The 121,896-nt window shown below is 42.1% G+C and overlaps 1 protein-coding gene, 1 long non-coding RNA gene, 1 other non-coding gene and 1 pseudogene across 16 annotated transcripts; 2 read left to right on the top strand and 2 right to left on the bottom strand.

Moving 5' to 3' along the window:
• Positions 1-1,800: 1,800 nt before the first annotated feature.
• PRPF4B (pre-mRNA processing factor 4B) lies at positions 1,801-62,300 on the bottom strand. Of its 14 annotated transcripts, none has more exons than XM_059688493.1 (19): positions 62,073-62,299; positions 52,367-53,563; positions 49,602-49,778; positions 43,087-43,242; positions 41,852-41,933; positions 38,920-39,130; positions 32,710-32,783; positions 31,236-31,326; positions 19,965-20,112; positions 17,668-17,805; positions 16,150-16,303; positions 12,575-12,689; positions 11,845-11,996; positions 9,152-9,238; positions 6,411-7,154; positions 5,852-5,897; positions 5,256-5,343; positions 4,441-4,486; positions 1,801-1,987 (listed from the first exon to the last, which is right to left on the bottom strand). In XM_059688493.1, exons 1-15 carry the CDS (start codon positions 62,267-62,269, stop codon positions 6,951-6,953), a joined length of 3,183 nt encoding a protein of 1,060 aa, XP_059544476.1. In that variant the 5' UTR covers positions 62,270-62,299; the 3' UTR covers positions 1,801-1,987; positions 4,441-4,486; positions 5,256-5,343; positions 5,852-5,897; positions 6,411-6,950. The 14 variants fall into 14 exon arrangements, with proteins under 14 accessions (XP_059544476.1, XP_059544480.1, XP_059544473.1 ...); XM_059688497.1 differs by having other exon boundaries at positions 6,877-7,154; XM_059688490.1 differs by adding an exon at positions 4,927-4,998 and having other exon boundaries at positions 5,256-7,154.
• On the top strand, positions 50,049-50,148 carry LOC132232111 (U6 spliceosomal RNA; annotated as a pseudogene).
• A 3,054-nt stretch (positions 62,301-65,354) lies between the features above and the next one.
• Positions 65,355-67,978, top strand: LOC132230676 (uncharacterized). Its single transcript, XR_009451908.1, has 2 exons — positions 65,355-65,823; positions 66,780-67,978. It is a non-coding gene; the product is annotated as an uncharacterized LOC132230676 (long non-coding RNA).
• A 45,010-nt stretch (positions 67,979-112,988) lies between these two features.
• Positions 112,989-113,179, bottom strand: LOC132232276 (U2 spliceosomal RNA). The gene has a single exon (XR_009452390.1). It is a non-coding gene; the product is annotated as a U2 spliceosomal RNA (small nuclear RNA).
• Positions 113,180-121,896: the final 8,717 nt, after the last annotated feature.

Genomic DNA, 121,896 nt, shown 5'->3' with positions numbered 1-121,896 from the left:
AAGCAACCAGGCTACTTTATCCAGGACAGTGATGGCGAACCTATGACACGCGTGTCAGAGGTGACACCCGAACTCATTTTTTTTGGTTGATTTTTCTTTGTTAAATGGCATTTAAATATATAAAATATCAAAAATATAAGTCTTTGTTTTACTATGGTTGCAAATATCAAAAAATTTCTATATGTGACACGGCACCAGAGTTAAGTTAGTGTTTTTCAAAATACTGACACGCCGAGCTCAAAAGGTTCGCCATCACTGATCTAGGATGTCATTAGACCTAAATAAAAGGAGCTACTGCAATACCTTCCAGATCATTAAAATATATTAGCAGCATTGATGATTTCAATTATGAAGCAGAGACACAAATAATTTTAATATCATGATCACTTAGTAAAAATATAGTCGCCAGGAATCTTTTTCCATTAAAACTGAGCTCTAAAATGAGGCTAAGTTGTGTGTAGGAAGTGCATGTAGCCACCTCAAGTCCATTTTGTAGGGTGATAGGGGAAACAACTTGGTTCAAATAGGCAACACATACGACTTAGAGAAACTCAGCATGGGTGATGGGATCAGGGGAATGTAGTTATAAACAAATTCAAATATTTGTCTATTTACCAGTCCTGTTGAGACACACTTTCATGATTATTTTTGAATAAACACTTGGACAACTTTGTAACAGAGACATATAATAAATAATTCTGTTCATTTATATTTCCTGAACAGAATTATTTATTATAAATGTAAAACTTGGCTTGCTCATAAATTCCCACGTTTAGATCTCCAGACCAACTTAACTCTTTGGATCTTAACAGAGAATTCTTTTTCATCAATAATAGAAAGCACATGAAGAAAATGGCTTTTCTCTTGAAGGTTTGCAGCAATGTCCTCCCCAACCCAATACTCTGTGAATTACTTTCCCTAATAAAAACAGTATCTCATGGCCTTTGTCAACCACTTTAGATAATTATACAGCTCTTAATCTTCTGCCAGCCCAAGTAGAAAACTACACTCGGGGCCTTTACAAGGCTAGCCAGAGCCACTGCCTTTTAGCCCAATTCTTTTAAAAATCAAGGCTCAACCAAACTAGTCTACTGGCCTCTCGGTGGCGGGTAGCTCCTGGTGGTCCAGTATATTCTACGAAGCCAGACACCCGGCCCTTCAATCTCAAATCCTGCTTTGCATGTGATAAAGATGCACAGGACCTCATAAATATTTTATTTACTGTTTTAAAACATTGAAGACATTTTCTTAAGATAAGAAAATTAAGAGTGAGTAGACTGAGGATAAGCGTCAGGCATCCCCACCTGCAATAAAGTAATTTATTTAAATCATTACAGAAAGGGAGTTATCTCATTGCTTATTATGCTTCTATTACTAAGAAAGCCAAATTAAAAATACATGTAAAAGAAAATATGAACACAATTCCCTTTGGTGTATGTTCTGCACTTAGTTGCTTACAAAATGTTTTGATATCTGAAAGGATGATCACACTAAATTGGCTGATTCCAAGCTGCAGGTTCTGTGAAAGGACAGATTCTGCAGAGTAGTTTGGTAAGCTTCTCTCCAACACCTTTCCTCATCACTGAGATTCACATAGCACATCAGATGTCTTCTGAGAACTTTTAAAGTAAATATTTAACTTTAATCTAACCTGGCAGTTCCCAATCATATTTTAGCACAGAATAATTTTCAAAGCACATCTGTAACCAACAGTGAAACAGCACCTAAGAAACATCAGGTAAGAAATGGTGTCTTTAAAACTTAACATATCCAAGCAAAGAAAAAATTCAGGAGACAATATAGTAACAAGTGGCATATTTTATTATATTTTCCCCAATATGTTGATTGGGAACATTGCTGCTAAAATGCACGTTACAATCCAAATGATACCACAAACAATTAGAATGCATACTGAGTATTTTCAGATTTCAGCTTCCATATCTTGATCACTAAATGGAAAGATTCTTCAGAAGAACAGTCCCTTACCCTACATATAGAAGGAAAAGAACAATTAAAGATGCCATGATGATATCTATCAAAATAACTGGAAAACATTTTAAAACTCAATTTAGTGTATGTTATTGACATGTGAAAAACACAAATGAATGTGTACTGAACATTTCTATAAGGAGGACCTTCTATCTAAGAGAATGATAAAATTCATGTTGAATATCTGAACTGAACTAGGATACTATGAAGAAACATTTTATGAAGCCCAATTTTAATAATGTCATTATAACTAAGGGAAGGAGGTTAAACATTTGAATAACTGGCTTCTTTCTTATCTCCAACATTTAAAAGGGCATTCTGTAACTACTTGGCATAAATTTTCAGGTATGTGATTCCTTTGTTTCATTTCAGAGATTTTATTTCTACTTAGCCAGCTAAAGTTCTGCTACAAAATGATAGATTAAGTATAGTATTTGTTCTCAGTCATGGAACACATCTGAGAACATTACATTTCACTGCCTCTACGACATACCATAAAACATAGATTTTCGTATTATAAAAATGGCCCGAGTATTTGTTTTAGTTAGGGGGAAAAGTGGTGATTATAACGGTAAAAAGTAAAAAATTCTTTTAAAACATAAAATTATTTTTGAGAAAAAGTAGAGTGGAATGAGATAGGCATTGTGGAATGAAAAAGGATGCTAGCAATGAAGATTTAAGGGTAAATAAAATACTGGATGGTTTTAAGGTTTATGACAAGATGCTTCATCCTTTCAAAGCCTCAAAATTCCAACCTACTTTCTGATAACCTTCAAGAATAAGGTCTACCTAGGACAGTGATGGCAAACCTATGACACGCGTGTCAGAGGTGACACCCGAACTCATTTTATTGGTTGATTTTTCTTTGTTAAATGGCATTTAAAGCCCTAACCGGTTTGGCTCAGTGGATAGAGCATCAGCCTGCGGACTCAAGGGTCCCGGGTCAAGGGCATGTACCTTGGTTGCAGGCACATCCCCAGTGGGGGAGGGGGTGTGTGTGCAGGAGGCAGCTGATTGATGTTTCTCTCTCATCGATGTTTCTAACTCTCTATCCCTCTCCCTTCCTCTCTGTAAAAAATCAATAAAATATATTTTTTTAAAAATGGCATTTAAATATATAAAATAAATATCAAAAATATGTCTTTGTTTTACTATGGTTGCAAATATCAAAAAACTTCTATATGTGACATGGCACCAGAGTTAAGTTAGGGTTTTTCAAAATGCTGACACGCCGAGCTCAAAAGGTTCGCCATCACTGACCTAGGACCTTATTGAGAACTGTGTCCAAAATGTATATGCTTCCTTAAAATCTCAACTATTCCCCCAACTACAGAAAGAACTATGACACCTTTGAGAGTTATGTCCCAAGACATACGAGCCCTGAAGTCTGACAATCACTTGATATACTTGATATCATTTTTGCCGTAAAGTGTGTAATAAAGCAAAACCTTCATGAGATAATTATATTTGAAAACTATATAGCTACTCTGAAACATGAATGCAGGTTTTTAAAAGATTATTCACTAAATACCTCAATCCAACAGAGGTCTTAGAGTTCCAAATTTCTTCCTCAGCAATATTACAAATTCAAATAATGTCATTTATATAGACTGTTTACAGGGTTCCTGTTTAATAGATTAATTTAGGAATACTTTATTTGGGAATATAAAAGATCAAAATTATATCACCTCTCATTTCCCTTAAGAAGAAAAACTGACAATGGCTCTAAATATTTTGCCTACTTTAAGACCATGTCTGGAGGAGCACTTGTTAAGAATAAAATTATTGCCGACTGGATGGGCTCAGTGGATAGAGCGTCGGCCTGCAGACCCAAGGGTCCCAGGTTCGATTCCGGTCAAGGGCATGTACCTTGGTTGCGGGTGCATCCCCAGTGGGGAGTGTGCAGGGGGCAGCTGATCGATGTTTCTCTCTCATCGATCTTTCTAACTCTCTGTCCCTCTCCCTTCCTCTCTGTAAAAAATCAATAAAATGTATTTTATAAAAAAAAGAATAAAATTACTAAAGGGCAAGTTGGAGAATAGGGTATTATAGGAGTTGAATAGTGTTCTTAAAATTCTAGTTTCTATTCTTTTGCATTTGCCAAGGAGATAAAATACCCAAAGCTAAAGACTACGTTTTATGTAAGCTATTTTGATGTTTGCTGTTTTCCTAGTAATCCTTAGGAACCAAACTTAAAAACCATGTTTATATAAGGAAGCTCACCATTCAAGAGTCTTATATATCACTAAATTTGACCACTATTTTTATTTTAGGAAAGGGAAGATGGGGGAGAGCCAGAGCATGATAAAACAAGCACTTTACAAATGAGCACAATAGCACTACTAATCTAAGTACCAAACATTAATGAAACCCAAATCATAAGGCTGAAAACTAAAAAATTAGACAAAAATTAAATGGAGGATTTTTTTAAATCTTTCATAGAACAGAAACCTTAGCTCATGTCTTCTGGTTGTCGTCATCTTCCACTGAGCTGCACCTAAAACACAAAGAACAAGTAACAAGCAACTTTGTTTTTTAAGTAGTATGTAACAGTTTCGAAGGCATAAGATGAACTGTTTCTAGTAGAAGTTAACTTATTAAGTAATTATATAAAATGAAGCCATGAAAATCACCAGAAGCATCAAAATGTTAACTATTTTGAGTGAAAATAACTACAAAAGACTTGAATATGCAGCATATTATTACCAAAATAAAGTAAGTAATGGTGGGAAATCTCTACCCATTCCATTAGGTAGAAAGCTGCACCTGTGATGCCTCATTTACAAGGCTCACTCTACCTGAAGATGAGCACCACCTTGTATTTAGTTTAGTTAGTCTAAACCGTGAAGAGATGGGATGTAGATTCAAAGTTGGCTTATTATATCATCTATCGCTTTCCTGGCTGTAGTTCATGTCTTTAAGTGGAGCAAAACCCACCAGAAGAATGCTGCTATTCTGATTTTCCATTCTTGAATGCACCAAAATGTGCATGCTTGTTGTAATTAGTGCCTGGGTGAATAAAAAAATCCCATTTACAATTTAAAAATATTATTTAAGCCCATAAAATCTGATTATTTTCCATATTCCTCAGGGAGACAAGAATTAATCTTACCACCCAAAGGAAAAAGATTACATAAATTTCTGAAAATTCTCTTCCACCATGCTAAAAATATAAATTCCTTTGTGTTGCAAAACCAAGCTGATTTACATGATTTTTGTTTTAAACTGTTGCTAAATGTTTATCTACACATGCTGTCAGAAATAACCTTGTTAAGAAGGTGAAGCTGGTGTCTCAGCAAATCAGACCCCTTGGAGAAGGCGTTGAATGGCCTGTGCCCCGTTTTCCTTTTTTCTCTTTCCGCACCATCAAAAGGAAAAGTGAGAAAATAGCAGAAACATTAGTTAAATCCTGATTTTATACCCCTAACCTATAGGAATTATCTCACTACACTGAAAGCTGACAATATTTGTAGAATTTTTTGATGAAATAATTAGGATCCTAATTAGTAATAAAATAATAAACTTTGGCTAGGCTTACATCTTTAGCAAATAATTCTATTAAAGACTTTAAGGAAGAAACAAAGGTTGCTTTTAACTATTTATGGTTTACCTGACTTACCAGCACTGAAGACAAAAATTTTTAAAAATGGCTACAAATGCCTTGTTCACAAAAGACTTTATTATCTAGTGATGCATACTGAGAACATACAGAAATCTGCATGGCCACTTCACATGCAGTAGAACAATCTTCACTTTACAATAAGTGAGTGTCAACTGTTTTATGCAATAGACAACACTTTAAAGTCACATTCTTAAAGAAAAGCTTCATTTACAAAAGAAATAAAGGTAAAGAAGCAATTACCGCTTTTAAAAAGCAGCTGCTTTGTTCAAGAGTGGAAGGTTTATGCCTGTATTGAAAGACAACATGATCACAAATAATGAAAACAATGAACAAATGAAAAGCACTTTTACCATAAAGCAGTACACTTTCAAAATGACATACAAATAGTTAAAAATTTCATTAGGTTGTCTATGTAACTTTTAAATATGAGGACTTTCAGAATTATGCCTCAACATTTGTAATTTAGTAAATGAAAACTATGCATTGTTTCTATCTCACTAGGAACTGCATTTAACAAAATGTATATAAAGTCTATAGCAAGTTGATTTTTAAAAATTAAAGTTAATAAGAAACAGTACACTGAAGGCGCTCTATCCATCAAGCGCATACTCTTCCAATTTTAAATGTGATGAACAGAACAGAAATTGTAACTATGCCACAGTTGCAATGCCAAAAAATAAAACAAGATCAGGTATCACACATGCAGGGAATTCTGCCACAAAGCTAATATCCCTCATTTGTCAATTGTTCCAATAAAATAACATCTTAAAACACCAGTGATGTTGATGGTTTAGCTTACCTTCAGTGTACTGAATGTTGTACACAACCTGCTTTAAAAGAGGAGACCATCCCTGCAGGCAGGCTCAAGAAGGAACAGACCCCTTTCGGCAATGACTACACCAAGGGCATGCTGCTGTGGCCTGCACACACATACCTAGGAAAATGTGAATATAAACAGCATTTATGCTGGCCATTTTACCTGAAGACCAAAATGAAGCCAAGTCTGCTAAAAATAAATCAACCACCCAGCATTACTACTTTTTTTTATAACAAGATGCTTTTGTCTTTTATGTGAACTGCAACCATATACATTAGCACTATAATTTTGTGCAGTCTTGGCAATTAAAACAGTTCTACAGTGAAATTTCACATAAGACACAAAACAGATTAACTAACATTTCTAAAAGAAACATCACCCTTGGTGTTAATTCAAATATATCATGCTTCCTCAAATTTGATGGAGAAATATTTATAAGTTTATATACATTAATAAACTGCTGTGAAATTTCTTCAGTCTTTGTATTTAATTACTCAAACCATTGGAGCTTCTTCATCTCATTTAAATTTTTTCCTGGATAAAGGCATGCTGTAGGGCCTGGTTGATGCTAATCCGTTTAGCTGGGTCCAACATTAGGATCTGGTCCAACAAGTCCTTTAGCTGGTGTACTTTTTTACGTTGGTCTTCAGGAAGTCGCTGGCACCCAATCAAGTCAGCCAAAAGGTCCTTAGTTGGATTAATGGTGCTCATGACAGTAACTTTCTCCTAAAAATAATTTTTAAAATGCGTATCTCTAAATAAAGTTACTAAAAACATATAATACATCAGACTTTTGTCTACCAAAATATTAATTTATAAGAATAACCATCTACTCATTTAGAACTTTTACATGACTTCCTATATCCTGTCTTTTCAAGAAGAAATAAGAAAGCCTAAATGAAAAAGGTTAACCATAAGTTAGCTATGAGTTTTGTTTGTTTTAAATCATACTGTAATATAATTTTATAAAAATAATAACAAACTTGCCCTAACCAGTTTGGCTCAGTGGATAGAGCGTTGGCCAGCGGACTCAAGGGTCCCAAGTTCGATTCCGGTCAAGGGCATGTACCTTGGTTGTGGGCACATCCCCAGTTAGGGGGTGTGCAGGAGGCAGCCGATCGATGTTTCTCTCTCATCAATGTTTCTGTCTATCCCTCTCCCTTCCTCTCTATAAAAAATCAACAAAATATATTTAAAAGAATAATAACAAACTCGAAAACTTAGTTAAGTATTTAAAATTTGAGAATTCAAAAATATTGTTAAGTAATTAAAAATAGCATAGTAAGTACTTGCTGTTAGAGAACTGTACTTTTCCTACCCTGAAGTGGAAACAGATAGACCTGTAGACGAGTTAATACTATGAAGTGGTAAGTGCTCTGACAAAGTTAGGGACAGCCTATATAATAAAAGGTTTATATGCTAAGTGTCCAGCCATTTGTTCAACCAATTAAAGCATATGCTAATGATATGCTAAGGCCGATCAACCGCTTGCTTTGACATGCACTGACCACCAGGGGCAGATGGTCAACCAGTCACTATGATAGTGATGGCGAACCTACGACACTCATTTTTTTGGTTGATTTTTCTTTGTTAAATGGCATTTAAATATATAAAATAAATATAAAAAATATAAGGCTTTGTTTTACTATGGTTGCAAATATCAAAAAATTTCTGTATGTGACACGGCACTAGAGTTAAGTTAGGGTTTTTCAAAATGCTGACACGCCAAGCTCAAAAGGTTCGCCATCACTGCACTATGACGTGCATTGACCACCAGGAGGAAGATGCTCTGACCAGTAGTTGCTGCTGGGGTCTGGCCAATCAGGACTGAGCGAGATGGGCCAGACAAGCCCTGGAGCCCCCCTGCCCCACCCTCACCTAGGGGACCCTCCCCAGCCCCAATCATGAACCAGTGGGGTCCCTCAGCCTGGCCTGCACACTCTTGCAATCCAGGACCCCTTGGGGGATGTTGAAGAGCCAGTTTCGGCCTGATCCCACAGGCCAGGCTGAAGGACCCCACCGGTGCACAAATTCGTGCACCAGGCCTCTAGTATAATATAACAGGGCCAAAATAAAGAAGTCCTTACTTCAACCTGGAGGTTTTGGAAAGGCTCACACAGAATGTATATTTCATACGAGGCTTGAAATAGAATAAATTGAATACATATTCTTTTTAGGGGATGAGGAAATACAGTAAACCAATAAGATGAGGATGGTCTGTGAACAGAGGTCTTAAAGCCCTTTAGCTAATTGCCAAGTATGGAATGATAGGATTTACAGAGTTCAGTGAAGGGAGGGCACACTGTTCATATCATAGAAGACTTAGTTTGTCATTCTGAGAAATTTAAATATATTATCGTCTAGGTAACAGAAAGCCAATGAAGGGTTTTTAAGCAAGGAGAGTAACATGATCAGATTTGTTTTCAAAAAAGATCACTATGACAGCAATATGGAAGGTAGACAGATGGTGGCCAGGCCAAGAGTGATCCGAAAGAAGAGATGAGAAGGTCCTAAATATGACCTATAATAAAAATAAACTCATACTATACAAACATGTTTAAATTTCTTCATCTTTTTCACAACTTGATGCATTTTATTCAGGAATCAGCCAACACCAAAAAGAAATTATTTTCATGTTTCAAAATATTCATAGCTCTTAGTATGACCCAGGTCTTTTGTTAACAAGATAATCATTTAATTTTGCACACTTAAAAGAGACTTACCCTCTCTGTTACTTTATCAACTTCTATGTACATGAAATTGAGGTTTTGATCAAAATGTTGGTCTTTGAATACACCTTTCCGAATCATCTGGAAATAAAACAAAATAAAAAACTTAATTTTTGAACTTATGCAACAGTCTGGCTTACTAACAATTTAATACATAACAAGTCACAGATATTTAGTCTCTTTGGGTTTACTTTCTCTTTTGAAAATGATCTCATATTTCTTGCTCTCAAGAGTTTAACTCTTTTATTTCATTTAAAAATTTTTTTTTTCCTGATTTCAGAGAGGAAGGGAGAGGGAAAGAGAAATAGAAACATCAATGATGAGAGAGAATTGTCAATCAGCTGCCTCCTGCACACCCTCTACTGGGGATCAAGCGCACAACTGCAACCCCAGGCATGTGCCCTTGATCGGAATCAAACCCGGGACCCTTCAGTCTGCAGGCCGACACTCTATCCCAGGGGTGGGCAAACTTTTTGACTTGAGGGCCACAATGGGTTCTTAAACTGGACCGGAGGGCCAGAACAAAAGCATGGATGGAGTGTTTGTGTGAACTAATACAAATTCAAAGTAAACATCCTATACTAATAAAAGAGAAAAATGGTAATTGGCGTACGACCGATACCTTTTTCATTGGCTAATCAGTGATATATGCAAATTAACTGCCAACTAAGATGGCAGTTAACCGCCAAAAAAGATGGCGGCTAATTTGCATATTGCAGGCAGGATACTACAGCGCCATCAGAGAGCGGGTTGGGGGTGTGAGTGCCAGCAGTCGCCCGAGACCTGATCCCGCCGGCAGACCCGGACGCGGGCCGGCGGGGCGGCTGCGGTGTCTGCCCGCACTCACGCCGCCAACCCGCGAGAGTGGGTTGGGGGCGTGAGTCCCAGCGGTCGCCCGGGACCCGATCCGGCTGGCAAACCGGGACGTGAGCCGGCAGGGTGGCTGCGGCGTCCGCCTGCACTCACGCCCTCAACCCGGGAGAGCGGGTTGGGGGCGTGAGTGCCGGTGGTCGCCTGGGACCCGATCACGCGGGCCGGCAGGGCGACTTGCCCCCAACCCGCTCTCCCGCCCAGCAGGGGACCCTCATTTCCCCCCATCACTGGTTCTTCCCCCAGCCCAGGCCTGATGCCTCTGTCAGAGGCGTCAGGCCTGGGCTGGGGTCAACGCCTGAGGGCTCCCAGTATGTGAGAGGGGGCAGGCTGGGCTGAGGGACACTCCCCCCCCACACACACACACCCAGTGCACGAATTTCGTGCACCGGGCCCCTAGTCATTACATAAAAGGGTACGGTCTTTTTTTCTTTTTTTTTTTTTTTTTAGTTTTATTCATTTCAAACGGGCTGGATCCGGCCTGCGGGCTGTAGTTTGCCCACGGCTGCTCTATCCACTGAACCAAACCAACTAGGGCAAGAATTTAACTAAAAAGCAAATAAGTCCTAGTTGGTTGGTTCAGTGGACTGGAGGGTCCCGGGTTTAATTCTGGTCAAGGGCACATGCTTGAGTTGAGGGCTCAATCCCCATTAGGGGGTAAGTAGGAGGCAGCCGATCAATGATTCTCTTTTGTCATTGATGTTTTTCTCTCTCCCCCTCTCCCTTCTTCTCTGAAATCAATAAATATATATTAAAAAAATAAAAAGCAAATATAATTGTCGTGCCTAAAACAACTTAATATGAAATTATTATATTTCCCCCAGTCAGTGCCTTAAACCAATTATGATATGAAGTTGTGCTTTCACTATTCCAAATTGAAGATTAAGCAAAGACTTAAAATCACTTGTTCTTAGATAGGAAAACGATTACACAATTTGGGCCTTTTCTATTGGCAGTTAAGTAACCTAATGACATTTTCCAAATTATGCTCGAATAGCTATAAAATGAAACAGATTAGATCTCAGTAAAATAAATACCAACAGGTAATTTCTGTGTTGTTTAGTCTAAATAAATCCAACATAACATAAACTGAAATCACAAAAGTCTAAGATATGGCTCTCAGACATTTTTATAAATCTCTAAAGTTCTTGCTTTGTGTTAATCAAACAGAAATTGATATGATAGCTGAAGCACTACAAATAAGTTTTATGTCAGAAAGATGTCATTTCAAGTGAATTTTCTTGATACCTTCATTTCCCAACTAACTTCCAATCTTTAATAAACTCATGGCCATCAAGTTCCTCTTTCAGTGTTTACCCTTTCCTCCCCTGATGACTGAGTCCTTCCTTACATCTAACTAATCTGACCTGCATCTTTTTTCATTTCAGCTCTCAAGCACGTTCATGCTGTTACCAATAAGGGTGTGTTCCCAAGAACACTGTTGTTTCTGGAAGAACAGACACATGAAATATATATATATAGTGCTTAACAAATTTATGTTCATCAATTCTCTCTTCCTCAATTACAATTCTACCTTAACCTATAGGTCCCTACCATCTGCTTAATTCAAGAGGGTAGAGAAAAATGTAAGACAGACTTTAGAGGGGAAAGGAAAAGAGTTCTATTCTCTTTTGATAGTTCTTGGCTCATTAGAACCACTAATGAGAAGGAACTAAAGGAATCAGAGTAGCCACATACCTGCCTCTCTCAAATCGTTTTATAGCCATTAGTGATGAGTTAAGGGTCAGCAATCGGCCAGTCTATGGGAAACTACTGCTGAGATCTTCAATAAATACAAGTTCGGATTAATGTCCTACCTTATTTGGCATCTTTCCTTTGAGATCCATGGCGAGCTTCAACATATGGTTGTTGGTTTTGCCAGGAAATAAAATTTTTCCAGTATAGAGTTCATATAAGGTACAACCTACAGACCACATATCTATGCCATAGTCATAGCTTTTACCTATAACTGAAAACAAAATAGAAGTTAAATATAGGATTAAAAAAATCAACTATTTATTTCCATTAATGGGGTATTAATTTTAGCTTGAACTATATATACACAATCTTAATGCCACTTATGGCATTAGTTTCATGTTCTTTCCCATTAGTTCTTAATAGAACCACAAACTTAAAACCTAAAAAAATGAGGGCGTGGGGAAGGAATTGAAGGGGCAGAGAAAAGTGTGTATTTATTCTTTTATCATTTCACCTTTGGTGGAGGTGCTTATCAGTCTCTACCAAGGAGAAAAAACAAAGGTCCCACACAATTCATATATTTGATAATCAGACCTTGAGTACTCAAGAGCAGTCTTCTAAAGTCGAGGATTTTCCACAACTGTTTTTGCTACTCTTGCCAGACAAGACCAAGACTCCTGTCCCAACTACCATCATTCCACCTGAGGAGGATGAACTTGTTACGGTTCCCTTCCTCATGAATGACCTCGTGCAGCTGCTAAAGTACGATGAAAACAGTACTTAGACATTAAATATGCTGTTTCCACCACATATGATGGCCCAGGTCAAAAACCACTTGAAGAAACTTACTGATTTCAGGAGCACGATAAAATCTACTGACAAGATAAGGAGTTATGTCATTATCCGCAACATGTGAAGCCGACCCAAAATCACAGAGCTTTAAAATAGTTTTTGATTCATTAACCTGAAAAACATTTTATCATGGAAGTTTAATTCATGCCAGGAATAATTAAGACAAGTAATCAGATAAAAATAATTGGCTTTGAGAAGTTATTTCCAATATTGAGAACAAAGTCACTCTTTTTAAAATTCCTTTTTAAATTATTTTAAACCTCAATTTCCTAATTATGAAAAATTAAGGGCTACCAAATATTTGATTATCATTAGTAAAAGAACTTTTCTCAGTGAAGAAATTTGAAATAATACCAAGTAAAGTTAATTTTAACCAACACTATTTAGAAAAGGATGGGGTAGTAAGAGAAAAATCTAATTGACGCAAAGCATCTTCTAAAAATCCCCAGAACACCTGCATAAAGTCAAGTTACTATATAAAGGAACACGAAGACATTCATTAATAAGGGCTCAGACTTAGATCAACTTTCATTTGATTTAAGTTAACTTTCAGTTGCCAAAAAATTATGATGGCAACAAAAGCAAAATGCTTCAGATTAAATTTGGACAAAAACAATAAAAATATTCATGGGAAACTGCTAAGACCATCCCAAATTTAACAATCACTTCAAGTCTAAAAATTATTAAATCCCTTAAATATAAAGAAAGTTATTAGTCAAGAAAATGTTAAATATACTTGGCAAAACTGATAAACATGAACTCTATATTAGTCATTTGTTTCTTTTGTCCTTTGTAAATACTTCAACATACACAGTAATAGTGACATCTGCTGAGAAAGGCTGGAGCTGCTCCCATGACTGCTGCCACTCATGAGTCAGAAGCATGTTCAGGATTAACAAGTGAAGATAATTCATATTCCAGAGTCCCTTCCCCCCTTCAAAAGAGACACACACAAATTCCGAGTTGGGACTTGAACTTGGCCTACTGTTCCCACCCAAAAGAAACGTAACGCTTTAGATAAATAACTCTAGTACTCTCTACTGGGATGTTGTAAAGCTTGATCAATGTAACAGACTGGTCCATTAAGATGATATCCATGGAATTAAACTAATGATAGAAATGATTAATTTTAACTGTCACATCCATATCTCTTCATCTGGGGGATCAGGAAAACAGGTATCTTCAAAAGGAAAAGTACTTTCAAAGCTTTTTAAAGTATAAACTGCATTTAGCTACTTAAGAATGCAGTTGCAATACCCAGAAATAAAATCAGGACCATTTTAAAATGAGAAATCTACCAGTGGAACTCTTGGTCTTGGTAAAATGCCTTAAATAGTAGCAGCCTATCCACATTTATGTGCCCTGTAGTTTGGCTACACAACTACTACCCCCTCATGAGGAATATGGTACTTCTACCACACTAGTGGTTTAAAGATTTGGATTTTCATTAAACAGCTCCATGTGGTCTCTGATAATCTATTTTTTCCTTCTTCAGGAAGAAGGGAAAATATATTCCATTTCAGAATCCATGTGAAATCTAGTTTAGCATTAACTCAAAGAAAAATGAAGTTTTAAAAGCAAGAGCTTCTAACATACTAGCACATATGTTATTCTTTAACCTCCATGGTGGTTACACAGATGTTCACAGTCTATCTTTAGACTGTTTATATTTTATACATTCTTTCATATGGATGGTATATTTCACAATTTAAAAATGAGAAAGGAAAAAAACTGAGGTAAAAATCAATGACGTTGACTAGGCAAGTCTACAATTCATTCATAATATACCTACCATTTCACTGTAATAACTCAGCTACTCTAACCAAGTTATATTATATATGTAATACATTGTAAACTCAGACTAAACATATCAAAATGGAATGCCTCATTATTAATGTGATAGTGTGAAAGGAAATACTCTAATCGGATCATAATTTTTCTAAAGTGTGGAACATGTGATTAGAAGATAAACTTGGAATTACCCACATTTTGCACATGCCCCAACTCTGAAAACCTTAGAACAGGGTGAAGAAATGGGGTCAGGGAGGGAAAGAGGTTGTGTGTGCATTAATCACTCCACTATGATGATATATATTTCTAAATTTCAAAAACATAAAATTATATTGTATATTTGCATGCTACCACATCAGAAGTCTTAAGCTAAAAGAGGTCAAGACAGCCCTGACTTGTCGCAGGTACAATTCCGTCAAAGGCAAATACCTGAGTTGTGAGTTTGCTCCCCACCCCCCGCCTCCCATGCAACGTGTGGGAGGCAACCAGTCTATGTGTCTCTCTCATTTGATGTTTCTCTCTCTCTCCTTCCTTCCCTCCCTTCTTCCACTCTCTCTGAAAATGGAAAAATATCCTCAGGTGAGGATTAAAAAAAAAAGATGTAAAGACAGTTTTAGGAGAGTGAGCTTTACTGTGTTTGGGCTCCCAGAAGGCACTGCTTCTAAAACAATCCTATATAATAAAAACCTAATATGCTAAGTGTCTGGTCGTCTGTTCAACCAATCAAAGCGTAATATGCTAATGATATGCGAAGGCCACGCAACCACTCACTATGACGTGCACTGACCACCAGGGGGCAGATGCTCCGACCAGTAGGTTAGCTTGCTGCAGGAGTCCAGCTGATCAGGACTGAGCGAGATAGGCCGGACACAGCCTGGAGCCCTCCCATGGTCCCTCCCCAGCCCCAATCGTGCACCAGTGGGTTCCCTTGGCATGGCCTGTGCCCTCTCGCAATCCAGGACCCCTCAGGGGATGTCGGAGAGCTGGTTTTGGCCCAATCCTGCAGGCCAGGCCGAGGGACCCCACTGGTGCACTGGACCTCTAGTAAAGAATAATGGAGCCCTAGCCGGTTTGGCTCAGTGGATAGAGCATCGGCCTGCAGACTGAAGGGTCCCAGGTTCAATTCCAGTCAAGGGCATGTACCTTGGTTGCAGGTACATCCCCAGTAGGGAGTGTGCAGGAGACAGCTGGTCGATGTTTCTCTCTCATTGATGTTTCTAACTCTATCCCTCTCCCTTCCTGTCTGTAAAAAATCAATAAAATATATTTTTTAAAAAAGAATAAAGGAAAAAAGAATTACCCCAGGACACCTTTAAACTCAACTTCTTATATCTGCTTAAGGCAATTCTCTTAAATGTCCCAAACTCCATCAGTCTATAAAATTCCCTTAAATGTTCTTAACTCCATTAGCCTACAAAATTAAAGAACACAGAAGTGTAAACACACCTTATTTCAAAACAGCAAAACATGCAGCACTTTTTATTCACTACCAGAGGAAGCCCATCATTACTATATTAAAGCACTCTTCGGATTTGTATGTACTCTAAATCCACAATAAAAAGGAAAAATTTGAGACAGTGGCCTATCTCTTCTTTCTTCTTTCTTTATACTTTAAAATTTCATGGCTCAATTTCCAAAAAAGTAAAAATTGGTAAAGTAATTTATAATGGGTAATGAATATATACTTTAAGATGTTATTTTTAAAATAATACAGTGGTAATCTCACATTACTGAAAAGAAAATACATGGATGTACAATGCAGCCTTAACTGTTTCACTTACCAGAATATTGTCTGGCTTGATATCAGCATGTAGAATATTGCATCTTTTCAGGAGTTTCAATGCCAAGAACAACTGCTGACTATAGGATCTTACAGCTTTAATATGAAGACCAACATCCTTACCATATTTTTTTAACACCTCTCGTAAATTCATGCTTATAAGGAGAGAAAAAAAAAACACTAAGGGTTAAAATGCAAAATGGACATTTAAAAAACGCAAAAACATTTAAGCATAAAGTAAAATCAAGTCCAAAATACAAATTACAATTAAATATTCTGTTCAAGAATACCTCCTCATATATTTGATAAATTTTTCTACACTGAAATGAGAACATATGAAATTGTGTGTACGTAACACAATTTTCCAATAAAACTCAATTTTTAAAATAAATTGAAGGAAAGATATGCAATGGTAAAATCTGTATTGATTTTAGAACGGATTTATATTTGAAAGACTAACAATGAAGCTATACTTTAGAAGATCAAAATTGTATTTCTTCCACGATTCCCATTTCTTATCATTCTGGCTTAATCCTTCCTTGAAATATTTAATTTTCAGAGAATTTCTCTTGTTGAGCTGAAGGCTAAAAGCAAGTAGTAAACTGGCACATAGTATGCAGTCAATTAATGTTAATACATTAATGACTATCAAGAAACCAGCTCTTAATACAAGGTTAAAAAACAAAAACCAGAACTAAATTAAGTCTATAATAATAAAAGCATAATATGCAAATCGACCAAATGGCTGAACAGTGGAACAACCGTCTGGATGACCACGCTGACACCCACTGGCACTAGGCCAGCCAAGGCAGGTGCAATGCGATCGGTCAGGGGCCCAGCCATTGCCCATGATCGCCCTGCAGAGGGAGGCCCAGGCCACCAGCTGGTGGGACGATCAATCAGGGGGTTCCATGATTCCCCGCAGAGGGAGGCTCAGGCTACCTGGCAGCGGTGCTGCAGTGAGTGGGCAGGGCCTCCCTCTATGGGGGAGATCCATTGCAGATCCCAGGCTGGGTAGGCAGGGCCTACCTCTTTGGGGCGATCAATTGCAAAGCACCACGTTTGATTGCCCCAAAGAGGGAGGCCCAGGCTACCTGGCCGGCGGCACTGCAGTGGGTAGCCTGGGCCTCCCTCTGTGGGGGCAATCCATTGTGGAGCCTCGGCTGGGTGGGCAGGGCCTACCTCTTTGGGGTGATTGATCATGGAGCCCTGCAATAGATTGCCCCACAGAGGGAGGCCCAGGCTACCTAGCCGGCGGCGCTGCAGCGGGTGGGTAGGGCCTCCTTCTGTGGGGCAATCAATCATGGGGCTCCCAGACTGTGAGAGGGCACAAGCCAGGCTGAGGGACCACCCCCCCAACATGCATGAATTTTGTGCGCTGGGCCTCTAGTAAATAATTAAGTAAAAAAAAATCAAACACCCAGAAAATCTGTCATTTCAATTGTTGTTTATCTTAAGTGAGGTTGGTAGGGATGAAGAAGCTAAATTTTCAGTTTATGTCGAGGTCCTGACATTGTACCTGAGAGGCTCAAATACAAGACAGAGATGCTGTTTGTGATAAAAGTGTCTGAAGAGCCGCAAACAATGGAATTTGTCATCAGGATCAGCATCATTAAGTTTTTTCAAGAATTCTAGTTCTTTTAAACCAGTTTTCTGCCTGAAATAAAAAAGAAAATTAGGTCAAAATTAAATACATCGAGAATTTATAAAAACTTAATAATATATATTTGCTAGTTCTGGTCTGATGTAGCATAGGTTGATGTTGATTAGTTCATATTTTTTTTTAAGTAGTAATAATAAATCTGTTGAGGAATGACAAGTCTCTGTATCACATAGACCAGCCATGGGCAAACTACAGCCCGCGGGCCGGATCCGGCACCTTTGAAATGAATAAAACTATTGAAAAAAAAAGACCGTAGCCTTTTATGTAATGATGTTTACTCTGAATTTATAGTAGTTCACACAAACACTCCATCCATGCTTTTGTTCCGGCCCTCCGGTCCAGTTTAAGAACCCATTGTGGCCCTCGAGTCAAAAAGTTTGCCCACCCCTGACATAGACAATACTTTATACTTAATCAAATACGATTTTCTGAAGTTAATTTCCAAAATAACCAATCAACAAAACAGAAACACTGAGGAATAAACTACCTTGCTTAAAGGGCAATCAATCATTTTATTCTCATTTTATTGAATAAATAAAATTTATTTATTTTACTGCACATTTTATTCTCAAGTCTTGATGTAAATACTATCTATTATCTATCTATCTCAGTGGTTCTCAACCTTCTGGCCCTTTAAATACAGTTCCTCATGTTGTGACCCCCAAACATAAAATTATTTTCATTGCTACTTCATAACTGTAATGTTGCTAGTTATGAATCTTAATGTAAATATCTGATATGCAGGATGGTCTTAGACGACCCCTGTGAAAGGGTCATTCGACCACCAAAGGGGTCGCGACCCACAGGTTGAGAACCACTGATCGAATCTATTTTATCTAAGGCTAAGCGATCCTCTGACCGATAGCTATGTCACACAATGACCACCAGGTGGCAGAAGCTCCGACCAGTAGCAATGACACGCACTGACCACCAGGGGGCAGACAACACAGAGGCTGCAGAGCTACAGTGACCTGGCAGTGGCGATTTTCAGATGATGCACCCCAGAACCAGAGAGGAGAGAGCCCGATTCGGAGATGCGTCACCGGAGAACTGCTCTCTCACAACCCGAGAACTGCTCTCTCACAACCCGGGACCCCTTGGGGGATGTCGGAGATCCGGTTTCAGCCCGATCCCCACAGGCCAGGCCAAGTGACCCCACCTGCTAGAGGAACCCCACTCACTCCGCAGATGCCCTTTGAGCCATGGCACTGACTGCCCCAGGTGCAACCGGCTGGGGAGTGACCACAGGAGGTTGGCTCCAGGGCATGTCTGGCCCATCTTGCCCAGTCCTGCCCCACGGCCACCTTCTAATTAATTTCCTTTCAATGTGCACGAATCTGTGCACCAGGGCACTTGTGTTTAATAAAAGTGGAACCACATTGTATACAGTTTTGGTTCCTTAAGGGTCTAAGTAGGAAATGTCTCGCCAAATATTAATATTTGGTTATCCTCTAAAATTCTTGTTATAATTTGTCAATAAGCTACATTTTTTTAAAGGTAGTGTCTATAAAACAGGGGTTGGGGATAACCATCAAGACAAAACAACAAAAAACTTTCTAAGCATGGGGCGGCTTAAGACTTTAGTATAAATGCACGACATTTCTTTCCAGTGGTTCAAAACCAATACTAAGTTGAGTTTAACACCAGCTCAGTGTGTGGTATAAATTATGCATTAAAACATGTATGTGACAATTAAGTAACCCTAGTCTATTAAAGGAAAAAGGCAACAGAAAGAAGATACAAATAATTCGCCAAACTATCTGATAAACTGGCTGTCCCCTTTTTGTAGGCCACCTTATGCTAATCAGTGACAGCTAATTAATATAATCCTTTTATTCCTCACCTCTGGTCTTGAGTTTAAGATATTCACAGCAAATGATGGCCATAAGACAAACAGTAGAAAGAAGTAGTCTAAGTTAACATTAGTGCACAGTAGGTACTGAAATGCACTGAAGTAAATTAAATACAAATCAGCCTATAGTTCTAGTACTTCACATATAACACATAGCTATAAATATCCAGTCAAAAAGGAATACTACAGTCATTTTATAGTTACAGTACTTATTTTACAGAATGTTACTTTTTTAAATGGCATTTAGAAATATTTTCATTTTAACAAAACATGTGTTAAAGGTTTCATCACATTGACTTACATGAGTTCATTGTTTCTGATGATCTTTACAGCCACTTCTTGGTTGGCTCTTGCATTATCTCTGGCTCGTACGACATTACTGAATACACCTTGACCAGTGTAGCCATACACATTATAGCGCTTATCTAACACTTCACCTATGTTCACACCTAAAAGAGTAAATTAAAAAATTAGAATTTTGAGTACATAAATTATCAAAACTATGATACACAGAATAAATTAAAAAGTAGGAAACACAGTGCAATCACTCAAAATGCATGTCAAATCCTACTTCGTGCTTGATTTCCCAGACATCATAGAGAATCAAGCCCATGCCTCCACTGTCACTCTCTTCCATGTGGTTAATACTGCATGCCCACTTCCAATGATTACAAGGAGAGTTTTTGCTGTCTTATCAAATGCTAATGTTTTTAACATTGAATATGGGAGAAATGTGCTGGTTGAAGTGTCCAACTGCAGTCCTGTATGACTAGTACCCCAAGTTCCTTGTATGTTGTTTTGTTTCTCTTGGTTTCAGATCAAGATGAGCAAGTGATGTACTAACCTCTTCCTTCTGGAGGATTATCTCATGGCTGAAAATAACTGAATAAAATTAGGTTGCAAATCAAGTCTTCACTTTAATTTGCAATGCTTCTGGAGCTGCCTACATAAATTCAGCAGCTGCTAGATGAGCCAAACTTTTTAGGTGATGGCAGTATGAAGAAGCTTTTACCAAATGTTACAATGAACGCTAGAATTAATAGGAATTGTGAAGGAAGGGTAAAAACCATCTAGAGACTGTTAGGAAGGACGCGGTCACAAGAGGGGCTGGCCCAGCTTCCAAAGGCAGCAGGCCAAGAGTGAGGAGAGATTTCTCAGCTGCCGAGTGGGGTTTTCCCTGTGAAGATCAAGGCCTGGATCTTGATCCAGAGTCCAGAGCACCAGAGCCAAGAAAAGTGGCCCAGGTAACATCCAGTTGTGAAAAGGTGGCGGAGTTTCTGGCCCCTGGGGAGACTGGAGCCAATCAGAGATAAAGCCATCATTTTGGTGTTTTGTTTTTTTTTGTTTTTTGTTTTAAAAAAAACAGAGCAGCCTGGCCCGCATGGCTCAGTGGTTGAGTGTCACCTATGAACCAGGAGGTCACAGTTTGATTCCAGGTCAGGGCACATGCCCAGGTTGCTGGCTCGATCCCCTGTGTGGGATGTGCAGGAGGGAGCCGATCAATGATTCTCATCATTAATGTTTCTGTCTCTCTCCCTCTCCCTTCCTTTCAGAACTTAATAGCAAAATATGTATTAAAAAAATAGTAATAAAATTAAATAAAAAACCCAGAGCACAGGGTTTTCCTTTGCAGCCATTCACCTGAGGCTTTGGTGAAAGAAGGCATTGTGGACTGGAATTACCTGAGGAGTGGCTAGGGTCGGAAGCATTGAGGGGAGACATGGAAAACTGGTGGCAGAGAGACCTGCAATCAGTCATCCCATGGCCATACAGAAGGGGCCATTGTTCCTGATAGTCGCAGACCCCTCCCAACAGCTGCAACTGGAAGGGAGGGGAAATGCAAATATCCTGCCCTAAGGGATACCACTGACCCCACACTCAGGAATCCCACTTGTCACACCCTACTCTTGACCCCTGCAGAGGCTACAATAGCAGAGGCCAAGCCTATGGGTCTGAACAATCTCAGAAGCATCACTGACTGGCTTGGGGTGGAGTCATCTACCCCACTGTCCTAGGAACCTAACTACTGCTTCCTCCTCACAGGAGAGTGGATAGAAACTCCTGGATGCCCAGTGATCTCCCTGGACTGCATAAGAGATCTCTGCCCAACCAAGTGCAGGGAAAATTTCTGGGGCACTCTCAGAGGAATAGCTATAGAATGGAGAAAGACACCCACCATTTTTCCTGAAATCTGAACATCCCTGCTCACGGGAGACCCAAGGTCACGTACGACCAATTCCACCAAAAGTCCTTTCAGAAACAGCCTTTTCAGTGATTAAGAGACAGCTGGCCAACAGGTGAAAGCGGGTGGAGGTGGAGACCAAGGAACAAGTTTGCTGACCTGAACCTGGGCCCTGTGGTGCTAACAAGCTGGCCCTAGAGTGCAGCTTGGTCCCTTCTGCCCATAGCCAAGTCCTGTGAAGACAGACACAAACTGTGGATCACTTGCAACTTCGAACAGGCTGCACAGAGCCAAACATGGACAGCTTCTGACCATGGCTAGCACCTAAGCACCTCCCAGGAGGCCCAGAAACAACAGACAAAACAGTCAACATCAGTCAACAGAAGACCAGACTACAGAGGCACTAACTTTGCTAAGATAAATATCACTTTTTTTCTTCTTTTTTGCATTACCTTCTTTTTATTTATTGCTGTATTATTTTTGTCTCTCCGTTTTGTTGTATCTTTTGTTGTATTTTTCTTTTCCCTTTTCTTACTCTATTTTTCTTTCTACTAGTATTTCTTTTTTCCTTTTTGTAATCTTTCTTCCTCTTTCCCTTTATACCATTTTCCTTCTCCTATCCTTTATTCTTATTTTCTTTCTGGGTTTCCCTTCTGAACTTTCAAGTTCTTTGCTCTCCCCCTTGCTCTCTTTCCTTCTCATATCTTTTTTTCTTTTATTATTCTTGCTCGCTCTTCTCTTTCCTAATTCTTTTTTCTTTTGTGGTATCTTTTGTTGTTCTTGTAGGAGTCATTTTTTTTAATGTTTTTGTTTTGTTTTGTTCTGTCAGCACCTGCACAACAGCTTGCATGATGTGGTCGGGGTGAGCCTCATAGTCAACCAGCCTGAGAGGAGATCCCAACAACAAATGGGACAACAAACAAAACCCAATTACAATGGCAGATTCCAAATAAGCCACACAAGGGACATGCCTAGAGCATCCAACTCAGGAGATAAGAAAATCTGCACTATTGGGCACCACAGAACACTTACTATATAAGGCCACCCAAAGAAGATTGGGAGGCATAGCAGTTTGATCTAATAACATAGAAACAAATACAAAGGGAAATAAAAAATGGAGAGACAAAGAAACAACCTCCAAATAAAAGAAAAGGAGGATGCTCTTCTTTTCTAGAAGAATAATATCTGATATCAAAAATACATGAGAAGGAATCAAAGGCAGAAGTTCCAATCAGTGATTTCGAAGATAAGGTAGAAAAAAACACCCAATTAGAGTGGGGAAAAAAATTAAAAAGCAGGAACTTTGGGACACCACGAAATGTAATAACATTCACATCATAGGGATAACAGAAGATAGTGAGCAAAGAATCAAGAACTTGTTATAAGAAAAACTGACATAAAACTTCCCTAACCTGGTGAAAAAAAAAAACATCATACAAGTTCAGAAGGCACAAAATTCCAATCAAGATGGACCCAAAGAGAGCCACTGCAAGACACATCATAATTAAAATGACAAATGTTAAAGACAAAGAAAGAATCTTAAAGGCAGAAAGAGACAGAAAGTTACCTACAAAGGAATGCCCTTTAGAATGTCAGCTGATTTCTCAACAGAAACACTTCAGGCCAGAAGGAATTGGCATGGAACATTCAAAGTAATGAAAAGCAAGGACCTGAATCCCAAGACTACTCTATCCAGCAAGGCTATCATCTTAAATTAAAGGTAAAATAAAAGGCTTCCAGGACAAAAAAAGACTAAAGGAGTACATTACCAACAAACCAGCACTGTAAGAAATGTTAAAGGGAGTGCTTTAAGAAGAAATTGAGAGAGGGTAACATGGGTATAAAGAAAAAAATGTCAATAAAAAGGTACCTATCTATAATAATAAAAGCATAATATGCTAATTAGACCGAACATCCTTCCAGACGATGCCAGGGCTGCGAGGGAATACCGGGTTCTGGGTGCCTGCCGGCATCCATCTGGGTGCCCTAGATGCCAGAGGGAAGCTGGTGCCAGCAGCCAGGGGAAGGAAGGCCTACTCTTACACGAATTTTGGGCATCGGGCCTCTAATCAATAATAACCATAAATATAAAAGAACTAAAAGCTCCAGTCAAAAGACAGGGTAGCTGAATGGATAAGAAAACATGACCCATATAAATGCTGTTTAAGAGACTCATCTCAGAACAGAGAGAAACCAAGATGGCGGCATAGGTTAACGCCGGAGATTGCTGCCTCGAACAACCACTTCAGAGATATAACTAAAGGACAGAACAGACAGCATCCAGAACCACAGGAAGGCTGGCTGAGTGGAAATTCTACAACTAGGAGGAAAGAGAATATCATACCCAGACTCAGAGGAGGCGCAGTGCTGAAGTGAAATACTCAGGTGCGGAGTGCGCGCGGAGCGGGCTGGCGGCGGAGGGCGAGGTTGTTGTTTTCAATCGGGAGGGAGTTTCAGACTCTGAGCTCCAGATCCGGGCGAGTCTCTAGGGACCCAGACTCAAACGGGAGAAGCGGGACTGTCTGGCTTCGGTCGGAACTCGAAGGCAGCTTTCTCTCTGAGGTTTGCAGCGGTTGCTGGGACTCTGAGAGGCAGAGCCTCTGCGGACGGACTGAGAGCAGCCATAACTGCTTGTTCCGCCCGCCTTGTAGATCCCCGGGGACCCGCCCCGCCCAAGCCCTGCAAAGAGCCATTTGCCAGATAGCCTCAGGCAAAGGCTAGATTAGCACCACCCTAGAGATCCAGCACAGAAGCTCTCCCACTGCAGACACAGCTGACTCTCATAGCCAGTTAGCCTGGAGGTCAAATCACCCCTGGTATTGCCGACAATCAAGGCTTAACTACAACAAGACTGCCCACAAAGACCACTAGGGGGTGCACCAAGAAAAGATAAAAAAATGTGGAGACAAAGAAACAGGACGCAAATGTCCGAAATGGAAGATATAGAGCTCAAAACCACACTTTTAAGGTCTCTCAAGAACTGTCTAGAAGCTGCCGATAAACTTAGTAAGGCCCTCGAAAAGACTGGTGAGACCGCCGATAAATGTAGTGAGATCCTCAAGAAATCTAATGAGACCCTCGATGTTGTGATAAAGAACCAACTAGAAATTAAGCATACACTGACTGAAATAAAGAATATTATACAGACACCCAACAGCAGACCAGAAGAGCGCACGAATCAAGTCAAAGATTTGAAATGCGAAGAAGCAAAAAACACCCAACCAGAAAAGCAAAATGAAAAAAGAATCCGAAAATACGAAGATAGTGTAAGGAGCCTCTGGGACAGCTTCAAGCGTACCAACATCAGAATTATAGGGGTGCCAGAAGATGAGAGAGGAGCAAGATATCGAAAACCTATTTGAAGAAATAATGACAGAAAACTTCCCCCACCTGGTGAAAGAAATAGACTTACAGGTCCAGGAAGCGCAGAGAACCCCAAACAAAAGAAATCCAAAGAGGACCACACCAAGACACATCATAATTAAAATGCCAAGCGCAAAAGACAAAGAGAGAATCTTAAAAGCAGCAAGAGAAAGAAACCCAGTTACCTACAAGGGAATACCCATACGACTGTCAGCTGATTTCTCAACAGAAACTTTGCAGGCCAGAAGGGAGTGGCAAGAAATATTCAAAGTGATGAATGCCAAGAACCTACAACCAAGATTACTTTATCCAGAAAAGCTATCATTCAGAACTGAAGGTCAGATAAAGAGCTTCACAGATAAGGAAAAGCTAAAGGAGTTCATCACCACCAAACGAGTATTATATGAAACTAGGGGCCCGGTGCACGAAATTCGTGCACTGGGTGTGTGTGTGGGGGGGGGGGGTGTCCCTCAGCGCAGCCTGCCCCCTCTCACATACTGGGAGCCCTCAGGCGTTGACCCCAGCCCAGGTTTGACGCCTCTGACAGAGGCGTCTGGCCTGGGCTGGGGGCAGAACCAGTGATGGGGGGAAATGAGGGTCCCCTGCTGGGTGGGAGAGCGGGTTGGGGGCGAGTCGCCCTGCCGGCCCGCGTGATCGGGTCCCGGGCGACCACCGGCACTCACGACCCCAACCCGCTCTCCCGGGTTGAGGGCGTGAGTGCAGGCAGATGCCGCAGCCGCCCCACCGGCTCGCGTCCAAGTCTGCCGGCCGGATCGGGTCCCGGGCGACCGCTGCAGCCGCCCCGCAGGCCCGCGTGATCGGGTCCCGGGCGACCACCGGCACTCATGCCCTAGGGTTGAGGGCGTGAGTGCAGGCGGACGCCGCAGCCGCCCCGCCAGCCCGCGTCCGGATCTACCGGCGGGATCAGGTCTCGGGTGACTACTGGCACTCACACCCCCAACCCGCTCTCTGATGGCGCTGTACCATCCTGCCTGAAATATGCAAATTAGCCGCCATCTTTTTTGGCGGTTAACTGCCATCTTAGTTGGCAGTTAATTTGCATATCTCACTGATTAGCCAATGAAAAAGGTATCGGTCGTATGCCAATTACCATTTTTCTCTTTTATTAGTATAGGATGCTGAAAGGTATCCTTTAAGAAGAGGAAGAAGAAGAAAAAGGTAAAGATACATATTATGAACAACAAATATGCATCTATAAACAAGTGAATCTAAGAATCAAGTGAATAAATAATCTGGTGATCATAATAGAATCAGGGACATAGAAAGGGAATGGACTGACTATTCTTGGGGGGGAAAGGGATGTGGGAGATGCAGGAAGAGACTGGACAAAAATCGTGCACCTATGGATGAGGACAGTGGGTGGGGAGTGAGGGCGGAGGGTGGGGCGGGAACTGGGAGGAGGGGAGTTATGGGGGGGAAAAAGAGGAACAAATGTAATAATCTGAACAATAAAGATTTAATTTAAAAAAAAAAAAGACTCATCTCAGAACAAAAGATACACACAAACTGAAAGTGAAGGGATGGTAAAAATATTCCATGTAAATGAAAATGAAAACAAAGCTGAGGTAGCAATACTCATATCTGACAAAACAAACTTCCAAATAAAGACCATAACAAGAAATAAAGAAAGATACTACATAATACTACATGATCCAGTAAGAGGATATACCAGGTAACCCTGGTAAACATATATGCACCCAATATAGGAGCACTTTACATATATATATAAAAAAACACTCTTGGAAGAATTTAAGGGAGAGATCAATAGCAATACAGTCATAGTAGGGCAATTTAATATCCCACTAACATCACTGGATAGATCTTCCAGATAAAATATCAACAAGGAAACATCAGCCTTAAATGACACACTAGATCAGAGATGGATTTCACTGATTTTTATAGAATACTAGAGGCCTGGTGCACAAAAATTTGTGCACTCAGGGGGAAAAGGGGGGTCCCTCAGCCCGGCCTGTGCCCTCTAGCAGTCTGGGACCCCTCGGGAGATAATGCCCTGCTGGCTTAGGCCTGCTCCCGAGTGGCAGAGGGCAGGCCCAATCCCTAGGTGCAGCCCCTGGTCGGGCTCAGAGCAGGGCCAATTGGGGAGTTGGGGCGCCGCCCCCTGTCACGCACAGAGCAGGGCAGATCGGGAGGTTGCGATGCCACCTTTAGTCACGCTCAGGGTAGGGCCGATTGGGGGGTTGGGGCACCGCCCCCCGTCACACTCAAGGCAGGGTCGATGGGGAGGTTGCGGCGCCACCCCGTCACGCACAGAGCAGGGCCAATCCTGGGGTTGGGGCGCTGCCCCTGTCACGCACAGAGCAGGGCCCATCAGGGGGGTTGGGGCTCCGTACCCTGTCATACACAGAGCAGGGCTGATCAGGGGGTTGAGGAGCTCCCCCGTCACTCACATAGTAGGGCCGATAGGGGAGTTGGGGCACCGCCCCCTGTCACACTCAGGGCAGGGCGGATCAGGGGGGTTGGGGCACCGCCCTCTATCACCCACAGAGCAGGGCCAATCGGGATTGGGGCACCGGCACTGTCACACTCAGGGCAGGGCCCATGGGGAGGTTATGGCTCTACCCCATCACCCAGAGAGCAGGGCCGATCAGGTGGTTGGGGCGCCGCCACTCTCACACTCAGGGCAGGGCCGATGGGGAGGTTATGGCTCTACCCCATCACACACAGAGCAGGGCCCGTGGGGGGCGGTGGAGGGGTTGGGGTGCCCACCCTGTCACACACAGAGCAGGGCCCGTGGGGTGGGAGGGTTGGGGTGCCGCACCCTGTCACGAAAGAAAGAAAGAAAGAAAGAAAGAAAGAAAGAAAGAAAGAAAGAAAGAAAGAAAGAAAGAAAGAAAGAAAGAAAGAGACAGAGAGAGACAGAGAAAGAAAGAAAGAAAGAAAGAAAGAAAGAAAGAAAGAAAGAAAGAAAGAAAGAAAGAAAGAAAGAAAGAAAGAAAGAAAGAAAGAAAGAAAGAGAAAGAAAGAAAGAAAGAAGGAAGGAAGGAAGGAAGGAAGGAAGGAAGGAAGGAAGGAAGGAAGGAAGGAAGGAAGGAAGGAAGGAAAGGAAAGGAAGGAAAGAAAGGAAGGAAAGAAAGGAAGGAAGGAAGGAAGGAAGGAAAGGGGAGGAAGGAAAGGAAGGAAAGAAAGGGGAGGGAGGGGAGGGAGGAAGGGAGGGAGGGAGGGAGGGAGGGAGGGAGGGAGGGAGGAAGGAAGGAAGGAAGGAAGGAAGGAAGGAAGGAAGGAAGGAAGGAAGGAAGAAAGAAAGAAAGAAAGAAAGAAAGAAAGAAAGAAAGAAAGAAAGAAAGAAAGAAAGAAAGAAAGAAAGAGGACCCAGTAACAACTGATCCCACAAAAATATACAGGATTGCAAAAAAAAAAAAAAAAAATGTCATACACCATGACTGAGTGGGATTTATCAGTATTCCAGGGATGCAAGGCTGGTACAATATTCGCAAATCAATAAATGTGATACATCACATAAACAAACTCAAAGACTAAAATCACAGTATCATATCAATAGACGCAGAAAAGGCATTTGAAAAAATCCAACACCCATTTTTGATAAAAAGTCTCAGCAAAATAGGATTAGAGGGAGCAATACCTCAACATAATAAAAGCCATATATGACAAACCTACAGCCAACAACAAGGTGCAAAAACTAAAACCATTTCCCCTAGGAACAGGAACAAGACACAGATGTCTGCTTTTACCACTCTTATTCAATGTAGTAATGGAAGTCCTAGCCACAGAGATCTGACAAGAAGAAATAAAAGGCTTCAAATTGGAAAGGAAGAAGTAAAATTATCATTAATTGCAGATGACATGAAACTGTACATAGAAAACCCTAAAGACTCCATAAAAAAAACCCTAAATTTAATAAATGAATTTGGCGCCCTAGCTGGCTTGGCTCAGTGGATCGAGCATCGGCCTGCGGACTGAAAGGTCCCAGATTCGATTCTGGTCAGGGGCACATGCCCGGCTTCTGGGCTCAATCCCCAGTAGGGGGAGTGTAAGAGGCAGCTGATCAATGATTCTCTCATTAGTGATGTTTCTCTCTCTCCCTCTCTGAAATCAATAAAAATGTATTAAAAAATAAAATAAAATAATAAATGAATTTGACAATGTAGCAGAATACAAAATTAACACCCAGAATCGATGGTATTTTTATACACCAAAAATGAACTTTCAGAAAGAGAAACAAAACAAAAAAATCCCATTTTCCACTGCAACAAAAGAGATACTTAGGAATAAACTTAAGCAAGATGGTAAAAAGACGACCTGTACTCAGAATATGACAGGATGTTGAAAAAAGAGATAGAGGAAATTATAAATAAGTGGAAGAATATACTGTATTCATGAACTGGTAGAATCAACATCATTAAAATGTCCATACTACCCAAAGCAATTTACAGATTCAATACAATGCCTATTAAAATACCAATGGCATATTTCACAGACCTAGAACAAACATTCCAAAAATTTATATGGAACCACAAAAGACCTCGAATAACCACAGCAATCTTGAGAAAGAAGAACAAGGGCATGGGAAATACATTACCGGATATAAAGTTATGCTACAAAACCACTGTAATCAAAAGAGCCTGGTCTTGGCACAAGAACAGACATATACGTAGATCAATGGAACAGAACAGAGAACTCAGAAATTGACCAAAGCCATTTGCGTAATTAATATTTGACAAAGGAAGCAAGAGCATACAATTCAGTAGAGTAAAGATAGTCTCCAATAAACAGTGTGGGAAAAGTGGACAGATACATGCAAAAAAAATGAAACTAGACCACCAACTTATACCATACACAAAAATAAACTCAAAATGTATGAAAGATTTAAATGTAAGCCATGAACCAATAAAAATCTTAGAAAAAACTATAGGCAGCAAAATCTCAGACATTTCTCGCAGCAACGTTTATGGATACATCTCCTAGGGCAAGGGAAACTAAGGAGAAAATAAACAAATGGGACTACATCAAAATAAAAAGCTTCTGTGCAGCAAAAGAAACCATCAACAAAACAACAAGAGAGCCCACTGCATGGGAGAACATATCTGCCAATGATATATCTGATAAGGGGTTAATTTCCAAAATATACATACAAAGAACTCACACAAATTAACAAAAGACAAACAAATTAAAAATGGGCAAAGGAACTTCTCCAAAGAGGACATACAGATGGCCAAGAGACATTAAAAAATGCTCAACTCCTCTAATCATCAGATGAAAATTAAAACAATAAGGTTATCACTTCATACCTGTCACAATGGCTACCAACAACAATTCAACAAACAACAAGTGCTGTCGAGGATGTGGAGAAAAGGGAACCCTAATGGACTGCTGGTGGGAATCCAGACTAGTGCAGCCACTGTGGAAAACAATATGGAGGTTCCTCAAAAAATTTAAAATGGGACTGCCATTTCAACCAGTGATCCCTCTTCTCAGAATATATCCTAAGAATCCCAAAAAATTAATCAGAAAGAATATATATACCCCTATGTTCATAGCAGTGCTATTTAGAATTGCGAAGATCTGGAAACAGCCCAAGTGCCTATAAATTGATGAGTGGATAAAAGAGCTGTAATAACATTTACACAATGGAATACTATGCAGCTATATAAAGGAAGAAGTTCTTACCCCAGGAGACAGCATGGATGGACCTGGAGATTATTATGCTAAGCGAAATAAGGCAGTTAGAGAAGAATAAATATCATGTGGAATGTAATGAACAAAATAAACTGATGAACAAAATAGGTCCAGAGGTATGGATACATGGAACAGAATAACAGATCTCAGTGCAGGGATAGGAAGAGATTAACAAAAGAGCATATATGCATAACCCATACACAAAGACAACAGTAAGGGGAAGGCCAGAGGTGGGGCAGGGGTTGGGGGAAGAGGGGCAGAAAGGGAGAAAATGGGAGACTCCTGTCAACAATAAATACATACATACATACATACATACATAAATAAAATTCATAAGAATTGTGCACTTACGATAATAGCCTTCTGCATCAGTCCAGTTATCCCTGAGGTTAGGATTCTCTTTAAAGTCTTTTCCAATGCCAGCAGCCCGAAGACGAGCGCTCTAAAATTAAGGAGGCAATATTAGCTGTTTACCCACTAAATCAGGTTGACATTTCAAGTACTTTCTTTAAACAAAAATGGGTGAACCAGCTATAATTTAATAAGACATTTCATGCTAAATTAAATAAACTCTTACTGTCACTCATGTAAATGTGACAAGGATGAAATATGAATACCAGAGTCTTCTGCATTATCATAATATCATTTAGGGGGGAAAAGTAATGAAGTATCTTTAAAAACTTTTGGGAATATGATGAAGACATTATAAATAAAAATAAAAACTCAAACCAGATCTGATTTTCCTTAGCTATTGATAGAGGACAAAAATTACAGATTGGCACTCGGTTAACAGCAAGTGTACAACTCTCTGTTCTACCAGTTTTCACATTTCTTTTACTGCCTTGTCCATGTAATACCCCTTGCTTGTCTTCCCATATATGTATATGGAAGGTCACTGGCTGTACTAATTAAACCTGCAAGGGAAATTAAAGAGTATCGGGTACTTCTGAAGAGTCCATCACACATCATTCTCCAAGATATCCAGAAGATGCCTTAACATCAACCAGACAAATGATGGTTCAATAATAATTTTATCCTCTCTTAACATATCCTTTTTTTGGGGGGGGGGGGGGATAGGGGAATCCTTTTGCAAAACATGAATGTGATACATTACTTAAGCTAATTACCAATGTCTGCTGGGATCTGGGCACTGGCTGCTTATCCTATTCCATTTTAAAATTCTGTTATATGCTTATCCTTCCCACCTCCTCTTACCAAAGCTTCCTATTTCTCAAGTTTCCTTATTTTTGAGTATTAGTTTTAAAACGTTTTCAAGAAAAGGCACTGATAAAAATGACTAAAGGACCAAAATTTCTTAACCCATTCCTTATAACATTTTTAACTCTTCAATGAACTTTATTAGGCCCCAAATCCTTAAGTTCTCCATCATGTACAATATAAAAGCACAAAGTGAATTCTGTTTTAATAAAGGCCTGGAAATTATTGATATCATCTTGTCTCACCTAACTACCTCCCCCCACATACACACAGTTTATAAATCTAAGAAAAAAGTTGTTTCAAAAAATTAACTATACCTTTAAGTCATTAGGCATTTAACTTTCAAGAAGCTCTCAAACTATTCTGCTGTACCTGTTTTAAAATTGTAACTTAATTTCAGAATTAGAGAAAAGTTACAAAACTAGTACAAAGAGTTTCCAGGTATCCTTCACCTAGTTATCCAAATGCTAACACTTATTAATTTGCTCTATTCATCTCTTTATCTTTCCCTCTCTCTGCACACACACACACACACACACACACAAATATAAATTTGTTATCTATATTTTTTGGTTTAATAGGTGTGTTATGATTTAAAATTACTTACATCAAAATATGCAGCAAACATATCATCAGATTCTGTAAACATATCAGGTGCCAACAGCTTTTTTTGAGCTGACCCTTAATGGAAATTAACATTAATATTTGAAAAATGAAGAGATACAAATTAAAGTACAAATAATGGAAAAACACCAATAGCAATTCAAACTTTTTTCTTCTTGTACATGAGTTTTTCATTAATAATCAACTTAAAATCACTTTATAACACTTAAGATATATAAAGCCATCCACTTTTTACTAAAAGGGAATCCTATATAAAAGAGAAACGTGCAAATTAGCTGTCCCTCTGCTACGCACAAGCCATGCCCACAAGCAAATCAGAGTGACTATGCAAATTAACCCAACAAAGATGGTGGTTAATTTGCACACGCAGGTGTCAGGCGCCCCAGGAGGCGATGGCAGCAGCCAGCTCCCAGGACCATTGCCGGCACAGGAGGCGAGGCCTACCACGCCAAACCACGCCCGCGGGTTCCCAGACTTTCACCAGTCGGGGAGCCAAGGCCACCCGCACCTAGACACGTCCACGGGCTCCTGGGACCTTGCCAGTGGAGACTGGGAGGTTTGGAGGACTTGGCAGAGCAGGAGACCACTGGACGTAGAGCAGAGTGAGAGAGAGGGCAGCTTGGAGGGCGTGGCTCCCTGTCTCCCCAGCTTCCTCATCACAGCTGTGGAAACTGACAGCAGGGAGGAGGAAGTCCCATCCCCACAGAATCAGCCAGAATCAGCCTTTGGTCAGACAGCTCTCAGCGGCCTGATAGCCAGGACTCTCATTCACCTGCCTCTCAGACAGTGACAGTAGAGAGGTGGGACTATGTCTAAAGAACAACTGTTGATATAACGTAGCTCTGCAGCCAAAAGATGCCGGCTTTATCAACAGAAAGTGTCTGCAGAACAGCATGCGTCTGCTCTTGAAAGAGGGTGGCGCCTGCAACAGAATGCGGCGCCTTCTCAGCAAAAATGGAGTACATGAGGATGCAATTCTCGAACATAGTTGTGGTGGAATGACTGTTCGATGTGAATTTTGCCTATCACTAAATTTCTCTGATGAAAAACCATCCGATGGGAAATTTACTCAATGTTGTAGCAAAGGGAACGCCTGTCCAAATGATATACATTTTCCAGATTACCTGCCATATTTAAAAATATTAATGACAAATGAAGATTCTGACAGTAAAAATTTCATGGAAAATATTCATTCCATAAATAATTATTTTGCTTTTGCTTCCATGGGTGCAAATATTGCATCCCTGTCAGGATATGAATAAACAGACAAGTTTATCACCACACTGGAACTTTACATCCTGCGGATGGTGTTTCTCGGAAGTTTGCTCAACTCTATATTTTGGATACAGCCAAAGCTACAAGTAAAAGTTTAGCAATGCCAGAAAATCAGGGCTGCTCAGAAAGACTCATGATCAACATCAACAACCTCATGCATGAAATAAATGAATTAACAAAATCTACAAGATGCTACATGACGTAGAAAAGGAAGCCCAATCTGAAGCAGAAGCAAAAGGTATTGCTCCCACAGAAGTAACAATGGCGATTAAACCGAGCATAACAGTGACCAGGGTAGATATAATTCTCCCCCGTGTAACCGAGCTTGCTGTCATATTCAGAAGCGAAGATGGAAAACCTCCTTTTGAAAGGGACTTGCTCATTCATTGTAAACCAGATCCCAATAACCCAAATACCACTAAAATGAAACGAATCAATATCCTGTTTCCTACATTAGATGCAATGACATATCCTATTCTTTTCCACATAGTGAAAAAGGCTGGGGAACAGGTATTGCATTAAGACTCAGAGACAACAGTGTAATCGACAATGATACTAGACAAAATGTAAGGACACGAGTCACACCAATGCAGCATTATGGATTTCATCTCTCTGTGCGGGACACGTTCAATCCTATTTTAAATGCAGGAAAATTAACTCAACAGTTTATCGTGGATTCATATTCAAAAATAGAGACCAATGGGATAAATTTCATCAAAGCAAACCAATCTAATTTGAGAGTTGAAAAATATAGTGGTTTGATGGATTATCTCAAATCTAGGTCTGAAAATGACAATGTGCCGTTGTATCAATGGTAAAATGATAATACTTTCATCATCTTCTGAGGGTAGTCCCAGAAATATGCAGCAGTGATATCAGGATGCTATGGCAATTGTAACGAAGTATGGCAAGCCCGATTTATTCATAACCATGACATGCAACCCCAAATGGGCAGATATTGCAAACAATTTACAACACTGGCAAAAAGGAAAACAGACCTGACTGGGTAGCCAGAGTTTTTAATATTAAGCAGAATGCTCTTTTAAATGATAACTATAAAGTCCATTTATTTGGCAGAGTAATAGCTAAAATTCATGTCACTGAATTTCAGAAACGCGGACTGCCTCACGGTCACATATTATTGATATTAAGATAGTGAGTTCAAATTACGTTCCTCTAATTAATTCCCTTTCAATGTGCATGAATTTCATGCACCGGGCTACTGGTCTATATATATAAAAGCCTAATATGCTAAGTGTCCGGCTGATTGGTCGACCACTCGACCACTTGCTATGACACACATTGACAACCAGGGGGGCACATGCTCTGACCGATAGGTTAGCTTGCTGCTGGGGTCCGGCTGATTGGGACTGTGTGAGAGGGGCCAGACACACCCTGGAGCCCTCCTGCAGTCCCTCCCCTGCTGGTCGGCCCCGATGTGGACTGGGCAAGACAGGCCGGACATGCCCTGGAGCCAACCTCCCGCACTCCCTCCCCAGCCTCTAAAATATTTCTTCTAATTAATTTCCTTTCAAAGTGCACAAATTCGTGCACCAAGCCTCTAGTATTTCATAAAGTTCTACTATATAATACCAATTCTTTCACCAACATGATTATGTATTAAAGTGAAAACTCTTTAGAAATTGTATTTCTGCCCTGGCCAGTGTGGGCTCGGTTGGGCATCATCCCACATGCACAGAAGTTGCTGGTTCAATTCTCGGTCAGGGCACATGCCACACAGTTGCAGGCTCATTCCCTGGTAGGAAGCATGCAGTAACACATTAATGTTTCTCTCTCTCTTCCTCTCTTTCTAAAACAGTTAAAAAAAAAACACCTAAAAAAATAAAAATTAAATTCTAAATTGTAACTTAAATCTCAAAATATTAATATCCCCATTATAGATATAGGTCTATATCTACTTCTCTTCTAAAAAGTCCAGTAAATCCATAAAAATCAGGGCAAAAAAAAATAATACAAATTAAAATTACAATGAAATACCATCTCTCTCTTATGAGACTGGCTAAAAATTCCAAGTATGACAACATTTTGTTAATAAGGCTCTCAATAAGGCTCTCAATAAGCATTCAGACATTGGTTGTGGATGGCAATTAATTGTACCTCCATTATAGAGGGGAATTTAGAAATATACAGAAAAATTATATATTCATTTACTCTTCTGGCTCATCTATCCCACTTCTAGGAAACCATTTCAAAGGTACAGTGGCAAGCATAAAAAGAAAATGACTTAATGCACAACACTATTCTAACTAATTCTCCAATGAATAACCAACTGGACACACCTCACATATACACCATTAGAAGACAGGTTAAATAAACTATGTCACATTCATTTCATTGGAATAGATCACAGTTATAAAAAGTAAAGATATTTTCATACAAACGAGTATATATAGTATACTTTTAAAAAGTATTTATTTTTATTGATTTCAGAGAAGAAGAGAGAGGGGGAGAGAAAGAGAGAGAGAGAGAAACATCAATGATGAGAGAGAATCACTGATCGGCTGTCTCCTGCATGCCCCTACTGGGGGTCAAGCCCGCAACCAGGGCACGTGCCCTAAGTGGAAATCGAACCCGGGACCCTTCCATCCGCAGGCTGACACTCTATCCACTGAGCCAAACTGGCTAGGGCTTTGCTATAGTATGCTTTTGTTGTGCCTGTGTAGGTAGATTAAATAAACTATAGCACATTCATTACATTAGAATAAAATGCAGTTATAAAAAGAAGTAAAGTTATTTTCATAAAGATGAATGTGTATACTAGTGTGCTTTTCTTTGTGCCTGTGTAGGTAGAACACAAATACATACACTGAAAGATTTTTTAATAATTTTTAAAAACCCAGAAAATTATTAAAAAGCAAAAGCAAATAAATCTAAACCTATCAAACTGGCAGTACAACTTTAAAACTGTTGTGACTATATATCTTGGAATGCATTACAAGAACAAAAATAACTATTACATTTCAAATTGCATTCAGTACATTTTATATCAGTAGTCATACTGACACTCTGTATATATGAAAGTTTGAAAATAAAAACCTGAGTTATCAGGTTATTGGTACCTAGTTTTTCACATTAAAGGAGATAGAAATTGAAAATCAAATTATTTAATAAAAACTCTATAATCTCAAATTTAATTGGCAATATCAATATAAATTCCTCCTTTCCAAAAATGTATATATTTTTTAGCTTTGGCTGCAAAAAAGGTCCAGGAGTAATGAGCATCTCAAATTGCCCTATGATCTCTAAATACCTGCCTACTAAAGGAACCAGGAGCAATAGCTGATTCTGTTCTGGGTCAAGATATGCACAAGGTGAAATATCTTACTGTGGTAGAACAGGAGTCAGAAAATAAAAGACTGGGCCAAATTTGGCCCCTGGCGTATTTTTGTATGGCCCATTTGTACATTTTTAAAGGTTTGGGGAAAGACATGAAGAATATTTTGTGCCGGGGCCGGTTTGGCTCGGTGGATAGAGCGTCGGCCTGGGAACTGGAAGGTCCCGGGTTCGATTCCGGTCAGGGGCATGTGCCTGGGTTGCGGGCACATCCCAGGTGGGAGATGTGCAGGAGGCAGCTGATCGATGTTTCTAACTCTCTATCTCTCTCCCTTCCTCTCTGTGAAAAATCAATAAAATATATTTAAAAAAAAGAGAATATTTTGTGACATGTGAAAATTTTATAAAATTTAAATTTCGGTGTCCATACAGCTTTTTTAGGAACACAGCCATTCATGGTCATTCATTCATTCTGGCTGTGGCTGCTTCTGACGAGATCGGGCGCGTTCAGGGTGGTATGGCCGTAGACAGTGGCTGCTTCTGTATTACAGCAGCAGGGTTCAGCAGTTGGGACAGAAAACAATAGTCTAAAATAATTTACTACCTGACCTTTTACAGAGTTTGCTGAACCTAACCTAGAAAATATTAAATACTGTAGGATTTAGGTCAAAAAAACATCAGAAACCAACTTAAAAGGGCTCCTTCCCTACCTTAGCTCAAGAGAGAAAAATCTGAACTTCAAAAAGAAAACTGACACACGTATTGTAATACATGTACAAAATGATACTAACTGAAACGCAACAAAAATCTCATTGGTCATCTGTGGAAGCACGATGGCACCAACTTTATTCAATACTAAAAATTGTTCAATGAAGAAAAATAATCAAGCATTTATCCTGCCCTTTCCTGTACAAACTACACTTTGGGGTAACCAATGAGTGGAAAACTTAAGACAACCACACACATCACTTGATGTAATGATGAAAGTACACACCACACTTATGAAATATTTTTGCCAAAAAAATTAAACCAAAATCCATTTACCTCTCTAACACTAACCACTAGTTTTCAAGAAATACTGAGGACATAGGAAATTAAATAAAGGACATAAGAATGTGAACCAACAAAATCAGAATGGAAAAGTTTACAGAACACATGGCCCTAGTATCCTCCAAAGTAAATGGGGGGTGGGGTGGGGTAGGAAATGGAGGAAAAAAACAATTAAGAATAAGAAAGACTTAAGACATTAGAAATCAACTATTTATATACCCCAAATATATGTGCATCTTATTTGGGTTTTGATTCAAACCAGCCATTAAGTCTTTATCTAACAAAGATACAAACTGAAATATGTACAGATGAAATGAAATCGTGGCTAGGATTTGCTTTAAAATACTCTAGCAAGTAAACCACAAGGTTATGAATATAAGGGAATTCAATATACTCTTGAGGTTATACAAATAGAAAACATCACTGTGATACATTAATACTGTATTACTGTAAGTTTGGCAGGAGTAACATTCTTAAATCCTTTCACTTTCCCCATCCCAAAACAATCTCTCTCAATCACAGAGCTAAAAATTCACAGCAAAGCATGGTCAAAACAAGAATTGAACTTACTCACCATTATTTTGTTCAACTGTCATTAGATTATGCTTGGCTTTTACTGAGGCCTCAAATGTATCAACATTTTCCCGTTCATACTCTTTAACATCAGCAGCTACCCTTTCTAGAATGTCGTCTGGAGAAGGTGACCGTGTACGAGTACTACTCTGGGGGCTGCTGGGTTCAGATGGCACAGACATATTGCTATCTTCAGCAAGATATTTATATTTCTGTAATAACAATACAGTATATTATTTTCAGAAAATCTGATGCTATCTAAATATATCTGCTAAGAGGTGCTATATTACAAAGTCAATTAATGTTAAAACTTTTAAAAGGTATTGATGCCTTCATTGAATCAGATCCACAATCCCTTATATAATTCCAAAATCCATTAAACTCTAAAATAGTTTTTTTTATGTATGGTGCACATTCATTGGGTGGCAAAGCTGATTAAAACAGTAATGACACTATTTATAGTCTTATTTATTTCTCTCAGAGTAAACATAATAAGCCTTACTGCAGAAATATTCATGTATTTGATGATGGAGTGCTGTTCTAGACCCATGGATGGGGCTAATGTACATAAATGCACCATATTACCTTTCTAAAATTCAAATATTTCTGAGTTCTGAAGCACATCTGGCCCCAAGGGCTGGAGATAAGGGATTGTGGACCTGGGCAAAACCAAAAAAAAAAAAAAAAAAAAAAATTCAACCAAGTCTTTAGGAATATCAGTTCAATAACAACAATTTCATCAATGATCCACAAAAGGTACGTTTCCTCTGGAATTCCAGTTTTGCTCTACAGCCTCTGGTGATTTAAGTTATTTCCGTCACTCTAGCATACCGTTATCTGATTTATGGTTTGCCAAGTGTGTTTAGATGAGCTGCCATGACTGTTCTTTACTTCTGTGTACTGTCCTTATAGTATAAAAAATATCTACTCCCTCTGTCCCGTAATAATAGTAGCAAGTGAATATTTAAACAGGAATTATTGGCGAATGTAGGTGTAAGTTATGTTGTAGCGCAAAATTGCGAAGCCTTCAATCAAAATCAATGTTTCATGACATCTGTCATTTGTTTTGACACATCTTTCAATTTTTAGGTTAATCTAATTATTACAAATTATAACTATTTTTCTAATTTCTTCCACTGATCGAAATCAATTGTTTTATTTCAGTTGATTATCAACCCATTGTAAAAGTAAGATGAAAAAAAGAGAATTTTCAAGCAAAGATCGAGTTGCAATTGTCCAGTTCTTGATGCATCAAAAGAAAAAGGAAAAGTTGCAGAAAGGTGCAATTACATTGGCTGCAAAACAATTTAAGTGCAACAGAATGACCATATCAAGAATTTGGAAACATGCTTCCAAAAATAATTGTCAAGGAGAATCTTATGCTAATGTTGATTCTTTGAAAAAACAAACAAAACTGTGGATGTAAATGCAAAGATTATAGAGAAAAACTTGAAAAACTTAGACATATTCCTCTTAGCAGAAGAGGCACCATATTAGCCTTTGATAATATTTCTCCCGAAATACTGGATAATACGTTTCTGTCACTTCACCAAGTTACGCTGGAAGCAATGAAGAACGATGGCTCCAATAATTTTAAGCTCACGCGCATAGGGAAAGCAAAGCTTCACAGCCAAGGGATCCTACCTACAAGTTTAAAATGCAGTAACAAAATTATTGAAAAATCCAGAAACTATCTGAACACTCAAAATAAAAATTAGGAGTACTATTTTTAATTTATTGTTTAATTTAATCTTGTTTTTTGATATTAAATGTTGTGTTCTATATTTATTTTCTTTTGCTACTATTATTATGGGACAAATTACATTCATCAACTGCTACTATTATTATGGGACAGAAGGATTATCATTTTTCATGTATTTCAGAATTCTTCCTTTCAACTTCTTCACTCACCTTCCCATCATTAGAAGAAAATTCTCCTAATGATGATGACAGAAGGCACTTTACAGGGACCGATATCCAAAAAGGATCTAGTGGCCATGGCTTTATCTTAGGATAGCAAAGGAAGAAGAGACAATCTTCCAAGGCAGCTCACCTTATCATTAAATTACTATATCAAGGACAATGTATAGCACTTTCCACCCATTTTTAAAAAAATATATTTTTATTGATTTCAGAGAGGAAGGGAGAGGGAGAGAGAGAAACATCAATGATGACAGAGAATCATTGACTGGCTGCCTCCTGCACGCCCCCTACTGGGGATCGAGCCCACAACCCGGGCATGTCCTCTTTACCGCAATCAAACCCGGGATCCTTCAGTCTACAGGCTGACACTCTATCCACTGAGTCAACCCATTAAGGCTTTACCATTTTTTTAAAATAACCTAGCTTTAAACTAGTCTTAAAATTACTTTTCAAATGTTTCATTTAAGTAATCACATTTGGATTAGAAAATCTGTCATTTTAGCCGAACCGGTTTGGCTCAGTGGTAGAGCGTCGGCCTGCAGACTAAAGGGTCCCAGGTTCGATTCCGGTCAAGGGCATGTACCTTGGTTGAGGGCACATCCCTACTGGGGGGCGTGCAGGAGGCAGCTGATCGATGTTTCTAACTCTCTATCCCTCTCTCTTCTTCTCTGTAAAAAATCAATAAAATATATTAAAAAAAAAAAAAGCCAGACTTTTTAAAAAAAAAAAATCTGTCATTTTATTAAACATTAAAGTTTTTTTTCCTTTCAACTAGTAACAGGTATAATTTTTTGCTAAATGAAATTCCTCCAATTTATTTTATATTCATTTATGAGGGTTTTCGTACTCATTACTTTAAAAAGGGGTAACTATTTCAATTTTATTAAGAAACTACCATTTTTTAAGACCTATTGAATTGCTACTATTGTCACATTTTTAAGTAAAAAACGTTTATTTTACTAAAATATTATTTAAGGAGGATTGATCAAAACTGTACTAAAATCACATACCTGAACAATTGCTTGCCTTTGTATTCTTCTCTGCTCTATTAGGGCCTCTTCATCTTCTTCTTCTACATCAAAGTCTTCGAGGCTTAAAAAATTACACATATATACATGTCATTAATTTTAAACATCCTTAGAGATTCCAAAACCATAATTTTATGTTTTAAAAATAAAAACTGAAAAATATAGGTCGGTCATTTGTAAATTTGAGCTAAAGTCTTAAGCTACCTTACTCTCTTTCTTTCCCAGGGGTGGGCAAACTTTTTGACTCCAGGGCCACAATGGGTTCTTAAACTGGACCGGAGGGCCGGAACAAAAGCATGGATGGAGTGTTTGTGTGAACTAATATAAATTCTAATATAAATTCTAATATAAATTCAAAGTAAACATCGTTACATAAAAGGGTACGGTCTTTTTTTTCAATAGTTTTATTCATTTCAAAGGGGCCAGATCCGGCCGCGGGCCGTAGTTTGCCCACAGCTATTCTAAACTGTCTCAGTGCCTGGTTTGAAATCCTGGCAAGTAATTTAACCTTCTGTGTCTCCTTTTTCTCATTTGTTTCATGGCACCAAAATTGGGAACAAAAGGAAGATTCTTTTGTTCTGCCATGACCTTAGTATTAGTAAAGTCATTTCACCCTTCTATCTTCGGTGTTCACATCTATAAAACAAGAGGGCTAGGACAAATAAATAAATTGGTACATTTTCTGGGCCATAGAACCCTTTGAAAGCTATGTATCTTTCCCCATCAAAATGCACATGCAAACATTTACATACAATCTGAAGGGGAATGTAGCCTTATCTCCAAACACTGACCCTGACTGATCCCGACTACCCACTAACAAACTCCTACAATCTTTATCATCCCTTCCAGTGCAGCCTTTTCTACCTTCTGTTAAATGTCCACTGCAGAAGAAGCAAACTGGACCCTGATGGTGTTAAGAACTATGTATAACACCTTTTTCCAATTCAATTTTCTCATCACCTAGCTCTAATCAGGGTTTCTTGACCTTAGCATTTTGACAATTCAGTATGGGGGCTGTTTTTTGTTCTGGAGGATGCTGAGGAATATCCCTGGCCTCTACCTACTGGATGGCCTAAAATGTTTTCAGACATTGCCAAATGGAGAGGCAAATAATTCAGAAGCCAATTAATGAACTCACAGTATTCAGGTAGAAAATAAAGATTAAAGTTAAACAGTGTTTCTCTAAAAAGATAATTATGGGAAAATCCCACTCTTACTTATCTTCAGATGAAGATTCTTGCTCAACTTTCATTCCTTCAGAAAGACTTCCTTTAAATTTATCTTCCTTTACTTTGCTTCTGCTCCTACGTCTACGACCACCCCGTGATCGAGACCGCCTTCTCAAACGTGATCTGCTTCTCCGACCTCTGTCCCTATTTGAGAGAAGATGACATATATATATTTTTTCAAAAGCTCAATTTTTCTGTGAATCTAAAACTGCTCTAAAAATAAAGTATTAAAAAAAGTTGATTAAAATTTAAGATAAGATAGTATCAGAAAAACTGGAATAATCAGCTTAACTGAAAATAACTGAAACATAGCTACCCTACGTACTGACTACACCAGAGCACAGAGAACTACAGGGGTGAGAGAAATGTTCTATATTTTGCCCTAGCTCGTTTGGCTCAGTGGATAGAGCCTTGGCCTGTGGACTCAAGGGTCCCAGGTTTGATTCCAAACAAGGGCACATGCCCTGGTTATGAGCTAGAAGTTAGAAGTGGGGGTCGTGCAAGAGGCAGCCAATCAAAATTCTCTCATCATTGATGCTTCTAACTCTCTCTCCCTCTACTTTTCTCTCTGAAATCAATAAAAATATATTTTTAAAAAATGTTTACATCTTGATTATGGTGGTAATACAGCTCTTTGACAAAACTCATGAACATGAGGCTTGCTTGCTTCAGTGATGGAGGACTCCAACATTCCCCACCTGCCGCTGCCGACCTCTGAGCTTGCAGTTTGAGCTGGAGTTGAAACAGTGTTTCGATTATAGAACCCAAAAAAACAGATACCTGCTTTCAGCAGCGGAGGCCTAAGAGCTGGAGCCAAGCCTCAGAGCTAAAGCTGGCCCAGAATAAAAAAAAAAAAATAGAAAAAATGGAGCAGTTGGGAGCTTCAGTCACCCGCCAGCCTGAAAACAGCCCTCAGCCCCTCACCCCGACAGGCCAGGCACCCCAGTGCGGACCCCCACCCTGAAGGGTGTGTGACCAGCTGCAAACAGCCATCATCCCCTCACCCAGGCTAGCCAGGCACCCCAGTGGGGACCCCCACCCTGATCCAGGATACCCTTCAGTGCAAACCAGCCGGCCCCCACCCGTGCACCAGGCCTCTATCCTATATAGTAAAAAGGTAATATGCCTCCCAGCACCGGGATCAGCGGAGCTGAGAGGCCTCCTGGCACTGGGATCAGCGTGACAGGGGGCAGCGCCCAAACCCCCTGATCGCCCTGCAGCTCTGTGTGTGACAGGGGGCGGGGCCACAACCTCCCTATCCGCCCTGCTCTGTTCATGACAGGGGAAAGTGCCCCAACCCCCTGATCAGCCCCGCTCTGTGATAGGGGGGGAGCTCCCCAACCCCCTGATCGCCCTATGGCTCTGTGTGTGACAGGTTGTGGTGCCCCAACCCCCTGATCAGCCCTGCTCTGTGTGTGACAGGGTGCGGCACCTCAACCGCCCCCCCCCCCCCCACAGGCCCTGCTCTGTGTGTGGCGGGGTAGAGCCATAACCTCCCCATTTGCCCTGCCCTGAGTGTGACAGTGGCGGCACCCAAACCCCCTGAATGGCCCTGCTCTGTGGGTGATAGAGGGCGACACCCCAACTGCCCCCCACAGGCGCTGCTCTGTGTGTGACAGGGTAGAGCCATAACCTCCCCATCGGCCCTGCCCTGAGTGTGACAGGGTGCGGCGCCCCAACCCTCTGATCGGCCCTGCTCTGTGCGTGACAGTGGGCAATGCCCCAACTCCCCTATCGGCCCTACTCTGTGAGTGACAGGGGGGAGCTCCTCAACCACCTGATCGGCTCTGCTCTGTGCGTGACCGGGGGGAGCTCCCCAACTCCCTGATGGGCCCTGCTCTGTGCATTACAGGGGGGAGCTCCCCAACCCCCTGATCGACCCTGCTCTGTGCGTGATAGGATACAGAGCCCCAAACCCCCTGATGGGCCCTGCTCTGTGCGTGACAGGGGTGGTGCCACAACCTCCCCATCGACCCTGCCTTGAGTGTCACAGGGGGCGGTGCCCCAACCCCCCAATCGGCCCTACCCTGAGGGTGGCATCGCAACCTCCTGATCCGCCCTGCTCTGTGCATGACAGGGAGCGGCGCCCCAACTCCCCAATCATCCCTGCTCTGAGCAGGGGCTGCACCTAGGGATTGGGCCTGCCCTCTGCCACCCGGGAGCAGGCCTAAGCCAGCAGGTCGTTATCTCCCGAGGGGTCCCAGACTGCGAGAGGGCACAGGCCAGGCTGAGGGACCCCCCCCCGCCCCCCCCCCCCCAGTGCACAAATTTTTGTGCACCGGGCCTCTAGTGCTTCAATAAACCTGATTTTTAAAAAGACTGCTGCTGATAAGGTATGGGAAGGATAAATATGATAAAATTCCAAGTTTAATTAATATGGCCCTCAGATATTTTTATAAATACCTAAAGGTAAAATGCCTCATATTAAACAAACAGAAACTATTATAGTTCAAACATTAAGGGTATAATTTATGTTAGAAAGATGTGGCACTCCAAGCACACAAAGGTGTGAGTCTCTATAAAGGATCAGCAAACTCCCTGTTAATCACATCTAACCACCATGTTTATCTCAAATCACTTCAGAAACCTCACCAAAAGGGCAGTAAAAGGAACAATTAAAAAGAAAATCTTCAGGCTAAGAAAATGTGAGAGACATTACAGCTGAGATGCCAACAAAATCTTGAAATGTGCAAATCAAAAAGAGTAGTTACAAAAAAAAAAAAAAAGTAGTTACAGATCAGATCTAAATATTAGTCCAATAGGAATGGACAAGGTAAAAAAGAAAAAAGCCAATGTATGCCACAAAACCCCAGAAAGCCTCAAGAATTGGAGATACTATGTTCTCTGAAGGATAAAACTTGAGATAAAAGATAAAAATAATTGTTTGAAAGCCTTTAGGAACACCTTAATTCTGTCTAGTCCCCTTCCTGACTCAGCAGAAAATGCCACTCCCCACTTCACATTCTGGCAGAATACTTAAGATTTTTTTATTATAGAGGTGCTAAGACTTATTTTATAGAGCGGTGCTGGTTGTAAAAACACCCAAGGTACAGGAGAGACACTCTACTGAAAATAGGATTAAAGGCAAGTTGACATTATGAAGGACCAAAACTTCAAGGTAGCCACATCTATCCTCTTCAGCAGGAGATGAGAGGATTCTGGGAAACTCACACACCCAAAAGAAAAGATACATAGTTGTTGATATGATCAAGTCTCCACTTCATCACCCTCAAGTGATACCCACTAATCCACAAGTTGCACATTGTCAAAATGGAAGAAAACTTCTGTTCAGCAGTGCCTAACTTTCAAATCAGGACAGGCAGCAAGGAAAGATCCAGCTATCTGAGCACATTGATTGGTTGCCTCCCTAATGTGCCCCTACTAGGGCTGGGGAACCTGCAACTGAGATATGTGCCCTGGATCAGAAATCAAAATTTCGACCCTTTGGTCCAGAGGACAAGGCTCTAACCCAGGGATGGCGAACCTTTTGAGCTTGGCGTGTCAGCATTTTGAAAAACCCTAACTTAACTCTGGTGCTGTGTCACATATAGGAATTTTTTGATATTTGCAACCATAGTAAAACAAAGACTTATATTTTTGATATTTACTTTATATATTTAAATGCCATCTAACAAAGAAAAATCAACCAAAAAAGAGTTCGCGTGTCACCTCTGACACACGTGTCATAGATTCGCCATCACTGCTCTAACCACTGGGCAAGTGGGCCAAGGCCAAAACATGTTTTAATCAACTGTTTATGTTATCGATAAGGCTTCCAGCCAAGAATAGAATATTAGTAGTTAAGTTTTTGGAGAACAAATTTATACATGAATTATCTATGCCCGTAACACCCATGTTGTTCAAGAGTCAACTGTATAGGTAAGAGAAGACTATAAAGAACAAAAAACTCCACAAAAATTTATTATTATCTTTGACATTAGAGGCACTATTTCCATAAAACAAAAGTAAAATGTTATATAAAAAAAAGTAAACAGCCAACAAGGTCTTGGGAATATATATATGGGCTTGGTGGAGGGGATCAGTAGAAGGGTAAGAAGGCAGAATGAGAAAAATCTAGACTGAAAGTAGAACAAAACAAACAAAAAAAGATGAGTAAAAAGAAAAAAAATGAATGGAATATTACAAAAGGTCCAATGGGGGCTGGAGGAGAGAAAACAATGGGAAATGGGAAAGAAAGCAAACAAAAACAAAAAAGAGAGAAAATTTCCCAAAATAGTAAACCATAATCATCCTGCATTAATTGGCCTATCTAGTGCCCAGAAAAATCAATGGAAAGAAAAAGCCACACACTAAGGCACATTATAGTGAAATTTCAGAACACAGGGCATATATATATATATGCCTAAGCGACCATCCAACCACCCGACCGTCGACCTGTAGCTATGATGTGCAATGACCACCTGGGGGAAGACTCTCCCACCAGTAGCTGTAACGCACACTGACCACCAGGGGGCAAACACTCAAAGCAGGAGCTGCTGAGCTGCAATGATTTGGTTCTTGGGTGACGCACCCAGAACCAAAGAGGAGGGAGCCCCATTCCGGGGTGCATCACCTGAGAACCGCCCTCTCACAATCTGGGACCCCTAAGGGGATATCAGAGAGCAAGTTGGGCCCAATCCCTGCAGGCCAGGCTGAGAGACCACACCAGTGCACGAATCTGTGCACCAGGCCTCTAGTTTATTATAAAAAGAGAGGGAGGGGGGAAGAAAACAAATCCTGTAAAAACTAACATCAGAATAGGACTTAATAGCAATATTGGAAACTAGAAAACAGCAGAATAACAATTTCAAAATTCCTTTTTTTGAGAGTAATAAAAAACAATATCAAAATTCTAAGAAAAAATGACATCAACCTAGAATTCTATCCCTTGACATATCAGCAATGAGAATAAAGGACATTTTTTAGAGACATAGAGCCCAAAATATAAGTCCTTTCCACATACTTTTCTCAGGAAGCTCCTGGAGATTCATTTCCAAAGCAAAGGGGTAAAACATGAGTAGACACTGGACACAGGAAATGGAATCACAACACAAAAAGAAAAACAAAGGAACACCAAAAGGAGAAAAAGACAAATTCCACAATGATAACTGCATAAGGAGGCCTATCAGCAGTCAGTTTGGAGCCAGAAGGCTAGAAGCATTAGAATGAAGGTCCTCTCCTCCCCCAACTATTTGCTCAGCAAGGAACAATATGCTTATGATCATAATATTGATTATATCAGGAAGCATAAAGAAAGGTGATGAAATCAGGCAGAGGAGAAACATGTGAGATTAAAAACAAACTGTCCAAAGTAGGAAATCGATAGATAATGTGGCAATAACTTAAAAAAGTGTAAACATACACATGCTTAGACAAAGCATTTCTACTTTAGGAATCTAAGATACAAAATACTCAGAGATATGTAAAGATATATCCAGTAGTTGCAATATAAGCTTCTGGTGCACTATCTCTTTAAATGTTATTCTTGTATTAGTTCAATTAAAAATGTTAAAGATTAAATAGATCCAGAGACATAGAAGCATGGAACAGCCTGTGAAATCTCAAAGGGAAGGTGGGGGAGGGAGGGTGGGTGGAGAGAGAGAGATCAACCAAAGAACTTGCATGCATATATGCTTAATCCATGGATGCAGATAACAGGGTGGTGATGGCTTGGGGTGGGGGTTGGGAGCTGGAGGTGGGCTGGAAAAGGTCAATGGGGGATAAAAGGGGACATATGTAATACTTTCACCAATGAAGATTTTTTTTAAATGTTAAAAGATTGGCAAATGAACAATCATTTATGCTTTAGGTTAAAGTATTTAATGTATATGTGTTATTTTAAATGGATTCCCTGCTTTAAAAGCCAACCTTTTCAATTAAACAACTAACTACTGACTACGTTGCTTCATCTAAAATGATTTCTACTACAGTAAATTAAATAGGTTTTTGCCCAAAAAGTCTTTTATGCCTACTGAGGATATCATCTTGAGGCCATGTTCTTAAGGTGATCAAATACAAGTTAATAGAAAAATAAGTACAGAACTGTAAGACAGACAGAAAACTGGGCTACTTATTTATTATCCTATGATTTATCCTGCTAGTTAAAAAAAAACACACCTAATCCTAGCTCATTTAATATTCATCTCTTAAAAAAAATAAAAAATGTCCTACTTTAAAAGATTGAGGTTTTTAATGAACACTGATTTATTTAAATTTAAAGGAAAACTATCTTAAACATTCAGAGCAGCGGTTCTCAACCTGTGGGTCGCGACCCCTTTGGGGGTCGAATGACCCTTTCACAGGGGCCACCTAAGACCATCGGAAAACATATATAATTACATATTGTTTTTGTGATTAATCACTATGCTTTAATTATGTTCAATTTGTGACAATGAAATTGGGGGTCACCACAACATGAGGAACTGTATTAAAGGGTCGCGGCATTAGGAAGGTTGAGAACCACTGATTCAGAGTTTAATGAAACAAAAGGGTAACATCTTTACCTTCTCCGAGGGGACCTGCTTCTTCTTCTAGGAGACCTGCTCCGCCTAAGTGGGGAGCGAGACCTCCTTCTAATGGGAGATCTACTTGCTCTTCTTCGGGCTGGAGACCACCTACTAATCGGGCTGGCATCTTTTGATCTCTCGCGTCTACTGAGGATATCGTCACGAGGTCGTGTTCTTAAGGGCACCATATACAAGTAAATAGGAAAATGAATTAAGTCAAAATAAATGAATTTCATCTACATGTAATGGACATCTTTAAAAAGGGCACACTATTACAGTGATTTTTTTTAAATCATTTTTTGTACTTTTAGGTATTATTCTAATTTTCTATCATTAATGTTTATATAACTTTTAGACTCATGCAAAAATATTATTGTGAAAAAAATTCTATCTTTCCAAAATGTTTGTTAGAATGAAGATAACCTTTAAAAATAAATATTCACAGTGCTTGCTTTGGCAACACATGCATTAAAACTGGAACTGAAATCAGCATGACCCCCTACATAAGGATGACATGCAAATTCATAAAGTGTTCCATATTTTTTAATATAAATAAAAATAAATGCTCATAAACTTAAAAAGAAATGGCATACTTTACTAAAGATACTAAACAAAAATTAACATGTTTCATAACAAAACTTAAATTCAAATGATTATAATGATATCTGGGTGTTATGATAGGCACACACATAAAAAGACTATTTATTCTGGTCTCAGAATCTGAAGAATTATTAAAGATTATTCTTAAGGTTAAAGCCACTGACTCCAATTCCAGATAAATAATTCAAAACTTCCCCAAGTGAGTGATAATGTTCCATTTCCTAAGTTTAAAGACTTTTATTTCTAAATTTTGACATTTTTGCAATATATCAATTACATATAATAGCATCTTACAATCAACACCAACCTTAGAGCAAAGAAAATATAAAAAGGGCAGTCCATCTAGTCATGGAAGTATATATTGGTATAAATTTCCTACAAGGAAATTCAGCAATAATTTTCTAAAATGTATAAATGTACATAACCATAGACTTTGCAGTTTCATGTCTGTGAATTTATTCTACAAAGAAACCTCACACATAACCCATGGATATCTTTGCATACAATCATGAAAATCTGTAATCAACCTAAATTTTCATTAGTATCAAGTGAAATGCATAAGTGGAACAACAAATCGATGTTTCTCCCTTTCTCTCTTGCTAAAGAAAAAAAAAATCAACCAATTTAAAAAATTTTAAAAGATCTGTATGTATTAACAGAGAAGTGTTTGATGAAAAAAGCAAATCACTGTTAACATGAATAGTATGAATCCAGTTTTGTAAGAAAAAACATTAATATAATTGTATGGGCATAGAAAAAGGGCTAAAAAGATTCCTCTTAGGAGTAGCAATGGAAAAAGAGAGAGGGAAAGAATTTATATGCTTCTGCATTTTTTGAATTTCTCTTTAATTAATATTTCTTCTGTAATTAAAAAAATATTTGTTTTAAAAAATTCAACTCTAGTCCTTAATAAATTCTTCAAAATATCCTTCACAAACTGAAAGCAAACTGACGGAAACCAGGATCATTATTAACTTTACATAAATCAGTAACAACTGCCTCAATGTAAGAAAGCTAATGGGGCCATTTCATTACAATGTAACTTAGAAGTAAAGAGTCAAGAGTATCTCTTTAAAATAGAGCTCTTTAAAAAAAAGCATTATTGAAATTTCTTGAAAAATATGATAAACTGAGTCTAGCTTATTTATTTAAACCCATAGACAGTAAATGTTAATATATAATAATAAATGAACAGGAATTCATATCCTTACACAGAATAAGCCAATATTCCCTTAAGTGAAACTTGGCCGATATTTTCACATGCCTAATCACTGAATATAAAGATAGCTAAAAATCTGTTTCTAAAGTACTTTAGAGTAGTCTAAACAATTCCCGACCCCTCCCTTCCAAAATCCTTTCTGTGTCTTAACTATTTATTACTTCTATAATCCTAGTAAGTAGGATCAATCTATTTTTTTCCCTAGTAAATAGGATCAATCTATTTTTTCCATTTATAAATTAAGCATGACAGTCACTTCCCTGAGAGAATCACGAGAATTTGAGAAAAGAACTGATGGATCGAATGTATTATACAAATATGAATTATTTTCATTATTATTAGTAGTAAAAAATAGTTTCTTATACCATCCTTCCTAAACTTAAGGGGTTGTTGTTTTTTGCAACAGATTATAAATATTTAAATTAACAAAAAAAATTTCCACTTTCAATTTCATTGTGTTTGGGGGCCAAAAGCAATTATAGTTTCAATTAATATTGTTAGAACTCAAAATCATGCCAATTCAAGAGAATAGACAGATCACAAACCTTAAAACTGATACTCTTTTTTTAACTTTTTAAAGTTGAAAATTTCAGCCTATATTGTCCAATGGAGTAATAATCCCCTCTAGGAAATACACTCCCTCCCCATAAATGGGTATACAGAGCTGTCAATTTACCTGGATTTAAAGGAATGAGTCTGCAAGTTAGATACTAAATTAAGAACTTGAAAACATAAAGGTTTCTATCAAGTTCAGTATTTGTAAATTGTCCACAACCAAGATACACAATGACAAAAGTACAAATGTTAATACAGTAAATGGAATGGATTATACCTAAAACTATAAAACTCATTACTATCTCATCTTTCATTGTCACAAGTTCTAGTTTCTCCTTTAAAATTTGGTGCATTGGTAAAAAGCACTAACATTTTGAAAACAAGTTACCTTGGGGAAGAAAGTCGTCTCCTTTCTGGTTCTCTTCGTTTTCTTTCCAAGGATCGGCTCTTAGCTCTTCTACCGGGAGACAGAGTTCGAGAAGGTGACTTGCTCTGCTTAGACCTTCTATCATTTAAAAGTGGAGATCTACTTCTTCTGGATTTATCACGTTGTTTTGGAGACAAACTTCTTCTTTTAGGACTACGACCAGGTCTTCTACTGGGTGACCTATTTTCTTTCCCAGAAGAAGCATCTTTAGAGGGAGATTTAATTGGCTTCTTTTCTTTATCAGTTTCAGACCGTTTTGATTTTCTCTCTTTGGACCGTGACCTTCTGTCTTTGGATTTACCTCTTAAGTCAACTGGGGATCTGGATTTTTTGCCTCGATCACGACTTCTTTCATTTATAACTGGGGATTTTTTTCTATCTTTTGACTTACTTTTATCTTCAATCTTAACCTTGTCATCAGTAGGAGATCTGGCCTTCCCAATTTTCTCTTGAGATCGCCTTCTAAGGGTAGGAGATTTTGATTTTCTTGCTTGATCTTGAGACTTACTTCTTTTGGATGGACTTTTAGACTTTTTCCTCTCCTTTGATTTGCTCCTAGTTGTCTTCTCTTTAACTATTTCAACACCTCCCTTACTTTTCTTTTTATCAGACCTATGTCTAGTCCGTTCTTTGGATCTGCTTTTACTTCGCTTTTTTGTACTATTTTTATTGTCCATAAGTTCAAGTTTCCCCTTGGTAGTGGAAGATCTAGTACTAGACCTATTTCCATTTCTTGCCTTTTCATGAATTTCCCCCTCTTCTTCAGAGCCAGATTCATAACCTTGTAATATGAGCCCCATCCCTGACTGGACCTTTCCTTCCATTAACTCATTATCAAGTTCAGCTTTAATCAAGGCTCTCTGTTTTTCCAAGTCTTCCAGCAACGCTAAATCATCAAGTTTAGTTCTTTTTGCTGGAGACAAACCTTCTTTGTCAGAAGCATCTATAACTTCTTTTCTTTTGTGTTTCTTATGTTTATGCTTATGTTTATGTTTTTTATCCTTGTCTTCTTCTAAGGAATGTTTATGTTTCTTATGTTTACTTCTGTGTTTATGTTTCTTTTTTTTGTGACGACTGTGCTTATTTTGAGATTGGTCTTCTGATACTTCTCCATTTTCTTCATGTATACTCTTTTCAGAATTATCGGCATCTTCCATCCTATAATGTATCAAACACATTTTAAAATCATATAATTTATCAAGCATTCATGATCATAACAAAATAATGATAAAATACATTTCAATCGAATACACAAAAGAATGCCCCATTTTCTTTTATTAAACACATAGACCTATTTGGGAGACTAATCTCTTTTTCCACTTTAAATTCAGAAGCATACTTTAAAAAAAATCTCTGGGGCCAATATTGAGCATACCCAAAATAGCACTCCATCATGTGCACTGGTGGCTGATATTGATAGTATAAATACACCTTCCAAGTGTTAAAACTTCATAGTAAACTAACCAGGAGTTACAGACTCTTGACCTGTAGCAGCCACCGAGAATCATGTCATTGAGCCATATCAAAGGGTCTTTTGCAGGTTAATAATAGTTCAAATCAATAATAGTTCAAAATCAGCAATTTCACATGGTCTAACCCAATATTTGCTCAGCTAAGTTTCAAATGAAGAGATTATTTTCCAAAAATATGTTCGGTGGCTTTTGTACTTAATTGTTTGAGCTATGCTCAGTTAAAGAATTTATGATTCTAAATTATTTTGCTAAATCCATGCTGTTCAGTATTCCCAGGTAAAACACAGGCTACGACAACAATATTTAAATTTACCCTTTAAAGTCACTCCATACTGTATTATCACATCTTAGAATGAGATCAAAACAAGACTTTAATTTATCTGAATTAATGAACTCATATTATTTTTGGAGGAAAATATGAATTATTTTGTCAAAATCCTTCCAATTATACACTCCTGTACTGTCAGTAAGTTTATCAAATAGCTCCTTGCAAGTTATGAATAAATCTATTCATTCAATCTCTTTTACCATTTTTTAAAGATCACCTATACTTAAATGTAGATATTAAAGTGGGTAGCAGGAAAACAAAGATGTGCAAGACCAATACCTGCCTTCCTCAACAAAATGATAGTCCAGAGGAAAACAAAGTGTAATGATAATTACACAAATAAGGGCATTATGGGATAATGCCATGAATAAAGGAACACTAAAGGAAAACCTAAAATCATTTTGAAAATGGTCAAGGGAAGTATCTTGAATGAAATTACAGAAAAAAACCCAAGCTATTTTTTAAGCAGGTACTTTGGGTAGAATAAGAAATGTTTATCGGGAAGGTACATGAGTTGGAAGTAACACTAACATTCTCCTAAAGAATGAGTAAAAAATTAACCAGAAGGGGAAAGAGGTACTTTAGGGTGGAAAAAAAAAAGTGAAAAGGGGGATAGTTATATATAGCCAACTGTAAGCAGATCAGTGCTGTCAGGGCATCAAACATGGGGAAGTAAATGGTCTAATGAAAGTTAAGATCTCAGTGGACCAATTCCAGATGACAAGATATAGCATGAGATTCTGGGAGGGAGTGGCTGAGATACAGTTATAGGCTCACTGTAATCAAAGGCCTAGGAACTGCGAGGTAAGGTTGTTGGATGGATGGTCTGTAATGACATTGTCATTATGGCAGGGTTGAAGAAGAGTCTGACCTTCCAGCCAAGTCTGTGCTCAATAAAGGACACACTGGAGTTTGCTTGAAAAGTTTTCAATTAACAACGAGGGAGGTGCAGAATATGGAGAACATAACTACCACATGGCAAGTACTTTGAATTTTTTAGTGTCAGATTGCCAATATCCATTTCTGGTACTATAGACTCTGGGAAATAAAAAAAATATTAAAATAGAGCTGCAGACGAAGCTGTGTCTTCTAGTGAGAGTCAGGTTTTAGTTTGAGCTTACTTCTAATAGGGTATGAGAAGATAGAATAAATATAGTAGTGTTCTCTGGATCATCAAATGTTCTCAAAAGACTTGGAAAAAGAAAGTGTAATATCTTTGTATTAAAACAAACAAACAGCCGGAACCGGTTTGGCTCAGTGGATAGAGCGTCGGCCTGCGGACTGAAAGGTCCCAGGTTCGATTCCAGTCAAGGGCATGTACCTGGGTTGCGGACACATTCCCAGTAGGGGATGTGCAGGAGGCAGCTGATCGATGTTTCTCTCTCATCGATGTTTCTAACTATCTCTCTCCCTTCCTCTCTGTAAAAAATCAATAAAAAATATATTTAAGAAAAAAAAACATAAAAACATAGCTTGATTGTGGAGGAGGGAAAAATCACAAAACTAGAAAATAGGTTACACCTTTGTATAAGGCTACACCCTCCTATAGGCAATCCTTGCCCAGAAATCTTTCATGCCACAATCCATGTGAGATATATGAACCTTGACTCACAGGGGGAAAAGTCTGAGACAAATTGAATTAGGCTAATTCAAGATATGGGGATAGGTAAGGAGAACCTTTTAAAAGGTTGAGAATGATTTTCAGGTAAAACACTAAGTACTCAAAGTATAAAATTCAGATCAAGCTACTAGTAACTGAATACCCTTTAAGTAAAGAATAGTTGGATGGCTAGGCAGTTTTCACAGACAAACTACCTGGATTCAAATCCTGGGTTCAACTTACTAGTTGTGCAGACTTAGGCAAGTTTAAGATTTCTCTGATCTGTAGGCACTTCATGTATAAAGTGGAAAAATTATAAAAATAATAGCATCTACCCCAAAGCGTGTTGTGAAGATTGCACAGGGCAATAGATGTTAAGGTTTACAACAATGCCTAGCACAAACCAAGTGCCAAAAAAGTAAGCTGATATTATTGTTCAGATACTGGATAAATAAATATATTTACTCATCATGACACGAGCTGGCAGGACTAATACTAAGAATGTTATTTTAAGGAATACTATCAAAGGTCATGGATGCTCGAGTCAAACTATCTTATTAAAATGTCATCTCAACATGGCACACCTAGTATAACCTTAGGCAAGTTACTTCTGTGCCTCAGTTTCCTCAATTGTAAAAACTGGGGAAATAATAGTATTGAGAAATCAGAGATTTGTCTTGGCAATGGTTCACACAAAGTACTCAAGAAATATCGCCGAACCGGTTTGGCTCAGTGGATAGAGCGTCGGCCTGCGGACTGAGGGGTCGCGGGTTCGATTCCGGTCAAGGGCACGTACCTTGGTTGCGGGCACATCCCCAGTGGGGGGCGTGCAGGAGGCAGCTGATCGATCTCTCTCATCGATGTTTCTAACTCTCTGTCCCTCTCCCTTATTCTCTGTAAAAAAATCAATAAAATATATTTAAAAAAAAAAAAAAAAAGAAATATTGTCTCTCCATATGTCTCCAAGACAGGTGAGATATTAAAGTTAAAGGGACTTAAGGAATGTGCCTAAGGTCACACAGCAAGCTAACAAGAAGGCTGGTATTACATTCCAAATTAGTCAAGAGCTCTTCCTTATGATGGATGCTTTTAAAATGAGAGCATTATCACTACTCTGCATGACACTTGATTGTTGCCTCCTACTCCATTCAGAGTCAAAACTAAAATTCTTTACAAGGCCTCATAAAATCTGCCCAACTTCAATATTTTGAACCTATTACTTTCCTCTCACAGTCATCCACTTCAGCTACACTGCTCTCCATGAACAGGTAAATCTCAGGGCCTTGGTACTTGTACTTACTGTTTCTTCTGCCTAGAATGCTTTCTCCAGTTGTATATATTGATGGTTCTTTTGGCAACCACAATTCTTTGTGCAAATTATACTTCCTCAGTTAAGTTTCTCTGATCAATTCATTTTAATCGCAACACCCACCCTACCACACATATATTGCCTTTCTTTGCTTAATTTTTCTCCAAGTTGCCACAACCTAATATAATTCTGTTGGGCTCTTCCTATTATAACACAAACCCTATGAGATGAAAATTTTAATGTTTAATCCACTGCTCTATCCCTAAGACCTATACTATCTAACTTATAGAAGGTACTCAATAAGTACATTGTTTGCGGTAGTTTTTATCGCGCGCTAACAGGTGGCGTGGGCCATTTTTGCTAATTTTTTGCACAAATGGCAACGTTCAGTAAAATTACGATAACTTTAGTTTACGTATTTATAAGTTACCGCTAGTCATCAGCATGCGGACTGAAAGGTCCCAGGTTCAATTCCGGCCAAGGGCATGTATGTACCTTGGTTGCGGGCACATCCCCAGTAGGAGGTGTGCAAGAGGCAGCTGATAGATGTTTCTCTCTCATCGATGTTTCTAACTCTCTATCCCTCTCTCTTCCTTTCTGTGGAAAAAATCAATAAAATATATATATTTTTAAAAAGTTATGTTTACACTATACTTTAGTCCAGGGGTCCTCAAACTACAGCCCGCGGGCCACATGCGGCCCGCCGAAAACATTTGTTTTTTTACTTCAAAATAAGATCTGTGCAGTGTGCATAGGAATTTGTTCATAGTTTTTTTTAAACTACAGTCCGGTCCTCCAACGGTCTGAGGGACAGTGAACTGGCCCCCTGTTTAAAAAGTTTGAGGACCCCTGCTTTAGTCTATTAAGTATGCAATAGCACTGTCTTTAAAAAACAATTCTTAAATTTAAAAATATTGCTAAAAATGCCATCCATCAGCTGAGCTGTACAGTACTAACATCAAAGATCGCTGATGGCAGATTACCATAGTATAATAACAGTAACATTTGAAATAGTGTGAAAATGATCAAAATGTGACATAGAGACATGACATGAGCAAATACTGTTGGAAAAATGGCACAGACAGACTTACTCAAGGCAGGGTTACTATAAACCTTCAACATGTAAAATGCAATACCTGTGAAGTGCAATAAAGTAAGGTACGCCTGTACATGTAGAATTTGATACTATCTGTGGTTATGGCATTCACTGGAGGTCTGGGAATGTATACCCCATGAAAAAGAGAGACTACTGTATATAAATTCCATATATATAAATTTACATTTTGCAATTTAACACACATTAGCAGGTGTATAGGTCTATACCAACCTGGTCTACAACAGTTTTGTCATAAAACAATACTGACTGAGAGCTGATTAATGTCCTTCAAATCACATTATTTGGAAACAAAGCTAAGTTAAAAGTTCAGGCAATATGAAAGGGTTTAACAGTATTTGTTCATTTGTTTTGTCGAGTGCAATGTACCAGTTTCACCCTTCAAACAACCCAGATTTTGGGGCATCTGGCACAATAGCCATGAACAATTTTAAAATAAAGTGGCCAGTTACCAACCACAGTGTTATTTTAACTTCCTTTTTCACATTGTTTCCCCCTCCTCCCCTAGAATATTCTTTTTTATATCTTTTTGGGGGGCATTCAATTTATGCTTTGGAGACAAAATGGTTAACAAAGGGAATGCAATTGCTTCTTTATAAGTAATTAAGCTTGTTTCTCTAACAAATTAAACTACTTTAATACAGAACTAACGGAGAAGTAAAAATAAGAATGAATCCCCAAAGACTTTCTTTTATGTGTATATGTACACATACACACATACACATATGCACTTTTACTGATTTCAGAGAGGAAGGGAGAGAGAAACATTGAGGAGAGAGAATCATCAATTGGCCACCCCCTGCATGCTGGATTGAGCCCACAACCCAGGCATGTGCCCTGATCCGGAATTGAACTGAGACCTCCTGGTTCATGGGTCAATGCTCAACTACTGAATCTCACTGGCCGGGCAAGACCAACTATTCTTAAAACAATTTCCTTGACCCACATCTTTTCTAAATCAGGTTTGGGATTATATTTCAAAGAATTAGAACTATCACATAAAAAGTGGATCTTTCTGGGACACTGGAAATAAATGAAAATTATTTCAAGCCTTAAAGGCTATTTTTAAAATGTATAGTGGCAGACCAGGCTATACAATAGATAGGAGCTGGGTTCTAAAACCAGACTGCCTGGGTTTAAATCTTGGGTCTGTCACTTAGTACAGCCTTGGCCAAGTTAACTTAATTTTTCTGTGCTTCAGTATCATCTGTAAAACATGGGAAATAACAGTATCTACCACCATCGGGCCATTATAAGGATTAAATGAGTTAATATTTGTTCAGTGCTTTGAGCAATTCCTGGCTTGGTAAGTACAAACAAGTCAATGCATGTAAAAATGTAAATGTTTAGCCCTGGCCAGTTTTGCTCAGTGATTATAGAGCATCAGCCTGTGGACTGAGAGTTCGATTCCGATCAAGGGCACTGACCAAGGGCACGTACCTCAGTCCCTGGCTCTGGTAGGGGCATGTGTGGGAGGCAACCAATGGGTATATCTCTCACATCAAAGTTTATTTCTCTCTCTCTCCCCCCCACCCTCTTACCATTCTCTCTCTAAAAAAGGGGGAAGGTAAATATTCTTGGGTGAGGATTAATAAATAAATATATATATGTCCTTCAAATCATATATATATATATATAATATATATATATATATAAAAATATATATATAAAATATATAAATAAATGTATTTTTTATATAACACACGCACACATATATTTTTTAAAGTAAATGTTTAAAACCATCCAAAAGGCTGAGTTAGCTAATGAGTGACAAATGTAAAAGCCCTAGAAAGCCTTCAGGAAGCTTAAAACTGTTTTTTTAATATTTACTTTTTCTAAATTAGAACTTTGAATAGCATCCATATAAACTATTAAGTATCCTCTAAAGAACTGTTCAGACACTACAGTATATCCAGCATTCAGTATGAGCAGCATACATAGTACTTGCTTTCATATCAAACCGTTTTGTTAAACATCTTCAAATAATTGAAAATGGAACACATATAAACCAAATATTCCATTTATACCCAATGTTCTGTGGGGGAGGGGAAGTAAAATTAAAGACTATCTCAGTATCACTCACATTGCAAAGGCCTAAAAAAGTTACTTATTACTATCAAATCTAGTATTTGAATATGTAAATAAAATGTAGCTGAATGACTCCTCAAAGTGAATCTGAACTGTTCCTGAAATAAAATGAGCCATAATACTATAGGACTTTAATTTTTAAAAATGTTTTTATTGATTTGAGAGAGAAGGGAGAACGAAACATACACTGAGTGGCCAGATTATTATGACCGGCCAGATTATTATGACCACCCCATCAGTACAATGAAGTGAATTAGTTATGCAAATAATAATAATAATAATAATAATAAAACCTTGAGAGTATTTGCTTAGGAAGTTTTCAATATTCAGTATTTTTGGAAGTGTCAATGAAGTACTGATGGGGTGGTCATAATAATCTGGCCACTCAGTATAGATGAGTGCACAATCTGGGCTGGAGCCCTTAAGGGGACTCAAACCCCGACCTCTCCGTTCAACCACCGCACCGCCTAAGATGGGTACTGCACCGGCAAGAACACTGTAACGGTGCCACACTGTGACCTCGAAGAGACACAAAATGAGGCAAACTCTAGTTAAAACTTTAGACTCCGTCTGCTGTCCTCTCTGAGTCAAATGTGAACATAATAAAGCAGCTTTCAATAGTCCTCCATGAAAAACTTCACTGTCTAGCTGAGTGAAGCCCAGGACTGAGGCGTCCCACTGGTTGCACAGCAATGAAGTGTTGGACCGTCTGGTGGCAAAGATTTCTCCTATCTCTCAATCCCAGGTTGCTGGGCTATATCTACCTCTTTTCTAAAATGGCTGGAAACAAGTCAGATAATGCTGATGCAAAAACGGGCGATACAAGAATATTGTTTTAAAATCCATTCTCTTTTATGTTCTTGTTTGAGATTTCCTCAACACACACACGAAAAACAAATATAGTGATTTCAGTTAAGCAATGGTTAGCCTCTGCAACACACACAGGTATGCATGCCTCTCGGCCGCATCCACAATATTATATTGGCTTAACTACAGAAAAGTGCCCGGGTCCGTGGGAGCTGGCCATGTCCACTACCGCTTTCAGGGGTCCTCCCGAAGGAGTGCTCCAGTCAGGCCCGAACGCCAGGCCTTAACCCCAAGGACCCGGTCTTAGTTTGTCTCACGTTTACAAGTTGGCAAGTAAGCTGCAATAAAACATCGGGTGGGTGATGGAGTAAAGAAGAGTCCAGGGGTGGCGAGAGGAAGTGCACAAACTATCGCTGTGGGAGGTCCAAAGGGTGACCCTAGCACCCTGCTCCTCGCGGCTTTCTGGCTCTAAAGCTCACCCCGGAGCAGGACGACCCGCACTGCACGCGGAAGGAAGACACGTCTCCGGAAGGGCCCGGGTGCCGCTCGGCTCCTCGCACCCCCAGCACCGAGGCTGCGAGTGCGGCGGCCCGGGACCGCCGCTCGGACCCGCCGGGGGACTGGGAAGGCGCGACCGCACCGGGGCCGCAGCCGCCTGGCGCGCGGGACCTGTAGGGGCCGCTCGCGCCCACGCCTCCCAGAGGAGCGACGCGCGGCAGGCCGCGGCCACCTCCGACTCAACAGACGCGGCCTCCGGGAGTGGAACTCGCAGGCCGGCCGCCCACCCGCGCCCCACGTTTCCCGCCCCACAACGTATCGGGCGGGGAAAGGCAAAGTTTGGCTCTCGCCGTTAGGCCTGAACTTTCCCGCCCGCCGGTGCAAGTCTCCGCCGTCTGCCACCCCGCAGTCCCCAGGGCCCCGGCCTTCCGTACTGCTGGGAGAGACTTACTCCGACTGTTCCCGCAGACACGGAGCCTCGGCGGCGGCCATCTTGAACTTCCTGACTCGTTGGTGGCGGCGGCTGCCCGGGCGGTGGAGGCTGGTGTAAGGGGAGGAAGAGGGAGCAGAGCCGTCGCGCATGTGCTGAGCGCGCAGGGCACCGTGGAGCTCTGAGTCCGCTCTAAGAATCCAGAGATAAAAGTGCATCCGGGGACAGGGCGAGCGAGCGTGATGACGCAACTTCCCCAGACGGGGGAGGGGCGCGAGGAGCGGCGGGCGGCGCCTGCCGAGGGTTCGAGGCCGGGTGACAGGCATGCGCTCTGCGCGGGTCAAGTTAGAACCGAACTAGGTCTGGGAACCTGCTGGAGAGGGAGGAGACGGGACTCGGTGGGACGTGGGTCTCGGGTGTTCTCACGGGGGCCCAGGAGCTGAGTTAAAGTTCTCAGACTGCGGCAAACAAAATGACGGTTTTGCTTCTGAGCTGCGTTGGAGGCGTAGTGAATGCCTCTTGTCTGGCTGGATGATTCAACCAGAAGTCGCATTAAGGGCAAGCTTGTAGAAAGGCATACTGAGAATACTGGAAAGTTAGAGTTGCACTTAGAACGTAAATGTACTTTAATATGTAACCGTTATTGATACATTTATTTAAAACATGAACTTTGTTTCCATTTTTTGCCAAATCCAGGGGTAATGCCAGGAGTCGTTAGGGTCACTGGTTCTGTAAATTGAAGTTTCAAGTAATATTTTGGTTCAAATTATGTTTTTCTATAATAATGTACTACAGTAATGGGATTAGGTGAAATACTATATGAAAAAACATTTATTGACTCTTGGAGAGCTTTCAGCACCATGTGGGATTTTATGTCGCTCTCGGGGAGGTGGGGGGAAAGGTACCGTTCTCCGTACTCCGGGCGCCTGGAAGCAGGGTGACCATTACTTTTATTCTTGAAAACAATTGAGTTTGGGTTTGTCCTGGAAGTTTAAGCTCAGAATACCTGGGCTTCTTATATATCTTAAATTTTCAGAGGGGAAGAGTTACAAATATTCTTTAAAAATAAGTAACCTGTTTGGCTGAGTCCCAAACGTGTTAAAATGTTAAGTGTTTTCCCCACATGGACTCTATTAATATGGAATACCAAATTAACCTTTGGATAATTACTGATGTTTGTGAGTTCCCCATTGTAGCGTTTCTTTATATAGTCCTTAATTATATTGTTTTCTTCATGAAGGATTTCTCTCTCCTTAACAATCAGGTTCAGGTATAATAACTTGAAAGACTTCTTTGAAAGGAATAAGTTTTCAGAGATATGTTTAAAATGGTTTATATTTTAACCATATGCTTATTTATGTACTAATAGTGTATAAGTTGGGATTTCAGAGTCCTAACTATTCCTCCCTCATCCCTATATATCTTTTTAAAGTATTACTAATTCAGCCTTGTATGAACAGTTCATTGTATTATCTGCTCCGTACCCTCATGAAGGCAAGGCAATGTGTCATTTTGTCAATAGCTCCAATATGTTATTAAAATAACAAAAAATAATAAATTATATATATAAAATCCTAATATGCAAATAGGCCAAATGGAAGAACAGCTGAACAACCGGTCACTATGACATATGCTGACCAACAGGGGGCGCACGTGGATCATGGTGGGCGTTGGCCCCAGTGGGATGGTGGAGCAGGTGAGTGGAGAAGCCAGACCAAGGCGGGGCGCCAGTCGCTGTCATCGGGGTGAGCCTCTGGTGCTTACTGAAAATTCTTTGCTCCCGTGCACTGCAGTCCCACTGGGCACTCGCACCTGCTGCCGGCACTGGCCCCACGCATACCTGCTGATTGCTTGGCGCTGTCAGCAGGTGCAAGTAGCAGCTGCCAGCCCCAACCGCCCCTCAGGGCTTCTCCACCAACCCCTGCTCCTGAGGGGCGATTAGGGCCGGCAGCCACCTCTCGCACCTGCTGCCAGTGCTGGCCCCAATCGCTCCATGCCAGTCAACGGGTGGGAGTGGGGCTGCTGGCAGATGGGACCAGGAGCTGTGGAGGGAGGCGCCAGGCGAGGGTGCTGAGGATGGGTCAAGACCCGCCCCTGTGCCCACTGCAGCCTCATGGCCCACAGTTCCTTTCAGGGTGCACAAATTCGTGCACTGGGTCCCTAGTTTTTAAATAGTTTTAAAATGAAATAATCATAGCGTATGTAGTACAAACCTATTACAGATCATGTTTTGGAAATAAGTGCAACCCTATAAGGGATCTTTACCTTGGATATACTATAAAGTAGAATAATATACTAAAGGCAAAAAGTCTAGCAAATTGGTGTGAAGAGGTAAGGTAACTTGCTTGTGATGACTCAGTTTCTAAGTGTTAAGCCAGGATTTGAATTGAAATCTTTCCTTCTTAACATGAAGCTTCCCACAGAAATGTCATTTGTTTAGCATCTTATTGAGTACCCACTAACACAGCTCTTTCATATTCAAATATTTTTTTAAGTAAAAGGGAAAGATCACTGTACTGATGTCCAGAAATACTTATTTTCCTAAGGTCCAGAGGTTGTGATCTCTTTCTTGTTGCTGATTGATTAGTGGAGACCTCATAGGCCAATCTGAGTTTCCTTAATCATATTATATTCCCTGGTCCCCTTTGGCTCCACAATTCTTTGCAGTATGCTTAATGTGAGGATTAAACTAAGCACACTGAGCCCTAGCTGGTTTGGCTCAATGGATAGCGGGTCAGCCTGTGGACCAAAGAGTCCTGGGTTCTATTCCGGTCAAGGGCATGTAACTCAGTTGCAGGCTCCTCCCCAGCCCAGGCCCTGGTCAGGGTGTTTACAGGAAGCAACCAATTGATGTGTTTCTCTCACATGGATATTTCTCTCTCTGTCTTTCCCTCTCCCGTCCACTTTCTCTGAAAATCAATGGAAAAATATCCTCAGGAGAGAATTAAAACAAACAAACAAACTAAGCACACTGAGTAGGGGGAAGATGAATGGGGGAAGTAGGCACTAAGGATGTTCAGGTTTGAAGCCAGATTATGACTGGTTAAAGTTTAGATTTGGATAAACCATTCAAGTTTGTAAAAAAGAGCATAGCAGCCCAGCCGGCAAGGCTCAGTGGTTGAGTGTCAACCTATGAACAGGTCACAGTTCTATTCCTGGTCAGGGCACATGCCCGGGTTGCAGGCTGGATCCCCAGTGTCGGATGTGCAGGATGCAGCTGATCAATGATTCTCTCTCATCATTGATGTTTCTATCTCTTTCTCCCTCTCTTGACATTGATAAAAATATATTTTTTAAAAAGAGCATAGCAAAAATAAAGTTTAAGAAAATGATGCTAGCAAAATACTTCCTTTAAAATTTTCTCACCAAGGTACTTACAGAATGCAGTGTATACTAGGAAGGGGATTTGTCAAGGACTCACTCAAAACTGTGAACAACCTGGATGGTCAGAAAGACAAACAGGTGGGTCCTAGAGCCCACCTCTAATTATCTGGTTATTAAATTAAGCCTGAAACATACATCACTCGAGGCAAAAATGACAAAACTGAAGCTATTTGTACTTTGGGCACATCATGAAAAGGCGGTTCCTTTGGTAAAGACAATAATGCTGAAAAAATAAAAGGCAGCAGGAAGAGGAAGACCAAATATAAGATGGATTGACTCTACACAGAAGCCATGGACATGAGTCTACAGGACCCAAGCAGGGCCATGGAGGACAGGACTTTTGTGGACATTACTCAGCCTCGGGTAGTAGGAGCCAAATCAACTGCAGGTAACACACACACACACACACACACACACATCCTTATGTTGCTGTTGTAGTTTTAGAAGATAGTTTTTTAATGGTAGAGTTAAAATGGAAGTAAACATCCACCTACTCCTTTAATCATTGTTCTAGATCCCTCTCACAGACACCAGAGAGGTGTAATCAGACATCCCTGAGTCAGGAGAGGACTGTCCCTACCCCAGTTCTTGTCTTCTCATATAAATCAACTTAAATGAGAGCCCCTGATTGCATTGTGATAAAGCCAATTTTATTAAAGCAAACATGTTTATTAAAGAAGCAAGGCAAGCAAATCTATCACCAGGTATAATGTGCACAGATGAGCTCTTAGCTAATCTGGAGAGTGATGAGTTGGGTGGGATTTGAGGTATTATATACCCTCCTGTCTATAGGTTTCAGAATTCCTCTGCTGAATATCTTGGTACATATTAATTCTCAGGTCACTTTTTACTTTGTTGTGGCCTTCCCAGAATTCATGAGCAGCACCTGGCAACTTTATCTTCCCAAGCCTTGACACTGCTGGCTTTTATGTTTAGGAAGCAAAAAATAAAATTGCCTTCCCTGAGGGGGGGGGGAAGGTAGAGGGTAACGTGGGGACAAGGACACATATGTAATATCTTAATCAATAAAAATATATTAATTTAAAAAAAAATTGCCTTCCCTGCATTCTCTCCTTAGAGAGGCTTTTAACCATTTGCTCTCAAGAATCCTGGGCTGGGGAAGATAATGGCTTGTTATTTACAAGCTGTCTTCAAATTGCCCCAGTGTTTGGCCTTGTTTTAACTCCCTACGTCAGTTTCCCTATTCCTCTTGCCCTGGAGTTTTCGCAGCTTTTACTGCCCTCTAACAATTCAGCAAGTGTTTATGAAGCGACAGACTTTCCATTTTCAAACTATAACCACAACTTTTCATTCTTGCTGTTCTTCCTCCGCCGATTCAGGCAGGAACTTTTGCTCTGGAAAGCTGCCTAGCAGGAACCATTTCGTAGCAAATGGAACTCACCCTGATAAATGCCCAGAGGGGCGGGGCCTCAGGAGGTGGCGCTTCCCGGTGGGTGGGCTCCCGGCCTGCGCCCCGCCCCGGAAGTCGCGTGATGCGTGCGTGCATAGCAGGAAGGGGTGGGCGGGTCTGCAGGCCTTTGCAGTTCCGGCCCTGGAGCTACGGATCTAGGCAGAGCTTCCTGCTTCTGGACGGAGCCTTCGCGCTCCGTTCGGGCCGGTGTTTGCTCCATGGAGCCGAGCCAGCTCTTCAGTCACTGTCAGGCTCCGCACTGTTGCCGCCATTACAGTCGGGCGGTTTCCCGCCGCCAGGCCTGGCGGAGGCCCACCTACCGGAGAGTCCCGCGTCCCTCGGACCTCGCGGCGGCCGCATTCACTAAAGCTGAGATTGTTTTGCTGAAGAGATCCTGAAAGCTGAGCGCTTGGGGTCCCCCACCCCCGACCCCCAAACAATACCGAACAGGTTTGCGGGTCCGGAGACGGCGTTTGGGGGACAAACATGCATTTTTGAACATTTCGACTTGTTCTTGCCATCATTTCTTTCAAGTATTACTACTTTCATACAAGATACACATTCCCGAACTAGTGTGATAATGCCTTTGAATTACCTTCTTCCCGTCGAAAAGTGTAAACTAAGCTGCACTGGCATCGCCAGTCGCGTTAGGTCATTATTACGTAGGCTGCACACGAAAATGAAGAGCTCCATAAAACCCCTAGCAGGAAACTAGTCTGTGAAAGACTCCCCAGATCGCCTTGTGGATAATACTTAAGTTTTTATCTAGTTTAAATCTAGATTTGGAATTTGTAGCCGTTTGGGAACATACTGGGCTGTTCTTTCTTTATTGCAGAACAAAAACTTTTCCCTTTGTTTCATGAAAATTAATTTAGCTTTTTGTTGTTTTTTAAAGCAGTTCTGATGCGTTCATGAAAATCTAGAATATACAAAGCAAAAGGAAACACTAAAAACCACCCAGAGTTCCATTGCCCAAACTGAACCAACGTTAACATATCGGTGTGTTTTGGCCTATTTCCATATGAAATATTAAGTTTTCTTGTGCTCGTGTATGAAATGCGGTATTTTCCCTTTTCATGTAATATGCCCGTCAGTTTTTACATAGTTCTAGTTTAGTAAACACTTTTGTAACTACATGGTGTCCCTTTCCTGTGTTACTGGTTGTCTCAGTCCTTTCAGTTTGCACTATTGCACATGAGTGTGATGAGGCAGAATCCAGAATTGCATTTAGAACATGACCATTCAAGCCAGAGAGACCTGGGCTTCACCACTTGCTCTGCAACTTCAAACAACGTATTTACTAGTAACCTTTTGGGGCCTCATTTTGCATGAGTAACACAAAAATAATAATTCTCATCACACAGAGTTATTACAAGGATTAAATGCAATAATGAATGAAAGTGCCTGGAACATATATTAGTAAATACAAGCTTTGTCTATAGGCAATGTTTGTTTTGGGTTTTAATTTGTTTCTTTTTTTCACATGGTTTATTTCCAGATTTCATATATAGTTAAATGCTATCACCACTGGATGTGGGGATTTTATACACAGCTCTTAATACAATTTATTACATAGTAATACATAAAAACATAAATACTACATTAAAAATCTTTTTTGCAATAAGAAAAAATGAAAAATGTCTAAAATCCTACTACCTATAATTTTTATTCACATTTTATAATAGGGCTTATCCTTTCTCACTTTTTTATACATTTATACATATATTAATGATATTTTTTAAATAGGGTTGTATAATAAATTCAGGTTAATAACTTGCTGAGGACAACAAAGAAGTCCAGTGTAAAGAGAATGTAGTGGTTAAAGAAGTAGAAAATAAAGCTGGAAAGGATTTGGATTTCATTTAAAATTTGACATTTAATTTGTTTATAGAAGGTTCACTTTGCTGTTGTGTGAAGATAGATAACAGGGCTCAGGGTGGAAAGGTGGAATCCAGGTAGGAGTGTAATTCAGTAATCCCGTGATTGACAGTGGAAATAGAAAAAGTGGTTGGATTCTGGATATGTTTTGAGGACAGGCTGTAGAATTCACATATTGATTGGATGTGGGATGTGAGAGTCAGAAACTTAAGTTTTTGCCTGAGCAATTGGATGGTTGTAATTGCCAGTTAGAAAGGAAATGAAGGAGCAGATTTTTAACCCTTTGAGTGCCAACCAATATCCTAGGAAGTATGCTAAAATTGCCAAGGCATTTTGAGTTAAGGTTTTTAAATTTTTTCCCCCACATAAAGAGTGAACTACTAGCATCTAATAGTGACACTGCAGGAGGAGCATGATAGTGCTCCCGGCACTTTTGGTGAAAGACAGGAGGGAAGCACTTGCGCTCCCTGGCACTCTAGGGGTTAAAGGTGGTGGTGTGGGCAGAGGGAGGACGGAAGAGTTCTGTTTTAGTCCTTATAATTCAGAGTCTATTAGATGTCTGCTGAATGTGGAGTCTTAAAGACTTCAATTATTGTTGAGTTGTCCATTTCTACCTTCATTTTTGTGAGTTTTTGCTACACTTTTTTTTGGTTCTTGGTTATTAGATACATACATGTTTGTAAATGTTACAGTTTCCTGTTGGATTGACACTTATTACAAAATGTCCTTATTTTTCTCTAGTAACATTTAAAATAATTTATTTGCTTGACATTACAACTTTCTTATGGCTGCTACTTACATGATTTGTACCATTAAATCTAAAGTGTGTCTCCTCTAGACAGCATACAGTTATATCTTGTATTTTTTAGCCTAATCTAGTAATCTACCTTTTGAATAGATTATTTACTCTGTTTGTTTATTTATTTTAAAAATGTTTTTATGGATTTTTAGGGGGAGAGAGAGAGAAAGAGAGAGAGAAATATTGATTTGAGAGAGAAACATTCATCCCTTGCCTCCCACATGTACCTCAAGCAGGAATTGAGCCCAAAACCTGGGCATGAGCCCTGACGGGGAATCAAATCAGCAACCTTTGGATTCACAGGACAATGCTCAACTAACTGAGCCACACCAGGTAGGGCTGTATACTCCATTGATGTTCAGTGTTATTGATATAGTTGAGTTATGCCTACAATTTTTACTTTTTGTTTTCTGTATGTCTCATATCTTTTGTGTTCCTCTACCCCTTCTTTACTGCTTTCTATTGCATTCAGTGAATACTTACTCCTGCAGTAGTTTAATTTTTTAATTTAATTTTTTTTCACTTTTTAAAAAGTTAATTCTTTAGTGGTTGCTCTAGGACTTGCCATATACATCTTAGAGTCAGCATCAGATTTACAACAACTTCATTCCAATGAGATTGAAAAATCTTACTCCAACATAGTTTTGTTTCCTTGCTTTTTGTGATATAATTATTATACACACTAGAGGCCCGGTGCACAAAAATTTGTGCACTGGTTGGGAGTGGGGGAGAGGTGGGGTCCCTCAGCCCGGCCTGTGCCCTCTCGCAGTCTGGGATCCCTCGGGGGATGACCACCTGCTGGCTTAGGCCCACTCCCTGAGGGAGTGGGCCTAAGCTGGCAGTCAGACATCCCTCTGGCAGCCTGGGAGCCCTCAGAGGATGTCCGAGCTGCAGTCGGACATCCTTAGCGCTGCTGAGGAGGTGGGAGAGGCTCCCACCACCACCGTTGTACTGGCAGCCATCAGCCTGGCTTGTGGCTGAGCAGAGCTCCTCTGTGGAAGCGCACTGACCACCAGGGGGCAGCTCCTGCATTGAGCATCTGCCCCCTGTTGGTCAGTGTGTGTCATAGTGACCAGTCATTCCCAGTCCTTCTGCTGTTAGGGTCAATTTGCATAATACCCTTTTATTATATAGGAGAGCCTGGCCAGCCTCGGTGAGGGGCTGATGACTGTTTGCAGGCTGGCCACAGCCTCTTCAGGGTGGGGTTCCCTCCTGGGTTGCCTGGCCAGCCTGGGTGAGGAGCTGATGGTTGTTTGCAGGCTGGCCACAGCACCTTCAGGGTGGGGGGCCCCCTGGGGTGCCTGGCCAGCCGGGGTGAGGGGCTGATGGCTATTTGCAGGCTGGCCAAGCCCCCCAGCAGGGACCCTCACCCCATGAGGGTGTGGCTGGTCTGGGTGAGGGGCTGATGGCTGTTTGCAGGCTGGCCACAGCCCCTTCAGTGTTGGGGGGTCCTGCTGGGGTGCCTGGCCAGTCTGGGTGAGGGACTGAGGGCTGTTTTCAGGCTGGCTAAGCCCCCCAGTGGGGACCCTCACCCCATGAGTGTTTGGCCAGCCTGGGTGAGAGGCTGATGGCTGTTTGCAGGCTGGCCACTGCCCCTAGCCACCCCAGCTCCCAGTGGAGGCTGGCTGGAAGCAGGTATCTGGGATTTATTTGTCTTCTGTAATTGAAACTTTGTTGCCATGAGTGGAGGCCACAGCCAGCTCAGGGCAGGCAGGAAGCTTGGCTTCCTCCATCACCCGGGCAACCAAGCCTCCTGCTTGCTCCAGCTCCATGGCTGCCAGCCACCATCTTGGTTGGGTTAATTTGCATATAGTAGCTCTGATTGGCTGGTGGGTGTGGCTTGGGGCTTAGCGAAGGTATGGTCAATTAGCATCTTTGTCTTTTATTAGTGTAGATTGTATCTATAAATGTTACAAACCTAACAATATATTGTTATAATGGTTATGTCTTTTTAAAAAAATATATTCCTATTGATTTCAGAGAGGAAGGGAGAGGGAGAGAGAGAATCATTGCTCGGCTGCCTCCTGCATGTCCCCCACTGGAGACTGAGCCTGAAACCTGGGCATGTGCCCTGACTGGGAATCCAACCATAACCAACCACTGAACCACACTGGCTGGGCTAATGGTTATATCTTAAGCTGGAAGAAGAAAGGAGAAGAAGTTCATATTTATAGCTTTTGTTATATTGACCTTATTGATCATTTCTGGTTGTCTTTATTTCTTGTTCTTGTTGATTCAAGTTACCATCTGGAATGATTTCTTTAGCCAAGAACAGCTTTGCTCCTACTTACTTCCGCTGTACTTTATTAACAAATATTTCTATACTAGAGGCCTGATGCACGAAGATTCGTGCAAGAATGGGCCTTCCTTCCCCTGGTTGCCAGCACTGTCTTTGTTCTGGCCCAGAGCTGCCTTTCTGCCTTCTCACGTTTCCCAGAGGCCCAAGTGGCTGGGGCGGTGTGTCCCGCCCCGCCCGGCACCACCCCCAGCCGCTTGGCGCCTGTATGCAAATTAACCTGTCATCTTTTTTTGGTTGATTTGCATACTCACTCCTGATTGGCTGGTGGGCATTGCGAAGGTATGGTTAATTTGCATCTGTCTCTTTTATTAGTGTGAATGGTACATTTTTATATGTTATAGACTTAGTGATACATATATTGTTTGGTACAATTGCTTTGTTTCATGTGTGCATTATATATATATATATATTTATTATTGATTTCAGAGAGGAAGGAAGAGAGAGAGAGACAAATAGAAACATCAATGATGACAGAATCACCGATCAGCTGTTTCTTGCATGTCCCCAGCCAGGGACCAAGTCCGCAACCCAGGCATGTGCCCCGGCTGGGAATTGAACCGTGACCTCCTGGTTTATAGGTCGATACCCAACCACTGAACCATGCTGTTCAGGCTGATAGTGGTTTTGGCAAGGTTCTCTTTGCTTCTTTTCCTCGCATACCCAGAAGTTAAACTCCACCAATTGCTGGCTGATTGATAGCCTCTTTTCAACATTATCCTATGGCATATATTGCTCCCCAGACCAAACCAATCATATTCAGGGTCATTTTAAAGGATAGTTTCTGATATCACTATTTGAGATGTGGTCTGACTCCAGGTGGATTTCTACCAGCAGTCTCTTTTCTTGGTTCTCGCCAAAAAAGTATATCTCTCAACTTTACATTTTGTTTCAAAGTACTCTACTTGATATACTCCAGACTTTTTACTATTCACTTTAGGTCTTTATATCACCAATGAAACTAGAATTTTGATGTGATGTCATTTTTCATTGACTTTTAGAAGCTTTTTGAAGTTTAAGGAAAGATTATTTACTTTTCCAGGTAAAATTAATCTGCCTACAAGTCAGAGCACTTTGTATTGAAATTCTTTTAATTGCAGTTGAAAACAGCAATTTGTGAAGAAACCTCAGTATGCTGTGTTCTTCAATCATTATATTCTTTAATAGGTGAATGGATAAACAAACTGGTACATCCATACACTGGAATACTATCTTCTATCCTATATAATAAAGAGGCAATATGCAAATTGACCATCACTCCAACACACAAGAAGGCTGCCCCCATGTGGTCAAAGATGGCCTGCCGGAGAGGGCCGTTGGGGGTGACCAGGCCTGCAGGGGTGGGCAGTTAGGGGTGACCAGGCCGGCAGGGGAGAGCAGTTGGGGGAGACCAGGCCGATAAGGGAGGGCAGTTGGGGGCAATTGGACTGTCAGGGGAGGGCAGTTGGGGGCAATTGGGCCAGCAGGGGAGGGCAGTTAGGGGCAATCAGGCTGGCAGGGGAGCAATTAGGCGTCTATCAGGCTTGCAGGGGAGTGGTTAGGGGGTGATTAGGCTGGCAGGCAGAAGCAATTAGGGGCTATCAGGCAGGCAGGCAGCCGAACGGTTGGAAGCCAGCAGTCCTGGATTGTGAGAGGGATGTCCTGTATTGGAGAGGGTGCAGGCTGGGCTGAGGGACACCCCCCCCCCCCGCATGAATTTCGTGCACTGGGCCTCTAGTATACATATAAAACCCTAATCAAATAGACCGAATGGCAGAACAACCGGTCACTATGACATTCTCTGACCAACTGGGGGTGCGCGCAGAACATGGCGAGCGTCAGTTGTGCCAGGGTGATGGAGCAGGTGAGTGGGGCGCCAGACCAAGGCAGGGCGCCGGTCGCTGTCATCAGGGTGAGCCTCTGGTAGTTACTGAAAATTCTTTGCTTCCACTTGCTGTGGTCCCACCTGGCATTCACACCTGCTGCCAGCGCTGGCCCTGCTCACACCCACTGCCGGTGCCCGGCGCTGGCCCTGATTGCTTGGTGCTGTCAGCGGGTGTGAGCGGTGGCTGCTGGCCCTGATCACCTCTCAGCGCTTCTCCACCTCCCCCTACTCCGGAGGGGTGATCAGGGCTGGCAGCCATCTCTTGCACCTGCTGCTGGCAACGGCCCCGCTCGCACCCACTGCCGGCACCTGGCATGGGTCCTGATCGCTCGGCACCATCAGCAGGTGTGAGTGGCGGCTGCCAGCCCCAGTCATCCCTGAGGGCTTCTCCATCTCCCCCTGCTCCTGAGGGGCGATAGGGGCAGCAGCCACCGCTCACACCTGCTGACAGCGCCAGCCCTGCTTGCACCTGCTGCTGGCGCTGGCCCCAATTGCTCCATGCCATCAGTGGGTGTGAGCAGGGCCAGCGCAGTCAGTGCATGGGAGCGGGGGCTGCCGGCAGATGGGACTGGGGGTTGGAGGAAGGCTGTGGCGGGAGGGGCAGGGCGGGGGTGCAGAGGATGGGCTGAGACCTGCCCCTGTGTCCACTGCAGCTCACAGCCTACAGTTCCTTTCAAGGTGCACGAATTTGTGCACTGGGCCCCTTGTTCAGTGATAGAAAAAAAAAATGAACTCGAAGCCATGAAAAATCATGGAGGAAACTTAATGCACATTGCTAACTTGGGAACAGGCAAAACTGTGGAGACAGTAAAAAGATAAGTGGTTGATAGGGTTCAAGGGGAGGGAGGGGTGAATAGACAGAGCACAGAGGAATTTTAGGGCAGTGAAATTACTGTGTATGATGCCATAATGATGGATACGTGTCATTATACATTTGTCCAAAGCCATAGACTGTACAACACCAAGAGTGAACCCTAATGTAAACTATCCTATATAATAAAAGGGTAATATACAAATAGACTGAACAGCAGAACCAAACAACCAATCAAAGCATAATATGCTAATGATATGCTAAGGCTGCTCAACCAGTCGCTATGACGTGCACTGACCACCAGGGGGCAGATGCTCTGACCGGTAGCTTAGCTTGCTGCTGGGGTCTGGCCAATCGGGACTGAACAAGATGGGTCGGACATGCCCTGGAGCCCTCCTACGGTCCCGCCCTGGCCTGATGGGGCACCGGTGGGGTCCCTCAGCCTGGCTGTGCCCTCTCACAATCCGGGACCTCTCGGGAGATGTCAGAGAGGCAGTTTCAGCCTGATTCTGCAGGCCACTCCCCTTTGAGGGGGGCACCAGACGCAGGGCTCATGGCTGGCAAGCGCTGCTGCGGCAAACTGAGCCTTTCCTGATTGGGACTGATTGGGTGCAAGCCCGTGCCAGGCACAGCGGGGCCAGGATGAGCAGGAGCTGCAGGCAGCGTTGGACTGCAGGTTTCAGCCCAGTCCCTGCAGGCCACCCAGAGGGACCCCACCTGTGCACGAATTCATGCACTGGGACTCTAGTTAGTTAATTATAATGTATCAATATTGGTTCATTAGATGTAATAAATGTACCACACTAATGCAGGGTGTTAATAATAGGGGAAACTGAGAGTGGGGTGAGAGGAATATATGGTAAAAATTTACGTTGCTCAGTTTTTCTGTAAACATATAACTGCTCTAAAAAATATAAAGTGTATTTAAAAAAAACACTCAGCTAAAAAATTTGTGAGGTAGACCTCTATATGTTGTAAGTGTATGGGGGAGTATCTTTGTATTAGTGGAGTCATAGATAACTAGATATCATTTCAGCAACATTATTTCTTCCACATCCAGAATAGATTATTTTAAAATTTGTATACCTTATAGTGAAGAGTTAACACCAGTTTTTTTTGTATATTAATTATATCAATAAAACTGAAGATAAAATGATTTAACAATCCTTGAAAATGCCTTTCCATACATTATTTTTTCTGATTTTCCCCGTTAGGTCTGCATTATTATATTAATGAATTTAAATGGAAATTCCACTAATACATTTAGCTGAGCACTTTTAGCTGTTATTTTATGCTAAATTTTTAGTGTACAACCTCTGAACCTTGGTAGAATTAGGTATCCAAAGTAGTTTCAAAATAAAGAATTGATAAAAGACAGAAAAGAAGGAAGAAATGACAGTAGAGCTCACTTCTTAAGCTGTGATGAAAGAAGCCTTTTATATAGCATGATATCTTAGACCAAAGTTGTACTTAAATTATAAATTGTAAATGTCAAAAAAAGATATTTTGGATTTAGTTTCTATTTTAATTGAGATAGGGCTATGTAGAACTTAACGAATAAGCCCTAATATTTCGCAAGCTAGTAAAAGTAATCTTTACTGCTTGATATGGAAAACGTTTTCTTGACCCAAAGTGATTGGGGGCAGGGAAACAGGACCAGTCATTAAGGAAAGAATCAGTCATAGTGTTTTTTTAGTGTCCAAAATGTTTGGCTTCCTGTGAGGCTGAACATGTAAGAAATCTCAGGAAACTTCCCATTATGTTACGACTAGAGGCTCAGTGCACGACATTCATGCACTTGGGGTGGGCTCCCCTCAGCCTGGACTGCGCCCTTTAGCAGTCCAGGAGCCCTCGGGGGATGTCTGACTGTGGCTTAGGCCTGCTCCCCATCAGTGGGACATTTTTAGCATGGCCGCGGAGCAGGAGAGGCTCCCACCACTGCCACTGCTGCTGCGCTCGCCAGCTGTGAGCCTGGCTTCTGTCTGAGCGGTGCTCCCCCTGTGGGAGCATACTGACCACCAGGGGGCAACTCCTGCGTTGAGTGTCTGCCCCTGGTGGTCAGTGTATGTCATAGCAACCAGTCATTCTGATGTTCTGTCGATTTGCATATTAGCCTTTTATTATATAGGATAACTTATTTAAGACTCTGCATGGTATCACTTAGAGGATACTAGTAAGTTTACAGCATTTCTTTTTTGTTGTTGTGCTTCTTATTCACTCAAATGAAATTCATCAAATTGTATTTTGGGTGTAATAGTTGTGGTACCTGTGTTTATTTTTTCTTGGTGCATCTCATAGACCCTCATCGAGCAGTGATGGCAAACCTATGACACACGTGTCAGAGGTGACACGTGAACTCATTTTTTTTGGTTGATTTTTCTTTGTTAAATGGCATTTAAATATATAAAATAAATATGAAAAATATAAATCTTTGTTTTACTATGGTTGCAAATATCAAAAAAATTCTATATGTGACACGGCACCAGAGTTAAGTTAGGGTTTTTCAAAATGCTGACACGCCGAGCTCAAAAGGTTCGCCATCACTGTCATAGAGCTTGGATAATTTCAGGTACTTGATATAATTAGGTATACTCAAAGTATGTGAGAATAAACATTGATTTTCTTTTTTTTTTTAAATTAAATCTTTATTGTTCAGATTATTACATTTGTTCCTCTTTTTTTTCCCCCCCCATAACTCCCCTCCTCCCAGTTCCCGCCCCACCCTCCGCCCTCACTCCCCACCCACTGTCCTCATCCATAGGTGCACGATTTTTGTCCAGTCTCTTCCCACATCTCCCACACCCCTTTCCCCCCCAAGAATAGTCAGTCCATTCCCTTTCTATGTCCCTGATTCTATTATAATCAACAGTTCATTCTGTTCATCAGATTATTTATTCACTTGATTCTTAGATTCACTTGTTGATAGATGCATATTTGTTGTTCATAATTTGTATCTTTACCTTTTTCTTCCTCTTCCTCTTCTTAAAGGATACCTTTCAGCATTTCATATAATCCTGGTTTGGTGGTGATGAACTCCTTTAGCTTTTCCTTATCTGTGAAGCTCTTTATCTGACCTTCAATTCTGAATGATAGCTTTGCTGGATAAAGTAATCTTGGTTGTAGGTTCTTGGTATTCATCACTTTGAATATTTCTTGCCACTCCCTTCTGGCCTGCAAAGTTTCTGTTGAGAAATCAGCTGACAGTCGTATGGGTATGCCCTTGTAGGTAACTGAGTTTCTTTCTCTTGCTGTTTTTAAGATTCTCTCTTTATCTTTTGCTCTTGGCATTTTAATTATGATGTGTCTTGGTGTGGTCCTCTTTGGATTCCTTTTGTTTGGGGTTCTCCACGCTTCTTGGACCTGTAAGTCCATTTCTTTCACCAGGTGGGGGAAGTTTTCTGTCATTATTTCTTCAAATAGGTTTTCAATATCTTGCTCTCTCTCATCTTCTGGCACCCCTATAATTCTGATGTTGGTACGCTTGAAGCTGTCCCAGAGGCTCCTTACACTATCCTCGCATTTTTGGATTCTTTTTTCATTTTGCTTTTCCGGTTGGATGTTTTTTGCTTCCTCGCATTTCAAATCATTGACTTGATTCTTGCGCTCCTCTGGTCTGCTGTCGGGCGTCTGTATAATATTCATTATTTCAGTCCGTGTATGCTTAATTTCTAGTTGGTTCCCCAATATAAGATCGAGGGTCTTATTAGTTTTCATGTAGATCTCATTAAGTTTATCGGCGGCTTCTAAACGGTTCTTGAGAGACCTTAAAAGTGTGGTTCTGAACTCTATATCTTCCTTTGACAATTTTGTCCTGTTTCTTTGTCTCCGCATTTTGTTATGCTTCCTTGGTGCACCCCCTAGTGGTCTTTGTTCGAAGTCTTATAGTTAAACCTTGATTGTTGTAGCTAATCGCAGGGAGGGTTTGACCTCCAGGCCAAGTGGCTATGAGAATCTGCTGTGTCAGCAGTGAGAGAACTTCTGTCCTCTAGGGAGGTGCTAAACTAGCCTTTGCCTGAGGCTATCCGTCAAAGGCCTCTGTGCAGGGCTTGGGCGGGGCGGGTCGCACAGGATCAACAGCGTGGGCCGGAGAGAGCAGTTATGGCAGCTCTCAGTCCTGTCCCCAGGGGCTCTGCCTCTCTGAGTCCCAGCACCCGCTGCAAAGCTGGGAGAGAAAGCTGCACTCGCTCTGACCGAAGCCAGACAGTCCCGCTTCTCCCGTTTGAGTCTGGGTCCCTAAAGACTCGCCCGGATCTGGTGCTCAGAGTCTGCGACTCCCTCAGGATTGAAAACAACAACCGCGCCCTCCGCCGCCAGCCCGCTCTGCGCACTCCGCACCTCAGAATTTGACTTCAGCACTGCGCCTCCTCTGAGTGTCCGTATGCGTTTCTCCTTCCTCCTAGTTGTAGGACTTCCACTCAGCCAGCGTTCCTGTGGTTCTGGGTGATGTCCCTTCCGTTTTTTGGTTTCACTTTTGAAGTAGTTGTTCAAAGCAGCAAACTCCGGCGTTAACCTATGCCGCCATCTTGGTTCTCTCAACATTGATTTTCTAGTAAATGCATTTATGAACAAAAAAAGGCCACATACTAAACCTGACAAGCTCAGGGAAGGCCTGTGTGGTGGCCTTACAAACTCAGGGACCTAAAGTAATAACAAAGGATGTTCTGAAATTAAAACTTTTCAACTAAAAGCAGTTTATGATAGTCATGTCCTAGGCTGGGATCTTCCCTGACAAAGGCCAATTTTTACCTTAATTGAACCTGTCGTCTTTTTGCATCTACAATTACATATCTTTGTAATGTCAAAGTAATTTTTCTTTTTTTGGACCTCTCAAAGAAAAGATACCACTCTGTGGAGACCACAACAAATCCCCTCATTGTGATTATAATGTATAAAATAAAGTACAAAACTGCCATTATCTAAAGCATTATCTCCGTCCTTTGAGATTTTGTTTCCTGGCAAATTGTTGACAATTTGACTCAAACTCACAAAAATTCTTCACAGGTTTGAATGTTTCTTATGTTGCCACATTACATTACATTGTCTCTTAATCTATGTTTGCATATATGTCCATAATTTTGAAGAGTTAAAAATTTTCTGCATATCTTGACAAGCCTGCAGTCAGTTTACTGTTGAGTGCCTAGTGGTAAATAATACAAGAACTGCTCTTACCGTTTGGTACCATTGCCTTGACTTATACTAAGGTTCCAGCAGTTTTAACACCTTTGATTTTGCACCGTTAGTACAATGTCAACACAACCAGTAAGGCAAACAGCATGTTAGTGTTATTATGAAAGTAGTTTAACCATTGTAAACCCCATGAAAGGGTTTTTTTGAACCCTTGATGAATATGGACCAGACTTTGAGGACTGCTATGGTAGTTAGATAAATTAGTCAAATAGACAAAATAGGAAGGGATTGGTTTGCCATTATTGTTAAGCAAACTACTGTACACTAGTTCACAGTGCTGGGAAGGACTTCAACTACATGGACTATAGCAAAGTTCATCACTATGCCAGCCACCAGGGATAGAAGTCCAAACACTTCTGCCCACTGCATCCTACTATTGGAATCACCAACAACAGGTAAGAACTGGATGGAACAACTCTTTTGCTGAGAGAAGAGACACAGCAAGATCAGCCCCAATAGTGTATGATGGTCTCCTGTGGCCAATAGGGCTAACCCCCAACTCTTCTACCCCCCTGCTCTCTGGGGAACTGATGCTAGACAAATGGTCTGCACACACCCGTCTTGTGCTGTAGCACAAGACCCTTTCCCTGAGGAGCCAGAAATACTGAATGCTTGGGGGGAGGGGGTGGTATCTGAGGGCCATGGAGCCACCCACTTAAGCAGAACAAAGGAGCTCATATTGAGCCTGAAACAGTGATTTTCCCACACAAGGTGATAAGCTCTACACTACCTATGTTAGCTCTTCATTCGGTAAGGAGGTATTCCAGGCCCAAAGCCCTTATGTGGCTGAGTGGGATGGAAGACTGGGCATGAGACTGCCTTTCCTGACAATTATATATGATATACTGACACAACAGTCTTATCTACTGCTTCTCTTTACCTAGCCTAGTGTAGTTACTTTGCTTTCAGTTTTTTAAAAAAAATATATTTTTATTTATTTCAGAGAGACAGGAAGTGAGAGAGAGAGAAACATCAATGATGAGAGATCATTGATTGTCTTCCTCCTGCACGCCCCCACTAGGGATCATGTCCACAACCTGGGCATGTGCCCTGACTGGGAATCAAACCGTGACCTCCTGGTTCATAGGTCGATGCTCAACCACTGAGCCATGCCGATCAGACACTTTTAATTTTTTAAATATATACCAGAGGCATGGTGCATGAAATTTGTGCACTCCAGAGGGGTCCCTCAGCCCGGCCTGCACCCTCTTGCAGTTCAGGAGCCCTTGGGAGCTGTCCGACTGCTGGCAGCGAGCAGGCCTAAGCCATCAGTTGGACATCCTTAGTGCTGTCGCAGAGGCAGGAGAGGCTCCCACCACCTCCGCTGTGCTTGCCAGCTGTGAGCCCTGCTTCTGGCGCACTGATCACCAGGGGACAGCTCCTGTGTTGAGCATCTGCCCCCTGGTGGTCAGTACGTGTCATTGCGACCAGTCATTCTGCCATTTGGTCAGTTTGCATATTAGCCTTTTATTATATAGGACTAGAGACCCGGTGCATGAAAATTTGTGCACTGGGGGGGGGGGGTGTCCCTCAGCCCCACTTGTGCCCTCTCATAGTCTGGGACCCCTCGGGAGATAACGACCTGCTGGCTTAGGCCCACTCCCGGGTGGCAGAGGGCAAGCCCAATCCCTAGGTGCCTGCCCCTCAGCCCCTGGTCGGGCTCAGAGCAGGGCTGATTGGGGAGTTGGGGCGCCGCCCCCTGTCATGCACAGAGCAGGGCGAATCAGGAGGTTGCGATGCCACCCTCAGTCACACTCAGGGTAGGGCCGATTGGGGGGTTGGGGTGCCGCCCCCTGTCACACTCAAGGCAGAGTCGATGGGGAGGTTGTGGCGCCACCCCTTGTCACGCACAGAGCAGGGCGGATCAGGGGGTTGTGGTGCCACCCCTGTCACATACAGAGCCGGCCGGTCAGGGGGTTGGGGCATTGCCCCCTGTCACGCACAGAGCAGGGCCCATCAGGGGGTTGGGGAGCTGCCCCCTGTCACTCACAGAGCAGGGCCCATCAGGGGGGTTGGGGCTCCGCACCCTGTCACGCACAGAGCAGGGCTGATGAGGGGGTTGGGGCGCTTTCCCCTGTCATGAACAGAGCAGGGCGGATAGGGAGGTTGTGGCCCCGCCCCCTGTCACACACAGAGCCTCAGGGCGATCAGGGGGTTTGGGCGCTGCCCCCTGTCACACTGCTCCAGGCACCACTGGGGTGCCTGGCCAGTCTGGGTGAGGGGCTGAGGGCCGTTTTCAGGCTGGCGGGTGACTGAAGCTCCCAACTGCTCCTTTTTTCCTTTTTTTTTTTTTTTTATTCTTGGATTTATGGCTGTCACTGGAGCTGAGAGTCGGCTTTAGCTGTGAGATCTGGCTGCTGAAAGCAGGTTTCTGGCTTTGTTTACTTTCTGTATTTGAAACTTTGTTGCGACTCCAGCTCTGAGATCCCGGCTGACTGAAAACAGGTTTCTGGGGTTTTGTTTAGCTTCTATATTTGTAACAATGTTTCTTAGCAGCTCAGAGCCCAGCAGCGGCAGGCGGGGAACATTGGAGTCCTCCGTCACTGAAGCAAGCAAGCCTCCTGTTCGTGTCAGTAGCCTGGCTGTCAGCCGCCCTCTTGGCTGGCAGTTAATTTGCATATCACCCTGATTAGCCAATGGGAAGGGTAGCGGATGTACAGCTAATTACCATGTTTCTCTTTTATTAGATAGGATACTTTTTTACTGATTTTAGAAAGGAAGGGAGAGGAAGGGAGAGAAACATCAATGATGAGAGAGAATCATTGATCTGCTGCCTCCTACATGCCCCCTACTGGGGATCAAGCCCACAACCCTGGCATGTGCCCTAACTGGGAATCAAACTGTGACCTCCTTGTTCATAGGTCAATGCTCAACCACTGAGCCACGCCAGCAGGGCTTTACTTTCATTTTTGTTAAATTATTTTGCCCTAATGTATTGTGTAATGTTTTCTTGTTGAAAATGATTATAAAATTTAATTGTTAGATGTTTGCTTTTGAAATTAATAGGGGAGGGAATTAGGCACAATTTAAGAATTATAACCTAACAGCAGTGAATCCAAAGTAGTAAATAAATGCTGGATAGCTATGCATTACAAATGTCCTCAAGACCAAAGAAAGCATAAAATCAAAACTTTCAAGACATATGCCATTTTTTATTGTTAATTTTCACCTAAGGATATTATTTGTATTGATTTTTTAGAGTGTGGAGGGAGGGAGAGGTAGAGAGAGACCGAGAGATAGGGAAAAATCGATGCGAGAGAGACACATCAATTGGTTGCCTCCCCCATGTGCCCTGACCAGGGCCTGGGATCACACTTGCAATCCAGGTACGTGCCCTTTGGTGTATGGACCAATGTTCTAATCCCTGAGCACACCTGCCAGGGAAGGACATATGCCATTTTTATACATTGGGGAAACATGTTGTCAGTTTGTCATTGCTTCCTCAAGTTATTTTGTGCCTACTTAGATCCTCTGCCATGTCTACAAACTAAATGGGATAAATAATGCTGAATAGTGCCTACTTTTGGTGCTTACTAAAGTAATGACTTCTTGTAGATATGATTATGAAATGAGAATATAAGAGGCAGAGAGATCAGCTACAAAATTGCATTATTTATCATTTTTATGTGGGAAGTATTTCTGTATGTTTCTTGTCTCTTGAAAGAGATAATGGCTACTTGTCCCTTTTCATTTGAGGGGAAGGATGCTCTTCTCTCTTGATAGCAACTTTGGTGTACCCTGCTATCAGGAAGTCACCTTTATTTTCCTTAAAACTGCTCCAAGTTTTAATTCCTAGGTAGTATTTTTGGAGAAATTGGAATTGCTTTGGATTAAATGTCCTGTTGTATAATAATGTCTTGTAAACTCTGAAATGCTATACACTGGAGAGGTGCCTCTTAATTTTTAGGTACACATAAGTTCATTCATTTTGCTGGAAATAATTTTTCGATGTCAGGTTATAGATATTACTGCTACAAAGAATCATCTATAGACTATCTGAAACACGTTAGACAATAATACTGCATTACTAGTCTTATTTGGATAATGTGAGCAGTTGCCCTTAATTATACAATTTCACATGAAAAGTACTTTGTAACTTAAAAGGGTATGTATAGCCGAGACCATTTTGGCTCAGTGGATAGAGCGTCGGCCTGCGGACTAAATGGTCCTGGGTTCGATTCCGGTCAGGGGCATGTACCTGGGTTGCGGGCATATCCCCAGTGGGGGATGTGCAGGGGCAGCTAATCGATGTTTCTCTCCCATCGATGTTTCTGACTCTCTATATCTCTCCCTTCCTCTCTGTGAAAACTCAATAAAATATATTAATAAAATAAAATAAAAGGGTATGCATAAATATTAGTTCTTGGAACTTAGTAAAGTAAAAAAAAGAGATGAGAGCAAGGGTAAAACACCAAAAAAAGGAGGCTATGAACAGTAGAAATATGAGGTCCATATGAATATGCAACTGATTTTTTATATATGAGACAATATTTCCATCTTTCAGTATTGTTCCCTTTTATAAAGTGTAACTTTGTTCTTATGCTTTTATATCCATTCAGGACTTAGTATGATACACTGACATTACAATGTCAATATACACTGACATTATGATGTCAGTGTATATTGATCTATAAATACAGGTTTGAATTATATCTGTACTAATTCATATAATTAAAATATTTCTGAATGGTCTTTATAATCATTTTGAAGATTATATATCATTGGAATTTTATATGTTCTTGTGTTTTTTAAGACAGATAATTTGCCTGCGATTCACAAGTATCTCAATGCCCATGCCCACAATTCCTGTTCACATTTGTACACTGAATGTGAAAACAACAAAATAGCAACAGCAACAAAACTACATCAATATGGAAGTGACTTGCTATTAGTAGATAATCTAGGAAATATGGAAAACTATAAAATGAAAAGTATTATCCATATTATGAGCAAGAAATAGTCCCTATTTATATTTTTATATATTTCCTTCCAGTCCTCTTTTCTCTGGATTTTAACTTTAAAATATTTTTTTATTTAATATGATACTTATGTAGGTTGTTTTTAGTCATTTAAAATTTACGTTAACTGACTTTTGGCCAAAGGGTTGCATAAGGAAACTTGGTATTCACTTTTTCCCACAACCACATCAAAATTACAACTAAACTACAGAACAACCATCTTTCAGAACCGCCTGAAATTGAGCTGAATGGAAGTCCTACAATTACAAAATTTAAGAAGAAGCCACATCAAGACTAGGAGGAGGAGGTAGAGATGCAGAAGGGCTGGTCCCACACCCATGTGTTACTGAAAAAAAATTGGGAGTGGTATCTTGGCTGCAGAGATCCCCCTTGAGGAGTGAGGGGTCCTAATCCCACACCAGGCCCCCAGCTCAGAGTTCCAGTGCCAGGAAAAGAAGTCCCCATAACTTCTGGCTTTAAAAACCAGCAGGAAGGGAAGCTGAGGCTGCTGGAGTCCCAGATAGTTCCTCTTAAAGGGCCCATGCATGGACTTACATGGACTCACCCCATCTGAGCTCCAGCCCAGGGACAGCAGCTTGAGGAGACATATGGGAGGAACTGAATTGTTTGGCATCAGGGCAAGAGTGGGAGGGGCAGCTTTCTCCCAGACATAACGAAGTACTGGCAGAAGCTGTTCTTTTGATGAATCCCCCGCCTCCCAGAGTCAGCTCAGGTGCCATATCTGAGGTTTCATCAATCTGGCTCACACTGTTTTCCCTACCCCGGTGATTCCCTGAGGCCCTGCCCCACCCAACTTTTGGGCCCACCCAAGCTGTTTTCAGTGGCTTTATCATAAATACTAGAGGCCTGGTGCACAAAAATTTGTGCACTCGGGGGGAAGGGGGGGGGTCCCTCAGCCTGGCCTGTGTCCTCTTGCAGTCTGGGACCCCTCGGGAGATAACGCCCTGCTGGCTTAGGCCTGCTCCCGGGTGGCATAGGGCAGGCCCAATCCCTAGGTGCAGCCCCTGGTCTGGCTCAGAGCAGGGCCTATTGGGGTGTTGGGGCGCCGCCCCCTGTCATGCACAGAGCAGGGCAGATCGGGAGGTTGCGGCCGCCACTCCGTCACACACAGAGCAGGGCCAATCCGGGGGTTGGGGCGCTGCCCCCTGTCACACACAGAGCAGGGCCCATCAGGGGTGTTTGGGCTCCTTACCCTGTCATGCACGGAGCAGGGTCGATCAGGGGGTTGGGGAACTCCCCCCTGTCACGCACAGAGAAGGGTTGATCGGGGTTGGGGAGCTCCCCCCTGTCACACACAGAGCACGGCCCATCAGGGGGTTGGGGAGCTCCCCCCTGTCACGCACAGAGCATGGCCCATCAGGGGGTTGGGGAGCTCCCCCCTGTCACACACAGAGTAGGGCCGTTAGGGGAGTTGTGGCGCCGCCCTCTATCACCCACAGAGCAGGGCCGATGGGGAGGTTATGGCTCTACCCTGTCACACACAGAGCAGGGCCCGTGGGGGGGGGGGGGCGGGTTGGGGCGCCGCACCCTGTCACACACAGAGCCGCAGGGCAATCAGAGTTTGGGGAGCTCCCCCATATCAGGCACAGAGCAGGGCTGATCAGGAGGTTGGGGTGCCTTCCCCTGTCATAAACAGAGCAGGGTGGATAGGGAGGTTGTGGCCCTGCCCCCTGTCACACACAGAGCTGCAGGGCGATCAGGGGGTTTGGGCGCTGCCCCCTGTCACGCTGATCCCGGTGCCGGGAGGCCTCTCGGCTCCGCTGATCCCGGTGCTGGGAGGCATATTACCCTTTTACTATATAGGGTAGAGGCCTGGTGCATGGGTGGGGCTGGCTGGTTTGCCCTGAAGGGTGTCCTGGATCAGGGTGGGTGTCCCCACTGGGGTGCCTGGCCAGTCTGGGTGAGGGGCTGAGGACTGTTTTCAGGCTGGCGGGTGACGGAAGCTCCCAACCGCTCCATTTTTTCTTTTTTTTTTTTTTAATTCTGGGCCAGCTTTAGCTCTGAGGCTCCAGCTCTTAGGCCTCCGCTGCTGAAAGTAGGTATCTGGTTTGTTTCAGTTCGAAACAATGTATAACTCCAGCTCTGACTCCAGCTCTGAGATCCTAGCTCGCTGAAAGCTGGTTTCTGGGTTTTTTTTTTAGCTTCTATATTTGTTAAAATGTTTCAAACTGCAGGCTCAGAGGCCTGCAAGGCAGGCAGGGAACGTTGGTTTCCTCCGTCACTGAAGCAAGCAAGCCTCATGTTAGTTTCAAGCTGCCTGGCTGCTGGCCGCCATCTTGGCTGACAGTTAATTTGCATATCACCGTGATTAGCCAATGGGAAGGGTAGCGGTCGTACGCCAATTACCATGTTTCTCTTTTATTAGATGGGATGAGCCTATCCTGGCTCATATTTCAGGTTTTCCTAAAATCTCTCAAGCAGCATCTGGCCTCAGCAAGCCCCACACCCAAGTGGCCCCAGGTCCAGCACTGGCAGAAGCCTGCATTGGTTCACAGGTTGGCCTTGCCTAGAGCACCTCCAAGCCCAGCACAAGAAGCAGCCATCTGCAGATCACTTTGTAGCTTATACTTGGCGACCGTGAGCAGAACACAGGCAGTGGCTGACCTGGGCCTACACCCCTCTGGAGGCCCAGAGCCAGTGAACCCATTAGACAGTTTCAGAATACATCAAAGCACCATCACCCAACCACCTCCACAGGCAACACTCTCAAGAGGTGGACTCAGTGGGTACCAGAGCTCTGGTAAAGTAAGTCCTGCTGTGTGGCCCTGCACAGCTGATTCTCCAAAGTGGTTGGAGGTTGGTGGTCAGTGGTCACAGCCAGTCCTTTCAAGTGATCAGTCTGGGTAAATCTCTCCCATTGATGTGCCAACAGCAGTCAAGACTCAATTACAACAGAAGGATGTACAGCCCACACAGGGGTGTCCTCAAGTGCCCAGGCTAGATGATCAGGGAGGCTGTGCCACTGGACCCTACAGTACATCTCCTACATTAGGCCATGCTACCAAGCCTAGGAGACATAGCAGCTCTACCTAATACATAGAAACAAACACAGGCAAGTGGCCAAATGAGGAGACAAAGAGCATAGCCCAAACGGAAGAACAAACAAAACTCCAGAAAAGGAACTAAAAATGTTGACACTGATCATATCCCAAATATACCAAGTGGGTATGGAAGAATTTATTCACATAATGAGACTTTCTGAAGAGAGCAGGATTGGCTCCTAATCTGGTCTGAAAGTGGCTTGAAAAAACAGGCAAAAGGGACTGACTTAGGGTTTTTCTGGTGGTTAGGGAGTGGGGTTGCCATATCCTGGCTGTGCTTATGTGGTTTGAACTTGCACCCAAAGTAGAGAATATTTGGACTTTCCTATCTGCATGCTCACATGTGAGGCAAGGGGTACAGAAAGAATGGAGGACTTGAAAGCTGTCAGTAGTCAAACATAATGATTGAAATCAAATGTAATCTACCTTCCTAACCACTTTGGATACATAATTTCAAAAAAATCTTCCCCCCCCCCAGATTAAAAATGGTGGCAAAGTAAGAGGATGCTACACTGACACACTCGCAGGAACAAACTGAAATTACAACATACATACATACATACATACATACATACATACATACATACATACATACAAAAATAAATAAATGTCCTGATTAATCAACTGAAGACAAGTTGGAGAGAACCCTGATAACCAAGGATAGAAAGTGGAGACTGCATAGAGATAGGTAGGAAGCGGGGAGGTGGGAAAGGGATGACCGGGCTCCCAGAAACTGAAGTTCCAGAGACATATCTCAGCTGTGGGGGGTTGCCACAGAATTCTGGGGGTATAAACCCCAATCTGGGCACCCCAACAGAGGGCACCATAATTGAGAAAGGTGCCCACATAACATCTGGCTGTGAAAAGCAGTAGGGTTGCTGTCTGCCAGGGAGAGACGGCTAGAAATGCAGGCACCCTCTTAAAGGGCCAATGCACAAACTTTCATGTGCAGCCACTCACCTTAGACTCTGGCAGAGGGAGGGCTAAGTGGACTGGAGCTGTGTGAGCAGAAGCCAGGGTTGGGGGCTCTGGGATTAGAGCTTGGAAGGCAGACACCCCAGTTCCCTCAGGCTACAGAGGTCATCTTTCTCAAACAGATCTTTGCTATCCAGGTGGTTTATGCCTGGGGTAAGGTAGTTGCCGCAACCTGTGGAGTTTCTGAGGCCCACCAAGAGACTAAGAGTAACAATCAGCCTCCAGGCAGAAGCAATTGCCCTACTTTGTTGGAAAACCTCTAACCCCACCTGTGAACAATTGCCTGAGGCTACACAAGACTGAATCCAATCAGTCTGCAGGCAGAGGCAGGTCTCTGGAGGCTTTGAGTCTTTGCCTTATCTAATTAGTCAGAAACAGCATTTGACACTTCCTGCATGTTTAGCAGATCTACCTAATACATAGTCACAAACCCAAACAGGCAGCCAAAATGGGTAAACAAAAACAAATCAAAACAAAAAAAACAAGCCCCAAACTAAAGAACAAGATAATCCTCCAGAAGAACAGCTAAATGAAATAAAAATAAAAAATTTATCAGACATAGAGTTCAGAATAATGATGGTAAAGATGCCAACAGCATAAGAAAAGATATAGAGTAACTACGAAGAATGACATAGCACTAATAAAGAACACAGTGGACATAATACACAGCAGATTAGGGGAAGCCAAGGATCAGATAAGTGAATTAGAAGATAGGATAGAAAAAAATCAGTTAATCAAATCAGAGGAAAAAGAGAAAAAAAACAAAAAACAGGAGAACAGTTTAAGGGAGCTATGGGACAATATGTCTCCCAATTTTCCCCCCATTAACCCCTTCTAGCCCATCCCCTTCCCCTGCCCCAGGCCTTCACCACCCTATTGTCTGTATCACATGGGTTATGCATAAATGCATAAAAGTTCTTTGGTTCATCTCTTCTGACCCACACACCCAGCTCCACTTTACCTCTGAGATTCCAGTCTGTTCTATGCTTCTATGTCTCTGGATCTATTTTGTTCAACAGATTATTTTGTACATTAGATTCCACATATGAGTGAGATCATGTGATACTTGTCTTTCTCTGACTGGCTGATTTTTCTTAGCATAATACTCTCCAGGTCCTTCGTGCTGTCTTAAAGGTTAAGAGATCATTCTTTTACTGATGCATAGTGTTCCATGGTGTAAATGTACAACAGCTTTTTTAATCCACTCATCTACTGATGGGAACTTGGGCTGCTTCCAAATTTTAGTCATTGTAAATTATGCTGCTATGAACATAGGGGTGCATACATTCTTTCTGATTGGTGTTTCTGGTCTTTTAGGATATATTCCTAGAAGTGGGATCACTGGGTCAAACAGAAGTTCCATATTTAATTTTTTGAGGAAACTCCATACCGTTTTTCATAATGGCTGCACCAGCCTGCATTCCCACCAGCAGTGTACTAGGGTTCTCTTCTCCACATCCTTGCTAGCACTTGTCATTTATTGATGGTAGCCATTCTAACAGGTGTGAGGTGATACCTAATTGTCATTTTAATTTGCATCTCTCTGATGATCAATGACTTTGAGCATTTTTTCATATGTCTCTTGGCCATCTGTATGTCCACTTTGGAGAAGTGTCAGATCCTTGTCCCATTTTTTAATTGGATGGTTTGTCTTCATTTTGTTAAGTTGTATGAGTTTTAATATATTTTGGATATTAACTCTTTATTAGATGTATCATTGCCAAGTACGTTCTCCCATACAGTTGGCCCCCTTCAAATTTTGCTGATTTTTTTTCTTTTTTGCTGTACAGAAGCTTTTTATTTTAATGTAGTCCCATTGTTTATTTTCTCCTTAATTTCCTTTGTCCTAGGACAGTGGTCGGCAAACTCATTAGTCAACAGAGCCAAATATCAACAGTACAATGATTGAAATTTCTTTTGAGAGCCAAATTTTTTAAACTTAAACTATATAGGTAGGTACATTCAACTTTAAATTCATGGTTTTCTTCTTCCGTTTTTCTTTGCTTCTTCTTTGTAGCCATCTCAAACAGGGCACCTAAAAAAATGTTTCATTTTATAATAATAAAGCCACTAACACAAAAGAAATACAATTCTTAATTTGATGAAAAAAATACCTGTATGATTTGCAGCTAGTTGGAAAAATACAGGTAACTTTATGCTTCAAGTAGGTACATTTTTTTTTTTTTTTTACAGAGAGGAAGGGAGAGGGATAGAGAGTTAGAAACATCGATGAGAGAGAAACATCGATCAGCTGCCTCCTGCACAACCCGTACTGGGGATATGCCCGCAACCAAGGTATATGCCCTTGACCGGAATCGAACCTGGGACCCTTGAGTCTGCAGGCCGATGCTCTATCCACTGAGCCAAACCGGTTAGGGCTTCGAGTAGGTACTTTTGTCACTCGCGCGTGACTTGCAGACGCGACTAGCACTAACCCCATCACACACAGAGCAGGGCCCATGGGGTGGGGGGGTTGGGGCGCCGCACCCTGTCACACACAGAGCCTCAGGGTGATCAGGGGGTTGGGGAGCTCCCCCCTATCAGGCACAGAGCAGGGCCGATCAGGGGGTTGGGGCGCCTTCCCCTGTCAGGAACAGAGCAGGGCCAATAGGGAGGTTGTGGCCCCGCCCCCTGTCACACACAGAGCCACAGGGCGATCAGGGTATTTGGGCGCTGCCCCCTGTCATGCTGATCCCAGTGCTGGGAGACCTCGCGGCTCCGCTGATCCCGGTGCTGGGAGGCATAATACCCTTTTACTATATAGAATAGAGGCCTGGTGCATGGGTGGGGGCTGGCTGGTTTGCCCTGAAGGGTGTCCTGGATCAGGGTGGGGGTCCCCACTGGGGTGCCTGGCCAGTCTGGGTGAGGGGCTGAGGGCTGTTTTCAGGCTGGGACTGAAGCTCCCAACTGCTCCTTTTTTTCTTTTTTTTTTTTTTTTATTCTGAGCCAGCTTTAGCTCTGAGGCTCCCTCTCTTAGGCCTCTGCTCCTGAAAGCAGATATCTGGTTTGTTTAGGTTCTACAATCGAGACTCCGTATCAACTCCAGGTCTGAGATCCCGGCTAGCTGAAAGCTGGTTTCTGGGGTTTTGTTTAGTTTCTATTTTTGTAACTATGTTTCAAACTGCCAGCTCAGAGGCCAGCAGCGGCAGGCGGGGAACATTGGTTTCCTCCGTCACTGAAGCAAGCAAGCATCATGTTAGTTTCAAGCTGCCTGGCTGCCGCCGCCATTTTGGCTGGCAGTTAATTTGCATATCGCCCTGATTAGCCAATGGGAAGGGTTGTGGTCGTACGCCAATTACCATGTTTCTCTTTTATTAGATAGCATTATTACAGATAATACTGTATTGTATATTTAAAATTTGCTAAGGCAAAACATCTTAGTTGTTCTCACCAATATAAAAAATATAGCGTTCTAATCTAATAAAAGAGAAACATGCAAATTGACCTTATCTTTGCTACACCCCAAACCACACCCAGCAGCCAATCAGAGCGACTATTTGCAAATTAACCCAACCAAGATGGTGGCTGGAAGCCACGGAGCTGGAGCAAGCAAGAGACTTGTTGCCGCAGCGATGGAGGAAGCCAAGCTTCCAGCCTGCCCTGGCTGGCTGTGGCCTCTGCTAAAGGCAACAAAGTTTCAATTACAGAAGATAAATAAATCCCAGATACCTGCTTCCAGCCAGCCTCCACTGGAAGCTTGGGTAGCTGGGGGCCATGGCCAGCCTGCAAACAGCCATCAGCCCCTCACCCAGGCTTGCCAGGCACCCCAGCAGGGACCCCCAACCTGAAGGGGCTTTGGCCAGCCTGCAAAGAGCCATCAGCCCCTCACCCAGGCTGGCCACACCCTCAAGGGGTGAGGGTCCCTGCTGGGAGGCTTGACCAGCCTGCAAACAGCCCTCAGCCCCTCACCTTGGCTGACCAGGCACCCCAGCAGAAATCCCCACCCTGAAGCGGGTGTGGCCAATCTGAAAACGGCCCTCAGCCCCTCACCCAGGCTATCTAGGCACCCCAGTGGGACCTCCACCCTGATCCGGGACACCCTTCAGGGCAAACCAGCCAGCCCCCCGCCCCCCATGCACCAGGCATACAATAAAAGGGTAATATGCAAATTGATACTAACAGCAGAAGGACTGGGAATGACTGGTCACTATGACACACACTGACCACCAGGGGACAGACACTCAATGCAGGAGCTGCCCTCTGGTGGTCAGTGTGCTCCCACAGGGGGAGCTCTGCTCAGCCACAAGCCAGGCTGATGGCTGCCAGCACAGCAGTGATGGCGGGAGCCTCTCCCGCCTGCTCAGCAGCGCTAAGGATGTCTGACTGCAGCTTAGGCCTGGTTCCCGCTGGCAAGTGGACATCCCCCAGAGGGCTCCTGGGCTTCCAGAGGGATGTCTGACTGCCAGCTTGGGTCCAATTCCCCGGGGAGCATGCCTAAGCCAGCAGGTGGACATCCCCCGAGGGGTCCCAGACTGCGAGAGGGCACAGGCCAGGCTGAGGGACCCCCTCCCCCCCGAATGCACAAATTTTTGTGGACTGGGCCTCTAGTTCTAAATAATAAAAGGCTAATATACAAATCAACCTAATGGTGGAACGACCGGTTGCTATGATGAGCACTGACCACCAGGGGACAGATGCCCAATGCAGGAGCTGCCCCTGGTGGTCAGTGACGTCCCATAGGGAGTGTGCCGCTCAGCCAGAAGCCAGGCTCATGGCCGGTGGGCACAGCGGTGGTGGCGGGAACCTCTCCTGACTCTGCAGCAACACTAAGGACTCCTCGGGGGATATCCGCCTGCTGGCTTAGGCCCACTCCCCTAAGCCAGCAGGTGGACATCCCCTGAGGGGTCCCAGAGTGCGAGAGGGCACAGGCTGGGCTGAGGGACCACCCTCTCCGCCCCCGCAATGCATGAATGTCATGTACTGGGCCTCTAGTAAAGGTTATATAAATTTGGTTGTGGTAATCATTTCACATGCATGCATATATTTTATTTGTCAATCATAATTCAATAAAACTGGGAAAAAATAAGAAATCTCAGAAATGTGTTCATCCTCCTTATATTTTTTTCTATGGTTTAATATTGTTTTATTTTGAATATATATGGTTGGGAAAGCACCATCAATCTTTAGGGCTACTAATGTTCTTATCCATATTATCTCATACTTGGTTCTTTCCCTTTATAGTCATCCTACTAAATTAGGCATTTATACTCACAAAACCATCCTCCTAATATTTTTTCCTGTTGTTAGTCTCTCTTTGAATTTATGACAGCAGTTCTCAAACATTTTGGTCTAAGAAACCTTTTATATCCTTAAAAATTATTGAAAAGATTTACTTATGTTGGTATTTTTTGTAATAGAGAATTAAATATGAGAAAATTTAAAGTGTTTATTGGTTAATTAATTTAAAATATCATTAATAAGCTGATATTATTTTTATATAGTTTGCATTTTTAATGACAATAACTTTATTTCCCACTGTACACTTCTGCATTCTGAAAATACATAGTACACTGTCCAGGATAGATTATGCATTTAGGAAATGTTTTCTGAATAAATGTATACCAATTTTTAAAAATTGGAAATATATATACACATGGTTGTAAACAATATTCACATAGTTGCAAATTTCACTTTTAGTAGAATTTTCTTTGGGAATAATTTGTGTATTGCTAATTAAGTGATACCTCAATTAGTAATTCATCTACTACAAAACTTTTTTTTGGGGGGGGGTGACACACACAGGTGTGACACCTGGGGTGGAGGTGGGCAGGCAAACTCTGGATGGTGTGAAATTCCTAGGTAGCTAGATAATTTCAATCCTTTCTCCTTCATGGCACATTAAAAACAAGTCAAAATAGTGCCACTTAAAGAAGATGAAGGGGTTGATGTGCTCATTTCTGTGATGGTGCTGGCAGGTGGTGGTTTGGTGGTGCTAGTGCTCTCAGTGTGGTCGCTCTGTGAAGATGCTGATATTTCCTGAGTTGAGATGCTCAAAAAGGGTGCTGTTGTTGGTCCACCTACTTGAGTTGTCTGTGGGGATTCTGAGGTTACTTCAGTAGAAGTTGTAGGTACAGACTCTGTCATGTCCTTCGTTGTTCCCACAGTGGTCTCTGGTGAGCTTGGTGCTGACACGATTCCTGAGGTTGTCAGAGGTGGGCTGACACTAGATTGGGATGAAGTTGTCTCACCTGAATGGGATGTTCTCTGAGGAGCTCCTGAAGTCAAAATAGTGTCACTTGAAGAAGATGAAGGGGTTCATGTGCTCATTTCTGTGATGGTGCTGGCGGGTGTGGTTTGGTGGTGTCAGTGCTCCCAGTGTGGTTGCTCTGTGAAGATGCTGATGTTTCCTGAGTTGAGGTACTCAAAGAGCATGCTGTTGTTTGTCCATCTAGTGTAGTTGACAGCAAGGTTTCTGAGGTATCTGGAGTGGATGTTGGAGTTGTAGAACTTAACAGGTGGTCTGTTTTCCCCATTGTGGTTTCTGATGACATTGGTGCTGGCGTTATTCCTGAGGATGACAGAGGTTGTAAGGTTTTAGTTATTTAACCATAGCTAATATTTCTCCCATCATCAGTGACTCCTAGTCCTAAATAGCTTTGCAAAGAATGTCTATGTGGTAATAGTTTGTCTCTGGTGCCAATTCTTTCAACAGGATAGCCATGAATTTTTTTTAGTGCATCTTCTAATTTCCCCATATAAGGAATAATAACCAAGAACATATGATTCAGTCTCAGAGTAGTTTTAAATTAAGGTACACATGCATTTCATGGGATCAACAAAATCCAGAATTGTCACATATCCTCTTCACACATTTCTCCCACAATATAATTGGATGAGTAGTTTTTGTACAAAACTCTTTTAATGAAGACTAGCCTTTGGTTACCCAAGGCATAGCAAGGATTGGAAAGAATTTAGGGCTCTTTGGCACTATAAAGAATCAGTGGCTTAGTTTAATATTTTATTTTATTTTTTCTTAGTTTAATGTTTAGGTGTCATAAGTAGGCCAGGGTTGGGCCCTAAGAAATGCTAGGGTTACTCATTATGAGAGGAAGTGCTATTGCCAAGTGTGGCCTCAGGGAAGCAAGTAGAAGGAGTACAATATGAAAGCTCAGTAGAGTCCTCATAACTAGAATAAAGCTAAGATTCCAATAATAGATTAAAAATTCTAGAATACATACTTTTAAATAATGCAAGTATATCTTTATTAATATATTTTTGAAACCATAAATAGCAATGATTTCTGAAACTTACTGGAAGATTATTATATACTAGAGGCCCAGTGCATAAAATTCGTGCACAGGTAAGGTCCCTATCAGCTGCTGGCTGCTGGCTGGGGCCTCCCTTTGTTCTGCGCCCTCTCCTGGTGGTCAAGACACTGTTTTAATCACTGTTATAGGCATTGGGAAAATGATTGTGAACTCAAGATATATAGGATCCTTGCTCTCATGTAAGTTACATTCCAGTTCAGTGAAAACATTAACAAAAAGTGCTGTGAAAAAAATAAAGCAGAATGATGGGGTAGGAGAAAACTACTTTAGGGATGGTCATCAAATGCTTCTTTGAGGAAATGACATTTGAACTGAGACTTGCATGATATGAAGGGGGAGCTAATAGGAGGAAGAGTGCCCCAAACCCTAAGATGGGAATATATTTAAAGTATTCAAAAGACAGGAAAAAGGCCATGTTCTCACTGAAAACAATTTACTTCATTTTATGATGAGATTATAATAATTCTAGGAGGCAAACGTTGAAAATATGCTGGTGGTGTGCATTTAATTTTTCTTTTTAAAGTATTTTATTTATTTTTAAATTAAATTTATTGGTCAACATGAACATAGAAGTTTCAGGTGTGGGTTTCTATGTTACAAGATCTGTATAGGGCACCATGTGCTCACTACCCAAAATCAAATCTCCTGTCACCATACATTAGTGACCCCCTTCCCTCTGGCAACCACCACACTGCTGTTTGTCTTCATAAGTTTCAGTTTTCTATCCCACAAATGAGTGAAATCATATGGTTCTGAGCTTTTTCCGACTGACTTATTTCACTTAGCATAATGTTCTCAGGTCCGTTCATGTTGATGCAAATGGTGCTATTTCATCCTTTCTTACGGCCAACTAGTATTACATTGTGTATATGTACTTCTTTATCAAGTCCATGTCTTGGCCACTGTGAATAATGCTGCAATGAACATAGGGGTGCATATATATTTGCAAATACATGATTTTGAGGTTTTTGGGTATATACCCAGGAAAGGGATTGCTGGGTCATATGGTAGCTCTCTTCTGAATTTTTTGAGGAATCACCAGACTACTTTTCATAGTTGTTGTACCAGTCTATATTCCCACCAGCAGTGAATGATGGTTCCCTTTTTTCCACAACCTCTCCAACACTTTTTATTGCTTGTCTTGTTGATAATGGCCACTGTAACAGGTGTGAAGTGGTATTGTTGTTTTGATATGCATTTCCCTAACTGCCAGTGAGGTGAACATCTTTTCTTATATCTGCTGACTGTTGGTGTGTCTTCTTGGGGGAGGTGTATTTTCAGGTCCTCTGTCCACTTTTTTAAATTTATTTTTTATTTTTAAACAATTTTTTTATCTTTCATTTATACTTAACATATAATATTATATTTGTTTCAGGTGTACAACCCAGTGATTAGACATTTATATAACTTACAAAATGATCACCCCAATCAATCTAATACCTATCTGACACCATACATACTTATTACAATACTAGAGGCCCAGTGCATGAAATTTTTGCACAGTATTGACTATTTTCCCTATGGTGAACTTTCCATCCCCATGACTATTTTGTAACTACTAATTTGTACTTCTTTTTTTTAAAAATTAAATCTTTATCGTTCAGATTATTACAGTTGTTCCTCTTTTTTCCCCCCCATAGCTCCTCTGCACCCGGTTCCCACCCCACCCTCTGCCCTTATCCCCCGCCCCCGCCACTGTCCTCATCCATAGGTGTATGACTTTTGTCCAGTCTCTTCCCGCACCCCCCACACACCTTCCCCCCCATCCCGAGAATTGTCAGTCCACTCCCTTTCTACCCCCTGATTCTATTCTATTCACCAGTTTATTCTGTTCATCAGATTACGTATTCCCTTGATTTTTAGGTTCACTTGTTGATAGATGTGTATTTTGTTGTTCATAATTTGTATCTTTACCTTTTTTTTTCTTCTTCCTCTTCTTAAAGGATACCTTTCAGCATTTCATATAATACTGGTTTGGTGGTGATGAACTCCTTTAGTTTTTCCTTATCTGTGAAGCTCTTTATCTGACCTTCAATTCTGAATGATAGCTTTGCTGGATAAAGTAATCTAGGTTGTAGGTTCTTGCTATTCATCACTTTGAATATTTCTTGCTACTCCCTTCTGGCCTGCATAGTTTCTGTTGAGAAATCAGCTGACAATCATATGGGTACTCCTTTGTAGGTAACTGACTTTCTCTTGCTGCTATTAAGATTCTCTCTTTGTCTTTTGCTCTTGGCATTTTAATTATGATGTGTCTTGGTGTGGTCCTCTTTGGATTCCTTTTGTTTGGGGTTCTCTGTGCTTCCTGGACTTGTAAGTCTATTTCTTTCACCAAGTAGGAGAACTTTTCTGTCATTATTTCTTTAAATAGGTATAGGTTTTCAATATCTTGCTCTCTCTCTTCTTCTGGCACCCCCATAATTCTGATGTTGGTATACTTGAAGCTGTCCCAGAGGCTCCCTACATTATCTTCATATTTTTGGATTCTTTTTTCTTTTTGTTTTTCTGTTGTGTGTTTTTTGCTCCTTTGTATTTCAAATCTTTGACTTGATTCTTGGGATCCTCTAGTCTGCTGTTGGAACTCTGTATAATATTCTTTATTTCAGTCAGTGTATGCTTTATTTCTAGTTGGTCCCTTTTCATATCCTCCAGGGTATCACTAGATTTCTTGTGGGTTTCACAAAATTTATTGGCAGTTTCTAGAAAATTCTTGAAAAATTTTATAAGTATGGTTTTTTTTAAAAAATATATATATTTTATTGATTTTTTACAGAGAGGAAGGGAGAGGGATAGAGTTAGAAACATCGATCAGCTGCCTCCTGCATACCCCCCACTGGGGATGTGCCCGCAACCAAGGTACTTGCCCTTGACCGGAATCGAACCTGAGACCCTTGAGTCCACAGGCTGATGCTCTATCAGCTGAGCCAAACCGGTTAGGGCATAAGTGTGGTTTTGAACTCTATATCTAGTAGTTTGCTTTCCTCCATTTCTGTCATTTGTGATCTGTTTCTTTGTCTCTGCATTTTTTATGCTTCCCTGTGTTGATAGAGTGGCTTTTTGTGCTATGTGTGTTATAGTGCCCAGTGGCTCAGCCTCCCCAATTACCTGAGGTGGACACTCTGTTAAGCCTGGATGGTTATAAGTATCACTGGGAGGAATTGACCTCAAGGTCAATTGTCTGTGAGAATCAGCTGTGTCTACAGTGGGAGAACTTCTGTGCTGGAGACACCCTTCTGGGGCAAGACTTGCTTCAGTGAGGCTTTGGTGCTCACTGAGTCTGCCCCCTGAGTGTGTCCCTTATGGATCTGACGAGTTGTAATCTGGATGGTCCCACTCTGACCACTGGGTACACTGGCTCTTGGATCTCTAAGGAGGTGCTAATTTAGCCTCTGCCTGAGGCTACCCAGCAGGAGCTATGGAGAGATCTTCAGATTCCTCTTCTTTGTTTGGGGTTTGGAGGTGCCCAGATGAGGCCCAGCTGTGAAGCAATGCAAGCTGCTGTGGGGCTTGGGCCTTCTTTTGGATGTTCTGGGTCTTTCTGACCCAGCTGCAGTTTGTTAGGTAATTTTCAGATTGCAAAGGGCCAGTTCATTCATATGCAAAAGCCTCTGTGCACAGCTTGGGTGGGGTGGGGTCTCAGAGGATCAACAGGGTGGAGCAAACAGCTATGGCTGATCCTCAGTCCTACCCTAAGAGGCCCCCGGTGCTGGGGTCCAACCCCAGCGGGTCCAGGGGTCCCCAAAGTTGTGGACGGAGTCGGCGAAGAAGGAATGACATGGAGACAGCGTTCAGTTGATCAGCAGCCTAGCCAGGATCTCTAGCCAGGATCTCCAGCCAAGTTCTGGTCTGGATCTCCAGAGAGGTTCTGCTTCAGATCTCCAGCCAGGTTCTGTCTGAGATCTCCAGCGAAGTTCTTCTGTCTCTAGGCTCTGTGTAGGTTCTGTCTTCTGAATTCTGACTCCTAAGTTGTGTGTGTTGCTGTCTTGTTACATCTGTATTTATACCAGTTGATTCAATCCTATCAATCTCTATTACAAAGGTTAGGGCGTTTCTTATCTCCATTCCAGGGAGTAAAGATTATGTAGCTTAAGCATGATTGTTCATAGTTAAAGTGATTAATTACCCGCCTGGCACTTAGTTGAGGGGTTTTATTCCCTCCCTAACTTCAGGGGAAAATCCCTACCTGGGGATTCAACCTTTCTCAGAGAGGTGACCTTGGTTAAAACACATAGTGCCAAGAAGGTGAGCAAACATATTAAGAACAGTATACCATATATGCCAGGTCCCTTGAAACAGCAAGCATGGACCGGCTCCCGGCACCCCGGGTCTCAGTGTCCTGGTAATTGCTGCAAGCACCTCTGAGAGAAAGCCGCCCTCGAGTTCCAACCAATGTCAGACAGTCCAATTTCTCCCAGTATGAGTTTGGTTCCCAGAGACTCACCCAGAACTGGAGTTCAGAGCAGTCGGGAGCTTGAGACTCCCTCCTGATTGAAAAAGACAACCACGTCCTCAGTTGCCAATCCTTTCCACGTCTGCCTCCATACCTCTGCACTTTACTTCCGTACCTCCTCTGAGTCTCAGTGTGCTTTTCTTTTTCCTTCTAGTTGTAGAATTTCCACTGAGCCAGCCTTCCTGTGGTTCTGAATGATGTCGTTTTGTCCTTTTAGTTGTATTTTTGAAGTGGTTGTGCAAGGCAGCAATTTCTGGTGTTTACCTAGGCCGCCATCTTGGTTTCTCGTAATTTGTCTCTGTCCACTTTTTGATTTGCTTGTTTGTTTGCTTGGTGCTGTGTGAATATTTCTCTCTTTACCACATCCAGCTTGGCTAGAGAGCGTCCAGTTCCTAAGTAGGGGCGACTGGGGATTGAGAAAATGAAAGAGACAGACACAGAGGTGGAAGGAAAACCCTGGGGCAGGGTGGGACCACTGTCCTCTGATGGAGACACAGGGACAGGGACCCAGAGTCGATACAGTGTGTTTACTTTATACAGGAAAAATACAGGAAGTTTTACTAAAAGTCAAGACAAAGGAGATTATGTGCATTCTTGAGCGGGCCCGAGTAGTATTCATTCCTGGTGCTTGGCTGGATTTAAATAACAAAACACACCCCTTGGCACCTGGGCTGAAGGTTAAGCTGACAACACTTCTGCCTTTTGACAAAGCGTGTTTCCAGGATGTGGCTTTGCCAACACCACTGGATTCAGCTGACAATAATTAAAGAAAATGCCCATGTGCCTTCTCAGGCGCTCTCTACAGTGCTGAGGTTTTTTGTTTTGTTTTGATGCTGCATTTTATAAGTTCTTTATATATTTTGGGAATTAAATCTTTGTCAGAGCTACTGTTTGCAAATATCATCTCCCATCTGGTTGGCTGCCTCTTTGTTTTGTTGTTAGTTGTTGTTAGTTTCTTTTGCTGTACAGAATGTTTTACTTTGATATAGTCATTTATTTTTGCCTTTACTTCCCTTGCCTTTGGGATCAAGTTCACAAAATGTTCTCTATGTCCAAGGTCCATAAGTTTGGTACCTATACATACTTCTATATAATTTATTGTTTAGGGTCTTATATTTAGACTAGAGGACTGGTGCACAAAATTTGTGCACTCGGGGGGGGGGTCCCTCAGTCCGGCCTGTGCCCTCTCACAGTCTGGGACCCCTCGGGAGATAACGACCTGCTGGCTTAGGCCTGCTCCCGGGTGGCAGAGGGCAGGCCCAATCCCTAGGTGCAGCCCCTGGTCAGGCTCAGAGCAGGGCCTATTGGGGAGTTGGGGCGCTGCCCCCTGTCATGCACAGAGCAGGGCGGATTGGGAGGTTGTGATGCCACCCTCAGTCACGCTCAGGGTAGGGCCGATTGGGGGATTGGGGCACCGCCCCCTGTCACACTCAAGGCAGGGTCGATGGGAGGTTGCGGCGCCACCCCCTGTCACGCACAGAGCAGGGCCCATCAGGGAGGTTAGGGCTCCATACCCTGTCACGCACAGAGCCGCAGGGCGATTAGGGGGTTGGGGAGCTCCCACCTATCAGGCACAGAGCAGGGCTGATCAGGGGGTTGGGGCACCTTCCCCTGTCACGAACAGAGCAGGGCCGATAGGGAGATTGTGGCCCCGCCCCCTGTCACACACAGAGCCACAGGGCGACCAGGGGGTTTGGGCGCTGCCCCCTTTCACGCTGATCCCGGTGCCAGGAGGCCTTGTGGCTCCGCTGATCCTAGTGCTGGGAGGCATATTACCCTTTTACCATATAGGATAGAGGCCTGGTGCATGGGGGGGGGGCGGCTGGTGTGCCCTAAAGGGTATCCTGGATCAGGGTGGGGGTCCCCACTGGGGTGCCTGGCCAGCCTGGGTGAGGGGATGATGGCTGTTTGCAGCTGGTCACACACCCTTCAGGGTGGGGGGTCCCCACTGGGGTGCCTGGCCAGCCTGGGTGAGGGGCTGAGGGCTATTTTCAGGCTGGCAGGTGACTGAAGCTCCCAACTGCTCCTTTTATTCTTTTTTTATTCTTTTTATTCTGGGCAAGCTTTAGCTCTGACTCCACCTCTGAGGCCTCTGCTGCTGAAAGCAGGTATCTGGTTTGTTTGTGTTCTATAATTGAAACACTGTATCAACTCAAGCTCTGAGATCCTGGCTCGCTGAAAGCAGGTTTCTGGGGTTTTGTTTAGCTTCTATATTTGTAACTATGTTTCAAACTGCAAGCTCAGAGGCCGGCAAGACAGGCGGGGAATGTTGGTTTCCTCCGTCACTGAAGCAAGCAAGCCTCATGTTAGTTTCAAGCTGCCTGGCTGTCGGCCACCATCTTGGCTGGCAGTTAATTTGCATATCGCCCTGATTAGCTAATGGGAAGGGTAGCGGATGTACGCCAATTACCATGTTTCTCTTTTATTAGATAGGATTTTTGATCCATTTTAAATTAATTTTTGTACATGGGAAGAAAGTGTAATTCAGTTTCATTCATTTCCATGTGGCTTTCCCGTTTTCCCAGCACCATTTTTTGAAGAGACTATCTTCACTCCATTGTGTGTTTCTGGCTCATTTGTCAAAAATTATCTGTCCATATACATGTGGTTTTATAGCTGGGCTCTCTATTATGTTCCATTAATCTGTGTGTCTGTTTCTCTGCCAACACCAAGCTGTTTTGATTATCGTAGCTTTGTAATATAATGTGAAGTCAGGTAGCATACCTCGTTCTTTTTTCTCAGGATTGCCTTGGCTATTTGGGTTTTTTTGTGGTTCCATAAAAATCTGATTATTTATCATTCTATTTCTTTAAAAAATGTCATTGAGATTTTTAAAAATTTAAGTTCTTTATTATTTAATGACCTCCCCACCCCCCACCTTCCTTCATAGGTTGGACAGTCTATTTGATGCTTCTGTGACTCTGGTTCTGTTTTTGTTCATCAGTTTATGTTGTTCATTATATTCCACAAATGAGTGAGATCATGTGATACTTATCTTTCTCTGACTGGCTTTTTCCACTTAGCATAATACTGTCCAGGTCCATCAATGCTGTTGCAAATGGTAAGAGTTCTTTCTTTTTTATAGCTATGTAGTATTCCATTGTGCAGATGTACCACAGTTTTCTAATCCACTCATCTGCTGATAGGCACTTCAGCTGTTTTCAAATCTTAGCTATTGTAAATTGTGCTGTTATGAACATAGGGATGCATATATCCTTTCTGATTGGTGTTTCTGTTTTCTTGGGATATATTCCTAGGAGTGGGATTACTGGGTCAAATGGCAGTTCCATTTTTAATTTTTCGAAGAAACTCCATACTGTTCTCCACAGTGGCTGCACCAGTCTGCATTCCCACTAGCAGTGCAGAGGGTTCCTTTTTCTCTGCATCCTTGCCAGCGCTTGTCATTTGTTGATTTGTTAATGATAGCCATTCTGACAGGTGTGAGATGGTACCTCATTGTTGTTTTGATTTGCATCTCTCAGATGATTAGTGACTTTGAGCATGTTTTCATATGTCTATATGTCTTCCTGTGCCAGTACCAGGCAGTTTTGAGAACAGTGGCTTTGTAATACAGCTTGATATCTGGTATTGAGATCCCTCCTACTTTGTTCTTCTTTCTCAGGATTGCTACAGCTATCCGGATCTTTTTTTATTCCAGATGAATTTTTGGAGAGTTCAGTCTAGGTCTGTGAAATATGCTGTTGGTATTTTAATGGGGAGTGCATTGAATCTATAGATTGCTTTGGATAGTATGGACATTTTAATGATGTTGATTCTACCAATCTATGAACATGGTATGTTCTTCCATTTGTTTATGTCTTCCTCTATCTCTTTTTTCAATGTCTTATAGTTTTCTGAGTACAGGTCTTTTAACTCCTTAGTTAAGTTTATTCCTTGGTATCTTGATTTTTTTGTTGCAATGGTAAGTGGGATTGTTTTTTTAATCTTTCTTTCTGTAAGTTCACTATTGGTGTATAAAAATGCCATAGATTTCTTGACGTTAATTTTGTATCCTGCTACATTGTCAAATTCATTTATTAAGTCTAATAATTTTTTGATGGAGTCTTTAGTGTATTCTATGTACAGTATCATGTCATCTGTGAATAATGACAGTTTGCGCCTTCTTCTCCAATTTTGATAACTTTTATTTCTTCTTCGTGTCTAATTGCTATGGCTAGCACTTCCAGTACTATGTCGAACAGGAGTGGTGAAAGTGGGCATCCCTGTCTCATTCCTGTTCTTAGGTGAAATGGTTTTAGTTTCAGCCCAGTGAGTGTGATTTTGGCTGTAGGTTTGCCATATAAGGCTTGTATTATGTTGAGGTATGATCCCTCTATTCCCACTTTGCTGAGGGTTTTTATTAAGAAAGGGTGTTGGATTTTGTCAAAAGCTTTTTCTGGATCAATTGATATGATTATGTGATTTTTATATCTCAGTTTGTTTATGTGATGTATCATGTTTATTGATTAGCAGATATTGAACCATCCTTGCATCCCCAGTATAAATCCTACTTGGTCATGGTGTATGATCTTTTTGATGTAGTGCTGCATCTGATTTGCTAGAATTTTGTTGAGGATTTTGGCATTTATGTTCATGAGGGATTTTCTTTCTTTGTGTTGCCTGTATCTGCTTTTCATATTAGGGTAATGTTGGCTTCATAGAATTAGATTGGAAGTCTTGCTTCCTCTTCAGTTTTTTGTAGTAGTCTGAGAAGGATAGGTTTTAGTTCTTTGAATGTTTGATAAAACTCCCCTGTGATGCCATCTCGCCCTGGGGTTTTGTTTGCTGGAATCTTTTTGATGACTGTTCAATTTCCTCCATAGTTATTAGCCTTTTGAGATTTTTAGAATCTTCCTGATTGAGTTTTAGAAGATTGCATTTTTCTAGGAACATATCCATTTTCTCTAGGTTGTCTAGTTTGTTGGAATAGAGTTGTTCATAGTATTTTTAAAAATATATTTTTTATTGATTTCAGTCATTTATTTCTGATCTGATCTTTATTATCTCCTTCCTTCTGCTCACTCTAAGCTTTTCTCGTTGCTCTCTTTCTAATTCTTTAAGTTGTAGCGTTAGATGATTTATTACAATTTTTTCTTTTCTTTTTTTTTTTTTTTTGAGGTAGGTGTGTAGAGGTATATACTTCCCTCTCAGGACTGTTTTTACTGTGTCCCATAGATTTTGGATTGTTGTGCTTTCATTGTCTTTATTTCCAGGAATTTTTTTTTTAAAATATATGTTATTGATTTTTTACAGAGAGGAAGGGAGAGAGATAGAGAGCTAGAAACATCGATGAGAGAGAAACATCGATCAGCTGCCTCCTGCACATCTCCCACTGGGGATGTGCCCGCAACTCAGGTACATGCCCTTGACCGGAATCGAACCCGGGACCCTTCAGTCCGCAGGCCGACGCTCTATCCACTGAGCCAAACCGGTTTTGGCTCCAGGATGTTTTTAATTTCTTTTTTGATCTCTTTGGTAACCTAATCATTGTTTAATAGCATGCTATTCAGCTTCCAAGTGTTTGAATTTTTTTATTGTTTTTATTGTAGTTTATTTATAATATTATGCTATTGTGATCTGAGAAGATACTTGATATGATTTCAATTTTTTTGAATTTGGAGAGACTTTGCCTGTGACCCAATATATGGTCTATCTTTGAAAATATCCCATGTGAACTTGAGAAGAACGTATATTCCGTGGGTTTGGGGTGAAATGTTCTGAAGATGTCAATTAAGTCCATCTGATCTAGTGAGTCATTTAGGATTATTGTTTCTTTGGTGATTTTTTGTCTAGACGATTTACCCAGTAATGTCAGTAGGGTATTAAAGTCCCCTACTGTGATTGTATTGTTTTCAATCTCTCCATTGATATCTTCCAGGAGTTTTTTTTTTTTTTTTAATGTTTTTGGGTACTCCTGCATTTGGTGCATATATGTTTACCAGGGTTATATCCTCTTGTTGTATCAATCCCTTCAGTATTATGAAGTGGCCTTCCTTATCTCTTGTTATGGCCTTCACTTTGAGGTCTATTTTGTCAGATATAAGTATTGCTACCACAGTTTTTTTTTTTTTTTTTTTTTTTTTTTTTTTTTAATTTCCATTTGCCTGGAAGATATTTTTCCATCCCTTCACTTTCAGTCTGTGTGAGTCCCTTGTTCTAAGATGGGTCTCTTGTAGACAGCATATATATGGGTTATGTTTTCTTATCCATTCAGGCAGTCAATGTCTTTTGATTGGATCATTTAGTCCATTTACGTTTAACATTATTATTGATAGGTACTTGTCTGTAGCCATTTTTATTTTTTGTGTGCCTGTGTTCCTTCTTCCCTTTTTATTTCTTCTTTTTACACCAGTCCCTTTAGCATATCTTGCATTGCTGGCTTAGTGGTGATAAACTCCCTTAGCCTTTTTGTTTTTGTCTGTGAAGCTCCTTATTTCCCCTTCAATTATGAATGATAGTCTTGCTGGATAGAGTAGTCTTGGTCCCTTGCTTTGCATCATTTTGTAAACTTCCTTCCATTCCTTTCTGGCCTGATGGGTTTCTGTTGAGAAATAAGTTCACAATATAATGGGAGATCCCTTGTACATAACTTTCTCTCTCCTTTGAAAGCTTTAAGATTCTCTCTTTGTCCTGAACATTTGGCAACGTCATTAAGATGTGTCTTGGTTTGGGTCTTTTCAGGTTCATCTGGTTTGGGACTTCCTGTGCTTGTGTTAGTTTTTATTCCACACATCAGGGAAGTTTTCTGACATTATTTCTTCAAATACGTTTTATAACCCTTTTCCCTCTTCCTGTCATTCTGGCACCCCTATTATTCGTATGTTGCTTTGTTTCATGTTGTCCCAAAGCTCCCTTAGGTTCTCCTCCTGTCTTTTAATTTCTCTAATTATAGTACAGTTTGGGTGTGTTTTGCTTCCTTGTTTTTTAATTCACTAATTCAGTCCTCCGCTTCTCCTAGTCTACTGTTGAAACTTTCTATAGTGTTTTTTTTTATTGCAGGCTATGCCACTCTTTATTTCTTCTTGATTCTTACATAAGTTGTTGATTTTTTCATCCACCAGGTTTATGAACTGTATGACCCTTATTCTGAATTCTTTTTCTGACATATTGCATGCCTCTGTTTCACTTAGCTCCTTTTCTGGTGATTCTACCTTTTCTTTCCTTTGGGTGTTTATTTGTCTCCCCATTTTTGCTCTCACTGAAGGATCTAGGTGTCGAGTCACTCAGGAGCTGCTCCTTGGGTGGCAGCGGCTCCTCATATGGCAGTTGCTCTTCAGGTGGGGGTGGGCTGCTCATGCTGCTGCTGCTCACGTGGTCATGGTGTCCTGGGCTAAAGTGTTGGGCTGGCCATAGGGGAGCATGCTTCAGAACTCACAGGAGTCTGTGGCTAGGGTGGCTGGAGTCTTGGTGACCGTGGGACCACAGCCAAGGCAGCAGGTCCCTGGCGGGGGTGGCTGTAAAGCCCCAGTGGTGTCTGAGGGCACCCTGGGTGGAGGTGAGGCTGGGTTTCCAGTCACAGCAGCTCTCCCCTTCAAGAAAGTGTGACCTCTGTGGTAGAACCAGCCGCCCAGGACTGTCTGAAATGGTAGCAGAGGCTGCCCCCAAAGGTCCTGAGGGATCTAACTGTCCCTCACTCATGTACACACACACACACCCCACATGTCCACACACTCCCCTTTCGCTCTCTCACCCACTTACACTCTCTCCCTCACTGCCGCCATCTTTCTGTATCTGTAGTTGGGTCTGGAGCAGTGATGGTGAACCTATTACACGCGTGTCAGTGGTGACACACAAACTCATTTTTTTGGTTGATTTTTCTTTGTTAAATGGCATTTAAATATATAAAATAAATATCAAAAATATAAGTCTTTGTTTTACTATGGTTGCAAATATAAAAAAATTTCTTTATGTGACATGGCACCAGAGTTAAATTAGGGTTTTTTCAAAATGCTGGCATGCCGAGCTCAAAAGGTTCGCCATCACTGGTCTGGAGTGTTATTGACCTGTTTGTGGATGGAGTCTCTTCTCCAGGTGTCTGGTTATGTGGCTCATTCTCCACCACACTGACCAAACAGGACAAAATGCAACTCGACAAGACATGACACAAAGGGAACAAAACACAAATGTACTCATGACACCGATAACCCCAATATAAGTGACCACCAGAGAAAAGAGAATTAGGGGAGAGAAAAGAGGGCACAAATGATATCAAGGAGAGAAAAAATCGTAAGAGAAGAAAAAGTAATAAAAAGGAAAAATATATGTATATGGGTAGAAACACCACATAACAAACAGATAAACCAAAAAATGTAAATACCAAACACCCAGAAATGAGGGTGGGGGCAGAATCTGTAGAGGCTGAGCTTATATATAAAAAGTAGGTTAAGGAATTGGATGAATATTGGGAGAACCTCAGTTCAGTATAGAGGAAATAGAAAGAGGATGAATGGATAAGAAGAAAGAGGAAGAGAAAGAAGAAAAAACATTTAAAAAATATTTTATTGATTTTTACAGAGAAGAAGGGAGAGGGATAGAGAGTTAGAAACATCGTCGAGAGAGAAACATCGATCAGCTGCCTCCTGCACACTCCCTACTGGTACATGCAACCAAGGTACATGCCCTTGGCCGGAATCGAACCTGGGACCCTTCAGTTCGCAGGCTGACGCTCTATCCACTGAACCAAACTGGTTAGGGCAAAAAAATATTTTTTTAATTAATTTAAAATAGGATAAAATAAAAAAGTAAAACTAAAAATAGAAAAAATAGAAATAGAATGATGAAAAATAATGCAAGAAGAAATAAAAGTAAAGAAACAAATGAAAAAAAGAAATACAGAAAAAAGAGAGTTAACAAAATAATCTATATAGATAAACCCTAATATGCAAATAGACTGAATGGCAGAACAACCGAACAACCAGTTGCTATGCCGTGCGCTGACCACCAGGGGATGTGTGGAACATGGTGGGTGTCAGTAGTGGGCATCGGCAGCAGGTGGCAGAGCGTAGAACGTGGCAAGTGATGGCTGTGGCGGGATGGTAGAGCAGGTGAGTGGGGGTGCCAGACCAAGACGGGGCACTGCTCACTGTCATCAGGGCAAACTTCTGGTGATTACTGAAAATTCTTTGCTCTTGCATGCTGCAGTCCTGCTTGGCACTTGTACCCACTGCTGGTGCCAGCCCCACTCACACTTGCTGCTGGCGCTGGCCCCAATTGCTCTTTGCCATCAGTGGGTGCGAGCAGCAGCAGTGGGAGCTGGGCTGCTGGCAGATAGGGGACCCTGGGCCACAGCGAGAGGGGCTGAGCGAGGGCGCGGAGGATGGGTCAAGACCTGCCCCTGTGCCCACTGCAGCCTCGCGGCCCACAGTTTTTTTCAAGGTGCACGAATTCATGCACTGGGCCCCTAGGAATAAAAATAAAATAAAATAAATATGAAAAAGTGAAGTGTCTGCCAAGTTTTAATGTCACATGGGGGCTGGTTTAACATCCCATTCTTCTGTACTGTCTGCCAGTTCTCAGTTTTCTGTTAGATTGTTGAAGTTCCAAGTGGTCCACTGCTCCGCTGTTTGTGTCGATCTCCACAGCCTTGACTTCCAGCTGGCAGGACCAGTCTTTCCACTTAGCCTGACTTCTGCTTTCAATCTTAATCTCTCAAGCAGCTGTTTCTGACAAGGCTATAGTTGGGGAGGTTGCCATATGGCTTCCCAGGACTGAAAGGCCCCTCTTCAGGCCAGTCCCTGAAGACTCTCAGGACTATTCAGATTTTTTTGGTATCCTTTATAGCACTCCAGGTGTAGTCTGGGTGTGGTTGTACTGGTCCCCTGGAGACTGCAGGGAAGGGCTATCTCTTCAGAAGAAAATGGCTGCGCAGGTCCAGCCTGTCAGGTATGTCTTAGTACCAGACTCCTAGCCACCTCTCCCCGAGCTGCTCTTCTCCCCAGACTCCACAAATCTGCACCTCAGCCACAGGTGAGTGTTTTTATTTGAGAGGTCCTATGAACTGGGCTTAGCAAATAAAAGCAAAGACCAAAGAGGGGAAAGAGCTGCACCACTGTGAACCCCTCTCCCCCCAGTGCGGCCTGGCTTGGGAAGTTGTTCAGTCTGCCCTCTCTGGGCTCAGCCTCTCGTGGCTGTGGCCTTAGATCTAGAATCCCTGCCAGCAGTAGCCCTGTGGACTCCTTTTCTACAGTCAGATGTTATGCCTGTCCCAAGGGACACAGCCTTGGTGCCGTATGGCTTCCTTCTGACCTTCTGGGCTTTGAGGTCTCACAATTCTCTCCAGCGCAGATCCCTGATTTTACCATTCTCCATGTGTCCTTTGCCCTTCCTGGCTGTGAATTGTCCCACCAGCAGTGTCTACTTCGCCAATTTGAGGTGGATGTCATTCGATCTAGTTGCTCCCTCTATCTGCTCCAGGACAAATCTTGGGACACATCTGCCTATTCAGCCACCATTTTGTCCATATTATGCTTTGATTGGTTGAATAGCCGACTGGTTGACCGGACACTTAGCATATTAGGCTTTTATTATATAGGACTAGGGGCCCGGTGCACGAAATTCGTGCACTGGGTGTGGGGCGGGGGGGAGTGTCCCTCAGCCCAGCCTGCCCCCTCTCACATACTGGGAACCCTCAGGCGTTGACCCCCATCACCCTCCAATCGCAGGATCGGCCCCTTGCCCAGGCCTGACGCCTCTGACAGAGGCGTCAGGCCTGGGCAGGGGACCCTAATTTCCCCCCATCACTGGTTCTGCCCCCAGCCCAGGCCTGATGCCTCTGGCCTAGGCATCAGGCCCGGGAAGCGGGGACCTGCAGTGGCAGCGGGGGGCGCCGCGATCACGCGGGCTCCGCCCCTGCCCCTGCAGGATGCCTCTGGCTGAGACATTCGGCCCGGGCAGCGGGGACCCACAGCTGCAGCAGCCCCGCGATCGTGGGCTCCGCTTTAGGCCCAGGCAAGGGGCCCCTAGCTCCTGGGACTGCCAGCTTCGACTGTGCCCAGCTCCCATCGCTGGCTCCACCCCTACTTCCTGCTATCACTGGTCAGGGCGGCAAAGGTGTCTGATTCTCCAATCATGGCTGGGGGGCAGGAAGCCCCCTGCCCCCCAGTTCTTAGCTCCCCCCTGGGTTTCCAATCACTGTCAGTGGCAGGGGGCTTCTTCCTGCTTTCCCTTTCGCCTCCCTGCATTGTGCCTACGTATGCAAATTAACCACCATCTTGTTGGCAGTTAACTGCCAAACTTAGTTGGCAATTAATTTGCATATAGCCCTGATTAGCCAATGAAAAGGGTATCGTCGTACGCCAATTACCATTTTTCTCTTTTATTAGTGTAGACTAGGGGCCCGGTGCACGAAATTCGTGCACTGTGTGTGTGTGTGTGTGGGGGGGAGTGTCCCTCAGCCCAGCCTGCCCCCTCTCACATACTGGGAGCCCTCAGGCGTTGACCCCCATCACCCTCCAATCGCAGGATCGGCCCCTTGCCCAGGCCTGACGCCTCTGACAGAGGCATCAGGCCTGCGCAGGGGACCCTCATTTCCCCCCATCACTGGTTCTGCCCCCAGCCCAGGCCTGATGCCTCGGCCAGAGGCGTAGACCCCCATCACCCTCCAATCGCCTGATCGGCCCCTTACCCAGGCCTGACGCCTCCGCCAGAGGTGTCAGGCTTGGACAGGGGACCCCCATCTCCCCCTTATCACTGGCTCTGGCCCCCGCCCAAGCCTGACGCCTCTGACCCAGGCTTCAGGCCTGGGCAAGGGGACCATCATATCCCTCCAATGCCCGGCTCCGCCCCCCACCCAGGCCTGATGCCTCGGCCAGAGGATTTGACCCTCATCACCCTCCGATCACCAATCACCGGATCGGCCCCTTGACCAGGCCTGAGGCCTCCGGCAGAGGTGTCAGGCCTGGGCAGGGGACCCCCAGCTCCCCGTGGTTGCAGGCTCCGCCCCTGCCCAGGCCTAACACCTCTGGCCTAGGCGTCCGGCCCGGGCAGTGGGGACCCGCAGCTGCAGTGGCCCCGCGATCGTGGGCTCCGCTTTAGGCCCAGGCAAGGGACCCCTAGCTCCCGGGACTGCCAGCTTCGACCGTGCCCAGCTCCCATTGCTGGCTCCACTCCTACTTCCTGCTATCACTGGCCAGGGCAGCAAAGTTGCCTGATTCTCCTTGGCAGGGGGCTTCTTCCTGCTTTCCCTTTCGCCTCCCTGCATTGTGCCTACATATGCAAATTAACCGCCATCTTGTTGGCAGTTAACTGCTGATCTTAGTTGGCTGTTAATTTGCATATAGCCCTGATTAGCCAATGAAAAGGGTATCGTCGTACGCCAATTACCATTTTTCTCTTTTATTAGATAGGATTATATCACCTTCCTTCATCAGTTGCTCAAACTAGTCTACATCTAGTCCATCATCAATTTCTATTAATTTTACCTTTAAAACATATAAATTCACCTATTTTCTTTCTAATTTTCATGTCAACACCCTAACATAAACCTCTATATTGTTGGAACTCCTGTTGTCTCCTATATGATTTCTCTAATTCTGCTTTTGCTGTGCTCAAATCATTCTCTACTCAGAAACTGTAGTAAGGTTTGATTTTTATTTCTTCCCATGCACTGTTTCTGGAAGTACTGAAATACTAGGTCAATGCTTGGAGTGGATGGAGCAAGCTCCTGTTCCACCTCCCTGCTTCAAAAATCCATGTAATATATTGTCCTTGGGTAAAAGATATATCAGATATTAAACTGATAAGAACAGCTATTACACTTTACCATAGCCAAAAGGCTGAGAAGCGATGTGTAGTAAGCTTTTAAAGCAATGAATTAGGTCATATATCAGTTTCCTGCTTAAAACTATTTAATTTTACAATGGTATTTTGAATGAAATAAAACTTCTTAATGTGGCCTGTAAAGCCCTAATAATTTAGGCTCTATATTCCAATCTCTTTTCTCAGCTACACTGGCCTTATGTTAATCCTAAAATATGCCATGTCTTTTCTTATCTTAAGGCTGAGGGTTTGTGCTGTTTCTTTTGCCTTGATTACTACAGTTCATTCTTCAATATTGGCTTAAGTGTCAGTTCTGGAGAGAACCCTTCTCCAAATGACAGCATTTCCTTTGTCCCTATATAAATTAGGACCTATCTTTCCTATCACTCTTTCTTAAAACATCCTATTATTTTCCCTAATCACACCTTATCAAATTATCTGTCAGCATTTTTATTTGTATGTTTTCTCTTTTCAAACTGTAAGTTACATAAGCTAAGACCATGTCTCTCTTGTTTATCATTTTGTACATAGCTCCCAAGACAGTGCTTGCATATAGTGCTCAAGAAATACGTTATTTGATCAATGAATGTAAGAATATAAGCCTGAACTAGTATAACATTGTGAATAGGAAGGCAGATATGAATAGCAAAGGCCTTGAAGAACTTGCAGTAGGTTGTTGTGATAGTTACTGGAGAGATTGAAAAATATTTTGGGTGAGTACACTAGTAATTATTTTGTTTGTTTTTTAATTTGTGGTAGCTCCCCACTATGTAGGAATGCTATATATCACACAATTCAGTGATGTGCATAGCCTTTCCCAGTATTTGTGAAGAGGGCCAATTCTAAGGATTTAAACACTTCATTCTGGTAGAAATGCTGGAGAATTTCCTTTGTATAAGATCATCCAGGACTTTGGAAGACCACTCATTCATGAATTAGTGAAACAACCACTTTTACCATTGAGTTACAAAAATCCCTCACTGTTTTGAAGTCACAAGATTATGGGCTTAAATGCTTAGTACAATCATAAGTTCTTTATAAATTTGAGGAAAAAGTTAGGGAGATAACTATTTACCTACGTTAAAACTTCAAACAAAAGAAGAACAAAGTTGGAGGAATCACAATACCAGATATCAAATTATACTACAAAGCCACTGTACTCAAAATAGACTGGTACTGGCATAAGAACAGGCATGTAGGTCAATGGAATAAAACAAAGAGCCCAGAAATTGACCCACGCCATTATGCTCAATTAATATTTGACAAAGGAGGCAAGAACCTACAATGGAGTCAAAATAGTCTCTTCAATAAATGGTGTTGGGGAAACTGGATGGGCACATGCAAAAAAAATGAAACTAGACCACAAACTTACACCATACACAAGAATAAAGTCAAAATGGATAAAAGACTTAAATGTAAGATGTGAAACCATAAAAAATCTTAAAAGAAACCATAGACAACAAAATCTCAGACATCTCTCATAGTAATATGTTTACCAATACATCTCCTAGGGCAGTGCTTGGCAAACTGCAGCTTGCAAGCCACATGCGGCTCTTTGGCCCCTTGAGAGTGGCTCTTCCACAAAATACCGACTTCTGTGCATGGGCCACGAAGCTTCAATTGCACTGTATGTGCGCGCCCGCACGTGGTATTTTGTGGAAGAGCCACAATCAAGGGGCCAAAGAGCCGCATGTGGCTCGCGAGCTGCAGTTTGCTGACCACGGTCCTAGGGCAAAGGAAACTAAGGTGAAAATAAACAAATGGGACTACATGAAAATAAAAAGCTTCTGAACAACAAAAGAAACCATCAACAAAGCAAATAGTGAGTCCACTGCATGGGAGAACATATTTGCTAATGATACATCCTATAAGCGGTTAATTTCCAAAATATACAGGGAACTCATACAACTTAACAAAATGAAGAAAAACAATTCAATTAAAAAGTGGGCAAAGGACCTATAGACAATTCTCCAAAGTGGACATGCAGATGGCCAAAAGACATATGAAAAAATGCTCAAAGTCACCAATCATCAAAGAGATTCAAATGAAAAAGACAATGAGGTATCACCTTACACCTGTCAGAATGGCTATCATTAACAAATCAACAAATGACAAGTGCTGGCAAGGATGTAGAGAAAAGGGAATCCTAGTACACTGCTGGTGGTAATGTGTGGGGAGCCGATATAGGGTTAAGCCTCGGACTGACTTGTTGGTAAAGTCACAAACAATTCCCAGCTTAGAGGGCACAGTCCTCTTAGCATAATTAGGCTTGACCTTATGAGGCTCTCTAGATCTTATCTGGGAAGCTAATGGGCTGAGGAAGTGCAGGAAGTGTAATCATGGTCAAAACAAGTGAAACTCACAAGAACTGTGTAATTATGGAAACCACTACCTTGTTTACCTCTCACTATAAAATAAAGGCTCAGCTTGCCTTGGGATCTCTCTCTGTGGCCTCAGCCAGGCACAGGGAAGATCCACGGAGACTAAGGAAAGCTAGAGAGTTCTGAATGCTGTCTCTGTGTAAAACATTCTTCGCCGACTCCGTCCACACCTTTGGGAACCCCTGGACCTGCTGGGCCTGGACCCCAGCAGGAATGCAGACTGGTGCAGCCACTGTGGAAAACAGTATGGAGTTTCCTCAGAAAATTAAAAATGGAACCCCCATTTGATCTAGTAATCCCACTTCTAGGAATATATCCCAAGAAATCAGAAACACCAATCAGAAAGGATATATGCACCCTTATGTTCATAGCAGCACAATTTACAATAACTTAGATTTGGAAATAGCCTAAGTGACCATCAGTAGATGAGTGGATTAGAAAGCAGTGGTACATCTACACAATGGAATGCTACACTGCTGTAAAAAAGAAAGAACTCTTACCATTTGTAACAGCATGGATGGAACTGGAGAGCATTATGCTAAGTGAAATAAGCCAGTCAGAGAAAGATAAATATCACATAATCTCACTCATTTGTGGAATATAATGAACAACATAAATTGATGAACAAAAATAGGTACAGAGACAGAGAAGCACTGAACAGATGGTCAAACTTCAGAGGGAAGGCAGGGGAAGGAGGGGGAGTAAGAGATCAATCAACGGACATGTATGCATTCATATAAACATAACCAATGGACACAGATACTAGGGGGGTGAGGGAATGTGCTGGGGGGTGGAGGTGGCTGGGGAGAGGTCAATGGGGGAAAAGGAGACATATGTAATACTATATGAATCCTATATAATAAAAACCTAATATGCAAATCAACTGAACTGCAGAATGACTGATGGAATGACATGCACTGACCAAGGGACAGATGCTCAATCCAGGAGCTGCCCCAAGCCCGCAGGCCCCAGGCCAGCCAAGGCAGGTGCCAGTGGGGGTCCCCCAATTGCCCCACTGGTTGCCTTGCAGAGGGCAGTGACCAGCAGCAGTGGCGGGGGCCGGGGCTGGCTGGCAAGTGGGCAGTGCTGGCCCTAGATCGCCCCGCAGGTCGCTTCCAAGGAGGGTTCCAGTGAAGGCCCCCTGATCTCCCTGCCAGTCACCCCACAGATCGGCCCTGATCTCCAGCCAGGTCTAGGGACCCTACCTATGCAAGAATTTCATGCACTGGGCCTCTAGTTTATATAATAAAAGCCCAGCCACCATTACCGTGGAATGACCAGAATGACCAGTCACTATGATGCGCACTGACCACCAAGGGGAAGATGCTCAACACAGGAATTGCCCCCTAGTAGTGCACTCCCACAGCTGGAGCGCTGCTCAGCCAGAAACTGGGCTCATGGCTGGCAAGTGCAGTGATGGTGGTAGGAGCCTCTCCTGCCTCCGCGGCAGTGCTAAAGAATAGTGAGCCAAGCAGTAAGGAGTGAACAGGCAGGCGGTTAGGAGTGAGGGGTCCTGGATTGCGAGCGGGCACAGGCCAGGCTGAGGGGACTCTCCCCCCCCCCCCACACACACAACAATTTCATGCATCGGGCCTCTAGTACTTTAAATAATAAAGAATTAAAAAAAAAGAAATCAGAAACACTGATCAGAAAGAATATATGCACCCCTATGTTCATAGCAGCAAAATTTACAATAGCTAAGATTTGGAAACAGCCCACATGCCCATCAATAGATGAGTGGGAAAAAAAGCTGTGGTACATTTACACAACAGAATACTATGCAACTGTGAAAAGGAAAGCACTCCTACCATTTGCATCAGCATGCATGGACCTGGAGAGTATTATGCTAAGCGAAATAAGCCAGTCAGAGAAAGGTATCACATGATCTCACTCATATGTGAACTCTAATGACTAAAATAAACTGATGAACAAAATAGATCCAGAGACACAGAAACATGGAACAGACTGTTGAACCTCAGAGGAAAGGCTGGTGGTGGGTGTTGGGTGGGTAGGAAGAGATCAACCAAAGAACTTGTATGCATATATGCATAACCCATGGACACAGACAATAGGGTGGTGAAGGCCTGGAGCCTGGCTAGAAGAGGTCAACGGGGGGAAAAAAGGACATATATAATACTTTCAATGATAAAGATTAGAAAAAATAAGCAATACTGTTCTTCATACATTTTCTTGAGCATTGACCAGGCCTGTCTATTGCAGAGTTCAAAACAGTCTCTCTTGAGATAGATTCTGGTCACAACCAATAAAGACTAAACAAAGAGCAGAAAATGAGGAGAAACTTGAACTCTTCACTTTGACTATTTGTTAAATTTGGGCTTTCAAAAGAAGCATAGGTGCTTGAAATAAGCGATTCAACAAAGTTTTAGATTATTTTTATTTATTTTATTAATATTAATTTATTGTGAATAAATTTGCTACATGATGCAATTTTATAATTTTAAATAAACATGATATATGCCAATCTGTATACCACAAAGATTAAATTGGAAGATTTTAGTCATTTAAATAAATAATTTATCATGATTCTTATAAAATCAAGCTCCTAGTACATATTGGAGATTCAGTGATTAAAGCTTTCCATTTAATTCTGTGAACATTCATCAAGTACCTCTTATGTACTAGCCACATTGTTCTAGAAACTCATCTATCACTTAAAGCTAGGAACACCTGTAATAGTTTAGTTATGACAAAGTGAGACTGCAGTTACTGATGGGATTTTTGTGTGTTTATGTACATCTTCCATAAGAGGGCAGCAAAGGACAAGCATGATTTTGTTCTTATGCATGTAGTCTTACACCAGAGATTGGCTCACTTTGCAAACTTAATACATAGCAATCTCCCAAGAGTAAGGGAAAATAGAAGGCATGGTTATAGTTTTACTTAGTTTGTAGGTGGTCTTTGATATGGTATAATATGGTTTTTGTGCTGCATAGTAAATTATCTCACACGGTCAGTTAAAATTTTTTTGTTTGTTTTTTAATTAAATCTTTATTGTTCAGATTATTACAGTTGTTCCTCTCCCCCCCCCCCCCATAGCTCCTCTCCACCTGGTTCCCATCCCACCCTCTGCCCTTACCCGCCCCCCCCCCCACTCCACTGTCCTCAGGCATAGGTGTAGGATTTTTGTTCAGTCTCTTCCCCCACCCCCCACACCCCTCCCCCTTCCCCGCTCAAGTAGTCAGTCCACTCCCTTTCTATGCCCCTGATTCTATTCTATTCACCAATTTATTCTGTTCATCAGATTATTTATTCCCTTGATTTTTAGATTCACTTGTTGATAGATGTGTATTTGTTGTTCATAATTTGTATCTTTACCTTTTTCTTCTTCTTCCTCTTCTTAAAGGATACCTTTCAGCATTTTATATAATACTGGTTTGGTGGTGATGAACTCCTTTAGCTTTTCCTTATCTGTGAAGCTCTTTATCTGACCTTCAATTCTGAATGATAGCTTTGCTGGATAAAGTAATCTAGGTTGTAGGTTCTTGCTATTCATCACTTTGAATATTTCTTGCCACTCCCTTCTGGCCTGCATAGTTTCTGTTGAGAAATCAGCTGACATTTGTATGGGTACTCCCTTGTAGGTAACTGACTTTCTTTCTCTTTCTGCTTTTAAGATTCTCTCTTTGTCTTTTGCTCTTGGCATTTTAATTATGATGTGTCTTGGTGTGGTCCTCTTTGGATTCCTTTTGTTTGGGGTTCTCTGTGCTTCCTGGACTTGTGAGTCTATTTCTTTCATCAGGTAGGGGAAGTTTTCTGTCATTATTTCTTCAAATAGGTTTTCAATATCTTGGTCTCTCTCATCTTCTGGCACCCCTATAATTCTGATGTTGGTACGCTTGAAGCTGTCCCAGAGGCTCCTTACACTATCTTCGTATTTTCAGATTCTTTTTTCATTTTGCTTTTCTGGTTGGGTGTTTTTTGCTTCTTCGCATTTCAAATCTTTGCCTTGATTCTTGCGCTCCTCTGGTCTGCTGTTGGGAGTCTGTATAGTATTCGTTATTTCAGTCTGTGTATGCTTAATTTCTAGTTGGTTCTTTATCATAACATCGAGGGTCTCATTAGTTTTCTTGAGGGTCTCACTACATTTATCGGCAGCTTCTAGACAGTTCTTAAGAGACCTTAAAAGTGTGGTTCTGAACTCAATATCCTCCATTGACAGTTTTGTCCTGTTTCTTTGTCTCCGCATTTTTTATGCTTTCTTGGTACACCCCCCAGTGGTCTTTGTGCGCAGTCTTGTTGTAGTTAAGCCTTGATTGATGTGGGCAATATCGGGGGTGATTTGACCTCCAGGCTAACTGGCTATGAGAGTCAGCTGTGTCTGCAGTGGGAGAGCTTCTGTGCTGGATCTCTAGGGCGATGCTAATCTAGTGTTTGCCTGAGGCTATCCGGCAAATGGCTCTGTGCAGGGCTTGGGTGGGGTGGGTCCCTGGGGATCTACAGGGCAGGCCGGAGGGAGCAGTTATGGCTGCTCTCAGTTCCGTCCCTAGGGGCTATGCCTCACAGAGTCCCAGCAACTGCTGCAAACCTCAGAGAGAAAGCTGCCTTCGAGTTCTGACCGAAGCCAGACAGTCCCGCTTCTCCCGTTTGAGTCTGGGTCCCTGGAGACTCGCCCGGATCTGGAGCTCAGAGTCTGAAACTCCCTCCTGATTGAAAAGAACAACTGCACCCTCTGCCACCAGCCCGCTCGCACGCACTCCGCACCTGAGTATTTCACTTCAGCACTGCGCCTCCTCTGAGTCTGGGTATGATATTCTCTTTCCTCCTAGTTGTAGAATTTCCACTCAGCCAGCCTTCCTGTGGTTCTGGATGATGTCCGTTCCGTCTTTAGTTGTTTTTTTTTGAAGTGGTTGTTCGAGGCAGCAATCTCTGGCGTTAACCTATGCCGCCATCTTGGTTTCTCGGGTCTCTAGAAAATTCTTGAAAAACCTTATAACCGTGGTTTTGAACTCTATATCCAGTCGTTTGCTTTCCTCCATTTCTATCATTTGTGATCCGTTTCTTTGTCTCCGCATTTTTTATGTTTCCCTGTGTTGATAGAGTGGTTTTGTGTGCTAGGTGTCCTATAGGGCCCAGTGGCTCAGCCGACCCAATTACCTGAGGTGGACACTCTTGGTGTACCCCTTTGTGGGCTGTGTGCACAGTCTTGTTGTAGTTAAGCCTTGATTGTTGTAGGTGTCACTGGGAGGAATTGACTTCCAGGCCAATTGGCTGTGAGAATCAGCTGTGTCTGTGGTGGGAGAACTTCTGTGCTGGAGACACCCTTCTGGGGCAAGACTTGCTTCAGTGGGGCTTTGGTGCTCACTGAGTCTGCCCCCTGAGTGTGTCCCTTATGGATCTGACGAGTTGTAATCTGGATGGTCCCACTCTGACCACTGGGTACCCTGGCTCTTGGATCTCTAAGGAGGTGCTAATGTAGCCTCTGCCTGAGGCTACCCAGCAGGAGCTATGGAGAGATCTTCAGATTCCTCTTCTTTGTTTGGGGTTTGGAGTGCCCAGATGAGGCCCAGCTGTGAAGCAATGCAAGCTGCTGTGGGGCCTTGGGCCTTCTTTTGGATGTTCTGGGTCTTTCTGACCCAGCTGCAGTTTGTTAGGTAATTTCAGATTGCAAAGGGCCAGTTCATTCATATGCAAAAGCCTCTGTGCACAGCTTGGGTGGGGCGGGGTCTCAGAGGATCAACAGGGCGGAGCAAACAGCTATGGCTGATCCTCAGTCCTGCCCTAAGAGGCCCCCGGGTCTCAGTGTCCTGCTAATTGCTGCCAGCACCTCTGAGAGAAAGCTGCCCTCGAGTTCTGCCCGCTGCCAGACAGTCCAGTTTCTCCCCGTATGATTCTTGGTCCCCAGAGACTCGCCCGGAACTGGAGTCAGGGCCGTCGGGAGCTTGTGCCTCCCTCCCAATTGCGAAAGACACCGGCGTCCTCCGTCGCTAGCCCCTTTCCGTGCGCGCTCGAGCCTCCTTACCTCTGCACTTTACTTCCGCACCTCCTCTCAGTCTCAGTGTGCTTTTCTCTTTCCTTCTAGTTGTAGAATCTGAAGCATAATTTTGAAAGGTATTTGGGGTCAGAGGAGCTTAGCTTAAAGGAAACTAAGATCTAAGTTCTCCTCATCTCAGGACCCCATGCTTTTTATTAACACAACTTGTCCTGAGGCGAGGCAGAGATATACACTTCAAAGGGTATGCACAAGCATTATCAGAATGGGGGAATTAGCCTACGGCTGTTCAGGTGTTTGGCCAGTAGGAGGCAATAACATGTAGATTAAGATGCCCTGAGCTGTCTGGCAGCCAGTAATCATCCCTTTTCAGGTTTGGGGAAATGCCATCAGCCATTCCCAACAGGTGACAACA

The sequence above is a fragment of the Myotis daubentonii genome, chromosome 3 (genome assembly GCF_963259705.1).
Source record: "Myotis daubentonii chromosome 3, mMyoDau2.1, whole genome shotgun sequence".
Lineage (NCBI taxonomy): Eukaryota > Metazoa > Chordata > Mammalia > Chiroptera > Vespertilionidae > Myotis > Myotis daubentonii.
The sequence above is the reverse complement of the archived record's forward strand: the minus strand, read 5'-3'. Positions and strand labels throughout refer to the sequence as shown.

Coding starts and splice junctions, on each gene's coding strand:
- PRPF4B (XM_059688487.1), bottom strand. CDS start 62,269: ATGCACTTTTATCTCTGGATTCTTAGAGCGGACTCAGAGCTCCACGGT. Junction 53,564..62,072: donor TGTCTGCGGGAACAGTCGGA/GTAAGTCTCTCC, acceptor GATACATTATAG/GATGGAAGATGCCGATAATT. Junction 17,806..19,964: donor ATCAGAAACAATGAACTCAT/GTAAGTCAATGT, acceptor TTTTTATTTCAG/GCAGAAAACTGGTTTAAAAG.